At 41.2% G+C, this 144179-nt stretch overlaps 2 protein-coding genes across 3 annotated transcripts; both read left to right on the forward strand.

Moving 5' to 3' along the window:
• The first annotated feature begins 957 nt into the window (after window positions 1–957).
• Window positions 958–56320, forward strand: SMARCAL1 (SWI/SNF related, matrix associated, actin dependent regulator of chromatin, subfamily a like 1). 2 transcript variants are annotated; one of them, XM_063429241.1, is made up of 17 exons: window positions 958–1006; window positions 6453–7411; window positions 14291–14341; window positions 15686–15946; window positions 20526–20576; window positions 28273–28456; window positions 30923–31073; window positions 32644–32802; window positions 32955–33020; window positions 35068–35208; window positions 35286–35501; window positions 36936–37006; window positions 37893–37995; window positions 39574–39756; window positions 42502–42602; window positions 55200–55296; window positions 56005–56320. In XM_063429241.1, exons 2-17 carry the CDS (start codon window positions 6523–6525, stop codon window positions 56215–56217), a joined length of 2937 nt encoding a protein of 978 aa, XP_063285311.1. In that variant the 5' UTR covers window positions 958–1006; window positions 6453–6522; the 3' UTR covers window positions 56218–56320. The 2 variants fall into 2 exon arrangements, with proteins under 2 accessions (XP_063285311.1, XP_063285312.1); XM_063429242.1 differs by having other exon boundaries at window positions 992–1055.
• Window positions 56321–58437: 2117 nt separating this feature from the next.
• On the forward strand, window positions 58438–72683 carry LOC134570617 (uncharacterized). The gene is made up of 7 exons (XM_063428546.1): window positions 58438–58509; window positions 60456–60527; window positions 66868–66968; window positions 67282–67431; window positions 68452–68621; window positions 68994–69179; window positions 72496–72683. Exons 2-6 carry the CDS (start codon window positions 60456–60458, stop codon window positions 69122–69124), a joined length of 624 nt encoding a protein of 207 aa, XP_063284616.1. The 5' UTR covers window positions 58438–58509; the 3' UTR covers window positions 69125–69179; window positions 72496–72683.
• The last annotated feature ends 71496 nt before the right edge of the window (window positions 72684–144179 follow it).

Here is a 144179-nt window from a genome sequence, read left to right on the forward strand (position 1 = left end):
GGTGCTAGTAGGGAAGGAAAAATAATGTAAACATAATGAAAACTAAACATTTGTATTTCTGTGAGTTTTTAATGTTGGGGAGCTCTGTGATACTCTCATACTGCACATTACTGTGAGTTTTTAATGTTTGGGAGCTCTGTGATACTCTCATACTGCACATTACTGAGTTTCCATGCTGGGGAGCTCGGTGATACTCTCATACTTCACATTACTGTGAGTTTCCATTCTGTGGAGCTCTGTGATACTCTCATACTGCCCATTTCTGTGAGTTTCCATTCTGTGGAGCTCTGTGATACTCTCTTACTGCCCATTTCTGTGAGTTTCCATGCTGGGGAGCTCTGTGATACTCTCATACTGCACATTACTGTGAGTTTTTAATGTTTGGGAGCTCTGTGATACTCTCATACTGCACATTACTGAGAGTTTCCATGCTGGGGAGCTCTGTGATACTCTCATACTTCACATTACTGTGAGTTTCCATTCTGTGGAGCTCTGTGATACTCTCATACTGCACATTTTTGTGAGATTCCATTCTGTGGAGCTCTGTGATACTCTCATACTGCACATTACTGTGAGTTTCCATTCTGTGGAGCTCTGTGATACTCTCATACTGCACATTTCTGTGAGTTTCCATTCTGTGGAGCTCTGTGATACTCTCATACTGCACATTACTGTGAGTTTCCATTCTGTGGAGCTCTGTGATACTCTCATACTGCACATTACTGTGAGTTTCCATGCTGGGGAGCTCTGTGATAAATTTTTACACACTGCTTTGAATGTAATGTAGTTATGTTGGTCTGATATCTCCCCTGCCCACCATGACCCTACCCACAGTATCACAGCCCAGTATCAGACAGTGAGGGCCACACTGCCAGCACTAAAGATGGCCGCCGCGGTTTCCTGTGACGTCAGTGACGCGCCTTTCCATCTCCTGTCGCAGAAATATTGACGGAGGGTTGTCAAGAGCTGATGTTGGGCTGATTCTGGTCTTGGTGGCCGGTGGCGGGTAAATATAAAGCGGCAACTGGGGCTGGACACCGTCAGGACCTCGCAGGGTGATACATACCTGCACTTAGCGTGACTGACCGCACCCTCACTGTTATAATAATACCCCCCCCTCACTGTTATAATAATAATACCCCCCCCACTGTTATAATAATAATACCCCCCCCCACTGTTATAATAATACCCCCCTCACTGTTATAATAATACCCCCCCTCACTGTTATAATAATACCCCCCCTCACTGTTATAATAATACCCCCTCACTGTTATAATAATACCCCCCCTCACTGTTATAATAATACCCCCCCTCACTGTTATAATAACACCCCCTCACTGTTATAATAATACCCCCCCTCACTGTTATAATAATACCCCCCCTCACTGTTATAATAACACCCCCTCACTGTTATAATAACACACCCCCTCACTGTTATAATAACACCCCCCCTCACTGTTATAATAATACCCCCCCTCACTGTTATAATAATACCCCCCCTCACTGTTATAATAATACCCCCCTCACTGTTATAATAATACCCCCTCACTGTTATAATAATACCCCCCTCACTGTTATAATAATAACCCCCATGTTATAATAACACCCCCCTCACTGTTATAATAACACCCCCTCACATAGTAATAACCCCATGCTAAAATAACTATAATAATACCCCATGTTATAATAATACCCCCCTCCATGTTATAATCCCCCCATGTTATAATAATCCCCCCATGTTATAATAACTATATATCTAATAATCCCCCCCATGTCATAATAACTATATATCTAATAATCCCCCATGTCATAATAACTATATATCTAATAACCCCCATGTTATATTAACTATATATCTGATAATCCCCTCCCATGTTATAATAACTATATATCTAATAATCCCCTCCCATGTTATAATAACTATATATATATATATATATATATATATATATATATATATATATATATATATATCTATATCTAATAATCTCTCCATGTTATAATAAATATATATATATATATAATATATAATAATCTCTCCATGTTATAATAACTATATATATATCTAATAATCTCTCCATGTTATAATAACTATATATCTAATGATCCCTCCATTGTATAATAACTATATATCTAATAATCTCTCCATTGTATAATAACTATATATCTAATAATCCCTCCATTGTATAATAACTATATATCTAATAATCCCCCATGTTATAATAACTATATATCTAATAATCCCCCATGTTATAATAACTATATATCTAATAATCCCCATGTTATAATAACTATATATCTAATAATCCCTCCATGTTATAATAACTATATATCTAATAATCCCTCCATGTTATAATAACTATATATTTAATAATCCTTCCATGTTATAATAACTATATATCTAATAATTCCCTCTTTGTTATAATAACTATATATCTAATAATCCCCTCCATGTAATAACTATATATCTAATAATCCCCTCCATGTAATAACTATATATCTAATAATCCCTCCATGTTATAATAACTATATATCTAATAATCCCTCCATGTTATAATAACTATATATCTAATAATCCCCCATGTTATAATAACTATATATCTAATAATCCCTCCGTTATAATAATTATATATCTAATAATCCCCCCATGTTATAACTATATCTAATAATCCCCCCATGTTATAATAACTATATATCTAATAATACCCCTCCCATGTTATAATTACTATATATCTAATAATCCCCTCCATGTTATAACTATATATCTAATAATCCCCCATGTTATATTATTATATATCTAATAATCCCCCATGTTATAACAACTATATATCTAATAATCCCCTCTGTTACACTAAGTAACTATTACCCCCCTATCTTATAACTATATATTTAATAATCCCCTCCATGTTATATTATTATATATCTAATAATCCCCTCCATGTTATATGATTATATATCTAATAATCCTCTCCATGTTATATTATATAATTTATTACATATCTAATAATCCCCTCCATGTTATAATAACTATATATCTAATAATCCCCCTCATGTTATATTATATAATTTATTATATATCTAATAATCCCCTCCATGTTATATTATTATATATCTAATAATCCCCTCCATGTTATATTATATAACTTATTATATATCTAGTAATCCCCTCCATGTTATATTATTTAACTAATTATCCAGTGATCATCAGTCAGTGTGGTTTAATATAAGAACAGTGACTGAGTCACACCACACAAAAACAAAGGTTTTAGACTTTAGAAAAACAGACTTTTCTAAAATTAGAATATGTGTAAAGGAGTCATTATCAGACTGGAGCAATTTAAATGGAGTCCAAGAGAAATGGGATTATTTAAAAGTTGCACTACTGAAGGCAACAGAAAATTGCATTAGGCTTGTCAGTAAAAGCAAAAAATTCAAGAAACCACTGTGGTACTCCGCAGATGTGTCCAAAATAGTAAAAAACTAAAAGTTAGCATTTAGTAATTATAAAAAAACCAGAGTGAGGAAGACAGAATGATCTATAAGATTAGGCAGAAAGAGGCTAAGCAAGTTATAAGAGCTTCCAAATCACACACAGAAGAGAAAATATCACAGTCAGTAAAAAAGGGGGACAATACTTTTTTTTAGATACATAAATGAGAAAAGAAAAGTAAAACAAGGATTAGTTAGATTAAAAACAAAAGAAGGAAGGTATGTAGAAGAGGATATAAAAGTCTAGCTGACTGCCTCAATGAATATTTTTGTTCGGTATTTACAGATGAAAATGAAGGAAATGGACCTCAGTTAAGAAAAAGGATAAATGAGTAATTTATTACACGTGAGTTAACAGAGGAAGAGGTTCTATTTCAACTGTCAAAAGTAAAGACAAATAAGTCAATGGGACCTGATGGAATACACCCAAAGTTATTAAAAGAGCTTAGTGGTGTACTAGCAAAACCATTAACAGATTTATTTAACCAATCATTGATAACAGGAGTAGTCCCAGAAGATTGGAAGTTGGCGAATGTTGTGCCCATTCACAAGAAAGATAATAGGGAGGAGTCGGGCAACTATAGGCCTGTAAGCCTTACTTCAGTAGTGGGGAAAGTGATGGAAACCATGTTAAAGGATAGGATTGTTGAACATCTAAAAACACATGGATTTCAAGATCAGAGACAACATGGATTTACTTCAGGGAGATCATGCCAAACTAATCTTATTGCTTTTTTTGATTGGGTAACTAAAATTTATAGATCAGGGTGGTGCAGTAGACATTGCTTACCTAGATTTCAGTAAGGCTTTTGACACTGTTGCACATAGAAGGCTTATCAATAAACTGCAATATTTAAGTTTGGATTCCAATATTGTTGAATGGGTAAGGCAGTGGCTAAGTGACAGGCAACAGAGGGTTGTAGTCAATGGAGTATATTCAAAGCTTGGGCTTGTCACCAGTGGGGTACCTCAGGGATCTGTACTTGGACCCATTCTCTTTAATATTTTCAATAGTGATATTGCAAAAGGTCTTGATGGTAAGGTATGTCTTTTTGCTGATGATACAAAGATATGTAACAGGGTTGATGTTCCAGGAGGGATATGCCAAATGGCTAATGATTTAGGTAAACTAGAAAAATGGCAACTGACATTTAATGTGGATAAGTGCAAGATAATGCATCTTGAACGTAAAAAACCAAGGGCAGAGTACAGAATATTTGATAGAGTCCTAACCTCAACATCTGAGGAAAGGGATTTCAGGGTGATTATTTCTGATGACTTAAAGGTAGGCAGACAATGTAATAGAGCAGCAGGAAATGCTAGCAGAATGCTTGGTTGTATAGGGAGAGGTATTAGCAGTAGAAAGAGGGAAGTGCTCATGCCATTGTACAGAACACTGGTGAGACCTCACTTGGAGTATTGTACGCAGTACTGGAGACCGTATCTCCAGAAGGATATTGATACTTTAGAGAGAGTTCAGAGAAGGGCTACTAAACTGGTTCATGGATTGCAGGATAAAACTTACCAGGAAAGGTTAAAGGATCTCAACATGTATAGCTTGGAGGAAAGACGAGACAGGGGGGATATGATAGAAACATTTAAATACATTAAGGGAATCAACACAGTAAAGGAGGAGACTATATTTAAAAGAAGAAAAACTACCACAACAAGAGGACATAGTCTTAAATTAGAGGGACAAAGGTTTAAAAATAATATCAGGAAGTATTACTTTACTGAGAGGGTAGTGGATGTATGGAATAGCCTTCCAGCTGAAGTGGTAGAGGTTAACACAGTAAAGGAGTTTAACCCCTTAAGGACACATGACATGTGACATGCCATGATTCCCTTTTATTCCAGAAGTTTGGTCCTTAAGGGGTTAAGCATGCGTGGGATAGGCATAAGGCTATCCTAGCTATAAGATAAGGCCAAGGACTAATGAAAGTATTTCGAAAATTGGGAAGACTAGATGGGCTGAATGGTTCTTATCTGCCGTCACTTTCTATGTTTCTATATCTAATAATCCCCCCATGTTATACTAATTAACTATTACCCGATGTTATATTTATTATATAACTAATAATCCCCTCCATGTTATATTATTATATATCTAATAATCCCCCATGTTATACTTATTATATAACTAATTATATATCTATTAATCCCCCATGTTATACTTATTATATAACTAATGATATATCTAATAATGCCCCCCATCTTATAATAACTATATATGTAATACTCCCCTCCATGTCTCTCACTGACAGCCCCCTCACCCCCATGTTATATCTAACAATACACCCTCCATGTTATACTTGTTATTTACCCCCCTGCATGTTATACTTATTATATATCTAATACTCCCCTCCATGTGATATTATTATTATGTATATCTAATAATACCCCTCATCCCCTCATGTTATACTTATTATATATATATATATATATATATATAATATAAAAAAATTCTAAACACCAAAAAAAAAAAAATCCCACTAAACAAAAACACTTTGACTACCTACATGGGGTGAGTGCAAGGACACTCCTGGCACCATAACCATCTATCACTACTACAAATGTATCAGTCTTACATTTGGCAAACTGAGGCTATATATAGTAATTAAGAACATTTATAAATGTTCTTGCAATTGAGTGTAAAATCATTTTCGAGCAGAGCTTAATTAACTTATTGCAGAGTAATGGCTGTTTATACTGGTGTAATTCTATGTACAATGATAGTCTTTAAGAATCTTCGGCTATAATGGAAGCCCCCACATGTTTCTAATGCTGCTGATGTTTAGCATTTCTAATATACTGCAATATGGTCATTAGGGATCAGACTGTGATGCCCGCAAATAATGATATAGATTCTCAATGTATGCACATTCAGTATTTAGTTAACTCGTGTTATTTACCATTTTATATTAAACATGATCATTAATACATTTGGTTTTGATTGATTTCAGGAACTGATTGGAATTGGGGAGGTTTGAAAACTCATGGTTTTGGTGTCACGTCTAATCTGCTATTCTGGAAATGGCAGACAAATTGACTGAAGAACAGAAGAGGAAAATAGAGGAGAACAGGCTGAAAGCATTGGCTAGGAGAGCAGAGAGACTTGCAGCCCTGCAAAATAAAATCAAAGATGGTATAACGCAGCCCACAATCTCTGGCTTTTTTAACATTCGGACGACAGACACACAGCCATCAGGAATCGGTACCTATAAGCAGGAAAGTAGTACTCCACCAGCAAGGACAGTGTTTGAAAATAACAGCAATAAGTTGCATGTTTATCAAAAGGATAATGGTAGTGATGGAGGTCTGCCATCATTCGCTGCAAGCAAGCAACATGGAAGCAGTTCAGAGTTAAAGGGACAGACAGCCTCTGTTTTGTCTAAACAGACTTCTTATGTCATGGGAGACTCCAGCTTGTTAAGTTCATGTAAGACTACTGGAGAAGCTGGACCTTTAACGAGTGCTGGCACCAAGGTCACCGCAGTGGAAGTACCCAGACCTACTAATAATGTTTCAAAATCACCTAACCTACAGACTGGGATGGCTACGCCCGCCCCTGGCCCTACATCTACAAATGACTCTTTAAACAATTCTGCAGAAAGTTCGAAACCAGCAACACCATCCGGCAGCAAGACAGTTGGTGAAACAAGATCATTTAGGAATACAAATAATGTTAAACAGTTCTATTGCCCTTTAGTACCGCCAAACTCAACGGCACTTACTGGTAGCACGATAGTGCGTGAAATCCCCTGCTTTAAGCAAAATTCAAATACAGTATCAGTAACGAAGAAAGATGTAAAGTGTATTAAAGGGAGATGTGTTAAACATGATGAGAATCGTTTCCGTGTTGAAGTGGGGTACAATGCTGCTTTAATCTCCTTGTTTAAACTCATGCCAAGTAAAGTGTATGGTGAGTGCGACAGCTACTTTTTTGGTCTATTCTGTGTACTCGTAATTGTTATTATTAATATCTATAAAGTGCCAACAAGTTCTGCAGCACTGTAAAATGGGTGGACTAACATGAGTTAGACACACAAGAACAGAGGGATTGGGCGCCTGCTCAATGAGTTTACATGCTAGAGGGAGTGGGGTGTAGTGACACAAAATGTAAGGGTAGGGTAGAAAAGTACTTTGGTAGGATAGTATTCATTGAGGGCTTAGTGTTGTTTTGATGACCGTTGCAGGAGAGGATTCTGGATGCGGGGAGATAAAGCTGTTCAGAGTTTAATTGATATGCTTTCCTAAAGATGAAAGAGTAGATCTTTGCTTTGGCGTTTTCAAGAGGGGTGGGAAATCCCCACAACCCTAAATCTATTTTCTTTTTTCATTTATCTCTTGGTCAGTATAAAGTTTACTAAAATTCTGCATAAACTAAAGCAGAGATTAAAGGGACACACTATAGTCACCAAAACTGTTGCTTAATTAATTAGTTTTGGTGTATAGATGCCCCTGCAGCCTAACTGCTCAGTTCTCTCCCTTTTAGGTGTTAAATCACTTTGTTTATACAGCCCTAGTCACTCATCCCTGCATGTGACCTACACAGCTTTCCTAAACACTTCCTGTAAACAATTGTTTAATGTTAATACTTCCTTATTTGCAAATTCTGTTTAATTCAGAACTTCGTATCTCCATGAACCCTTCTGTGTGTGATTACAGTTCAGTTCACAGAGCATGAGATAGAAATGTTTAAAGTAAGTTCTAAATTGAAAGTGAAACCATTTTCATGCAGGCTGTGTCAGTCACTGCCACGGGAGGTGTGGCTAGAGCTGCATAAACAGAAACAAAACTGATTTAACTCCTAAATGGCAGAGAATTGATTTTCTATGTTTTTTTTTTTTTTGGTTTGTTCCTTCTGAATATCCTCGACTCTCTCAATTAGTCCACGTGCATGTGTGCCCTCTCCATTTTATCAGGGAGTAATTGGATGGGCAGACATACAAGTGAGAAGATCTCCCACATCTTTATCCATTTCACACCCACATCTGTATATCTCCCTCTCCATCCCACTCTCTGCATATGTCCATCTTTCTCCATTCCACCCCATTTGTAACCTTCTGTCTCCATGCCAGTCTCCATATTCTATTATTTGGAAGGGATATCCGGTGTAGCGCTCTAATAGTAGTGGATATATAGAAATAATGGAAAGAAATCCTAACTGTACCTTAATAGATCATATACACTTATGAGTAGTATCACTCTATTCAGGGTAACCTTAAACAAAAAACACAAATATACAGAACATAGTGTAACCTGTATACAGAGTGTAAATAAAAAAAAGAAGTGCGTAGATTACTAACTCACACTTTCAAGAGCTATCTCACTAGCTCAGGTATATGCGCCTTAGGGTCCGTAGAGGCGACCCTCACCCTCCTTTCAGTCCAAGTTTTCTCCAGGTGCAATGTCCTAGGTAATGGGTATAGGAGGCAACATATAGCGTAGTACAGTCTATGTATATAGGAGGTATAGTACGAGGTAATGTAGATATACTCACAAACCCGGAGCCAATATATCGGCTCGCTTCATAAGGTGTATGTGGTTAAGGACCACATTCCTTCTTTGTAAAAGCAGGTAGAAATAAAAGCCGTAAGTGTGAAAAATATATATATATAATTTATTATAAAAAAATATAGTATAACATGTAACTTTTAAAATAGTATGTAGATAAAATAACACTAGTGGCTATAGTCCAAAAAGCAATTCTGTCTGCTCACTGTTCATCCAGGACGCGTTTCACCAAATTGGCTTCCTCAGCTGGAAAAATGTTCAGAAGATATTGTGGACTCCTTCCTGCTTATATACCTTTGTTAATTGTGGGCTTCAGGCTTGTATTTCGCGGGCAATTTCCATGGGAACGGAGATGCCCTGCGTTTCAAGCCTCCTCTTCGTTTAGTTACTTCCGGGTATGATCACTTCCGGTTTCGGCTCCATTAGCATCATGCATTCCACGGTGCGTTCCACAGTGCGTTCCACCGTGCGTTCCACTTGTATGGCCGTGTTAAAACTGTCCTGTGCCATATTAGTGGATATAGTCCTCGGAAAATTTATAAAGTTGCATCAGAGAGAGTGGCAATTCATCTAATGACAATACATTAGCTAATATATCCCTAGTGAGCAATATGTATATGTATATATATTTATAACATGTATGGCTATTAACCAAGTTCGCCCCCAGTTATGCCAATTTATTTATGGCATTCTGGGAAGACCATTTTATTTATGGCCAGCATGACTGGGTGGAGAACTTGGTTACCTATGGCCGTTATATAGATGATATCTTTTTTATATGGGAGGGACCAGAGGAAGATCTATCTGCTTTTTTAAATATTTTAAATTCCAACACATGGGGGATCCAATTAACAAGTAACTGGAGCAAAAAATAAGTAATCTTTCTAGATTTACATATATATATAGAGAACAGTTCTATTAAAACTAAAAATCATTTCAAAACTGTTGAAGCCAATAGCTTTATAGGAAGAGACAGTTGCCACTTCCTACCATGGTTAGAAAATGCCCCCAAGGGGCAATTCCTTAGAATAAGAAGGAATTGCACAGATGTAGAAATGTTCGAAATTCAGTCCAATAAAATCAAATCAGATTTCATAGAAAAGGGATATGAAGAGACGAAATTAGAAATATCAAGACAGGAAATTAAAGAAATAGAGAGAACTAGCATCTTAAAATACAAAAAGAAAGAGGAACCTGTTAATAATGGAATTCCGTTTATATGCAGCTATAGCTCTAATAATTATAGAATAAGGAAGACTGTGTCAAAATACTGGCACATCCTCCTCCAAGATCCAGCTTTAAAGACCTTTCTCCCGGAGAAACCTCGCTTTATTCACAGAGGAGTCAATAATTTAAAGAAGTCCCTAACTTCCAGCTTTATTAAAGACAAACCCAATACTGGTATGACTTTCTTAAACACAGAAAAAAATTTTTTTGGTTGTGGGATGTGTTTAGCCTGCAAAAGAACGGAAAATAAAAAAAGGCACATAAAAAAATTCACATGTAACGAAGGGCTAGAATATCCGATTAAAGAATTTATAACATGCCATTCGAAAAACCTTATCTACCTCATGCAATGCCCATGTGGGCTAAAATATATAGGTAAGACCACAAGAGCTCTACACATAAGAATAGAAGAACACGGTCGAAATATAAGTAAAGGCTTTGAAAAACACAGCGTGTCATTACACTATAAAACTCATCATAATTGTGAGATAAAAGGTACAATTTTTTCTGGGAATTAATAAGATATCTAAAGATTGGAGAGGAGGTAATTTTAATTTAAAACTCAGCAAAATAGAAATGGAATGGATTTTTAAATTAAATAGCCTTATCCCGTACGGTCTTAATTCAGATTTTGAAATGTGCCATTTTTTAACTGATTGATTTTATCTACTCCTCTTAGTATTTCTCTTTCATTTAGTAAGTGCGTTGTGTATGGTATCTATTGGTTTTACTAAGCCACTTTTTGTGATTTTATAAGTTCTCTATATGTATATATATATATATATATATATATTCTGTTAAGCCTCCATTATATCTCCTCTTTTAGATTAAATTGTTCTGGGGTTCATCCATTGCCCTTGGAGTTTTTTCCATATAGGGTTGCTCCCACCCACTCTTCAAATTATTTTCTTGGTTTTACATATTCCCTGTATGTTTCTACCTAGTGTGGAAATCACTAGGGTTTTTAAATAGCTCAATTTATAGAATTTTTATATTCTTAGATTATTGCCTGTCTCTTTTACTCTGCCATATAGATAAATTAATAGCCATACATGTTATAAATATATATACATATACATATTGCTCACTAGGGATATATTAGCTAATGTATTGTCATTAGATGAATTGCCACTCTCTCTGATGCAACTTTATAAATTTTCCGAGGACTATATCCACTAATATGGCACAGGACAGTTTTAACACGGCCACACAAGTGGAACGCACGGTGGAACGCACTGTGGAACGCACCGTGGAACGCATGATGCTAATGGAGCCGAAACCGGAAGTGATCATACCCGGAAGTAACTAAACGAAGAGGAGGCTTGAAACTAGGGATCGACCGATTATCGGTTTTACCGATATTATCGGCCGATATTCTGTATTTTCGGCAATATCGGTATCGGCCAATATAGCTACCGATATTGCCGATAATACCTCCTAGGACCGCCGGGCTCATTATAAGCCTGGCGGTCCTGGGGGGTCCGGCAGCAAGCGCTGACTTACCTTGCCAGCAGCTCCATGTCTAAATCTCGCGAGACCCGCGGCCGCAGAGCGTTGCCACGGGTCACCATGGCAACGCTCCGCGCGGCACTAAGGGCCGCGAGATTTAGACATGGAGCTGCAGGAGCTGCTGGCAAGGTAAGTCAGCGCTTGCTACCGGACCCCCACAGTACTTAACAAACCACCGGACCACCAGGGAGTACTATATCCCCCCTCCCTGGTAAGAAGCAGGGAGGGGGGACTAAAAGAAACAAAAAAACACACCATTTAAATATTAAAATAAAATACAAATAATTAACATAAAAAAATCCCCCCCCCCATTTTACACAAATTAAATCACTACACAAACACACACACTGCATTACAAACATACACACTACACAAACATACACACTACACAAACTGCATTACATACATACACACTGCATTACATACACACACTACACAAACACACTGCATTACATACACACACTACACAAACACACTGCATTATATACACACACTACACAAACACACTGCATTATATACACACACTACACAAACACACTGCATTATATACACACACTACACAAACACACTGCATTATATACACACGCTACACAAACACACACTGCATTCACTATACACGCTACACAAACACACACTCTGCATTCACTATACACGCTACACAAACACACACTCTGCATTCACTATACACGCTACACAAACACACACTCTGCATTCACTATACACACTACACAAACACACACTCTGCATTCACTATACACACTACACAAACACACACTGCATCCACAACACACACAGCTCCCCTGTCTAAATACACTTCATCCACTACATGTGGCATGTTTATTTTGTGCATTTACCGTTAGAAATTGTTTAATTTTTCAAAATGGTAAATGTACAGAATATCGGCAAGTTATCGGCTATCGGCCTGAAAGTTCACAGATTATCGGTATCGGTATCGGCTCTAAAAAATCAATATCGGTCGATCCCTACTTGAAACGCAGGGCATCTCCGTTCCCATGGAAATTGCCCGCGAAATACAAGCCTGAAGCCCACAATTAACAAAGGTATATAAGCAGGAAGGAGTCCACAATATCTTCTGAACATTTTTCCAGCTGAGGAAGCCAATTTGGTGAAACGCGTCCTGGATGAACAGTGAGCAGACAGAATTGCTTTTTGGACTATAGCCACTAGTGTTATTTTATCTACATACTATTTTAAAAGTTACATGTTATACTATATTTTTTTATAATAAATTATATATATATTTTTTTCACACTTACGGCTTTTATTTCTACCTGCTTTTACAAAGAAGGAATGTGGTCCTTAACCACATACACCTTTTGAAGCGAGCCGATATATTGGCTCCGGGTTTGTGAGTATATCTACATTACCTCGTACTATACCTCCTATATACATAGACTGTACTACGCTATATGTTGCCTCCTATACCCATTACCTAGGACATTGCACCTGGAGAAAACTTGGACTGAAAGGAGGGTGAGGGTCGCCTCTACGGACCCTAAGGCGCATATACCTGAGCTAGTGAGATAGCTCTTGAAAGTGTGAGTTAGTAATCTACGCACTTCATTTTTTTATTTACACTCTGTATACAGGTTACACTATGTTCTGTATATTTGTGTTTTTTGTTTAAGGTTACCCTGAATAGAGTGATACTACTCATAAGTGTATATGATCTATTAAGGTACAGTTAGGATTTCTTTCCATTATTTCTATATATCCACTACTATTAGAGCGCTACACCGGATATCCCTTCCACTTCCACTATCTTTGATAGAAAGATAAACACGGTGGCATAGCAGCTCACAAAAATATATATCTTTGGAACTATCCAGATTACAAACCTATATACATAAGCGCTTGTACTTCCTATTCTATATATTCTATTATTTATTTTATTTTTTTTACCCACTATTTTGAAAATTATATAAATGCATAGAAAACAAAAAGTTAAAACAATATAAATTTAATGTAGATTATCATTTTGGTATTCTTAAAGGGACACTGTAGGCACCCAGACCACTTCAGCTAATTTAAGTGGTCTAGGTGCTGTGTCCCTTTTGCACCTAGTGCTGCAATGTAAAACATTGCATTTCCAGAGAAACTATGTTTACATTGCAGCACTAAGTCTGCCCTCAGTGGCTGTCTACCAGACAGCCAGTGGGCGTGCCTCTGGAATCCTAACAGACTTTTGGTCAGTTATATGATGTTGGACGTCCCCATGCTCTGCATGAGATCCTCCAGTGTCAGAATTTCCCTATAGGCAAAGCCTGACCCAGTGCCAAGGGACATTGGCGCTGGATTCAGGTAAGTGGCTGACGGGGTTTTAACCCCTTCAGTCCTGCGGGGGGGGGGGGGGGGGCACGAAGGAGGAGTGGACCTACAGTGCCAGGAAAACGGCTTTGTTTTGCTGGCACTATAGGATCCCTTAAATACAGCTAAAGTTTCACTCTTGGTAATACAAATGTATCTTAATTCACATCTATATAAACTGATCTTTACTTTTGTTAACCTGTTATTTATTTTTTTATAGATCCCGGAACAAAAATGTGGAACTTCGCTATGTCCGATTATGCCAGTCTTGGTAAGTATAGAGTGGAAACAAAATCATAAAGTGACATCCAAAGTTGTTGTCCTTAAATGAATACATGTTTACTGTATCTTTCCTCTGCCTTCAAGATGCAAAGGCTTTAAAGGAATCCTCCTCCAAGTCTCATATCCACTAAGGCCTGCTGAAGTGGTTATGGTGCCTTGGTCCGTGTGCCTAGCGCAGCCTGGGTAAAAATGTCAGAATGTACTAAAAAGGTTTGACTACTTACTGTGGGAGGATATTCACTACAGTAGGCGGTCATAAAATTTTCTTTAATCTTAATTTAAAAATCAGCGCAATCAAGGAAATTATTGTTAAGAACATGAATAAGTTTGACAGAAACAAAACCAAAAAAAAAAAAGGATTGTGCAACTTTGAAGCATATTTGATTTAGGTTATGATGTAAGGGTTCTCTGTGTTTCTTATAGCTGGAGGGATTTGCAAAAATTGCCAGTGCTGTATGCATGTTCCCTTCACTCAATTCCCTACACAATTGCAAAAACTGGAATGACGTGTATCTGCTATATAAGAAGTTGTTTAAAATTGTAATTTTCTTATATGTATGTATAAGACCATATATGTATATATGTATAAGACTACCCCAAATTTTTTTTTTTTTTTTTTTTTAGCCCAAAATTAAGAAATCCATATTTTAAACATCAAATAGAACAACTTTGATATTTTAGAGATGACTTCTGAGGAGACCAGCACCCTTCTGATTCTCATGCCTCCCCTGTGCTACGGTACTCTGTGAAGTTAATGGCTCTACAGTGCATGCTGGGAGACTACAGCTCCCAAAATACAGCAGGTGGTGTGAAGGCATGCTGGGACATCACCATAGTATTCCCTCTGCTCCCTGATCCCCATTTCCTCCCCCCATAAATATAAGTCTGAAAGCAAGACCTACCTGTGGTGGGGCAAACCTTAATATGGCGGTTCTTTTTTTGGTGTGGCAAGTGATGATGTCTGCTGCAGCTCCCACGAATAAAGGGACCTCTTTCTCCTTGCCACAGCATTCAGAAGTGTATCGGCGGGGGGAAGGCCTGGAATGTGCGTGGGCCATGACACACTGAAATATGGCAGGCGCCATCTTAACTTACATAAGTGTTTTTTGTAAGCCCTGCAGTGACATTCTGTGTATAAGATGACTCACAATGTTAGACTCAAAAAACATACTCTTATACATGGGAAAATACGGTATTTGTAGTAGGAGAATGCAGAATAGTCATTTAACATTCTGTTTTCGTAGGCAATGCATTCTACTCTGTTGATCTAACTGGTGCTGGTCTCCTCAGAATTTCCTCTATATTTACCAACTGTTCCACATTCTCTTTGCAGTGGGTGAAGTACAGCGTCTGCAATCCGTGACATTGAAACCTTTGGAAGGAATGGGAGATGTGGAGATACCTAAAGAATCTCTCAACTCAACGGCACATGCAGTCATTAATAAACTTTTAGCAATGTGCAATAATTGGCAAAGACCCAACGCCACCGTAAAAGGCAAATGTATGCTCATCTCCCGTTCGCGTTTTGAGGTGGATATCGGCTATCAATCAGAAATAATAGCATTATTTAAACAAATGGCAACACGGAACTATGGTAAGAGATGACATTTCTTTTGAATTTTTTACATTTTAAAAATTATTTTTTTTTTTTTAAAGGAATTATCCTTCAGTGATTTTAAGTGATTATGATGCGTGTCGCCATGAAATGGAGCATATTAAGAGTTTCACCCTCCTTTGCCGCCGGAGCTAGAATAAGAGTTCAGCTGACTTTCTCAGCCAATGAATTAGCAGCAGGTCTGATTCGGCTATTGCAGCTCTGCAGAAGCTGGATGTTGTTAACCCTGCTTCAGAGCAAACCCGGCACCTAGCAGAATCCAGGTAAAGGCAAACCGTTGCCGAATGGTTTGCCTGATTACTGGAGAACGACTGAAGGGCTCTCCTCGCATCATTAACCCAGAAGCCAGCTAGAACCGTTTTTTTGTAAAGACAAAAAGTAATTAGGCGCACATCCGGAACATGCATCTTGGAGGAATGGTGCTGCTGTATAGACCAAAATGTATACAGAATACAGATTAAAGGAGCACTATAGTGCCAGGAAAACAAACCCGTTTTCCTGGCACTATAGGGTTATTAGGTCCCCCCCCCTCCCTCGTGGCCGCCTCCCGCTGGGCTGAAGGGGTTAAAACCCCTTTATCCACTTGCCTTAATCCAGCGCCGGGCTACCTTGGTGCTGGTGATCTCTCCTCCCCCTGCCAATGTCAGTTTCCGAGTGGAGCCAAATGCGCAAGCGTGGCCAGAGCCGCGCGCACATTCAAACCGCCCATAAGAAAGCATTACTCAATGCTTTCCTATGGGGATCTGAACTCCGTGAGTTCAATGCGATTTTTCACACTGAGAATCGCTGAAGCGGCCTCTAGTGGCTATCAGGGACACAGCCGCTAGAGGCTAGATTAACCTTCCAATGTAAACCTAGGAGTTTCTCTGAAACTGATATGTTTTCAGCTGCAGGGTAAAAACTAGAGGGACCAGTCACCCAGACCACTTCATTGAGCTGAAGTGGTCTGGGTGCCTATAGTGGTCCTTTAAGGAACAGAGTACACTCCTAAAATAGATTTCCAAATTTTATCTCCGCAAATAAATATGAGGATTGAGTTCTACCATATGCCCTTATTGTGTTAAACCCACCACTACTTCACAGTAATCCCATTATCGTTGTTCCTTAATGTGTATTATGAAATCCTTTAATGTGACTGGACAGGAGGCATTAGTTGTGTTCTCCTAACAGCAACAAGTGAGACTACGGAGGAACCCTGCCCTGTACAGTGATGTCATATGGGATACAAAAAAAAATATTTAAGTTCTGCTCTGTGTATTTTAAGTACATAGATAAGGCCATTTAAAACCCTATTACTGCAGATTTCATTGGTGAACATTTTGTTCCCTCGAGCAGTCAGACCTGACGCTTTAGTCTTCTTGTTGTGATGTATGCCAGCCAGGAGTTAGACTGACTTACAGAACTGTGGGAATAGTGGTTGTGCCCATTAAAAATGCTTGTCAAGTCATAAGGAATAATATATGAGCAAGATGAGTCGCTTTCCTAAAGATTTCAATCTTTGCATAATTAGAGCAGAGTTGAGCGAGACTCAGACATGACCTGAAAATGAAAGGTCAAGAGATCTATAAAGCAGATCCATCAGCTGATACCTAGAGAGCCCTGCATATGTATAGCTAAGCATTATAGGAAATGTGTACCAGCATACAGTTAATATTCTTCCAAGTCACATTATTGTTTTGGATACAAGAAGGAAGGTGCTCGCTGTATACTTCGATAAACAGGCAGCAGACAATCTTAACAAGGATTCCCCAAAACCTTGTGAACAAATAAGAATAAAACCAGAAAAAAAATATAGATAGCCGCGCCTGAATAGATAACCATTCTGTAAAATCACATAAATGGTACATATATATATACCTGTTGATATATTGATATAATCCTCTGTTCGGATATACACAGTAATTGAGTATCTCAAAGAGAGATAATAAAATACCGGTAAAAGTGCAATATGTCAAATAACAGAAGAGTGAGATGTAATATTTTGCCAAAAGCATACTCACACTTTCTAGAGCTTCACAGAGCTCTGCTGTATTAAGCATTGACGGTACAATCCCCGTCTCAGGATATATTGTTAGCAGTAGTGGTGGCATATCTTTCAATACGTCACATATATAAAAAGACAAACAGGAGAATATCCAATGGTGCAGCCAGTATGATAAAGTATATACAAAAAACTGTCATAAAGGCACTTAAATGTTAATGGTGTCAAATGGAGTTTCGCTGCAAAACTCTAGTGGTGATCCCTCTCACCCACCACAACCATGCAAACAAAGAGAAATTTGAAAAAGCCAAAAAGTAATTAACCTTAAGAGTGGAGCGATAAGGTTATAGATTAGACACCTAGCGTAAATGAGGGTTGTCTGGTTTTATCATAAAATAACAATGATAATGTGGTTGTGGTCCAGTTGGTCTCAATGCATATATGAAAGAAAGCACAAAATAAATGCATAGTATAAATCTGTGTGGTTGACATATATCATGAGATTATTTTATGAACTGTCAACTCACATGTGGAAGAGCCTAGAATAGGACAGGCTTAAATCTCTTCCGCTTTATTGCCATCTGGTGGCACTTTCCCCTTTGGGTCACGATACTTTTCCTCAATATAAGGAAACAAAAGCAACATAGCAGAGGACAATATAGTATAATATGTATGGATATATAGTGAGTAATATGTAACTAAGTGATTGCTCACCTTATCCAGAGCCTAAGTACCTGGCTCTGGGTTGAATTGCGTAGGTGTCTGTATAGTGGACACCACCCTTCTTGGAGCAGTTCAAGAGGACCAGGAACGGACTTTAAAGTATAAATAATTTATTGATCCTTTTAAAACCAAGTAAAAACAACAAATATAAATTCCATTAAGCAAATGTAAGTGTCCAGCAGGATTCCTCTCTCCGAGACCTGTTTCACGCTTCTCGAGGACTTTCTCAATCGGTATGGTCTGCTCCGTCTAGTTTCCTGTTTTAAATGTGCCGGTAAAACAGGAAAGTAGACGTAGTAGACCATACTGATTGAGAAAGCCCTCGAGAAGCGTGAAACACGTCTCGGAGAGAGGAATCCTGCTGGACACTTTCATATGCTTTATTAAGATTTGTTGTTTTTAACTTAGTTTTAAAAGCATCAAATTCTTCATACCTTAAAGTCCGTTCCTGGTCCTCTTGAACTGCTCCAAGAAGAGTGGTGTCCTCTATACAGACACCTAAGATATTCAACCCAGAGCCAGGTTCTTAGGCTCTGGATAAGGTGAGCAGTCACTTGGTTCCATATTACTCACTATATATCCATACATACAAAACTATATTGTCCTCTGCTGTGTTGCTTTTGTTTCCTTATATTGAGGAAAAGTATTGTGACCCAAAGGGGAAAGTGCCACCAGACGGCACTAAAGTGGAAGAGATTTGAGCCTGTCCTATTCTAGGCTTATGTGAGTTGACACTTCATAAGATAATCTCACGACATATGTCAACCACACAGATTTATACTATACATTCCTTTTGTGCTTTCTTTCATATATGCATTGAGACCAACTGGAACACATTATCATTGTTATTTTATGATAAGACCAGACAACCCTCATTTAAGTCTAATCTAATCTATTGCTTTTTGGCTTTTTTTCCACTTTCTCTTTGTTAGTATGGTAAAGTGACTGTGCAAACAAAGTATAAATAACCTACTCATATGAGAGTACATAGACCTGCTCTGGTGTTGTAATGCCCTGGTGGTATGATCCCCACGTGGGACATATGTAGATAGGAAGCCAAGAAAAGATGTAGAGTATAATCCAAAATAAAACAAATAACACATAAGTGCTAGATCCACACTTTACGCATTTTACCTTGGGGTTTCATCACTTCTGATGAAACTCCAAGGTGAAACGTGTAAAGTGTGGATCTTGCACCTATGTGGTTTGTTTTATAGTATATACTTTTATTGATTTATTTGTTTGTAGTAAATTTAATCATTTTAAATCTAATTGTTTTGGATTATACTCAACATCTTTTATTGGCATCCTATCTACATATATCCCACGTTAGGATTATACCACCAAGGCATTACAACACCAGAGCAGGTCTTTGCTCTATCTCATGTGAGTAGGTTATTTATACTTTTTTTTTTTATTGCACAGTCACTTTACTATACTGACTGGTTTGTCTTTTTATATATGTGATGTATTGGAAAGATGTGCCACTACTTCTGCCGACAATATATCCTGAGACGGGGATTGTACCGTCAACGCTTAATACAGCAGAGCTCTGTGAAGCTCTAGAAAGTGTGAGTATGCTTTTGGCAAAATATTACATCTCACTCTCCTGTTATTTGACATATTGCACTATTATGTTTTTGTCTCTCTGTTTCTTTGAAATAATCAGTTACCGTGTATATCCGAACAGAGGATTCTATCAACATATGTACCTGTTATGTGATTTCACAGAAGGGTTATTATCTATTTAGGCGCGGCTATGTATATTTTTTCTGTTTTTATTCTTACATGTTGTTGTTTTTGTTCTTTTTCTTATACACTTTTTATTTATTTAAATTTGTTTTTATTTTTTAGATACGAACACTAGAAGATGGAGCTTTTTATTGCAAGACTACGAAAAACTGAGTAAGCTTTCTGCACATCTTTTAGTTCCGAGCTAAATTCCATGTAATAAATGTCATTTTTAAACGTTTGCAATTTAATGAATTCTTAAAAGCATCTTGCCGAATCTGATTTGTTTATGAGAAGCAGTAAAAATGCACCATTAGCATATCTTGTGTACACTTTATAATCCCCCCCCCCCCCCAAAATCAAGAATTAAGTATAAAAAATAAATTACTGTCTGTTTCTTCAATTAGCGATGCAACATCCCTAACATTTTACTCATCAGGATCAGGTCTGGATGTGTTGCGTTAACCCGCTGTGACAGTCTCCTGGTGATTTCCGTTCCCTCTAAGAGTTTTATAATAGCAGTGCTACAGTTAGTATATGCAGCAGAGTGTGATTGTTTATTTTTTAAGTTTATTGAATTTTCTTTACAAACGATCCAAATACATAGTTACATAGCAGAAAAGAAACTTGCGTCCATCAAGTTCAGCCTTCCTCACATATGTTTTTGCTGTTGATCCAAAAGAAGGCAAAAAAACCCAGTTAGAAGCACTTCGATTTTGCAACAAACTAGGAAACAAAATTCCCCCGTGACCGCAGAATGGCAGTCAGATTTATCCTTGGATCAAGCAGTTATTACCCTACATTGAAAATTTTTTTTGCAAGTATGCATCTAGTAGCTGTTTGAACATCTGTACAGATTCTAAAAAAAACACTTCTTCAGGCAGAGAATTCCACATCCTTATTGTTCTTACTGTAAAAACAACAACAACCTTTTCTTTGCCTTAGACAAAATCGTCTTTCTTCCTGTCTAAACGCATAACCTCGTGTCCTATATAAAGTATTGGCCCAGATTATATTTGTATAATGTTATCATATCCCCTCTCAGGCGACGTTTTTCTAAACTAAAGAGGTTTAAATGTAACTATTTGAACTATTCCAGGACAGTCCCTCATAGTAAGTACTTACAAAGAACCTTGCCCTCCAGTGGTTTTTAGCCATGCTTGTTTGCAGTTTGTTGTGACCTCCAGGTTGACAGCAGAGATATGAAAGAAAAACAAAATGCAATTTGTACACGTGTTATGCTTTACAAAGAATTATATATTTGCATAAACCTTATAATTTAAGGAAAATATATGTACATAATGATCACTTGTGTGGATACATATTGCTTTGAAAAATATGAGTGGAAAAAATTCCTTTATTAACCAGGAAGAGACTCCACCAATCAGGAGCCACTCATTCTTGTTTATGGGGTCTGACCTTGCCCCCCTGTCCAGCAGGGGTTTGTGGGATGAGTAGTTTGTACCCCAGCTGCAGTTCAACTCATCAATTAGGAATAATTTATAAACTTATAGCTGCCCTACCACCGCTGCTGTCTGTTTACACACAGTAACTTCACTGTTTAGTGAACTGGCCTGTCAGCAGAAATCAGTGTGATCTACAGCCTAACTCACTTTGGGGAGAACAGAGGGCACAGTGCAAAATGCTGTGTCTTATCCAAACTGACAACATTTCTATCAGCTCCGAACAAAGAATTCCGGTTGTCTGACAGGCCTGTGCTATTTTTTACAGTTTGCTCAGAGTTGAGCATTGGTGCACATTATGTTTGCAATCATGCCACATTGTAATGGTGCTTAGACTGAACCTCTTCAAATCTTCTATAATGTGTAAATTCTGATTTTAAAATATTTTGACAAATTCCCTGAGTCAGAAAGCCACGTAAAACAAAAATTATGTTGGGATCAACTAGGCTTTTTTTCTTTCTTCATGATCCAGTCAGCGGTATAAACCAACCTTCAGATTGTCTGTACGCCTCCCTCCTAAATAGTTACAGGCTGTGATTGGATACCTCGCCTGCTGTTCGAAAAAAAGTATTTGTAGTTTATTCACTAAATACCTCATTTCTTTTGAATTGGTTAACACATAGCCGAGCTGGAGAATGTTTACTCCTCTGCAATTTTTATCTAAATGTTGATTTTCAGAGCTCCGTGAATGAAACATCTTGAGTTAGAAATTTCATAATAGGATTCAATGGTAATCTGAAACAGATACATGTTAACCTCTGGGCAAGTGAACACAATTTGCCTAATTTGCCATTTACAAAAAAAAAAACCCGCCCACACCTTTAATTTATAAAGTGATTGCTATATGCCAGTGATGGCTAACCTTGACACCATAAGTTTTTTTCTGGACTACATTTCCCAGGCTAGTTGAGAATCATGGGAAATGTAGTCCAGAAACAATTTATGGTGTCAAGGTTAGCCATCACTGCTATATGCACATCCCAAAGTAATCATTCTAGTCTTAGCTTGTCTGTTTGTCTGCCCCTTAACGTTAGTAGTTTATTTATAAATTCGGTATATCTAAGGCAACATGTTTCAATTAACTGAAAATTCTATACAACAGTATGTGCTAATTGCAGTTAGGGAACTAGAACGCCCTGATAATCAGACAGTCCTTTTGTTTTTATATGCTTGCTGAGCTTTATGGGGTTTCTAGTCCTTCTGAAGCGGGCTACCCCAGATCGGATCCTGCGCTGGCCTACTTATTCCCGTCTCCTAGAAGAAGCTTGATATGGGCATGTTCACTCGTTCCTTTTGCTGTTATTAACAGACAATTTTACTCCAGAAAATAACTATTTTTCATTTGCTTGCAACCAGCATTTATGCGTGAAATTCCTGGCGTTCTTTATCCGTAAAAGTGCTGAAAACACAGAATTACATATAAACTGAGACCTTGCTTTTTTTTTCTTTTTCTTTTTCTTTTTTCCCCCCTGTTTTTGACTGTTGGAGATTCATACATATTTACTTTGCTAAATGAAGCTCATAAAAAGTAGGTTTATCTTTGAAATGATTTGATTTTCCTAATAATTATGTATGAAGCATTAACACTTCTATCCACCCCCTTCTTCCTGCTACCTCTGATGCTCTGTCCGTGTTCCAAAATATAAAAAAGGTTATTTCAGGAGACAAAACCTGACTGTGATTCATGCTGGTGCGTCCGTCTCCTTAATCTTTTATTTCCAAGTTATAAAGAAAATCCCACAGTAATAAGCAGGGAAATTGCTGCAATTATTTCATCTCATAATTTAGCCTGAACTGTATTCATGTGAAAGACATAAAGAGCTGCTCTTTGTTATTTATTATTTTTTAAATCTGATTTAAAGCTGACCCTAGCTGGTTATCTCACTAAGCAGTTCTGGACCATGATCACATTTTCCTATGCGTATTGTCTCCTTTTATATTGTATTGTTAACTCTGTTAACTCTGCTGTTTATTAAACGAGGCGTTGTGCATAATGAAAAAACAAATTGCAATTTTTAGGCCAACATACCTGATCTTAGAAAACTCTTACTATTGAGATATTTTTCCAATTCTTCTTCTTTTTTTTTGTTTTTAAATATAACATTTTTCACAATGCCAGTGAACACTTGAAGAACTACAACTCAGTTTAGGATTATGGTGTAGAGTCTTCGTTGCTGTCCCCAAAAGCTGTGTCAAACTGTTTCAATCTAGCGCTCAGCCCCGTCCACTCTGCTGCCGGGTTTGCGCCAGTGAGATGATATGACAAAGAGATAATATCCAATCAAGGAGCACAACCAATAATATGATAAAAAATATTATTATTAGATAGGTACAAAAAAGATAAATATCTCACAATGCATATCAGAGCAGATCAAAGCATGACTCTCATACTGATAATAAACAGAAAATTATCAGAAGTTCTATGATAACATCCAAGCAGGTTATATAGTTAACAAATACTTAAATATCAATGTAATCACTAATTAATAGAGATATCAAATCTTAACAACCCATCACAAAAAAAATATTATATAGAAAAACAAATTCGTACCAGGAATTGTGAGAAGAGGGAAGAAAAATCAATCAGCAAGCCTCCAACGTTTCGGCAAGGGAGTCTGTTGTAAAAGAGTGAGACTCACCCTTGTATACCCAAATAATAAGAGCCATATGAAACACCTGATTTTGATGGGTGGCCACCCATATTGATTGGGATCCTCCCAACCATAATCACTTGATTATGGCTGCCAAAGAAAACATAAACCAATCAGAAAAACACACATGCAAAAGAAACAGAATATATCAATGAAAATAAATCTATCTGCAAGGGAAATTAAACATAACATGATCTGTATAAGAGGTAATGACTCATAAAGAAAATAAATAAAGCAAATAATAATAATCACAGTGTCTGACCAATCAGAGGTATATTAAAACTCCCAATATTCCCAGAAGCATGCTGAGACATCCACAGTTGTACTTGGATTATTAAATCTGATCCATATTTAGAATCCCGGTAACGGCATACACCCACCTATTCCGATCATTCAAACAGCTCGCTAAAGGTGAAATGATGAGGTATGGAACGCACCATGTGTTCCAATACATGGAATTAGAGTAATGGCGCGATATGTGTAGTGCCCATGCGCGAGACGTCGCTTGGAACGCATCATGGGTTCCAACAATACACTAGCCCATAAGAAAAACAATGAGGCGTATACCCTACCGGTCGGAGGCTATAATAGCATAGACAAAGAAAATAAATTAAATCTGAGGTGGCAAAACATCTTCAAATGGCAGAAGAAAAAATATATAATGGAAGCACAAAAGGGAGAGCAACATAAATGTAGTTATTAAAAATAACTATATGAAATAAGCCCATGTATAAGGGAAATCTAGTCACTATTTATAAGAACATCATTATTATATTGAAGAACAAAAGATTCCCCTTAGAGACCATCTATAATGTATTGGCCAGAACAGCTATAATGTATATAGACAATCATCATACAAAAACCATACAAAAACTGTCTCCAAAGATAAATAATGGCACAAATATCATATACCGGTATATATATAACATCCACAGAGCACACAAAAAAAATCAAAAAGGCTCATCAAGTACACAATGTCCTGGGAATATTCAAAGTCTCCATAGTTGATATGCCAAAATTATGCATTACCATTTCCATCTGACAAGTATGGTTCAGTCCGGAGTAAAGATTTGTCCAACTTCCAATGTAGTTAAATGCTGGACGGGAAGGATCCCGTAATCAATGGGTCACCCAATTGAAAACACATAAGAAAAAAACTAAAAAATAGAGATAAAAGAAAGCTAAAATCATATAATATACAACAAATCCACAATCCACACACTGAGGCAAGAAACAGCAAAATAAGTGTAGAACAAGAATCAAGAGAGTATAATACATTCCATAAAACAGATCATATGGTCAAATCGATTGAATTTACCTGAAAGGATTGAAATCACAATCCTCATTCAACCCGTGAGGAAATAATGTGCCCAAACGATAAATCCATCGAAGTTCCGCCCGTTTGAGTGAGTCTGTAAGGGATCAGCCAGATTAAGATTTCTTTATTCGTTGTATGGCCTGAAATCTAGGTTGAGCCACAGAATGGCCTGAATCAAGGAAATGTTTAGCCACGGGAATATGCCGTTTATTCACGCGAATGGTACTTTTGTGTTCCCCAATACGTATTGTTAGTCCTAAGTTTGTCCTACATTTGTCCATAAGGACTCTCATTAAAGAGGTCACGAATCGATGGATCACTTTGTAGAATGTGCCAATTCTTGTGGATGATATGTTTAACTACTCCAGATTTATTTGAATATGTAGTAATGCACGGAATGCGGTTAGAAGTCTTTTTCTTATTCTTACCCTGTGTCTTTAATAGCGAGGTCCTCTAAGCCTTTAGCTTTATCAAATGCTTCCTGTAACAAAGTATCACTGTAGCCACGGGAACGAAAATCTTGTATCATCTTATGTGCTTGGGTATCAAAATTCACCTCTTGTGACACAATTCGTTCAACATGCAATAATTGACTGAAGGGAAGACTCCGAATCATATTGACAGGATGAAGACGATGCCTGTAAGAATGCAACCTTGTCAGTTGGCTTACGGAATAAATCAAAACACAATCCAGCCTTAGTTTTACTCACCAAAACATCCAGGAAATGTATCCTGCTGATGTCATATTTCAGGGTGAATTTGATAGTAGGCACATATCGATCCAAGTCTGCTCTGAATTGTTAAAGGTTAACCTCTGAACCGTTCCAAAGGAAGAACACGTCGTCGATGTAACAAAGCCAAATAACAAACTTGAACAAAGGATGTGAATTAACGAAATCTTCTTCAAATTTAGCCATATATAAGTTGGCATACGAGGGAGCCATATTGGCCCCCATCGCCGTACCCTGTATCTGTAAGAAGAAATCATCATCGAAAGTAAAATAATTACATGACAAGTTCAAGCAGTGATAGGATTCCATCAAACCCTGGTCTAGTTTAAGTTTATCCAAAGATTGTGCAGCTGCCTCCATACCACCACTGTGTACGATCTCATTTGTACCACCAAAACCTGAAGAAAAGCATCAACATATTGTGCTAATGGTTGTAACAACGAGCCACATCCCGACACGATCGGCCTGCCGGGAGGTTCCAAAAGATCCTTGTGGATCTTAGGAAGCAGATAAAGAAAAACAAGCTAATAAAGCATGTACCTCTGCCTGCGAATAAACCTTGACACCTGCCCTCCTCTCACACATAGAACTAATCTAATCCAAACACCTAAAGGAATAATCAAAGATAGTTCTAATTAGTAGTAGGTAGGAACACTCAATCAAATATATATATATAGAAAATAACGACACAAATTATTTTAAGCCTTGGTGCTCACTTAAATAAGGTCTAAGGTCCTATTCCTGGTGATATAGAGATAATGATATAGAAATCACATGACAAGCCCAGACTATTTCTCATCAACAAATCCTGCTCTCTCATTCGTAGGCCTGTACGTTTTTAATTTAACTCCATCAAATCGTATTTTGGTCATGTCCTAGATCACTTGATATAATCGAATTTTGGGCATCAGTCTTACTCATGAGATTATGTACGTGAACATATTCGTTAGGAAATCATTGTGCGTTTATAATTTGATTCCTTGAAGACGCTTTGCTAATGTGTTTTAAGGTTAATTTAAATGAGTTGATTAGCTCAGCCCCTAAAACTTTAATCAACCTATTTAAATTAAATTAATTCATTATTCAAATAATTGTTGCAGCCTCAATACTAATGCAAGAAAGTTTCCTAAAAATGGCAAACCAGTAATAATGGCCTGGAAAGGTGTTTATTAATGTTTCTTATTCTCTTTTAATTAAAGTAACTTTTTTAACGTTGCTTCATTTGGCTCATGTTATTCAATGTGATACTCTGTACTTTGTACCAGAACTTGCATTTATAAAATATAAGAAACCATTCACGATTACTTGCTTTGCTCTGCAGAGCCAGTGAATGAAGACAAAGGAGACAAATATTTTGTGCTGTCTGTTTTTATTTTCAATTAGATTTTTTGCAAATATAATTTAAAGCATCTATAATTGCTGCTTATTTTTAAATGTACTCCTGCCCAAATTTTTTCTAAAACTATGAAAATCGACCTCTACATTTGAATTGTCTGTTCTTTAGTTGGGGCTGTAAAATGTCCGATAGGGTTAATATACCTCTAGGTGTATCCTGATTGTCACAGGTGCACCCATGGAACCACCTAGCCCATTATCCTTCCAAGGTCTATGGACTTGGCATTGTGTAACTTACTGTAAAGTGCATTGAGGTCAATATGCTGTCTAATCACAGGTTTTTTGATATTTATTGTCTTTCTTCTTCCTTAGTGGAAGCTGCGCATGAGATCCAGCAGGTTGAGATTGAGCCGTTACCGAGATGTGTAGTTCAAGCATTTGGACCCCAGTTTGAGAAAACCTCCTTAAATCATGTGGAGTCACCGGAGGCTGACCTCTCCAAGGTGGATTCTACTCTTGTGAACAACCTGATGCCCTTTCAGAGAGAAGGGGTGAAGTGAGTGCCAATCCATTTAAATCCTATATAGGTTCAGAAGATAATGCTATATGTGAGGGCACATTAGGACAGATATGTTGGCAGTGAATGTCTGATAATACTAATTGATTCTTATTCTGTTCCATGCAGACTCTCCTAGTAACATACTCAGACTCTGTCTCTAGGTGTCTGAGTATTCCTTCTCTTTGTGCTGCTGATCTGTCTCGTCATTATGTTATTGAGCTGTAGCATATACAATCACTGCTTCATTAAACATCTACTGGATAATGTTTCTTTTATCATGCTTTGTTCAGCAATGCTCCGACGAGCAAGAGATCACAGTTGGAGACAGGCTAAATCTGAATCCACCATTGTTTGTTATGAATGAATGATTGTGATGAGAATAAGACAACAAGCTATCACTAGAATAGAGCGTCAGGATGAAATACCGGTCATGAAAAAGTGTCTTAAAAAAAAAAAAAAATAGTTTTCCTCTACTTATGCTAACTGATGTTATTTGAGAACGACATTTAAACTTGGTCTTTCTTGATTTACGCATGGGGCACAGTGAGCCACAGACTATATCACCGTAGAATAAAAAATGGGGCAGACGCATGTTTAAATAAACAAAAACCAAGGATTGAGCACAGGTATAAGGTCCAGGGCACAGTTATTTGGACCAATATAAAGGAGTACAGTACAGGGGATGTAGGTTGGCAAACTGTTCAGCCTGACTGCCTTCCCTGCTTATCTCTGGCTGACACTGTTATCATTTAGAACTCTGACCTACAGATACTGCTACTATCAATAGATTCTGTCATGTAGAATGTATTCTTTATATTTAGGAATGCTGAGCTGTTACATCCATCTCTCATTATCTGTGTACTATGAATTTTTTGTTACCATTTCTTCGTGTTTAGTGCTAGGCTTCTGTTAGGTTTAAGGTTATATTAGTGTTTGGAATTCTATAGAATTGTGTATGCTTATTGCCATCATTGTGTGTTCTACCTTCCCAGGGGTCTTGTAAAATTCTATTGGTTAATAACTATAGTGCCAACATATTCAGTAGAGCAGTATAATGCATTATTAGCTACAGTAATGGCATTAGTTCATGATTTCATTTATTTCAGGGTGTCAGGGCAACCTCTCTATTTGAGTTTATGAATTAAAAGCCCAATTGTAATCAATTAAACACTGAACAAGTGAAATCTAAAACATCCCTGCTATGACTGTAGCTGTACCCAAATAATTTTTTCCCTTCATTTAAAATATTTTTCAATTCACTATGATTTGGCATTTATTGACTAAATCTCTATTGCTTATTTTGTTGGCCAGATTAATTTATTATGACTTCGGCCTTAATTTAATAAGCTTTTTCCATATTGTTCGGTTCTGTTACGGTGACTTCTGTAGATAAAACCATTTGGAATTTTATTTTTTAACAGCAGTGAATCATTTGGAAAGAGTGTTAAATAGAAGCCTTAATGGTTTGATTTGTTAATGCTATCATTTTTAAACCATAGAGTGTACAATTGTAACCAAAATTATTCAAACCCCATTGAAAATCAGGTTTATTTTGCAATGAGATTTGTTCATGGCAGACTGCTGAAAGTGTGTAAATTCTGACAATAAACCATAATTTCAATGGAGGTTTCATCATTTTTATTACAACTGTAGATAGTTTGCCTATAACTTGATATTTCAATTACCCGTGTCCATGCAATGATGCAATTCATATAATTTTAGGTTAGGGTTAGGTGATATCTCTATTGCAAACTGTGGAGGCAACAAAATCCTCTGCTAAGTTTTTGTTTTTATCCACCTATTTTCTATCGTCATTTTGTAATTTAAATGTTGACTCACCAAGACTTATTGCTTTTGCTTACTCATTTACTTATTACTTGTTTTGTTTGATAAATGTCCAGATTGCAGGTCCATTAGTTCTGTTAAAGTTAAGAAACTCTGTAAAGTATCCTAGTTCATTGTTCGTGCCTCCATACCCTGTCCCTGATGGCTGTATGCTCTGCACGCAGTTAGAGCTAAATGGGACGTTTCCCCAAGAAGTTTGCAGTTCATTTAGTACCTCTTGATGTTTTTCGAGATGGTTGGTGGGACAGCAGTGCGTTTCTTGGCGTTAGTAGTTTATTTATGTATTTTTACATCTTCGTGTCAGGGTAGCATATTCTTCTATTTCTCTCCCTGTTTCTGAATGATTTGGCAGCATTTAATGAACTGTATGCCTTCCTATGAGTCCAGAACAGACTTGGAAGCCATTGGGACAAATGAGCTGGAAGAATGTAAGCAAGTAACGAAGCACAAAACAGACCATATTTTGCAAGGGATTCTATTTTTGTTATTTTCTTTTTTTTAAGTGAACGTTTAGATTTATAATCCAAACACAGTGTAAGACTCAATGTGTATATTATAAAGTGATTTTATTCCTTCGCTCTCCGTTAAAGCTCCTGCATTTTTGGGGATCTCTTTCAGTTTTGCAATCTCCCGTGAAGGACGCTTGCTCCTTGCTGATGACATGGGATTGGGGAAGACCATACAGGCCATCTGTATCGCGGCATATTATCGGAGTGACTGGCCCCTACTGGTTGTGGCCCCATCTTCAGTCAGATACACTTGGGCCGAGGTAGATACCCATTTACTTGTTGTTTTCTTTAATAATAAATCTCCATTTACCTCCTGTGTTTCTCCTTTAATATGATACTAATGGATTCTGTGTACAGTTGAGGTCTTATTTCAGTGAGCAGGATCAGACCACATATTTATTTATATTTAGGGGACATTCCCATTAGTTTTACAAATCTACCTCTGGAGTAACTGGTAGTGTGTTTATTAATGCGGCTGTGATGGGGGTGATCTCTGGGTGCTGGTCAGAACCCTGTTTCTAAAACGATGTGACATGAAAGAGGGAGGATGCTGGGACACTGTAGGCAGTATAACCGTTGCAGCAAGCTGTAGTGATTATGGTATTTGTAGCGCTCCTTTAAATAAGTTAGTAAATCAAACATTCCAGTGCTGAGAGCCCATGGGCACTGTTACCCTATACGCTGTCAAACCATTTCGGAGCAGTTTTACAAAATCTGAGTTCTTTCCTGCATCCATAGGCCACCCTCTGTGCAGGCTCATTAATAATATGGAAATTTCACTTCTCCATTATCAAATGCAAATATGCCTGAACTTGAATTAAAGAACCACTTCACACACACACAAAGCACATTAGCTTGCCAAGTGAATTATGCAAAAGGGAGTATCCCATCTTAAAGTGAAAAATCATGTCCCTGCAGTCTTACTGCTCAATTCTGTTATTTAGGAGTTACATCGCTTTTGTTTCTGTTTGTGTAAAAGGAGCCTCCAGCAAGATCTAGCAAGCAATTAACAGAGCAGGCGATAAAATATTCTAAATTAAACAGAATTTGCAATAAAGGAAGTGTAAACATTAGATGACTCTTTACAGGAAGTGTTTAGGAAGGCTGTGCAAATCACATGCAGGGAGGTGTGACTAGGGTTGAATAGACATAGTGATTTAACTCCTAAATGGCAGAGAATTGAGCAGTGAGACTGCAGGGACATTATCTTTGCACCAAAACTGCTTCATTAAGCTAAAGTTGTTTTGGTGACTACAGTGTCCTTTTTAAGTGCACTTTATAAAATTGCCTATTTGTATGTGAAAATGGCACTTCAATAACTAAATTAAAAAACACCTTTTCAGATCGTTGATCAAATAGCGGGGGGAGTATCCCTTCTCTAGCCACTTGTCCTCCCTGGCTGCTTTGTCTGCGGCTTCTGCATCTTCTCTGATATCAAGGATTTTTACCCGGCCACACATATGGTCACAACTCACAAACCAGAGGCTTCTCAAAGTAAACATTAGTCTGTGCAGGTGAAAAAGGGCGAGTATCAAAGGCTGCAGGCATAAGATCTGCAGTTTTTTGCAAACTGGAGGCATATCTTTTAAACAGGGATTTTTTTTTTTTTTTTTAAATGTAAAGTGTTTCTTTACCTCTTCTCTTGTCATATGTGTAACTTTCTTCCTTTGATGGTCGACTGACTAAAACATGATCACCTGCTTTGCTTATAACATAATTTCTTGGGACAGTATTTTACAGCAGAGTCTTGGAGAAGGGGAAAAAAAATCCTTTTCAGCAATTATCCAAAAATTCACTAATTTTCTTCCTCTCTCCTGGTTCTATTTTTAGGCTTTTCATAGGTGGCTACCGTCTGTTAGTCCAGACTCAATCAGTGTCATAGTAACCAGTCAGGACAGCAATATCAACAGTTTGATCCACATAGTTAGCTTTGATCTCCTCGGAAAGGTGGACAAGCAAGTCACAGCTAACTGCAAGATCATCATTATTGTAAGTAATACAGAGATATTTAAGATTTGCAGGATATAAACAGCAACATTCATCTTTTTGTTGATTTCATCTACTAAATATATATATTATTTTGTTGATGTATTTTAATTAAAATATTAAGTGACATTTGTTACCTGTTCTGCCCACATAAGGATGAATCCCATTTTTTGAAGAACGTGAAGACTGCCCGCTGTAAAGCTGCCATGCCGCTGCTTAAGGTACTGTTATACTGAGGACGATCCAACCGTCACCTCCCACTCTCCAATCCTTTTGTCTACGGCATCGAGGAATAAGGCGATATCCAGATTAAACAAAAAACAATGTTTTGTCTGGATGTATGTTCTAAATTCCAACAACAATTACATACAAAGTGTAAGACACACACACCCCACCACCCCATGCACATTACATCCTCCCCACCCCATGCACATTACATCAGAGGGTGATATACAAAGTGTAACACACACCACCACCACCACCACCACCCCATGCACATTACATCACATGGTGATATACAAAGTGTAACATCCCCCCCCCACCCCATGCACATTACATCACATGGTGATATACAAAGTGTAACATCCCCCCCCCCCCCCCCCCCCACCCCATGCACATTACATCACATGGTGATATACAAACATAGAAACATAGAATGTGACGGCAGATAAGAACCATTCGGCCCATCTAGTCTGCCCAGTTTTCTAAATACTTTCATTAGTCCCTGGCCTTATCTTATAGTTAGGATAGCCTTATGCCTATCCCACGCATGCTTAAACTCCTTTACTGTGTTAACCTCTACCACTTCAGCTGGAAGGCTATTCCATGCATCCACTACCCTCTCAGTAAAGTAATACTTCCTGATATTATTTTTAAACCTTTGTCCCTCTAATTTAAGACTATGTCCTCTTGTTGTGGTAGTTTTTCTTCTTTTAAATATAGTCTCCTCCTTTACTGTGTTGATTCCCTTTATGTATTTAAATGTTTCTATCATATCCCCCCTGTCTCGTCTTTCCTCCAAGCTATACATGTTAAGATCCTTTAACCTTTCCTGGTAAGTTTTATCCTGCAATCCATGAACCAGTTTAGTAGCCCTTCTTTGAACTCTCTCTAAGGTATCAATATCCTTCTGAAGATAGGGTCTCCAGTACTGTGTACAGTACTCCAAGTGAGGTCTCACCAGTGTTCTGTACAATGGCATGAGCACTTCCCTCTTTCTACTGCTAATACCTCTCCCTATACAACCAAGCATTCTGCTAGCATTTCCTGCTGCTCTATTACATTGTCTGCCTACCTTTAAGTCATCAGAAATAATCACCCCTAAATCCCTTTCCTCAGATGTTGAGGTTAGGACTCTATCAAATATTTTGTACTCTACCCTTGGGTTTTTACGTCCAAGATGCATTATCTTGCACTTATCCACATTAAATGTCAGTTGCCACAACTCTGACCATTTTTCTAGTTTACCTAAATCATTTTCCATTTGGCTTATCCCTCCTGGAACATCAACCCTGTTACATATCTTAGTATCATCCGCAAAAAGACACACCTTACCATCAAGACCTTCTGCAATATCACTAATAAAAATATTAAAGAGAATGGGTCCAAGTACAGATCCCTGAGGTACCCCACTGGTGACAAGCCCAAGCTTCGAATATACTCCATTGACTACAACCCTCTGTTGCCTGTCACTCAGCCACTGCCTTACCCATTCAACAATATTCGAATCCAAACTCAAAGATTGTAGTTTATTGATAAGCCTTCTATGTGCAACAGTGTCAAAAGCCTTACTGAAATCTAGGTAAGCAATGTCTACTGCACCACCCTGATCTATAAATTTTAGTTACCCAATCAAAAAAAGCAATAAGATTAGTTTGGCATGATCTCCCTGAAGTAAATCCATGTTGTCTCAGATCTTGAAATCCATGTGTTTTTAGATGTTCAACAATCCTATATAGTGCTATAGAAAGGGTAGTAGATACCAGGAATAGCCTTCCAGTGGGAGCAGTGAATGTTACCACAATATAGGAATTAAAGCATAATTATCATGTGTATACGCCTATGCTGATGAAAAAATTAAGCATAATAATGCTTACATTTCATAAAGTGCAGAAAAGATGGATCTATTGTTTTTCTGCTGTTACAATCTAGACTTTGGGGAGCATTACTATTATGCCTTATTAATGTGGAACAATTTTAAATGTACTTCAGCACCCATTATTAGCTGTAATGTGAAGGGGATTACTGGTTCCTTTGTTTGATTCACAGAGTGTTAAGCGAGTGATCTTATTGTCTGGCACGCCAGCCATGTCCAGACCTTCTGAGCTCTATAGCCAGATTGCAGCTGTAAGACCAACCTTCTTCCCTCGATTTCATGACTTTGGAGTCCGCTACTGTGATGCCAAGCAGGTGAGCTGTGTTCTAAAACGGTTTTGAAACTCCTTGTTACCTGTCGGAACAGTGCCCAAATTGTTTGTCTTTCACAGACGCCTTGGGGTTGGGATTACTCTGGTTCTTCTAATCTGAATGAGCTGAAACTACTTCTGGAAGAGTCTATAATGATCCGAAGGCTGAAATCTGAAGTCCTGTCCCAGTTGCCTTCTAAACAGCGCAAAATGGTTGTGATCGCCCCTGGCGTTAGCAACAAAATGAAGAAAGTTCTTAAAGAAGCAGCCAACGATACTGAAAGAAAATTAAAGGCCGTGAGTGTTGCTAATATTCTGAATTTATACTAATTGCAGCTGTTTGGTATTGTAAGTTTAATTCACATCTATCCTCTGCAAACAATCCCATAACTTGTCAAATCTTAAGCATTGGATTGGAGCATTGCGGAGGCCTCCATGACATTGTGAGAGGCTCTGTCCTTAAGTTGGCAGCACCAGCACCCACGCTCAGAACTTCAAACAGACTAACTGTAACTCACTTTGTTCAGATCTGTGTTTTGCAAACTTCCTGATAGTGAGGGATTAAATTGGTGGACGCTATAGCTAATATAAGGACATGGGTACTATAGCATCGGGAATTTGTTCCTAACGCTACAGTGTTCCTTTAAAGAGAAACTGTCAGCAAATGTACAACTTTCGCTCTGACCCTCTCAGCCTATTAGTGGTACACAGTGCGTAGTGTTCCAAGCTTGGATTCATGCAGATGGGGCAGAGCCGAAAGGCGACTGACCAAAGACTTTGTGGTTAAACCTTTCACCATTAAATCATTAGTAAACTGAAGGTAAACTGGAACCATAACAACATCATTCTAGCTAGTTGTTATGGTGCTCAGTGTTTTCTTTGTAAAGCATAAAAAACGCTTCTAGAACCCAAAACATTTTTTTTTTAATAACATGCTAGTTTTATCTTAATGCAGAATGTTTATTTTTATTTATTTTTTATACTTTACTGTTTTACAGCACTTTTTGCTCAGTAGAACAAGCATACCAAAAATTGCTCTTAAGGCGTCACTTGAAAAGCTGCATTAAGGAAATGCAGAGATACAGATCAGTGCTTCGGGCAGACCATAAAAAGCTATTCTGATTTTTAAATTGAATCACAAGTGTACATTTTTGAAAGAGAAATAATTATTTTTCTCTTAGTATCGAAGAGAATCAACTCCTTCTAAACCAGACGAGTGTAAAATGAAATGCTATATTTTTCAGAATGATTAGCAAAGATTACATTTCAAGTTTTTATTTCCAGAGAGGAATAATAATCTTGTTAATTAAAAATAAAAGCAGAGTTTGCAGAGACTTTAGGCAGACATCCATTGCCAGTAATGACTGTTCTCACAAATCACAATCTACATGTGATGTCAGTCTGTGCAGTGCGTCACTATACAAGGAAATCACAATCTGTCCCATGAAATGACATGATCGTTTAAATGGGAAACTGTTTCTATGTCATATGTTTGTTATATTTCTCATTAATCACCAAACTCGTGTAAAGACGTAGCCAAATCGTAAAACTCAGACTAAAATAGCCAAGCTCTGACTATAAGTTAATTGATCCAGCTCTTTTTGGCTACATTTTGCGATGCAGTTTTCAGTTCTCTGGAACTTGCTGTTTAGTGAATAAAGTGTGTAATAAGTCTTACCTGAATCTTTTCTTACCATGGTGACGACCCATTCTATGTCACCTCTATTACAGAAAGTTCGGGTACACGAAGCGCTTTTCCAGTTTTACATTCAGACCGCACAGGCCAAGCTGTCCTCTGTCATGTGAGTGAATAATCAAAGGGATTTACAGTGGGGGATGTCCTGGTAGCCCTCAATTGATGTAAATGAGTTACTTAAAGGGGCTCTCCAAGCACCAAATGTACAAGAATTGACCTGTTCGATATAGACTTGTTAAAGGGTAAATGTGCTATTTAGGTTTGACATCATTTTTTTTTTCTCTCTCCATGATTGCATATTCCCTAGGGGTTGAGGTATTTATTAATTTAAACACTGATGATGAATTACAAGTCACATTAAATATATATATATTTATATATATTAGGGCTAGGCCGATAATCTGTTTGGCTGATATCAGTATCTGCCACTATTTACACCGATATTGCCAATAATGTGAGAGGCTGCACAGGCCCAGGACACCCTGGGCTGGCACGTCCTGAAGGTGGAGAGGATCACTAAGGGACAGGGAAGGGAGAGGAGCACTAAATATTCTTGAAAACAAAATAATCCGACTGGCATGTATATTTTGTACATTTACCACCCGATAAAAAAAAAAAAAAAAAGATTTGCTCAAAAAAAATATATTGAATAAACATGCTCAGTAAACACTAGATTTATGTAGAAAATGTTTCTTTTTTCAAAACGGTAAATGTACGTATCGTTAAGTAATCGGCTATCAGCCTTAAAGTTCAGAATATCGGTATCTGCTCTAAAAAAAAAGCAATATCGGTCGATCCCTAATATATATCCCAAAAGTGTAGTTTGGTACAAACTAAGTCTGCTGTACAGCAATGATTCTTTCTCAAGCATGTCCAAGAGCATTCATCACCTCTGTTAAGGAAAAGAAATGAAAGTGTAAATGGCTGCACAACTTGAACTTGATGCTCAGATATTCCTAATTTCTTCCAATGATTTCACTTTGTTCTATCAGAGAGTACATCATTGATTTGCTGGAGAGTGGGCGGCAGAAGTTCCTTGTGTTTGGCCATCACAAGCTGACCTTGGATGGAATCTCTGAAGAGCTGACTAATCGGGTAAAGGCTTCTGCTTGGCACTGTAAATTATAATTTTTGTTATTTCTCAATTTTGTTTCTAATTGTAATTCTTTTGGCCAATCCTTGTTTTAAAGGGGCATTCTAAGCACCATACCAACCAAAGCTCATTGTAGTATATATTGTGCGAAGGCCAGGGTGGGATAGGTACCAGTGGAGCTCCTGTTTTATGTCAAACCACTCAAAAGAAGGTTTTGATATAAATTGAGGGTACGGTGCCTGTGGATACTTTGTATTGTTAGCCAGCGTGTACTATGTTTGGTATGTAGTGCGACAGATGTTTAAATTGCACCCACTGTATAATATATAGATTGAGAATGTGAGTGCAATGATAGATACAATTGGTAAACTTTTCTTTAGAAAGAGAGGATAAATTCTTTTAAGCCTCTTATGCTATATCATACAAATCACACATGTTACAGACCGTAACAGCTTAGGTGTTCTGATTGGTTTTAATATATCTATATGTTTACAGCAAAACTTCTTCATTGATAACACTGAGATTTTATATGTGGGGCTCAGGAGACATCATCATAAACTGGGAGATCCTGGTTAGGTTTATAAAGAATTCCGATTTTGCATTCTATTCTCCTAGAGAGCAGAACTAAAATGGCAGCAGTGTAGCTCTCACTAATCTCAGGCAAACAGACATGTATGTCCCAATTCTTCTCGGTAACAGAGACCCCTGTGGTGCAGTGTGGCAAACCTTGCATTATTCCCTGTTTATTATAATGGATAGTTTCACGGATTACATCGCAATTCTAACTAAAAAAGGATCTGTCTGCTGAAATAAAGGACCAGCAAAGTATGTCCCTGTAATCGAACACTTCTCCCTAGTGTTTATATTTTTATTACCTGCAAATCTTTGACAAAACTGGGAATATTGAAACTGGGTTGCCAGGCTACTGGGACGCCTTACAGTTTAGCCTTAAATTGGGGGTAGCACAGGGGGTTTCTCGTCCTGCTATTACACAAAACAGTACATCATGAAGTCCTACATTTTCTTTAATAGGTAAAACAAATTGCATTGAATCACCGTGCACTCAGTAGATTTGTTAAAATCATCAAATGTCACATTTCAGTTTAGGGCATTTTTTTAGTTTTTTTTTTTTTTTTTTGAATCTTGCATCAAAAAATGTTTTGTTGTAATTTGATCTTTTAAATGAAGTCTTGCTATTCACATTAATTGTTGTCACAAATGCCATCTGACAATGGACAGAGAAGATTTTTATGCAGTTTGTATTTCCCTACTTTTACAGTAATTACTTACAATGCTGCAATGCATTTTCGATTAATTTATTTGCTGCAAGTGGCTTTTGCAATCTATTTGTTTATTGAATTTAGTGTGACCTAATTTGCAAACATAACCAACCACAATATCCCAGAAAACTGCAGCTTTTACCGTGTTAACATGATGATACCAGTCTCAGGAAATGGACTTATGTGAACTTTGTTACTTTATATTGCTTGGATGAGATTTAACTTATTAAATGGTGCAACCAGGGCACTGACTATGCCTCTTTTAGTATTAACCTAAGTTGTCACTGTTTTTCCCTCCAGAAAGTGGATTACATCCGTATTGACGGCACTACCTCGTCATTAGACCGCCAGATATTATGCAAGAAATTCCAGTTCTCGGAGGACACGTGTGTTGCTGTCTTGTCTTTAAGAGCTGCCAACATGGGACTGACACTTTCTAGTGCTGATTTGGTTGTATTTGCTGAGCTGTTCTGGAATCCTGGAGTAAGGCTCTGTCCTGCTTTAATCCTACCAAAGATTTAAAGATGTGTATTAAATTCCATTTTAATATCTCCTTCCAACTCACATACACATGTTATTTAAACATGTGAATTAGATATAACCTAGGTAATTTTAGGTTAAATGTAGAATCCATTGTACACACACTCAGATTGAACAGAGCTTGCCCTAGATTGAGCCTGGACTACTTGCTGCATGTTGTGTGAAGGATACATTGCATAGATACGCCCACTTTATAATCATTATCTGAAGAAATGATATACAATGAACACAAGGTACTTACTAACTGCAGTTTGGACCAGTGACACAAATCTGGGATTGTCTTGAATATTATAGAAATAAAAGGATATCGAGCTTTGTGAAATGTGGGATCAGTCATGTTAGTTATATACAGTAACTTCTGCAATGGGAAGTAAAAAGAATGCATATGTTTAAAGAGAAAATATGATTTTATTTTTTTCTCACCCCAATAAGTGCTGTTTACTGGGATTAGGTGTACAGAGGCAAGTATTAAACAAACAAGCCTTCACTGCACTACGAGGTGTAAATGTCATCAGTTACCCAAAATACTTTGCATATGCTTTGACTCCAGAGGATCATGGAACATTTTAGAATTTGCATTGAAAGCCAGGCAGTGCCAGTATAGCCTTTAATTTCATGAAAATTACGATGGGTGTGGGGGAGGGGGGGAATCACAATTGATAGCTCTAGGTTACCCTTAGAATGTGCCTGTCCCAAAATTGCAGTTCTGTGATACTTAGAACCTAACAGTGCTGCTCTTTAACTCATGCTCTTATACTAATCTCTAAGAGTTATAAAGCAGATAGCTGACTGCAGTGGGCTGGGATGCAGTGAATATAAATTATTTATACGTACTGTGCTTCACTAGCTTTGTGGAATAAGAGATCTGGGGCAGTATAGCTCAGCAGAATCTGGGCTGTCTCCAAGGCCAGCAACATCAGGCTATTGATAAACTGCAAACAAGCAATAGTAAGTTCTTATAATGGGTAACTCTTTAAACCCTTGAATTAAGACTTCAAATTTAATGTGTGTTCACACACATCATGGTAACAAGCATACAAAACAACCCAAATCTTAAACTAAACCAGATGTGTATATGCAGTAACTCGGATTCCAAAGGCAGTCAACATGGTTTGTAGCTCTACCAAACCAAAAGATAAGAGCATAGATCTAAAATCCCCATAGGATCCAGTTTCTGGTAGGAGATGTGCACTTTAACGGAACACTCCTGACCCTTAAATCACTTCAGCTTACTTCCTGATACTCATACAGACCAGGGAGGTTTTCTTCCCCTCTGTGAAGCTAACCGAAGTGCCGCCACGCAGGGCAGAGCACACTGCTTCCCCCCTTTTAAATTAACTTTACTACAGCGCATTGAAAAGCTGATTGTGTGCGCGGAGGCTGCTCAGTGAGAAACTCTGATTGGTGTATTCCCCTGCACACACTGAAAGAGAGGACGTCTCGCAAGCTGGTTTATCATGTAGCCCCAAAGTAAACATGCAGAAAACAATACAGGCATGCTTTCTTTGGGGTATATTTACTAAATTATTCAAACAAAAAAGGTTTGTTTTTTTTGTTTGCTTGTTTTAAACTGTTTTAAAGTTATTCCTTACAATTTAAAAACCTCTTTCCTTTTTGCTCCGTATTTAGTACTTTGCAGCAAAATGGCCCAAGTTTTATGTCTATAAATCGCCTCTCCGTATTCAATAGTTGTTTGCTTCACAATTTTGGAAGTCAGATTTGCTCAAATAGACTAATTATCTGTTTCACAACACTTGAATGTCCAGGAATTCTGTTAAGGGATTATGGTTTTACAGAACACTGCATGTTCTGATCTGATTGTCCAATCAGGTGCCTTGTTTGGATCTGACCGGAACAGATTAAGGCAAAGTGAAGTGCACAAGTAGCGCCCCCTCTGTACTTATTGAAACTCTTGAATGTAGAAATCGAAAGGAGGGCGAGGACAAGCAATTAATTTCTTCCTCTGTTCGCTGACCTTTCACAGAACATAGTGTTTATCTATGAGTAATTGTAAGAACTATCATCAAACCTTTCCTACTGCTTGTTTAACACAGCAATTCAGGACATTTTCTAAATATACTACAGGTCATTTAAGGGATGTCTTTGTGTATAACTGAACACTTACACGGTTACTCTCTGACCTGACAATGGAAGGAAAGTGAATTAAAGGTGAGATTCACAGTTGAGGGTTTACTCCAAATGCCATGACAAGCTACAGTTGCTGCAGAATACAAGCTTTCTTGCCTGTGAACTACACATGCATATCTGGACATTTTCCAACAGATATTGTACAAGTTTCTTATTGCGTGAATGTCAGTCATGCTTCTGTCAGTACGGTTGCATTGTGCTCTATTGCGCATTTGTGATAATCGCTCACGTGCCATGCAATACATGGGGTACTTCTCATTCTGCTATGAGACTAGGTGAGCATGTTGCTTTCTCTGGCAACTGCTATTCTCTAAGATAAAGAATACGATAAAACAAACTCTTTTCAAGATATATTAATTGACAGAATGGATTTTAATATTGTAGGAAGGTAATTAAATGTAATTGCTGGTGCCTTAATGCATGTCCTGCTTTCTGCTCGCAGGAATATGAAATGGAAGATAAAATGGTTAAAGATTCAGAGTCCGTATGCATTTGTTATATTATTGTTACACGCTAATATTTGTATTTGTTCTGTTCTAGGTTCTGATCCAAGCAGAAGATCGGGCTCATAGAATCGGACAGACAAGTTCAGTGAACGTTCACTATCTTGTTGCGAAAGGCACAGCTGACGACTATTTATGGTAGGCAGCTGACTGTGGGGATGATGAGACTGTTAGTGTAGCTCGTGGATCACTAGTGTTGTGCACAGGACATTTTTACAATGGGCCATTTCATAGATCTGGATTTGTTGAGATATAATCTGGAAGTGCTCTCAATAGTGCTCTTTTCCATGGTACAATAAAGTTGTTAAATTATGCTGCTCTCAGCATGTAGACTGTAACCGGAATCATTTTGTATATGATTTAATACGTCACTTTTTCTCTGCTTCCCCTTTCCCTCATAAAAGTGATAATCTCCCCAGATTATTACCTGAGCCTTTACCTACTTAACACCAATACGTGCACTGCTCACTTTTGACTTTGTGTATTTTAGAAGCAATCTGATGATGATTAGCTCTGCCATGTCCCATTGAGGTCAGACCATCCGAAGTTTAAAATTAAAGGGATACTTTTAGCACCAAAACAACTTCAGCTTAATAAAAACAGAGAACGTTACCTGCGCTCTGGCCTAAATCCCCATGTGCATTTAGACAAAATGGAGGCTCTTTAGTTTTATTACAATGGCCATTTGAATATATAAGTTCACCTGCCACGTCAAGGAAAGCCTCAATAGGTGAGTCCTACTCTAGCCATTAGATATGCTGATATCAGCCAAGAATCTCCAGTGAGGCAGAAAGGGGTGTTTTATAAACCATTACATACTTATTAACCCTGAATAGGGCTATAACACATACGTAATAAGTATGTAGGGGTTTATAAAACACCCCTTTCTGTCTCATTAGAGATGTTTAAACTTTGTCTGATACCAGCAAGGTTTATTGTATGTGTAGAAGCCCTATAAAGGGTTAAATGTGAAAGGGTTTGATACCGGAGAAACTGACGGAAGCGAAGCACAGAGAGATGGACACAGGTTTCTTCAGGAAGGAAGAGATTCTTTATTGGATCACCGATCGGGACTCAGAGGGACTAGCGTCACCAAAATACCACAAGTTCTGAGCCCCGGACAATAGTGCAGGCTCCTTATATAGGCACATAACTCCTCCCATATTAAGCTCCACCCGCACATTCTCTTGACCAATCAATACAAATAAGAATTAACTTCCTGCTTGACCGCATGGCTTGTCCAGCACAATGGAGGAGGGGGAATACTACATCCTGTATTCTTGCACATGCTCCGTACACTACTGATCGTATCTTGCCTCGTGCAACCAACTGATCGATACGTCAGCATATGCACGTACACATGCCACGTGGTAATCTCGGCCTACTAAATTTATTTTTACCGAGATTCCACCACATTCCCCCCTTTGATGCCTCTTGATATTTCACAATTACTTGAGGCATCACTTAACCTTAGTTTGCATACACCGCAAGTTACCTTGAACCAGACCAGACTTATCTTATGATGTGAATCTTCAACACTCATCTTCCTGCATTGGTTCTCCCTGATCTAGAGCCTTATATTTATAAATTGCCATTATCTGTGCAGCAGCCTTCCTCTCTGCTATATTTTCTATCAGGCTTTGCACAGACCTAACTACTAAGGGTATAAGACACGGCAGGAGTAGACACAACATTAAAATCAGTAGGACTCCACCTACCACTGCCTTAAGCCCTCCAAACCACTCATACCAGCTACCAAACCAACTACTTGGATTATACCCTTTCCATACCTGAGTAGGCACATGCGCTAGTTTAACCATATGGCTAGTAAGCTCAGCTATTGCTTGCCCTTCGTCATCTATTTGAAGACAGCAATTGCTCAGGTTAAACTTCCCACATACACCTCCCTCTACTGCCAAAAGGTAATCCAAGGCTAATCTATTTTGGTAGACTGCTGTCCTCATCCTGGTATTATGCTTCGCTAGAAGATTGAGCGCTTGTGATGTCTCGTTAGTAATAATCTCAACCACCGCCTGTAATCTTATAATACGGTTGAGCATATAAATAGGGGTTCTATAACCAAAGGTACCATCTTATGCCCACGTGGCTGGCCCATAATAATCTATGATACGCTGGGGAGGCCATTCATCATCTTCCCAGGCGCCTATCTCTATGGGTCCCCTTTTCTTCCTATGATTCACATCATACACTTTAACACCTAAAGTCTCACCTGTTTCAATCGGTAACAAGAAGAAGGATGGTTTGAGCATACCCAACACACATGCCCCTTCCCAGTCCTGCGGCAACTCCGAATAGGCTTTCTTACCACAGATCCAGTACAAATTTGCTGGGGCTCTCCAGGTAGATGTGATGGATAAATCAAACCACACATCCTTTAAATTAGCGTATCTAGCAAACGGGTTAGATGGTTCTGAGACATTTGAAGCCGACCACCAAGTTGTATTCTTTGTATCATCATCATAAGCTTTTTGCCCTAGACAAGTTAATTCTCCTACAGAAGTATTATACATTATTCCTTTCCTTGCTATGCAAACATAACCTATGATGGAGGTCTTTAATCTCCACTCAGATTTACCTCTAACACTCATATGATAGTCGGCTTGTGTAGATATTAATTGGTCAACTGCCTCAGAACCGGACATTACCTCCTTTGCTTCCCAAGGCCATTGGTCTCCCATGTTAGTACCTCCACACACATAGCAGTTGGTAACATTAAGACTACCGGCAATACTTTCAGCTAAGTCAATGAACAGGTTTTTAGCATTATGGGGGATCTTATTATCTATACTCATCTCTTCATAAAAGGAATGGTATACTTGATGAGTTTGGGAGGATACCGTATCAGTCTCTATCCCTATAAACAATACTGTCCCAGGATCTAAACCCGTCCCGTATATTTGAAACCCAAATAAATTGCCATACTTGTCTAAGAACTTATCGGGGTTATTTATAAGTATATGGATGGGATTGCATTCCATAGACTTACAATATGGGCTGGTAGGCAACTTAGTCACTATCATGTCTTTGTCTACTGTCTGTCCCCAAGTCGCCCACCCCACACAAGACCAATATGGGCAAAAGTTATAGTCTTTATTTGGGCATCTAGGACTCACATATTTATTTTTACTACTGGGACAAATATATTTATCATTAGACCCATACGTCCTCTCCCATCTAAGATCCCCACATACATTCCACGGCTTCTTACCACTTGATATCGCTTTACACGCATCAAATAGCAGAACACCCGAAGAATGTACGGATTCTAATACTGTCTTATTAATTAGGGTCCCCTGAGGATCTCCATTCCTGAGAGTCAACCAAATTGTACGGGGTTGATACTCTGGACTGAAGCACTTAGGTTCTCCTACTCCTAAGTGGCACACACTATAGTCTATATTTAGGTATCTACATCTCGATACATCTCCTTTACACTCGTATTGTGAATGCCAAATTAGGGTTTGGGAAATATGGTTACCTGTTCTTGTAGTCTTAATGCATACCTCACAGCTAGGAGTGTCGGTACCTCTACCTTCCTGAATATAAAAATACACATAAATAAACACTATCATCAACACATCTTTCGCCGTCATCCTCAGTCTTCGTCCGTGCGAAGGCACCTCAGCTTCCAGGATGTAAGGGCTGCAGGGAATGGAGTTCTGCTCGTCTTCACAGGAGTCCCTTCGAGACTTTCCCTGGCTTATAAACTATACGTCGGTGGGCGGACAGGCTTTATTATGGCCTTCTCACTCACGCACCAAATCCCAAAAATAATAAAATTTGTAATCCACAATAATTCCTCGTTACTCCGACTGAGTCGTGCGTTTTAACCGGATCTTGCAGGGATTCTCTGGATCTGCTGTAACTTGCCAAGAATCGACTGCTGCTGGTTTAACCCTGGAGTGATGTATCCACGGAGTCACTTCGGCTACTTTTATTGCTGTAGGGGTAGACAAAAGAACAACATAAGGACCTCTCCACTTGGGCCCTAACGGTACATTATTCCACTCTTTAATCCACACTTGATCTCCTGGATGATAACTATGAACTGGGGGATAAATATTCACAGGTAATCTATCTTGTACCCATTTCTGTACCTCCTCCATAGTCTTACCCAACTCTACAACCTGCTGCCGGGTAATTCCTTCTCCCAACTGACTCAAGTCCCCCCTTAAGTTACCGAGTACGGGAGGTGGTCGCCCATACATGATTTCAAAAGGAGAGGCCCATCCTTCTGGTAGGGGTACTGCGGATTCGCAATAAAGCTATGGGTAAGAGAACGTTCCACTTAAGTTGGGTTTCCTGACACATTTTAGCCAACTGATTCTTAATAGTTCTATTCATTCTCTCTACCTTACCAGAACTCTGGGGTCTATATGCTGTATGAAGCCTCCACTTTATACCGAGCATATGAGTCAGTTGTTGTAGGCACTGATGAACAAAAGCTGGACCATTGTCCGATCCTATAGAACAGGGTAGTCCATATCGGGGTATTATTTCTCGTAGCAGGAATCTCACAACTTCTCCTGCTTTCTCTGTACGAGTAGGACATGCTTCTACCCAGCCTGAATAGGTGCACACAATTACCAGCAGGTAACGATGTCCACCTGATTTAGGCATCACTGTAAAGTCAATTTGTAAATCGGACATGGGGAGTCCCCCCATAAACTGGACTCCTGGTGGCTTTACTGGTCCTTGTCTTGCATTATTTTTAGCACACGTTACACATCTTCGTACAATGGCCTGAGTCAAGTTGGACAATCTTGGTATGTAGAAATGTTTTCTGAGAGATTCTTCTGTGCTGTCTCTCCCAGAATGTGTCCCGTTGTGATAATTTTGGACAATTTCTACCGCTAGTGATGCTGGTATGACTATTCTTCCATCTTCTAGCTGATACCACTTGTTCTCCAAATACTTTCCTGGTTCAGTCTTTAACCACTCCTCTTCTTGAGCTGTATAAACTGGAGTCCATTGGGACAGTGGAGTTGGTATAAGAGCAGCTATATGCCCCACATATTCCTGTCTTCCTGATTCAGCAGCACGCTTAGCTGCACTATCTGCCATCCGATTTCCCTTGGTTACATCACCATCTCCTCTCAGATGCGCTCGACAATGTATGATACCGACTTCTTTCGGCTCCCACACTGCTTCCAATAGTTGTAGGATTTCAGCTGCGTACTTGATTCCTTTGCCTTCTGAATTCAGTAGTCCTCTTTCTTTATACAAAGCTCCGTGGGCATGAGTGGTTAAAAACGCATATTTGGAGTCCGTGTAGATGTTCACTCTTAAACCTTCAGCCAATTGTAACGCTCGTGTCAGTGCTATCAATTCTGCCTTTTGTGCTGATGTTCCTTTCGCCAGTGGCCGAGCTTCTATCACCTTGTCTATTGTTGTCACTGCATATCCTGCATAGCGGATCCCTTCTTTCACATAACTACTGCCGTCGGTATAATATTGAACATCGGGGTTCTGGATGGGAAAATCACGAAGATCTGGTCTACTTGAGAATACTTCATCCATTACTTCCAAACAATCATGTTGACTTTCAGTAGGTTGTGGCAAAAGGGTAGCTGGATTTAAGGTGTTTACAGTCTCTAAATGCACTCTTGGGTTTTCACACAACATTGCTTGATACTTGGTCATACGGCTGTTACTAAACCAATGATTTCCTTTGTAATCCAACAACGTCTGTACTGCATGTGGGACTCGTACATAAAGTTCTTGACCCAGAGTGAGTTTATCGGCTTCAGCTACTAGCAGGGCGGCTGCAGCTACGGCTCTTAGACAAGGTGGAAGTCCGCTGGCCACTGCATCCAATTGCTTAGACATGTAGGCAACAGGTCTTTGCCATGATCCCAAGTACTGTGTCAATACTCCCACAGCCATTCTTCTTTGCTCATGTACATACAGGTAGAATGGTCGTGTGTGATCAGGTAGACCTAATGCCGGGGCACTCATCAAAGCCTTCTTCACATCTTCAAATGCCGTTTGCTGTTCTTGGGTCCATAAGAAGGGGTCGTGCTCTGTACCTTTGATAGCTGCGTACAGAGGTTTTGCCAGTATCGCGTAGCTGGGAATCCATATCCTACAGAAGCCTGCTGCCCCCAAGAATTCTCGCACTTGTCTTCTATTCTTGGGTATCGGTATTTGGCACACAGCTTCTTTTCTCTCTGGCCCCATAATTCTTTGACCTTCAGAGATATGGAATCCCAGATATTTGACAGTTGGCAAACACAACTGAGCCTTCTTTCTAGACACCTTGTATCCTGCCTTCCAGAGAATGTGTAGTAGATCGTGCGTTGCTTGCTGACAGATTTCTTTTGTAACTGCTGCTATCAACAAGTCATCTACATACTGTAACAATACACACTCTCCTGGGATGGACTCGAAATCCAGTAGATCTTGACTTAGAGCTGAACCAAATAGGGTAGGTGAATTTTTAAACCCTTGGGGCAGTCTTGTCCAGGTCATTTGGCGTTTTGAGCCCGTTACAGCGTTCTCCCATTGGAAAGCGAAAATACATTGACTTTCTGCGGCAATTCGGAGGCAAAAGAAGGCATCTTTGAGGTCTAAGACTGTAAAGTAAGTAGCCCCGCCCGGAATTAAAGCAAGCAGGTTATATGGATTGGGTACAACTGGATGTATACTAACAACCGCATCATTGATTGCTCTCAAGTCCTGCACAGGTCGATACTCATCTGTACCAGGCTTTTGAACAGGCAGCAATGGGGTGTTCCAGGGGGAAGTACAGAATTTTAGGATACCATACCGTATGAACTTATCCAGATAAGATTGGATGTTCTTCTTAGCCTTCTGCGGGATGTGATATTGTCTTAGGCTCACTGGGTAAACCCCAAGTTTTAGTTCAATTTTAATAGGTGGAATATTGCGGGCCAGTCCTGGTGGGTTGTTCTCTGCCCAAACTCCTGGTATGTTGAATAATGACTCATCACTCCTAGGGTTTTGGCTAGTCAACGCTGTATAAAGTCGCCACTCTTCTTCCTTTGGTACGGATAATGTCATAATACCTGAAGGTCCATTAAACTTTAAGGATGTTGTTCCATTTGGTAGGAACGTAATCTGCGCTTGTAATTTTGATAGCATATCACGTCCCAGCAATTGGACTGGACATTCAGGCATATAAAGGAATTGATGTTTTACTACGTGGCCTCCCAATGTACAGAGTCGACTTTTAAGAACCGGTTTTTCAGCACTTCTTCCAGTTGCTCCTATTACAGTAATAGTCCTTCCAGATGGAGGAGCAACTAGATTAGTCACCACTGAATGTTCAGCACCAGTGTCGATCATGAACGCACTCCTTTTTCCCCCTATTGATACATCGACCATAGGCTCCGCTCGACCAAGGGGGATGGAGCCCGGTCGGTATCAATAGTCCTCCATGACCGTGTCAGCCAATCCTACAAAGTCCCTGCCTTCTCTATCGCGGGACCTTTGCGCTGCTGGGAAATACCTATCTTCCCTAACACTTCCTCTGTTCCCATTGCTCCCTCTATTACCATTACTCCCTCCGGGGCCTCCTCTACCTCTCGCTCTGCCTCTAAAGTTTCCATAACCTGTCCTAGGTCTGTCTCTCTCACACTGTTCTCTTCGAGGACACTCATTTCTCCAATGCCCTTCTTCCCTACAGTATGCGCACTGATTTCTACTTAGAGGTTCCTCATTCCACTTACTATCGCCTCTATCTGGGCCCCGTCTATCTACGCCTGCGATCGCTACCGCTAGCATATCTGCCTTTCTACGCATCTTGCGCTCTTCCTCTTTCTTCCTCTTTCTTACTTTCTGTTTCCCTATTCATATATACCTTATTCGCTACCTCCATTAGTTGGGTGATGGACATACCTGCAAACCCTTCTAACTTCTGTAGCTTGCGCTTAATATCTCCGTAAGCTTGGCTGACAAAGGCGGAGTTCACCATTCGGGAATTATCTGCGTCTTCCGGATTAAAGGGGGTATACAAGCGGTATGCCTCCAATAATCGGTCATAAAAGACACTGGGCGCTTCATCACTTTTCTGAATCACCTCAACTGTCTTCGACATATTAATGGCTTTCTTTCCTCCGGCTTTCATGCCAGCAATTATAGCGTCTCTATAGGCTCTGAGTTGAACCATATCAGCACCATTTACATTCCAATCGGGATCGGTGTTGGGATAATGTGTTGCGGCCCATGCTGATGGATTGGCTTGGTTTAAAGTACGGGCTTTATCCTCTAGTGCTTTAATGGCCGCTTGATTAATTCTTGTCCTTTCCTCATTGTTGAATAAAGTCATTAATAACTGCTGGCAATCAGCCCATGTCGGGTTATGTGTCTGTACTATTGAGGTGAACAGATCAGTCATAGCTTGTGGTTTCTCAGTATACGAGGAATTGTGGGTCTTCCAATTTAAGAGATCGGTTGTCGTGAACGGGACATATACAAAGACTGGGTCAGCATGTGCCATTTGGCCTGCGGCATCGATATAGGCTGACCCAGGATTCAGACGAAGAGGCATCTGATAGTGTTTTAATTGTTGGGTACCGGTCAGTTGTCGGGTTTGTATGGGGCTACGTGGAGGGGCGTCAGTCATAGGTTCCAGTCGGGGAGAAATAGGGTATGGGGATGTGGGAGCTTGGTTTTGGGAAAAGGTTGTAAATAAAACACTTCGAGTCGAGCTAGAAGAAGCTTGACCGGAAGTCTGAAGTGGCGCCAAATCAGGATATTCGGATCTAATGGGGGTTGGCTCTGATTCCGGAAGGGGAGATTTAGTACGAGAGGGGGTGGATTCTGTACTGGAGGAGGAAGCGGAAGTGGATGAGGGTAATGAGGGAAGGGTTGCAGGACTTCCTGCATTTGCGTCACTTCCTCTTAACGGAAAGTAAGGGGGCGGCAAAGGGATCTCGGACTCAGGGGGCGTGTCCAAAATGGGCCTAACACCAGTCCTAGTGGACAAACAAGTCCTAGCTACCATGAGGCGACATTGCTCCTCGTGGCATGTCTGAAGCCATTTTGGCGAGTCATTTACGGCCTGTCTCCAACAATCAATATAAGGAAACTGGCCGTAAAGTTCAGGCCTACCCGATACAGCCACGTGTAAGCGCTGTACCAGAGTTGGATCCAAACTGCCACGTGGCGGCCATGCCGCAACCAAAGTAGGCCACTCCCTAGTACACAAAGTGACCAAACGTACAGGAGACATTTTAACCCCAAAATCACAAGTTTTGAATCCCTTTTTAAAATTCTTCACCATACAACCTAAGGGATCCGGAATCGTTGACTGCGACGCGCCCATACTTATCAATGGAACGTCGTTGACAACGAATACTATGCACGCGTACTATTCAACAGTCACACCCGTTTCCTCTGGCAACAGCACCACGTGGTACGGTTACCAAGTGAAACGTATACAATAACACAATAAAACACTCAGGGAATTCCCGTACACACACAGCTGTTACACCAGTCACTAGATAATCAATATTATGCCCTTTGGCGAAACTATACAGTCACCCACGCTATAATTCTCTATATACGAATTACCCGTCTATAACACACCCCAGTAACATCGTCTTTTACAAATAGCGGTTACAGTACGGTTAGCATAGGTCAAAGCTCAAGTTAAGGTCACAATACAATTATTAGTGGTTATGGTGTTAAACATGCAATGGACGACAATGATTAGTACTTATATACAGTGTCAGTAAATATACAGGGTTATGGTACCGTGCACTATAATACAGCAACACACTATTAACACTCTCGCTAGACGGCTGAGCTCGCGCTATCTAACAAGATATACACTTTACTAAACAATCTTTATCACATTTACAATTCCCAACTAAACTATTGGCCAGTACCTTGAATGGACTACCTAAAAACAATCTACATACGTTTTGGTTAGCCACACTGCCCAAGCACCACATATAGCGAGCTAGAGGACCGAATTTACACAGACGCCTCTTAGTCGATTACTATCAAAAATCTAGTGGGTTCCAAATTTACACGCCTTCCCACTTAGCCAAGATAGGTTGAGAGCTAGCGAACCGAATTTACACAGACGCCGCTTAGTCTCCCGGTCCCTCCGACCTAGCGAACAAAATATACACCCTAGAACGCTAGTCTAGACAAGACACCGGTGTCCGGCTAGGGCTATTTACACCAGAGCCCCGCCTGACTAACAAAATCAAACGGTCTGACTAAAGAGCGTTCGATCGAGCGGTGCGCCTTCGCTCCTTCCCTCCGACAGAGGGGGCAGATTCCATACACAAATAACCCCTTATGGGCCTACCGCACAATCGGTATACCCCTAGTGGGTCTGCCGTCTAAAACAGCAGTTGTCTTACCTCCTCGTTCCTGAACCTGAGTTCACACTCATCGACGGGGATACCCCAGCACTTCTCACGTAGAGGCCGATGATCTCCTGGACAACAGACCAGTGGCGCCGAGACGAAGGGAGGTCCACGCAGAAGTTCAGGGGTGCAGCCGTAGAGAACGTGGGCAAAGATAGACCGTCTCACGCCTCTGCCTCTCAGCTACCGTTGAACGATGAGCTTCCCGGCCAATGCACCAAATGATACCGGAGAAACTGACGGAAGCGAAGCACAGAGAGATGGACACAGGTTTCTTCAGGAAGGAAGAGATTCTTTATTGGATCACCGATCGGGACTCAGAGGGACTAGCGTCACCAAAATACCACAAGTTCTGAGCCCCGGACAATAGTGCAGGCTCCTTATATAGGCACATAACTCCTCCCATATTAAGCTCCACCCGCACATTCCCAATCAATACAAATAAGAATTAACTTCCTGCTTGACCGCATGGCTTGTCCAGCACAATGGAGGACGGGGAATACTACATCCTGTATTCTTGCACATGCTCCGTACACTACTGATCGTATCTTGCCTCGTGCAACCAACTGATCGATACGTCAGCATATGCACGTACACATGCCACGTGGTAATCTCGGCCTACTAAATTTATTTTTACCGAGATTCCACCACAGGTTTATAAAACACCCCTTCATGTCTCATTAGAGATGTTTATACTTTGTCTGATACCAGCAAAGTTTATTGTATGTGTAGAAGCCCTATAAAGGGTTAAATGTAAAAGTGTTTATAAAATACCCCTTCCGGTCTCACTGGAGATTCTTGGCTGATATCAGCATATCTAATGGTTAGCGTAGGAACTCACCTTTTGAGGCTTGCCTTGATGTGGCAGGTGAGCTTACATATTCAAATGGACATTGGAATAAAACTAAAGAGCCTCCATTTTGTTTAAATGCACATGGGGATTTAGGCCAGAGCGCAGGTAACGTTCTCTTTGTTTTTACAATGTATTTTGAGCTGTTGGATACTAAGCTACTGCTGCTGTATTCAGCTTAATAAAGCAGTTTGGGTGTATAGATCATGCCCCTGCAGTCTCACTGCTCAGTTCTCATTTAGGAGTTAAATCATTTTTTGTTTCTGTTTATGCAGCCCTAGCCACAACTTCCCTGGCAGTGACTGACACAACCTCTGGAAAACACGCTTTAATTTTCAATCAGATCTTACAGTATAATGTGTTTACTTTAGAGGTTTGTATCTACTGCTCTGTAAATTGAACTTTAATCACACACGGGAGCTCCTGTAGGCTGCAGCAGGCTTTAACAGAGCAGTAGATAAGACCTTCTAAATGAAACAGAATGTGCAATAAGGGAAGTTTATGTCTTCATAGGAAGTGTGAGGAGACATGGTAGGTCACATCCAGAGGAAGTGTGGCTAGACTGCATAAACAAAGTGAATTAACTCCTAAATGGTAGAAAGTTGAGCTGTTGGACTGCAGGGGCATGATCTATACATCAATACCACTCCATTAAGCTGAAGTTGTGTTTGTGCTTACAGTGCCCCTTTAAGTCTCCAAATATCTGTAGGGTTTATTGTAAAGATATATGGTTGTCTTTTGAGAGTTACAGGGCTCCGTTTCTGGAGAGCTACTGGGTTCAGTATCCAGTGTATATTGACACAAAGTAGTTGCATATTTTGCAAAGACCCCCCATAAAGTGACATCTCTTGTTTGGGACAAGTAGCCATGGTGTGCAGTCGAAGGTAAGTTCACTTATCTAATGCTGTCCCTCGTGACCCCTGCCAACTTCTTCTTGTACATGCTCTTCGGCTCCTGGTGCTTTATTTGCGCATGCATGAGAGTATAACATTAACGTTTCTGGAGGGTCCTGCAGGACTGAGAGATCCTCTATAGATGACATTTTGCAATGAGCGAGACTATAAATAAATCCCACATACATCACGTCTGTTTACTGCTAGGATTGGACAAAGGTTTCAGCGGAGCTCAGCCTTTTGCCAACCTAAGATTTACCTACTTTATCTCATGGTATGTTTGGTTTCAACAAAATTCCAAGACAGCAGAATGTGTATTTAAGAAAGATTTAATCTGAAATACTTAGAGGTGACAGAGCTTTAACATAATAAATGCGTTACCAACGTCATATTGATGGTACGTCTGACTCTGCGAGGGATAAAACTATATAAGTATGTGGGATAATGCATGCCAGTGAAGATGTTATTAGTGATACAGATGTCTTTGACATGAAACACAAATTTGAATTTGAGTGCTTCAATATTTAGTGCATTGTTGTCTAGTAAGAAAGATGTATTGATTCCTTGTGCTTATGTTTGACTAGTAAAGTCTGTGTCTGTGTGTTTGTGTCATATTATTTTTCAGGCCAATAATTCAGAGAAAGATTGATGTTCTCGGACAGGCTGGGTTGTCTGAGTCTGGTTTTTCTGAGAACACAGAATCTACAGATTTTTTGAAAAAGGTAAGTCAAATACCAAACACTTAGTTGCCTGCTCAGCCATTTGCTAAGCAAAAATGAATATTATACAGTTAACAATTATAAATATGGTATATCAGGGAGCACTGCTTATGTAACCAAAGACACTGAAGGTAAAAATAGGAATTTCTTATATATTCATATTGCATAATAATAATGTAAACATTTTACCTCACAATGTAGTCACCAAAACAACTTTAGCTCAATAAAACCCCTGCAGTCTCACTGCTCAAGTTGGTCATTTAGGAGTTAAATCAATTTGTTTTATACAGCCCGATTTACACCTCCCAGGTGACTTGCACAGCCTTCCTAAACACTTCCTGTAAAGAGTCATCTAATGTGTATACTTCCTTTATTGTAAATTCTGATTGATTTAGAATTTCGTATCTCCTGCTCTGTTAATAACTTGCTAGACCCAGCGTAATTAAAAGTTCAATTTACAGAGCAGAAAATGATAATTCTGAGTAAGTTACCATCTAAATGAAAATGAAACTTTTATTTTCATGCAGGCTGTGTCAGTCACAGCCAGGGTAGATGTGGCAAAAGTGATTTAACTCCTAAATGGCAGCTAATTGAGCAGTGAGACTGCAGAGGCATGATCTACACACGCAAACTGCTTCTTTAAGATAGACACTATAATGTCCCTTTAAATAATAAAAAAAATGACTGCTTTCCTTCATTGATTTCTTGTAGGATCCGAAACAGATGATTCTTGATGATCTATTCATGGTGTCTAACATGGAGGACAGAGATATTGATAATGTAGATAATGTAGATGAAGCTTTATTTCTAAAGGCCTGTGAGGAAGTGGAACAAGATACTCTGCTGGACTACAGCTCAGAGGAATACGTGGAAAGCCCCTCCAAAAAAAGGAGAACCGAAGATCCATTTAAATCATGGCGTTAAAAGGAAGATAGGTTTTATTTGTACAGTGTTTGTAAGATTTTTATTTTTAAATTTTAAGTATATTTTGTATCGTTTATATCATATTAAAGTTCGAATAGTTCTTCATGTGAGTGTGTAATGTGTGGTAAACTCCAGCAATACGTGTGGTGTGTTCACCTAAAGTCACCTTTGTGCTGAAAATGAGAAACCATCTCTACAAGGTAAAGAACGGAGTCACAATGGTTGGTGGTGTGAGTTATAAAGACAGTTGAATTCTATCAGGCTGGGTGTGGATGTGTACATTCATTTTTCAGGGATGCCCACACTAATCTTCACTGCCAACAATATGGTAGTATTTGCAGTGTAATTAAACCCCACTTACCCTAACACAAATATCGTGCTGTAATAGTGGACTGTCATTCCCTTACTGTACAGGAGCCAGAATGGATTGACTGGTACAGGGCTCCTGAACTGCTGCAAGGAGGGAGGTGAGAATTGGGAGAAATAGAGGCACGTATTTAGGGCATATGTGCAGTGAAATTATATTCTGTCCCTCCTCCCCCCAATTCAGCCTTTTTATCATTTCTTCCAGCTCTTTCTATAATATCCGTGCTATATGTTTTCTGTTATTCTTTCTATCTCTATCCTCTATCCTCATCTTTATCCTGACTATTTCACTTACATTATCACACCCATATATCAATGTCTTTAATAGCTTCAGCTTATTCTACTTTAGAGAACAAGAGAATTCCTTCACCAAGTCCCTCATGCATTTACTTTACTGTCAGTTCTGTTCCTTACTTTGCACAAACCCTGTTATACCCTTCTTTCCTCTCCCGCCAGCCAGCCATCTGCCTTCTCTACCTAATTGCATACACTAATTATTTTACTCCCACATTAGATTGTTTTCTGCCAATATTGTTGCAAACATACTATTACAATAAAATCCCATTTAGGGCTCTAAAGGCTGTTTCAGTGGTTTACCCATATGGTGATCTGTGATATACTACATTCAATTTTAATGTACATCTCCTTAAAGAAACAGAGTATTGGTACAGTGAATATTTTTTCACATACACGCAGTGTTTTTAAATTATTAGGTGTTTTACTTGTCTTTTGCCCCACACCCCCCCCCCCCCCCTATATGCACTCTATTTGCTAGGGCGCCGCGTGGAGGAAGTGCTGTGCTGGTACACTATATGGAGAAACTGAAGGGGGGATTTGGGAAGTGGGGGGGTTCGGTTTAAGTGGCTGCTGTAGTGTGATTAATATCACTGTCACCTCAGTCTCTTCTGCCATGACATAAATGATTGGTGTAGATACATCACTTTGTATCTGTACTGTTATGGGCATCAGGTATCAGTATAAAAGCTGTGTATGGCTGGGCTGCATGATGGGAGTTGGAGTAGCTGTGTATGGCTAGGCTGCATGATGGGAGTTGGAGTAGCTGTGTATGGCTGGGCTGCATGATGGGAGTTGTAGTAGCTGTGTAAGGCTGGGCTGCATGATGGGAGTTGTAGTAGCTGTGTATGGCTGGGCTGCATGATGGGAGTTGTAGTAGCTGTGTATGGCTGGGCTGCATGATGGGAGTTGTAGTAGCTGTGTATGGCTGGGCTGCATGATGGGAGTTGTAGTAGCTGTGTATGGCTGGGCTGCATGATGGGAGTTGTAGTAGCTGTGTATGGCTGGGCTGCATGATGGGAGTTGTAGTAGCTATGTATGGCAGGGCTGCATGATGGGAGTTGTAGTAGCTATGTATGGCAGGGCTGCATGATGGGAGTTGTAGTAGCTGTGTATGGCAGGGCTGCATGATGGGAGTTGTAGTAGCTGTGTATGGCTGGGTTGCATGATGGGAGTTGTAGTAGCTGTGTATGGCAGGGCTGCATGATGGGAGTTGTGGTAGCTGTGTATGGCTGGGTTGCATGATGGGAGTTGTAGTAGCTGTGTATGGCAGGGCTGCATGATGGGAGTTGTGGTAGCTGTGTATGGCTGGGTTGCATGATGGGAGTTGTAGTAGCTGTGTATGGCTGGGCTGCATGATGGGAGTTGTAGTAGCTGTGTATGGCTGGGTTGCATGATGGGAGTTGTAGTAGCTGTGTATGGCTGGGCTGGTGGTGTATCTCGGTTTCTATGGTAACCCTGGGTCCTCCAAGGCTGCCGCCTGCTCTATGGTCTGTTGGAAGCAATAATTTTCGGTGCCGCTCTATCTTCGCACTCTATAGTCCCGGAAGTGACGTTTACGTTTAGTTTAACTCGGAGCGCGCGAGCAGCTGGTTTTAATACCGAGTGAGTGACAGACAGACCGTATCCAAGGTAACGGGGGGTGTACATATATACACTGACCATATTGGGGGGGGGGGTGTACATATATACACTGACCATGGGGGGGTGTACATATATACACTGACCATATGGGGGGGGGGTGTACATATATACACTGACCATGGGGGGGTGTACATATATACACTGCTCATGGGGGGGGTGTACATATATACTCTGACCATATGGGGGGGGGGGTGTACATATATACACTGACCATGGGGGGGTGTACATATATACACTGACCATATGGGGGGGGGTGTACATATATACACTGCTCATGGGGGGGGTGTACATATATACTCTGACCATATGGGGGGGGGGTGTACATATATACACTGACCATATGGGGGGGGGTGTACATATATACACTGACCATATGGGGGGGTGTACATATATACACTGACCATATGGGGGGGTGTACATATATACACTGACCATATGGGGGGGTGTACATATATACACTGACCATGGGGGGGTGTACATATATACACTGACCATATGGGGGGGGGGTGTACATATATACACTGCTCATGGGGGGGGTGTACATATATACTCTGACCATATGGGGGGGGTGTACATATATACACTGACCATGGGGGGGTGTACATATATACACTGACCATGGGGGGGTGTACATATATACACTGACCATATGGGGGGGGGTGTACATATATACACTGCTCATGGGGGGGGTGTACATATATACTCTGACCATATGGGGGGGTGTACATATATACACTGACCATATGGGGGGGGGGGGTGTACATATATACACTGACCATATGGGGGGGTGTGTACATATATACACTGCTCATGGGGGGGTGTACATATATACACTGCTCATGGGGGGGGTGTACATATATACTCTGACCATATGGGGGGGGGGTGTACATATATACTCTGACCATATGGGGGGGTGTACATATATACACTGACCATGGGGGGGTGTACATATATACACTGACCATGGGGGGGTGTACATATATACACTGACCATGGGGGGGGTGTACATATATACACTGACCATGGGGGGGTGTACATATATACACTGACCATGGGGGGGAGGGGTGTACATATATACACTGACCATGGGGGTGTGTACATATATCCACTGACCATGGGGGGGTGTACATATATACACTGCTCATGGGGGGGGGGTGTACATATATACACTGACCATATTGGGATATTGGGGGGGTGTACATATATACACTGACCATATGGGGGGGTGTACATATATACACTGACCGTGGGGGGGGGGTGTACATATATACACTGACCGTGGGGGGGGGGTGTACATATATACACTGACCGTGGGGGGGGGGTGTACGTATATACACTGACCGTGGGGGGGGGGGTGTACGTATATACACTGACCGTGGGGGGGGGGGGTGTACGTATATACACTGACCGTGGGGGGGGTGTACGTATATACACTGACCGTGGGGGGGGGGGGGTGTACGTATATACACTGACCGTGGGGGGTGTACATATATACACTGACCGTGGGGGGTGTACATATATTCACTGACCGTGGGGGGGGTGTACATATATACACTGACCGTGGGGGGGGGTGTACATATATACACTGACCGTGGGGGGGGGTCAGACATCGTGACCTGCATGGGGTTGTTCAGACATATGGTGATCAGTCTGGGGTGGGGAGTCAGACATATTGCGACCTGCATGGGGTTGGTCAGACATATGGTGACCAGCCTGGGGTGGGGGGTGGGGGGGGTCAGACATGGTGAACAGCCCGAGGTTGTTTCACGTTGACTAGCACGTGGAGGGGTCAGATGTACAATACTTTGTGTGAGGGGGGCAGACATATATTGATCGGCTGGGAGGGGGGGGTCAGACGTACAGTGAATTGCCCGGGGTGGGTCAGACGTACAATGACCGTCCAATGTCAGATAACCATGTGCTTTACATTGTAGATGGAGGCCCTGGAGCAGTTTCTGTCAGAAGATGAAGAAAGCCAGTTCTCCTTCACTACTGCTGAACTGGAGGTTAGCTTATGTGAATATTGATCTTTGTTTACTTTCAAATGTACATAAAGTGCATATTTGGATCATGAGTGGTAGTGCAGCAATTTGGTTTTACTTTTCTTAAACGAACGTTAAAATTTAATTTTCCATCATTTTACAATTTGAAAAGAACATTGGTTATTCCTCTTCTTAAAAAACAAACTAAAAAAAAGTAAGCTCCATTCTACAGAATAGGTCTGGCTGAACACTATGTGAAGGATAGAGTGCAAGCTATCTGCAAGTGATAGTTATTCATTTTCCCTCTCCTAATGCAGGTTGGTTCATAGTTCTGATCATTCATTGCTGTCAGTGGCTGAGCTATGTGTATACATTTGATAAGGAAATATTTTTCTGGATTGAGGGGGCGTGACTAAAGAGGCCGGCTTACTGCTAAACATGTATTTTATATGAAGATTTGAGCATGCAAACAATGCAGCAAATTAATTAATTAAAACCAAATTAAATGTATTAAAGTGGGGTTTAATGAGTCATGTTTTTAATGGTTTACCAACATATAAGGGCACTGGTATATTGTTGGCAATGTAGGCATAGCGTATTCACTATAAATTGATTTTATTAAAGACACGGAGGCTCATATTATGCATAACTCTTTCTTTATTTCCTCAGCAGCAAAGATAGAGGAATATAAATATTGTCAAAATGAAAGAAAAAACTGAACAGGCATAACAGTCAGCCAATCACATAACAGAGGAAGTAGCTATATAAGTCCTGTGTCTCCCACAATCCCCCTCTTTCTTTGCTGCTTCCTCAGACAGCTAAGTATCCATGTTTAGCTCTCTTACTTGTTGCACTTTGATTGTGGTATTTCTTGTTATTATTGCCATTTACTGATTTTACTTTGGTGTTGTGTTTATTGATGCATCCCTTGTTTAAATGTATATGCATCGTTTTTATTTGTTGTGCTCTTAGTGTGCCTTGGGGATCCCTGGGGGTTTTCCCCCTTTACCGGGAGATTTTTTCTCTCCCTGCCTTTCCCTTGCTCCCTCGCGGGTGCAAACAGTGATTTTTGCCGCGGCCGGTCCTTGCTTCACGACCGCGGCTACGTGCACTTCCCTGCCCGCCCACGGTCTTACCGCGCGGGCAGAGTGCACGCGCCCCTTCCCCCGACGGGTGCACGGCCGCCAGCACTTCCCTCGCGTGCGGCGGCCATTTTGGACGGACCTCCATGCGGTCTGCCTCCTAGTTGCCGTGCAGTCGGTCGCCTCGATCCCTCCCGGGCACACTAACGGTCTGACTATTTCTTATTGCTTTTTCTCTGTGGGTTACTCAACCCTTTTAGTTCTCTCCTGCCCCATTTCGTTAGTCTAAAGTTTGCTCTTACAAACTATAGCCAGCATGCAGGATAGGGATGATGGGCCTGCAGATCCCTCAGGGGACTTTACCATGGAGACTACTGAGAGTGCTATGGCCTCTCAGGAATTTCAAGCATTGCTTGAAGCCACTATGGCTTCCTCCCTGCAGAAGGCTATTGCCTCGGCCATGGGGGCTGTCTCCTCCTCATTTACCCACTCCCTGCACTCTATGGTTGTACCTGCAGTAACCACCCCAACTTCCCAGGGTGGGGGGTCCCCTTCCCCTGCCCAGACAGTGCCTGGGGCACGTAAGGCTAAGGCCAAATCCAAAAATGTCGGCTCCCACTCCTCGATGCAGGTGCTACCTGCCATGAATGACACGCTGGAAGCGGTCACTGATAGCGCGCACCCCACGCGCAAAAGAGCCCCTGGCCGGGCTAAAAAGGCTAGACTATGGAAAAGGGCCAGAGCCCTAGATGATGGGTCGGATACCGACCGGAGTGTGGAGGATGAGTCCGACCATATGGGATATGACTCCTTTGACGAAGGTGAATCTGGCGAGGATTTGCCCCTTACGGGCGTGACCCCCTCGGGCTCCTCTGCCAAGGCCAGTGGCCACTTATTAGACGCCTCTGGGGATACCAAGGCGATTCTTGACCCGCAGGGTAACCCCCTGTTCGACCCTGACGACTTGCGGCACCCCAGGTCCGCTGAGTGGGTTCCCCCAGACCATATTGCCCAATACGTGGCTAAGCGTATTCGCACCCCGCTCTCTAAAGAAGGCCGCAATAAACTGCGCGCCGAATGCCCGAGGCCTTCCCTCCCCGGCGCCGCCGGCAAAACCCCGGATATTGACCCCCAAATTGCCCAATTCCTCAATAAGTCGGGCTGGAAGCCCAAGAAGGGCCTTGACCACTCCCTGAAAGGGTGCCAGGACAAGATCCTGGATACTCTGGGGCCCCTATCGAAGTTATACGAGCTTCTCGAAGCTGCCAAATCTGGAGACTCAGTTTTGGATATGGATGTGGCCATCGGGTGGGTCCAGCGAGCTATATGCCTGCTGGGCAATGCTAATACGGCTATGTCCTCTGAGAGGCGTAAGGCGATCCTCCTAAAGATCGACCCTAAGCTGGCCGCTATGACGGTGACAGAACCTGACCCGACTGAGGAGGGCTTGCTGTTCGGCTCCTCCTTTGTCAAAGACATGGGCTCCTATGTGAAGACCTTTACCGCAATTGATAAGGCGCAAGCGAACATGAAACGCATGTTCGCGCCCAAGGTTTTTGGAGGGGCCGGGCGTAGCAGGAACCGTCCGCCTGGCCGCGGTTACAGAGGCTCGTTCCGAGCACCCAGAGGTTCCTTTTTTCCATCACGAGGCTTCCAAGACCCGAGAGCACCCACCTTCTTCCCAGCCAGAGGCAGAGCTTGGGGCTCCAGATACCCCCGCAGTGGCGCTCCTAACAGACGTCCTTACGGTGAGTACCCCTTCTTCCCCTCCCGCTCAGGTAGCGGGGAGGTTGGCCTTGTTTTATCACAGGTGGGTGGCACTGACCTCAGATGCTTGGGTACTACAGTGTGTAAGGGGATATCGCCTAGAGTTTGTTTCTATGCCTGTCCAGTTTTATCCCCCCAGAGAACTGTCTCTTCCACCAGATCAGGACGAGATGATTTCCGCGGAAGTCGTGGAAATGTTGTCCAAGGGCGCAATAGAGGAACTGCCGTTCGCCGCACGAGGCTTTACGAGCAACTTGTTCCTTGTACCAAAGAAAGGAGGCGGAGTTCGCCCCGTGATAAATCTTCGCCCTCTCAATGCTTTCCTACGTTACCAACATTTCCAGATGGAGGGCATACACTGCTTCAGAGACCTTCTACGCCAAGCGGACTGGCTGGCCAAACTGGACCTGAAGGATGCTTACTTCACGGTTCCCATTGCCGCAGACTGCAGGGACTACCTGCATTTCACTTGGCATGGCCGACGATGGCGCTTCACCTGCCTGCCTTTCGGTCTCTCTTCGGCTCCTTGGTGCTTCACCAAGCTCCTGAAGCCGGTGGTGGCATTCCTCCGAACCCGAGGGGTCCGCCTCATTATTTACCTGGACGACATTCTGCTCCTATCCCAGTCGAGGGCGGACCTCCTACTACACTTGGACTGGACGACCGACCTTTTACAAGGTCTGGGATTTCTGATCAATTGGGACAAATCGGTCCTGACCCCCGCCCAGTCGATAGAATTCCTGGGCTTCAAAGTGGATTCCGTCCAACAGTTTTTGTTTCTACCGGATTCCAAGATGAAAGCCATTCGGAAGGAAATCCGGAGGGCTCTTCGTGTCTCAGACTTGTCAGTAAGACAATTGGCGAGAATTATTGGCCTCCTCGCAGCCTCTATCCAGGCGATCTTCCCGGGCCCACTACATTACAGAGCCCTTCAACGGCTCAAAGGGTCGCACCTTCGACTGGGCCACTCCTACGAATCTCGGATACGCTTGGACGCGGAGTCCAGAGACGAGTTAGAATGGTGGTTGGCACACATGGAGGCATGGAACGGGAGAGCCATTTTCGGCTCCGTCCCAGACGTAGTGATAGAGTCCGATGCCAGCTTGCACGGCTGGGGTGCTCGTTGTGGAGACGTTTCCACAGGAGGCAGATGGTCCGACATGGAGAAGTCGTTGCACATCAACTGCTTGGAACTTCTGGCGGGGGCATTCGCGATCCGCAGCCTTACCCCAGGGCGGGCGAATTGCTGCGTTCTGCTCAAGATGGACAACGTGTCGGCGGTCCGTTACATAAATCACCTGGGCGGCACGAAGTCCAAAATGTTGGCGATTCTAGCGAAGGATTTCTGGCAGTTCTGCCTCTACAACAACGTCTCGGTCTGGACAATTCCGGGTCTGGACAATTCGGGAGCGGATTGGAATTCCAGACACTTACGAGACTCTGGCGATTGGCATTTGCACGCCTCGGTGTTCCAGGGCCTGGACATGTTATGGGGAAAGTTCCAGATGGATCTGTTCGCATCACGGCTGAACACTCAGCTGCCGAGGTTCTACAGTTGGAGGCCGGACCCGGCAGCGGTGGCGACGGATGCCTTCCTCCAAGACTGGCCGCAGGGTCACCTGTACGCTTTTCCCCCGTTCAACATGATCGCACGCACGATCTCGAAACTGGTTCGCCACGACTGTTGTGTGGCGTTGGTCACCCCTCTCTGGATATCTCGACCATGGTTCCCTCGCTTGATGGAGTTGTCAATAGATTTTCCCCGGTTGATACCAGTCTTCCAGGACCTCCTTCTGGATCCGGATGGGAACTCGCATGACCTGGTGATTCAACACCCGTTGCCCCTGATAGCATGGTTCCTTTCAGGGGACCTTGGGTTGTCTCAGACGTTCCGCAAACAACTCTCCTGCTCCTCGATAACGCCTGGGCCCCAGGCACACGAACGGCTTATCGAGCTTCATGGAGATCGTGGTCTGGTTGGTGCATGGAACGGGCAGTGGATCCCGTATCTGCCCCTCTACATCTGATCCTGGAGTTCCTCACGTTCCTGTTTGACTCGGGCAAGGCGTACCGCACGATCAACCTATCCCGCTCGGCTATTTCGGCCGGACACAGGGGTTTGGATGGTTCCCCTGTCGGCAGACATCCTTTCGTATGTCGCCTTCTCAAGGGTATTCGCCTTGCACGTCCTCCTCGGCCTCGTTTCTCTGCCTTTTGGGATGTCAACGTGATGTTGCAGTTCCTCTCATCGTGGTACCCTAACCATGAATTGACTTTGAAACGGTTGTCATCCAAGCTGGTGATGTTACTCTGTTTGATCTCTTGCAAGAGGGTCTCTGACGTCAGGGCCCTGGATTGGGACGCCGTTGCATTCACCCCAGAAGGTGTTACTTTTGACATATCCAGGAGGACGAAGTCTGCATCCAAGTCGTTTACTTACCCGAGGTTTTCTGGTTGTCCGGCACTCTGCCCAGTGGATTGCGTCAAAGTTTATCTGGATGCTACACATTCCCTTCGCTCCGCTGATCTACATGATTTGTTCTTATCTTTTAAGTCACCTCACCGGCCAGTTTCGACACCTACTCTGGCACGTTGGGTGCGTTGGCTACTATCTTCTGCAGGTATAGACACCTCTGTTTTTACGCCTCATTCTGTGCGGGGCGCGATGGCTTCGAAAGCATCCTCAGTCGGATGTCGTCTAGAAGACATTATGCGAGCGGCGGACTGGTCCAGGGAATCGACCTTTCGAGATTTCTATTTCAGACCAATTGAACACATCGCATCTCGAGTAGTGGCACAGCTTTGAACTTGCATAATATGAGCCTCCGTGTCTTTAATAAAATTCCCAGATTTTACTAGTAACATGACGTAAAGTCATGATTTTATTAAAGACACGGAGGCGAGTATTATTCCCGCCCACCCTCCCGGTGTGGATTCTGGGAAATGAGATGCTTCGGTGCTATTCAGGTATGCTTTTCAATTAGGTCTGTATTTATATCATGTATTTATATCATGTATTTGCATCATGTTTTGGATGATCTTGACCATTTTATGCTGGATCCTAATTTTATATATTTTCTATTTCAGAATACAGTTTTTTGTATGGCTCCTCACGGTTATGTTTGGTAAGTCTACAGTTTTGAGTTTGGAAATTACCATATTTTTCTATCTTTTTTAGCTTGAAGTTTTCGAATTGTTTCCCGTTTCCTGTTTGGATCAAGTGGGACATCGTTATCTTACCTGGTCTTCGGTTTTCGCAAGAAAGAGGGGGATTGTGGGAGACACAGGACTTATATAGCTACTTCCTCTGTTATGTGATTGGCTGACTGTTATGCCTGTTCAGTTTTTTCTTTCATTTTGACAATATTTATATTCCTCTATCTTTGCTGCTGAGGAAATAAAGAAAGAGTTATGCATAATACTCGCCTCCGTGTCTTTAATAAAATCATGACTTTACGTCATGTTACTAGTAAAATCTGGGAATTTATTATTTCTTAATATTTTCTTTTTTTCAGACTCTCGTGCAGTTGTTGTGTGATGAAGTGGAGTCAGAAAGGGTTCTGCTAAGAAGAAACCAGGCAGAGTTAACAGAGTTGGAGGCAGATACTCTAAAAAGGTTTATCTATAAATAGAACAATACATTCTCTATATTCTTTTCACGTTAATATTATTCTTTGTTATAAAGGACACATTACTTCTCAGTTTGTAGCATAATCCACCCAGCTGACTATTACTGAGGTGTATTCCTGGATGAATCCAAATTGACACCTGTTAATAGATGTACTTCCCAGATGGTGTGGAGGATCATTTCCTGTGAATAGAGAGATGTTTTCTATCTCTATACCCATGTATGATATTAACCATTTATAACGGTATTTGGTATCTGCTTAGAATCTCCCAATTCCTAAACAGTCCGTTGTTTTATTTAGGAGTTCAGAAAGGGAGTCCTTCGTCTTTCGGATGGCTCAGACCATTAACCTGCGTGAGTGGCTTGAGAAAGAAGCAGAGACTAAAAGACAACTTGATAGAATCTTACAGGAGTTGGAAATATTACATAAAGGTTCAGACACAGGATCCAGGTATTGTAAAATATGGAGTCAACACTTCAGCCTCACCTCTGATTTTATAAATAGTGTTTTGTAGAGTGGAAGAATGAATCAATAAGTCTAAATATATATATATATATATATATATATATATATATATATATATATATATATATATATGTGTGTGTGTGTAGAAGAGCATGATATTGTGACTTGTCATGAAAGGAACAGAGGGGTGAGAGAAATTAAAAATGTAAAGGGACATTCCAGAACCAAAATAAAAATCACTATTTGATTGCTATATTTACAGCGAAAACATGCATTTATTTAATTATACCTGTGTTTTCATTGGCTGTATATCTAAAACCGCTTGCAGAAGCTGTAGATCTCTTGTCTGCAGCCTTTAGAAGCTCTCTTCTTCTTGCCCAGAGTTTCGGTGGCTGTCCAATCACAGACCTCCCAATGCAGCTCAATGAGAAGTCTTTGTAAGGCAGGTGCTCTGAAAAATTGTCTGCCTCTTGAGTTTAGATTCACTGAGCTAACCAAACCAGGAAGTAACGTGACCAGTTGTCTGATTGGCAGCCCAGGCGGGTGTAACAAGGTTAATTTGTCAAAGTGACAATTTCTAATAAAATCTGCATTTTTTGTAAAATGGGGGAAAAAAAGAGGACACACTCTTCCCAAATTAAGCGCTTCCGGTAGCTGAAGTGCTTTAGTTGTTTGGAACGTTCCTCTAAACAAAAGGTTTTTGTACTGTGGATTTCTGCTGAATAAAACAGTAGTAAAGAAACAGGAATATTTGACCCAAATAATTCTATTTGCAATGTTCATTCTTAAACTGATTTAGTGAATGATTATGGTGAATACTCCCAACAAGTAAAAAACAAAAAAATACTAAATACAAAATAAATTGTCCTGAATGAAAGAGATTGAGTGGGAAAACTTCAGTGTGACAGAAAGGTGATTACAATCTCAAACTAACCTGCAGTAAGTGATGTATGGATTTATAATGTGCTGGACCCGTTACTGGAACTAACATGTCGCTCTCTGCAGTGAAGCAGCAGCTGATGATATATTGGAGAAACTTGAAGTGAATACAGATAATGCTATCGCTTCGTTGGCTCAGAAGGAAACGCACCTCTTACAGCAAAAAGAACAACTGTTAAAATTAATGGAGACTGCGCAGAAAGCGCTAGCCGAGTGCAAGCTGAAGGAGCAGAAAGGTGAGCGGCAATTAGCATCTTGCTCTAGTGGGAGGTTGGTTGAACTTAGTACTGAATGTAGAGCTGTAGAGAGGAGTGAGTCGATCTAGAATAAAGGTGACTAACACAGGATTATTCAGTAAAGTGAAAATTCATGGTAGCTGAAACTAAAGCATAACTGATTTACAGAATAATTTCCACTTCAGCTATTTTGACCTTAAATTTGAAATTCGCTTTGAATTCTAACTTTGAATAACCGTGTGTGTGTGTTTTGTAATCAGTGTCATTTACCACCGAGCTATGGTCTCTAGTGATCAGGTGAATGACAGCGATTGCTTTTTTTACATAATATTAATACAGTTTGAAATTAACTCATGCTTCCTCTTTATGCAGCACAGGAAAAGCTGTGTGAAGCTGTCCAGGGGTCATCTAAATGCTCACAGCAGAGGGAAGCTGACCGTCTGTTAGACACATGCATTAAGGAAATGGGTTTACTGCACATTTTGTCAAACAAGAAGAAATAACAGATTTACTCTGCAGCATCGCCTTCTAATATATGCAGTTCTGATAAATTATAAAGTAAGTTATGTTTTCAATTTAGTGTGTGTTACCTGCTTCAGAGATTTTCCTTTCTCTCCTCCTATTCTGACACTGTGACAATAGACCTACTGTTGAAGATCAGTGAGTGGTGATTAACAAATCTTTCTAGAGGTAAAGGGACACTCCGGGCATCAATACAACTAACCTTGTTATCATGCTGTATTTTTTGCATAAGGTTGGGGGCGGAGCCGGGCCACTGACTGAGCAGGACGCAGGTTGAGGGAGCTCCTCAGCTTAAATCATTTTCAAAACAAAGAAAAGGACAATCTACCCCCTAATTCCTCCTGACACGGGCATGCATCGACAGGGGGGTGTATGGGCAACCTATGGGGGTGAAACCTCGAAGGCAGAGCGCACTCTTGAAGATGAGGGCTCCCTGCGGCCTGCAACTTCCTACAGGGCGGGGGAATGTGCTCGGTCCCCTGTCCATCATCCACCCCGCGGACAGCTTGGGTCCCGCTTTCTCCCCCTCTGGGCCGGTAGGGGTTATCCCGGCCCCCGCTGGGCTACACGCTGAGGCCCCCGGACATGGTGGGAGATGCCGCAACGACAAATTGAGAGTCGAGCGGCGGCACACAAAATGGCGGATGCACCTGCGCCTGTGATACGGTACCCAGTGCCGCTTCAAGCCGACCTCATGGACCCCTTTAGCCACATTGAAGAGCGTCTGGAAGCAGCCTTCAACCGCTTTTGGGCAATCTTAATGGACAGGATGAAGCAGGCACCCCCTGCAAAACTACCACGGGTAAGAGTGCAGACACGCGGCGGAATAAGGCCCAAGAGACCTCCCAAAGCCAAACATCACACCCTGCGCCTCCCTGGGTCTGGGGCCACCCGGAGATTACCCCCAGAGCACCGAACACACAAGCAGAGAGGACTGACACTCAGACACCTGCCCTAAAATGGCAAAGGCACCTAAAAACCCCTGGATGGTTGGAACTGGACTCAGGGAACCTCCAAGCTCACAGCAACACGGCGCAGGCCCTGGAACTAGCCTGGGGTATGGAGAATGCCTCTACCCTGAAACGCAGCATGGCTCACGCCTCTGGACAGTGCACATGTGGAAGCTGGATGCCCAGCCAAGGTATCGGCTGACTCTCCAACTATAGAAGCTGGCTGTTAATTAAGCTAAGTCTGACAGGGACTCTAACCCAGGCTGTAACAGACCCAGCAGCACACAAGCGACTATCACCTTATTATGTGGTTTAATATTGTTATTTTATTACTATGTTTTTATTAGTCTGTCTTACTCATTTTGGTCACTCATCCCTATCAATCTGCCTAAGATTTGTATAGCCTAGTATCACTCGCTAGTCTCTCCTACCACTACTCCACTTTGTGGCATTAATACCACTATTGTCAACTTAGTAATACTCGTGGTCGCAGCGCCCTTACTCAGCATTACAATAAGCTCCCAGTGCATCTGAGCCTCCTGTTATGATGAATAGGCAGTAATACTCAACCTGCTCTACCATACCAGCGTTACTTGTCGGCAGCTCCTACTGTTTTACCTAGTTCACACCGAAGGCCCATTTTAAGTGCAGTCTAACTAATGAGCCTGTATTACTCTTGTTTTAACACTTTCTACTCAAATTTAAAATTGTGCATGTATGCTGGACTACCCCATGTTATGTGTTATGTGTTACAAAATTGCTTGAGGATTGCCCTCGGGGTACCTCACGCATGTATGTTATTCTCGATATGCACTAAAAAAAAAAAAAAAAAAAAAAAAAGGTTTTGCAGTATACTTGCATAATCCTGCCTCTTTAGCCACACCCCCTCACTCCAGAAAAAAAGACTTCCTTATGAAATGTATGTACACTGCTCAGCCTCTGACAATACTGAATGATCTGAACTACAAAACAACCTGCGTTAGAAGTAGAGGACATATACAGTAAGGATATCACAACCTGTTTGCTGCTTCTCTGACTGCAGCCAGGTTGTTAATTAAAAAGCTGTTCACTCAGTGCTGTTGGGGCTAAGACTGTGTACATACATTTGATAAGGAAGTCTTTCTGGCATGAGGGGTGAGGCTAAGGAGGCAGGCTTATGGTGCAGCATTCTCCAACACAATATTTTGTGCAGAAATGATAAGTATTTGAGTATGCAAAAGAATTCAGCATATGTCTAGTCACTACTTTCAGGGGTGCACATTCACTTCTCATAAATTTTTTGATCCCAACAGCTTGGGCAATATACAGGCAATACCCTTAATCCTCAGCACATGGCATCTCTTACCTGTATTCTTACTGCACACTCTTATCATGCTGGTACTGTACCCCCCAGGCTTCTCCGAAGGATGGATCCATCTCCGGACTGGCTCTGCTAGCGCTGTGACCTGGCAACAGACACATTTAATACAGATTTGGTGGGAATGCCCCCGGAGGGCAGCCCTTCTGGCAGAATGTTTATAATATGCTTAAATTATCCTTAGATGGTTTTCTCCCTTTTAAGCCTGCTTCTATGCTACTACATCACACCACTGTATTTGTGTTTGTCGCTATAAGAAGTCTATTACTATTCGGATATTCAACATTGCCAACATGAAGAATCCCACGGTTCTGGAAACAGTCTGTTAGCCCACCACTGCGGGTGTGATTTACTCAGATGAGGGAGCTCCATGTGCTTGAGTTGCACTATGGGGCTGAAGTCGATCCATCACTTTACACGTCACTTTGGACGCACTGGCTACTGACCACTAGCACTGAAGGCTTTCTAAGGTTATTTTAGTCTCTCCTTATAATTAGCCAATGCGGAGTGCCCTGCAGTGCATTTTTTCTGTTTTATCCTGACATTTACAGATCTGTGCTGAATGTTTGCTATCTTTAGTTTTAGTGAGTAACTCGGGCAGCTGCTCACTGTACTGGATATTGCGAATGAGGGACTGGCACATTCTCAACCTCCAGTGTTTTTCCAAATCCAGCTATTTATATCAATACTTTCATTTTAATCCTCTAATTTTACACAATTCCCTATTTAGTTAGTACACGCTAATGATTCAGTGTGTTTTTTTCCATGTGTGATTTGCAACTGTATTTAACTATTACTTGCTGCAATCACTAGGTGGCAGTGTGAGGCTCCACATGTAGCAGAGAACCCACCAACAATCTTAGATTTTTAGAGACAAGTTAAAAAAAAATATCTGGATTATTTATGAAGTGCCAACAAATTCTGTAGCGCTGAACGGTAGCAGTAAGTGAGCATCGGGACAATGATACAGATGCAAAGTAACTGATTTGTTGCAACACTTTTTTTTTCTTTTTTACAACTAACAGCAATTTGATTTATTTAATAGAGATGAACATTCTTCCTTCAATCAAATCAAAGCACTTAAGAGCCTTCCAGGAATCAGAATCCAAGCCAGGATTTCTCCCAAAGCAATGGATATGCATTCCTATTAATGCAGCTGGAATATCGGTAGTTATTCAATAAATGGCGCACGGCGAGGAGCTATTTACTGACACTTCATCACTCCTCAAAAGAACCTCCATTTTTTGTTCTTATTGTGTGGACTATTATATAAACTGACACAGAATGACCTAAAAAATGACTTAACCTTGAGTCTGCTCAAATCATGTCACATTTTATGCAAATTTTAGATTTTAATTTCTTTTTTAACAACCTGGAAGCTGTCTAGGACGCCAGACCATTGACTGACGTAAATAAAATGTAACTATGCTCTGTAACATAACATTGAAAACAATTCAAAGTATTGCAAAAACTAGATAAAGCCTGTTTAGTACGCACTGTGCTCTTAATAGCTAATAAAACAAATGGTGATGTATTTATATATTCACATAACTTTCATTATTTAAAAGGTTTTTTTTTTTCTTCATATTAAAATGTTTTAAAGCTCCAGCAGAGGGCGCAAAGAAACTGTAAAAATGAAAATAAAAAACTGAAAATAAATGAATAAATAAAATAAATAAAACTGAAAATAAATGTAATAAATTAGCCATGCTGTATACCGAATAGAGAATGGGCAGAGGACAGCATTCAAATACCCCCAGTCTGTGTGTGTTTTTATGCTAAATAGCTTTGTTTAAGCACCAAACACAATTAGAAAGCTGTATAGGTTACAATATAAAGTAAGTAAGGCATGGAACAAAAACACACATACAGTTTGTATATATATATATATATATATATTTACATGAAGCCACCCAGAGTGCAACATCCACAACTTATTAGAATTCTCAGCAACTCCTCACTATTGTGATGAAGGCAACATCATCACACACCCTTGACAGTAAAATAAGGCCAGGGGTAGTGTTTATCATGCATTACTTAATCCTAGCAAGTGAAGGGTTAAAGGGATTCTACAGTGCCAGAAAAACAAAGCTGTTAAAACCCTTCAGTCACTTACCTGAATCCAGCGCTGCCGACGCTCCACCAATGAGCTGGAGTGGTCTGGGTGACTATAGTGTCTCTTTATTAGCTAGCAGGGGATTTATCATACCTATCCCCTTCCTAGCCAGTATGATCCTTCTAAAGGTCATCACTGGCAGGGCCGGACTGGGGCCAAAATTCGGCCCGGGAATTTTTTAATCACAGCAGCCCACTGAGAAGGGGACGGGGCAGATAGGGTGTGTTTTGTCATTACAAATGACAAGCACGCACCCTGTCAAACTAAGCATGTTTGTTCAATGCTTTGCCAGGGCAGACCATGTGCAGAACTCTGCTAAAGAGCTCTTGCATGAGAAAAGGGCCTGTATTTGTTCTGCACAGCGCAAGCAAGTTTAATAACATGCTTACGCTGTGTTTGCTTGCAACTTGTCTGGTGTCTCCATAAATGGGATACCAGGAGACAAAAGGGCCAGGAAAGAGTATTGTGCATGTGTTTGGAGCTTGCTTGTGGGATTGCATGTGTGTACAGTGAGCTGATTGTGGTGTGGTATTATGTAAATAGGTCGGTATCAGTCGTGATGTAATGTATGTGTGGCTGGTTGCTGTATAGTGTGTGTGTATAGTGTGTTTAAGGGATGTAGCTAATGTGTGCATACGGGCTGTCGTATATGTGTGTGTATAGGTGATGTAGGGGTTGTCAAGAGTGTGTGTTTAGGGAATGTAGTATGTGTTTGCCTACAAGGAATCTAGTGAGTGCATAGGGGATCCAGAGTGTGCATGGCAGAAATGTAGTGTGTGTGTGTAGGGGATCTAGCGTGTGTTTGAAGGACCCAAAGTGTGTATAGGAGATCTAGTGAATGTGTAATAGAGGATTGTATATAGGGATCTAATGTGTGTAGGTGATCCAGAGTTGAGTAAAGGATCTAGTGTGTTTGGAATGCAGTGTGCTTATGGGTGCAGTGTGTGTGTGTGGGGTGCTGTAGTGTGTGTATATAATATATATATATAATATGTGTGTTGGGGGTGCTGTGTTTTTGTGTGCATGTGCGCACTGTGTGTTGGGGGGGGCATTCGCCCGGGGTGCCCGATGGCCAGTCCGGGCCTGATCACTGGCTAGGTCTTTTTAAAGTTACATATATGACACAGTCTGCATTTAACAATTGACCTTAAAAAACATCTATTTAAAATATTTTAATGAGCCTTTAAAATTGAATATAAATTATAAATAACTGAAATGCTCCATTCCTTTTAATAATTTTGTAGCCCGCCTCTGCACATTTTCTAGTGCCTTAACATCCTTCTTTAGAACAGGTGCCCAAAATTGCACAGCATATTCAATATGTGGTCTTACCAGTGATTTATAAAGAGGCAAAATTATATTTCCATCCAGAGCATTAATGCCCTTATTTATACATGACAAAACCTTACTGGCCTTAGCCACTGTTTATTGACATTGCATATTGTTGCATAGTTTATCTCTATAACAATTCCCAAATTCCTCTTGTGTTGTTATCCCTAATTCACTACAGTTTAGTAAAAGTCCATTGTATTATGCAGGTGATAGAGAACTATCCAAGGGCAGGTTTAACAATCTCTTACTGCCCTCTGATTCCCCTTTTTGGATATGTTGTTGTAATGAGTGGGAGCTGGGTAGGTATCACTCCTCCTGTGCTAGATTACCCACTGTGTATTAGATGCACGATGGCATCCATTTAGTGCCACTTGCAATATTCGAGGTGCAGGGCACATACAGCTGTATTTGAGTATTGTCCTGTATGTTCACAGTTGAGTCTGAACAAAGGCAGGGTGAGCAGGTAGTGAGGTAAAGGTACATAATACATTATCTGCCGGTAGTTACAACAAACAAAAAATATTAGAATTCTGTAGTGCACGGATGAGTTTGCTAATTCTGAGCAGGGAGTAATCAGCTGTTCACCCCCATACAGCTAGGTGGGGATCAGCAGAGCTAGGAATTACAGCTGCTGCCATTTTATGTAGTTTGTTCCCAAGCCGAATCGATGGGGTGGCTAAAATAGCTCACTCCGACTATTGCTCAGTAACCATCTCTGCCCTATTATCATTGGTATTTATATAGTGCCAGTTTATTCCGCAGCGCTTAACAATAAAAGAGGAAGTTACCAAACGAGATAATAACATGTCTCCAACGAACTTAGAGTCTATAGAGTATACCATTACCTAGCTGTTTATATCGCTTACAGAGAGACCCCTGTGTCTGTCCATATATCCAGCTGTCTATTATAATTCCTGGTATTTAGCGCTTTACAATATTACAAAAGGGAGAAATTTAACAATAAAAGAGACAGTTACAAAATTTTACAGGAACAATAGATGGTTGAGGACCCTGCTCAGATGAGCTTACAATCCAGATACCCTAACACCAACACTACACAAAAATCAAACGTATTCCTGCTTTAACACATGCTAACAGACGCAAACATTTGGAAATGTCTAAATATGAATGTCCCTCAAACTTAAACAAGGTTATTTATTCACTGCGTGAAAATGTCAGAGATTTACAGTTTCATTAGGCAAACTAAAAGCTTAAATAACTCACAACAAGTAAATGTGATTACGTGCTTTAATGAAACACAGTGGAAAACAACAGCAGCTCTGATTTAAGGGTGAAGGAATAGCATCTGTCCCTCACCCTTATTTGCACAAAAATAAACAATTTACAAGTGATTGACTTATTAATTCAAAAAGTGGGGCGCTGGAAAAGGGCCTGCAATGAATTTCTTACCCCTAATATAAAATGTTATGAATCTTGGTACGGTGTAACATGAGAAATAAATAAAAATAAAACGGTTATAGTGCAGATGGTTCTAAAAAGGTGAATATTATATTTGTTTTTGTTTTTAATAGATTTTTCATGTTTTTAAGCTTATTGAATTTCGATGGAATAAATATTTAACTCTAGCACTACTAGTAGTCTGTCGGGCTCTAGGTTCCAATCACAGTTTGGGGAGTGTCACCCCATAATCTTAGTGTTCCCACCTTAGAGCCAAGGTATCACAGGATGAGAGTCCCTTATATTAATATAAAGGGACACTGTAGTCACCCAGACCACTTAAGCTCATTGAAGTGGTCTGGGTGCAATGTCCCATGTGCCTTAACCATGAGCAGGTAATTGTTGCAGGTTCTGAGAAACTGCAATAATTACTTGCTAGGGTTAACGCCTCCTCTAGTGGCTGTCTAGCAGACCGCCACTAGAGGGACTACCAGGTGCTTTCACGACTTTTGGTTGTCTAAATGACGCTGGACGTCCTCACGCTATGTATGAGGACCTAGAATGTCACCGGAATCCCCATAGGAAAGCATCGAGTAATGCTTTCCCATGGGGAAATCCTGATGTGAGCGTGGTCAATGCCATACATGCACATTAGGCCTCCCCCACCGGCTGACGGCAGGAGAGGAGCGTGGGTGGAGCCTGACCCAGCGCCGAGGGACATCGGCACTAAATTCAGGTAAGTGACTGAAGGGGAGGGGGGAGCACTGTAGGAACCTATAGTGCCAGGAAAACGACTTTCATGCTTTATGTGGATATGCTACACCTTAATTCCCTATATCTGTTTCTACTTATCTTGAGATTGAAGAAGGAGGGGTCCTGCCTTAAAAATAAAAGCACATCTGCGTTATCATTGAGCCTTAACACTAACGCTCTGAATATAGTGTCAGTGTAATCACGTGTTTTTTATGCACATTGCATTTTTTTAGTACCATCTGCACTATGTGCTAACCGTTCATCTTCCTGATTTCAGCCAAAAGTCAAATCCCCTGAGACAGAACGGGTATATTTAGAAACCCCTGTGTACTAACTAGTCCTTATTAGTGCTCGTATGTAATGAGTACAGAGATGGACTGTAACAAGGCTATGTAATACAAAAAGCAAGAGTTCGTCTTACTGTTTGTTTGCATATTTTGTGTACATTTTATTAGTCCTGACCTTTTGATTATAGATATTAAATGTTCCACGATTGTTTTGTGAATATTGGCACCTTTTACCTACAGGAGTTCCTGTAAATGAAAAGTGAATTTATTGGTAAAATATATATTGATGTTAGATTTTTACTGTGTCTTGCACAGAGGGATCTTTTTGCAATATTGGGAATTCCAACACACAGTAAACACGCCCACACGCTCATTGTTTACCATAAAACTTTCATTTAAAATGTGATTTAAATTGATGAATTGGCGGAGGTAGTCATTGCATCAGTCATCATAATGGAGAAATGTTCTGATTTCCCAACCAAGCTGTTGTAATCATGTACAGACAAGTCATATTTGTAATGAAACTTATGCCAAATTTTGTCCAGTAGTGAGTAAACTTTTCTGTTCCTAAATTAACTGCATGGGTGCTAGGTAGTTCTGCAATGGTTATTAGATTATTTCTGGGATTTTCCACTTCGAATTTAACTTTGTAACCAAGTAAATGTTCCAGCATGATGTTACTGCAGACGTTCTACTGCACCTACTGTCGCTTCAAACTACTGTTATGGCACCAATGGATAAGAATGCATGTAGACAATGCCACCATAGTGCCTTGTCTGTAGTGTCGTTTTTCAAACACGAAGGAGCCATAAGAAGTCTCCAAGTCCAACTGGTGTTGGATATGCAATCAGTTACAGAATGGGATCAACATGTAGAAAGGAATTTGTCAACCAGGTATAAGCAGATATTATTTTCCATTTGCCGAAGACGACTTATACAACTTTAGATACTGGATGCTACTTTTTGGCTCAAGGACCGTGGTCTTCACTCCTACTGTGTTTGCTCTTTGAGCCTCCACGAGAACCCCCAGTTCCTCACTGCTTGTCATCTCTGGGCTCTTTTTGTACATGGCACCGTAGCCCCTGAGAGATATCTAGTAAACAGGTAACAATTACTCAATAAAATCACCTTCTGTTTCAGTGGTTTAAACACTCTGAAAATCCAGAACATGCTCAATGTCTTCGTCCTACTTGTATAGATTGTACGAAGCAGAATGTAACCACCAACCTATGTGTGTTCTTTATATTTTATATCTTAATTCTGGATTTTTACAGGTATATCCTGTTTTTTACACGCTCTGTCAGCCCCTAAATAGATTAAGTAGAAGTTTAATCATGAATTGTCCTGTTTTTCTGCAAACGAAGAGTCAGCTTTCCTTACAGGTACTCCCTCCTGCTCCACGTGATCTGGACCTCTACCTGGCCAAACTCTAATATGAGGCAGTGACTCGACCATTGTGGGATTGTTTGGGTACTACCCGTTATAATCCTGCCTTAAAAATCCTCTGAAAATTGCTCTCTAAAAAGGCAACTATCACCTCAAAACTGTTTTTTTAATTTAATAAGACTTTTATCAACTACTGAAGGAAAATAGATTTTTTATTTAATTGAAGTTTGTGTAAAAAAATGAGAAACACATATCTCTACCTTTAGTATATGTCAGGATCCTTCAGCCATATACATACACCTTGGGTCAGACAGTGTTTGAAAACCATAGAGTTATTCTCTAAGGTCTTTACTCTCTGCACAGACACAGGGAAGACCATAGAGACTAACTGTCGGTTTTCAATCATTGTCCGCCCCAAGGTTCATGTATATGGCTGCAGGATCCTGTCATACACTAAAGGTAGGGGTGAATTTTTCACATTTTTTTTATACTTCATTAAAAAAAAAATATTTCCTTTCCAAACTTTGATGAAAGTATTATCATGATGAACTTTATATTTGAGGTGACTCTTGTCCTATAATTGCTGTATTATCCTAATTATGAGATGTCACAGTATCATTATACTATCGCCCTCTTGGTCTTGTGAGTGCCGATAATTTGGACGGAATGGCCTGAGTTTGATTATCGCCCTGTTAATATTTCACGTTGCATAAAGAAATTACCAAGTGGTTACCATTCTAAACAGTCTCCTCAAACTTTGGCCTGGTTTTGCCTCTTTTATTTTTGTAAACACAAGCATTATTCATTCAATACAGTTTCATTAAAAGTGATTTTGTTTTTTCGAGCTACCGGTATGTATTCTCATTGCTTACAGATAAATGACTTTAGTCAGTTAAGGGAACCGCGTTCCTGAAGCCATTAATGTGAGGCTATTTAGCCGCAGGTCTCTACACTTGGTGGAGGGGCAGGTGAATATTAGAATTTTCCTTTCTTTCTTTCATTTTTATTTCAGTCAACAGCTTCTTCATCTACCACTCCTGTCTACCAAGTAAGGCAAAAGATTATGTGTAAATACACACGCAAGAACAAGCCAAAATCCATACATTTTAATTTGAAATAAAGCAAGATATTCACTAATCTGTGATTTGTTTGGGGCAATTCAAAGTAAATCCAGGATGACCAAAAAACCTTACGGAACCTTTTCAAATCTGTTACTGTGGTCAAAATTTCAAATTCACTTTAAATTCACATAGAATTGCTGACAATTCAAGCTTTAGTGATTGCCCTAAATGTGTTTCTGTAGACTGTATTTATTATTGGCAGGCTGGGAGATATGGGTGTTGTCTTTCAAATCCAAATAAACATTTGTGGTCGAGAACCGAACATTGATGCCAGAAAACATTGCCCAGATTTTGTCCCACGAGCCTGCCACGGTCATTGCATCTTATAGTAAACAAAATGTCAGGAATTTAAGGTGAAATGTCAAGATATCAATTTGAGGAATTTAGAGGAAATTAGCAATCAGTCTGTTTGCTTATAGATCTTTCTGTCTATCTGTCCCTCCATTTGTTCATCCATCTAGCTATCAAACCCTGCTATCTTTACATTTCCATCTTATAATATTTTAAAATGGGGTTTACTGCTGCAATGGAAAATAAAACAAAACTTATATTTTTACATATGTGTCTTCTAACTGCCCTTCGTTTATGTAAAATAAAGTTACTTTGTTACACCTGAATGGGCATTGGCCAGTATCCCATGAGACCCCCAAAATGATTAAAGTCTAATTGCCGCAGTTTTAGGAGATCACGCTGAAAGATATTTGTACACATGTACCCACGGACGCTGCCATGTTTGTAGTTAGCCTTTCTACACCAGTGCTAAGGGGGGCATATTTACTCTCTAAATGCTTGTTCAACCCATTACGTTCCCGAGTATTGTGGATGCATTCCTCGGCAGCTGGGCAGGACTCTGTACAAAGATACGACCTAAACTTTACAAAGTATTGTACAGTGCTACGGAATCTGATGACGCTATATACATAATATAATAATAATAATAATAAAGTATCATCACATATAGTTTATGGCTGTTGTTAAGGTAGAACTCCCATTACATTCAGCCGGCCAAGGAATTTCTCTTTTAATAACAAGAAGCGTTGGCGGTCTCTTCCACTGGCATGTGGTTAATGCTTTGTTTGTGACACATGTTTTGATGTATGAGGCACAGGTGAAAGGTCATCTTATGAAATCGCCAGGGGTGCAACAAGGCAAAGTGTGCACGAAGGTCCATGCAAATCAGCTTGCATGTTAAACTTGGAGACATTCCTGGATGGAGATAAACACAGCCAGCTTGATGCAGCTCACGCTGGATCATCGGGTGTAGAAACCGTGGCGTGTTAAATGTACGGAAACAGTGATTTAAAGGCTGGGGACCATAATGAGGATTTGGGGCCCCGCAACCGATATAAGCTGCTTTCCATAATAAACGGTTTGTCTGGCGCTCCCCACAGTACATGCTTTATTCCTGGGTCTCAATTATTAAATGACTACATTCCCTTGTATCTCTCTTATTATGTTGTGGCATTACATTGTGTCGGAGAGTAGTAAGTCATTCATCAGAAACATGTAAAGAAAGTGTATTAATAATAATCGATATATATTTATATTAACTTGTTTTCTTCTGTACCACGGCTTATTCACTAAACAGAGAAATGGGGGTGATTTGAAAACCAACGTGCAAAATGTAGGATGAAATTACGAAATAAACCCTCATGTTTTTCTCCCAATTATTCTTTTTTGTTCTAAATTTTCAGCAGTTCTCAAGTCATTACTAAACTCTGTTCAGTGAATAAGCCCCCGTCTTTATTCCTGTGTAAATCATTATGCACGTAACTTCTGAAATTCTTGTATTAAAATCTCTGCACAAAAGCCAAACTTTACGGTAAAGCAACACTCTAGGGCCAGGAACACAAACGTGTATTCCTGACCCTTTAGCGATAAAAAAAACATGTTAGGTCCCTGGCTCCCACATACCCCCCTTAAATAACCATGAAACTTACCTTAATTTCAGCTCCACCTCCACTCGGCCTACTGGGCTGAGATCGTCAGAATTAATGATCTCAATCTAATGCTTTCCTCAGAGGTGGAGCGTCAGGGAGATAAACGCTGTGCTGGCTAATCAGCATCCAATCATAGAGATGCATTGAATCAATGCATCTCTATAAGGAATGTTCAATGTCTATGTGACAAAAACTATGTATTTTATTCACCCAGTTACTTTCCCTGCATTCAGTAGATGGATCTACTGAAAACCGACCACCCCCCTGACTCATTAACTTCAAATAAACCCCAAAGTTAAGTGCTCTCTCTGTGTGGCCGCCATTCGTATAACCGAACGACACGTGCTGGAGAAAACGGCAGCCATCTTGTCGCATGAAAGCAGGCAGTGGGACTTGGTTGTTGAGTGTCTGGAACTATAAGTCGGCCACTCGACCTTGCACACACCGGCAAATTCACACAAATGCCTGCTTCGTCCCACGACTAGCCAGGAGAGGATCGCTACCTATGAGCCAGGGGAACCGTTGGTCTGTTTGTTTGTATGTTACCGACCGCTACCTCTATTTCTCTGTAACTAATTTGGGCAGACGCCACATCTGCGGTCGGTCAAAACTTTACCCCGGATGGTGATTCGGCTGTGTTCGTGGGATCTGAGCGCTTTTTGGACAACTTGGGCGCTAAAACCCAGCCTATATAGGATACAATATATGTGGGGACTCCTCTATGTATTAGGTGTATTTTTTTAATATTTTATGTGTTATGATTTGTACTTCTAGTGCCTGGGAGATAATTAGTTTAAGCAAAGTACACTAAATTATCTCCCAGACACAGAGACTCCAGGGCATGTTGCTTGAGACCCCCTACTGGGGGTCTGTGTATAAAAGTGGGCCATCTGGCCATAATAAAACGTTCCTGTTGTACCCTTCATCAAGTCTCGAATGACGAATCGCTTGGATTTCGGGAATGTACGAATCAGCATACTATGCAAACGGGTTATAATCACTAAGTCCATAGCATATCGGGAGTGTGTGAACGAACGTACTTCACAAAGTACCTGAGGTTCGTTAAAGTCTCCATGCAGAGTGTGGAGACGCTGAACGTCAGAGCTGCACAACATAGGAAGCACCTCTAGTGGCCTTCTGAGTGACTACCTCTGGAGGTGTCCCTAAACAGTAATGTAAACAGAGAAAAGGCAGTGTTTACATTAAGATCCCTGCAGGAACCAACTATACTTACCAGAGGAACTACAATAAGCTGTATCCTATACATTAAGCTGTATGCTATACAATAAGCTGTATCCTATACATTAAGCTGTATGCTACACATTAAGCTGTATGCTATACATTAAGCTGTATGCTGTACAATAAGCTGTATGCTATACAATAAGCTGTATGGTATACATTAAGCTGTATGCTGTACAATAAGCTGTATGCTATACAATAAGCTATATACTGTACAATAAGCTGTATGCTATACAATGAGCTTTATACTATACAATAAGTTGTATCCTATACATTAAGCTTTATACTATACAATAAGCTATATACTATACAAAAAGCTGTATGCTATACAATAAGCTTTATACTATACAATAAGCTGTATCCTATACATTAAGCTGTATACTTTACAATAAGCTATATACTATACAGTAAGCTGTATGCTATACAATAAGCTTTATACTATACAATAAGCTGTACCCTATACATTAAGCTGTATGCTATACATTAGGCTGTATACTATACAATAAGCTGTATGCTATGCAATAAGCTATATACTATACAATAAGCTGTATGCTATACAATAAGCTTTATACTAAACAATAAGCTGTACCCTATACATTAAGCTGTATGCTATACATTAGGCTGTATACTATACAATAAGCTATATACTATACAATAAGCTGTATCCTATGCAATAAGCTATATACTATAAAATAAGCTGTATTCTATACATTAAGCTGTATACTATACAATAAGCTGTACCCTATACATTAAGCTGTATACTATACAATAAGCTGTATCATATGCAATAAGCTATATACTATACAATAAGCTGTATGCTATACAATAACCTTTATATACTATAAAATAAGCTGTATGCTATTCAATAAGCTTTATACTATACAATAAGCTGTACCCTATACATTAAGCTGTATGCTATACAATAAGCTATATACTATACAATAAGCTGCATCCTATACAATAAGCTGTATGCTAAATAATAAGCTGTATGCTATACAATAAGCTATATACAATACAATAAGATGTACACTATACATTAAGCTGTATGCTATACAATAAGCTGTATGCTAAACAATAAGTTGTATGCTATACAATAAGCTATATACTATACAATAAGCTGTATCCTATACAATAAGCTGTATGCTATACAATAAGCTGTATCATATACATTAAGCTGCATCCTTTACAATAAGCTGTATGATATACAATAAGCTATATACAATACAATAAGCTGTACCCTATACATTAAGCTGTATGCTATACAATAAGCTGTATGCTATACATTAAGCTGTATCCTATACAATAAGCTGTATGCTAAACAATAAGCTGTATGCTATACAATAAGCTGTATGCTATACATTAAGCTGCGTCCTATACAATAAGCTTTATACTATACAATAAACTGTATCCTATACAATAAGCTGCATCCTATACATAAAGCTGTATGCTATACAATATGCTGTAGTTGTTCTGTTGACTATAGTGTCCCTTTAAAGTATTCTAGCTCTGATTACTCATTGCTTGCAATGGATAATAAGCAATGTTTGAGATGCACAACCAATTTAGAGGAATTAAAGTGATACAGATCTCCACAGCAATAATACTCCCAGTAATGTGTCTGAGTGTATAACAGAGCTCCACAGCAATAATACTCCCAGTAATGTGTCTCTGAGTGTATAACAGAGCCCCACAGCAATAATACTCCCAGTAATGTGTCTGAGTGTATAACAGAGCTCCACAGTAATAACACTCCCAGTAATGTGTCTGAGTGTATAACAGAGCTCCACAGCAATAACACTCCCAGTAATGTGTCTGAGTGTATCACAGAGCTCCACAGCAATAATACTCCCAGTAATGTGTCTGAGTGTATCACAGAGCTCCACAGCAATAATACTCCCAGTAATGTCTCTGAATGTATAACAGAGCTCCACAGCAATAATACTCCCAGTAATGTGTCTCTGAGTGTATAACAGAGCTCCACAGCAATAATACTCCCAGTAATGTGTCTCTGAGTGTATAACAGAGCTCCACAGCAATAATACTCCCATTAATGTGTCTGAGTGTATAACAGAGCTCCACAGCAATAATACTCCCAGTAATGTGTCTGAGTGTAAAACAGAGCCCCACAGCAATAATATTCCCAGTAATGTGTCTGAGTGTATAACAGAGCTCCACAGCAATAATACTCCCAGTAATGTGTCTGAGTGTATAACAGAGCTCCTCAGCAATAATACTCCCAGTAATGTGACTGAGTGTATAACAGATCTCCACAGTAATTTGTCTGAGTGTAAAACAGAGCTCCACAGCAATAATACTCCCAGTAATGTGTCTGAGTGTATAACAGAGCTCCTCAGCAATAATACTCCCAGTAATGTGACTGAGTGTATAACAGATCTCCACAGTAATAATACTCCCAGTAATGTGTCTGAGTGTATAACAGAGCTCCTCAGCAATAATACTCCCAGTAATGTGACTGAGTGTATAACAGATCTCCACAGTAATAATACTCCCAGTAATGTGTCTCTGAGTGTATAACAGAGCTCCCAGTAATACTACTCCCAGTAGTGTCTTTAAAATACAATAAATGTGTTTAGAAATCAGTCTGTGTAAATAAGATACATTGTTCTTATTCTGAAATACATTTTAGTTCTATAAATTGTTATACGTAAGTCACCTAAACTTCCTCAGAACTGCCCCGCCCCTGACCACACCCCACTCACATATCCCTAAAATTGAAGTGTCCCTGTTTGTGAAATGTTGGGAGATGTGCATCAATGTGCTAGGCTTCTTTTTTGATGACTGGAAAAAAAGCCAAACTAACTAAATATTAAAATACTATCACTCTACAATGTTGTTTTCAACAAAGGTGCAGAATTTAACGATCCTGATTAAAAAGAGGTCCTGTTCACATGTCGCCCCCTTGTGACTGTAATGGAAATCTCTACCTTCGCATATTAGACTGTTCAGTACTAGAAATTCATTTTGTTTTTTTGTTTAATATGTTACATTTTACTGGAGTTCAACGTCCTTGGAAGTAATCAAAATGTTGACGAATCCACTGTGTCTCCCATAATCCCTCTGTGAAATATTACATGTACAAAAGGCCGGAGGTCAACCAATCTCATAGGGAATGCCTTGGTTTGCAACCAGGTCAATTATTGACGAAGTTATCGTAAGAGGCAAGTTAGACATAAGTAATCCAAACAACGGCCTCACTGAAATACAAATGGTCAAAACAGTGGCAGTAGATAACAGATCACGGGTTATTCACTAACAGTTTGTTGCGGGGAACATGAAGTCCCTTTCAGACCTTATCAGCATGAGAAGTCTGTACTTTCACCTATAAAATGCAGCCATTTACTGATATATATGGGATCCATGACAAATATGTAAAGCTGTTTTAATGCATCTCACTGCTTACTAATGCTCTGTGGAAGCAGCCATGTTATGTCCTCTTTGTTTGGACGCACCGCATACCAGAAGATCATGCAGGTAACTGAGCGCTAGTGCTTTCCACACCTACACATCGTACATGGTGTTTGGTCGGTTAAGTGCTTCTGACCAAAGAGGGTTTAAAGGGTTACCTCAAGCACCATGGCCGCTTCATTGATTTGTGCCTGGAGTCCGTGTCCGTAGTCCATTTTGCTTTGGAATTCTTTTTTTGTAAATCTGTTTATTGATATAATTGTTTGCATAGTCAACAAAGGCTGAATAGTAAGACTTGCAGGTCTAATCATGCTTAATGTACACAAATAACATAGGCGTGAGAACAAAATCAGCGTCCTGAGAAAAACATAAATCTTGCAAGCGTGTTTGACTGCTCGTTTACAAAATAAGTGAACACGTAGGTCCACTTCAACATTCGTGGGAGTAGGTCCAATTAACCACGTCCCACCTCAGGGGATATGTGAGCTTAATTCCGTTACAGCCTTGAAATTGACAGTAACAGTGCACTATTGTAGGGAAACTCCATATACCGATCCCTAGTGGGAACTTGGCAGAACATGTAACTGAAATGTAGTGCCCGGAGTCTAGAGTGTCCCCATAACGGTTACCTATGGCAGAGTTCGTGCGGTGTTCAGGTATCCCTCACCCATCCGTGGTGTCTGAATCCACATCTACAGTCATTGTGTGAGGAGTGTCGAGAATCCCCATAGTATGGGTATTACTCTCGTACGCAGATGAAAGAAGTTATGTTTCTCTCTAATTGTCAAGCATTCGTCAAGCTCGGTATATCCCGTCAAAGCGTCGGGTATCCAGGACACAGTATGTCTCGAAGTTCCGTGCTTTTGATTAGGCGTCAGTGCATTTTGTCAGTTTCCATCTGCAGGTATCCGTTTTGTTCATTCCTGTTACTCTTCTGGTGTATCGTGTTATCTATCTCACAGTCAACTCATCCGGCCTCGATCCCGACCCCCCGTGGCCCTGGTGTGCAGGTAGAAGGGGTAAGGAGAAGGGTGGAAGCAGGGGATAAGGGTAGTTAAGCTACATGGGGTAGAACCCCTCCAACTGGGTCCGTGCCAGCCTGCGCTCCCGCCGCAGGTCCCGGTGCAACTCCACCTCTACGGTAACGGGAAATATATAAGAACCATGGCATCCACATTTCTGCGTGCCTGGTTCCCCGTCCCGTCAAAGTAGCATGTGCTTCTTCTGCTCCCTGGATCTCTTCCACCCTACGGATCCACTCTGCCTTGGTAGGAACTACACTCTGTTTCCAGTGGGTTGGAATGTTGGCCTTTGCGGCATTAAGCAAGTGTCGTAATATCGATTTCTTATATGACGATATGGATTGTGTCGAGACATGTAACAATGCTAATTCTGCATTCCACTCCGGTAAGTCTCTCAAGATAAGTACAACTGCGTCCCTAATAATTTCCCAGTATGGGGCAATAGCTCTGCACTCCCACCAGATATGTAGCACTGTGCCGCGCGTTTCCTGGCACCTCCAACACACCGGAGGGATTGAAGGGAATATACGGTGTAGTAAAGCTGGCATTCTATACCATAGAGAGAGCAGCTTATAATTCATTTCCTGGTAGTAAGAACTCATAGAGCTCTTACGCTGCCAAAATGTATCCCATTGCTGGGTTGTGAGTGATTTTCCGAGCTGCTCTTCCCATTGCCTTTTGAACGTCGCAGCTGCAGATGTGCCTCCGATTAGTAGATGTTGATATAGTGCCAAGAGTGCGTGTTCTATCGTGGCACCTCGGTCGCAGAGGCTTCAAACCACGTAAGGTCCCTATGCAGTCGATTTTTGTGAGGTATTGATTCATAGAAGTGTTTCAGTTGTAGATATCTAAATTGGAGGAGAGGGGTCTGTGGCCCGTCACCCAACAGCGATGGAAGGTCCCGCACGCTCCCGCCCATGAGGACTTTATGTATGGGTATGTATGTACCAGTACCCTGGATGGGTAATGCTCAGGCAGGGAGTCCCCCCCAAGGCTGCATTATACGTGATCGGCATCATTGGGCTGAGCACGGGGGATACGTGGTCTTGCAGTCTCATCGTTTTCTAACCATGTAGGGTCTGTAGGATCAATCCTTCATCAGCAAGATGAGTCGGTAATCGTCCAGGGCTTCTCCAGATCTTCGCCTCCATCGTTGGTCCGAGGAGACCCCTGTCTAGCTTCACCCATTGTTTAGTTGTCTGGGCTAAATGCCAGTCCAGTATATGTTGCATGATCGCGGCCTGATGATATTTCTTAAAATCTGGCAACGCTAGTCCTCCACAAATTCTAGATCGGCAGATGATGTCATGCCGGATCCTAGATCATCCTCCTCGCCAGACAAAGTTAATCACCGCTGTTTTTAGAGTGGAAAAGAAAGCAGACGGCAGTGCGAGAGGTATAGTCTGCATGAGATATAGGATCCTCGGGAGAATATTAATTTTAACCACTGCAATTCGTCCGTGCCATGTTACATGTGGGTAGGACCATCTGGACAGGTCTGCGAGTACATTCTTCAGTAAGGGTGTGAAATTACGTTGATACACATCTCCCGGGGCCACGGTCACCCAGACACCCAGATATTTCATCTTATTGCGACACCAGTGGAACGCGAACTCCGATTTGCTTTGGAATTCTGTACATCAAGAGATTAACCTGTTGTAACTCTGTCTACTAGCCCCACCATAGGGGACCCTAATAAATACTGGAGATCTATATATTCAATATCTTCTATAGATACATTTAGACCTCCGTAACAGCATGTAAAGAATGTATCAAGGTGAGATAGAGTACACAGCTCTATATCTAAGGATTATTCAAGATTACAGAAATAAAATGTAGACGTGAATCTTCAACAAAGCTCTTTTTTTTTTTTACCAAGGAATCAATCTATCTTGTTCCTCTTCTCCTAAAATTCTCATCACTTACATGTATATTTTCTCTACCCGTGGTACAGCATTATATTAAGATGATTCTTTATAAATTATAAAAATACATTTATCTAAGGAATATTTTTTAAATGACTACGTGACATCAGGCAAGTCTGGGACAGCAGCAGGGGCAAAGAGGGGTGTAGCCCCCAGACACGGAACACGCATACCAAGTCTCGTCAAGGAAGGTAACTAAGGGTAATATTTGGGCTTGATGAGGGGCTGTTGCTATGCGTGATACTGCGTGCATGATGATTAGAAATCAAGGAGAATCACCGCCTTTCATGGCCGCAGGACAGCACAGAAGAAGAAACACCTGCGTTTCAGGAGAAAATTAAATTAACTTAAATGTCGGTTCTATTAAACTCTTGCTGCAAGCATTCAGCCTTGTCACCTAATTTTAAATGAGATTCTCGCAGCTCGAGAGGAAGAAGGTGAGCTGTAAAGCGGACATTTTCCTCGCACAGCTTTTGCTATCATTAAATCTACTTAGCAGGACTGCGCTTAGCCTGTCTTTATTTTAATATCCAGCATACAATCTGATAGGGTCACTCATTAACTTAAGAAATCAAAGTGGATTTAAGTCCTGTCAGCAATTTATTGCTTGTCATTTTTTTTAAGTTTATTACATTTAATGAAAATTGATATTTATATTAAATGGTACATATTGAGTTTTTTGGGGCAGGTTTTGAGAAAATGTTACTTTTTTTTCTGTCTGAGCGGCCATGTTGGGTCATATTGTGCTGTTATCTAACCATCTGCCGCTAAACCCAACTGACTGCGCTGTGATTGCTCTGTGTGAACCTGCAGCAGGAGGAAACAAGCTGAGCAGTAATTGGTCACATAACAGCAGAGACGACTGACCCAATATGGCTGCTCTGCCAAATGTTAAAAAAAAGATATTTCCTCAAAAACACAAAACAACAACATATACACCATTAAAATGGAAAATTTACTCATACTTACCGTAATTTTCTTTTCCTGGCTATTATTCATGGCAGCATATACACATGGGTTAGCTCCTCCCCTTACAGCCGATAGGACAGGAAAACCACCAAGGTTTTAAAAGGAGGCTCCATCCCTAAGGTCCTCAGTCAGTTTACAAGCTCTACAGTACATAAATAGAGACATTAATGGGTGGGAAGTATATGCTGCCATGAATAATAGCCAGGAAAAGAAAATTACGGTAAGTATGAGTAAATTTTCCATTTTCCAGGCTAATCATGGCAGCATATACACATGGGGAATACCCACGCTTACAAAGGGAGGGACAGAATAGCCAATCAAATAATCAGAATAATTCAACATAGATAGAAGAATTAACTGAGTTAAGTACTTGAGTACCAAATTGTGCATCACAGACTGTTTTAACGAACAGTATGAAATGCCAGACAAACGTGTCTAAAGAGGTTCAAATGCTAGCTAACAAAAAGTGTCAGCGGAAACCATTACCATGGCAACCCATGATGCTGCAACAGCATGAGAGGAGAGTGCCCTGATACCCTCCAGCACAGGTAGAGAACGGACGTGACGTCCAAATTGTGCCTCACGAATTACTTCAATGTCCAATATGTAATGCAGGACAAACTATTTCAAAGAGGTCCAAATGCCAACTTTACAAAGTTTCAGCAGAGACCATTGCCATGGAAGCCCACGAGATGCTGTAACAGTACTAGTGGAGAATGCCCCAAATCCTTTGGTACCCGTAGAGAATGGCATTGAAAGGCTCTCACTTTAGGCAGGATCTCTGGTGCTACCAGCAAGACAACCATATCCTGTCGAAATTCAGTGAATGGGGGTACACAGGGTCAAGCCTGGAGTTCACCCATTTTCCTTGCTGGGGTACTAGCCACGAGCACTTTCTGTGCTACCACCATGAAAGCACCTTCTAGAGGTTTGAATAATGGTTCAGTCAGGGCCCATGAGAGCAGTGGTACGTCACACATTGGCTTCACCACACTCCGTGGAGGCATGATTTCATTCAATGCCTATATGAAGCAAAGTGCAGCTAAGTGCACACATTCACCTTGCTGAGGTACAAGTCACCAGCAACAGCAACGTCTGGGCTAAAATCATGGAAGCTCCTGCTAGAAGTTCAGTCAGAGTCTGTGAGACCAGTGGTACGTCACATATTGGTTTCAACACCCTCAGCGGAGGCTTTAGTTCAATTGTTGCTTATATGAAGCAAAGCACAAGGGATATCAACGCTCAATCGGTACCCTTCAGTACAGGTAGAGAATGACCTAGATAAGCATTCACCATAGGCAGGATCTTCAGATGCCAAATGCAAGATGACCATATCTGTTGAAAAGTAGTGAAAGGGGGTTCACAGGATCAAGCCTGGAGTTCACCCATTTTCCTTGCTGGGGTACCAGCCACCAGCACTTTCTGTGCTACCACCATGGAAGCTCATTCTAGAGGTTCGAATAATGGTTCAGTCAGGGCCCGTGAGACCAGTGGTACGTCACTGGAGGTTCTCCGGTCTGACTATGACTATGAGGAGCTGAGATCCTTGGAACTTCCATCCTAAGGTACCAATATCTTGCAGCCCTCATTCACCTTTTCAATGGAATTATCCAAAGTTTCCCCAAACAGCACCACCCCTTCAAATAGAATGGTGTAGAGGGCAGACTTGGAGGATGAGTCATCATCCCAGAAATAGAACCATAATGCTTTCCTAGCTGCTATAGACAAAGCCATTTGATCCAGAGAATATCCTAGTTACATCTAGGGAAGTTTCTGTGAATAAGTCAGTTGTAACCTGAAGACTTCAGACTGCCTCTTCAATCTTGGCTTTTAATATCTCTCTCCATAGTAGCCTTGAGATCTTAAATCACATATTTCATGTTTGTAGAAACAGCAGCGGAAGTCACAGCTGGCTGGCCTCCTGCAATGGTAGGCGTAAAATAGGATAGGTCTGCGTCCACCTATGATCCATAAGTGTGCAACTTAGGTGGTGTAGTTCTGGGGTTGGAAATAACTTCCTCCACAGGGTAAAGCCTGGCCTCTTTTCTTACCCCTAAGGCCTCTGGAACTTACTTTGTAAGCCCTGCCTGCATGTCATGTGGCTGCACAGTGATAGGTCATGCTGAAGCGACAACCTTCTGGAGGAAGTCAGTGCATAACCGATTCCTTCCACTGTTTTCACCTCATAACCAGATTGAAGAATCAGACACCTGATAAATAATAATAACTAAATATTACCTGTGGTAAGTATTAATAAAAAATGTGCACTGTTAAATTCTATAAGAAAACCAGCGAAACAGCTTTAAAACAGGCTGAAGACAGCACTTATCCATGTCTGGAGACACTGCAAATACTTACCAAATAAGTGTGGTAGGTTTACTGTACTTTTCCCTTTATTTTAGGCACTTTCTGGCAATTGCCCTTATCCAAGATGGCTGCCACAACTTGTATTCCCACAATGCAAGTCATCTGTATTAGGCCCAATAAGGCACAAACTGCACACATGTGGGCCTATTCCGAGTGTGTTTGCTGTTTAGAGACCAGGGAGAGGACTCTGTCTGAAGCCTACATGGCCCCTAAACACCCAGGGTACCGGGAATAAATCACTGGGACCGAGGGGAAGCAAAATAGATAACAAAAGTGCCTGCAAGGGAGTTGAAAAGGCAACCACGTGCAAAAAGTCAAAGTTTAAAGGCACCACAGTCTAAAGGCCTCAAGATATAAAAGGTAACACAGTTTTCAAAATGTATCACAGTTTTAAATATTTCAGTCTTCAAATGCACTGCAGTTTTCCAAATGTACTGCAGTTTCAATACATGCAAAAGTATTAAATGCAAATTTAAATGAAACAGTTTTAAATGCCACACAGCTTAAATGCAACACAGCTTAACCCCTTAAGGACATATGACATGTGAGACATGTCATGATTCCCTTTTATTCCAGAAGTTTGGTCCTTAAGGGGTTAAATGCTTCCTAGCAAAAGCACAACCGCATAATGTACCACAATCTTAAAAATAAGGTACAGCAGTATAATGCACTAGTTTAAAGATATCAAAGCTTAAATGCATCACAGCATAAAAGCACAACTGCATAATGTACTACAGTAAAACAGGCAAATAAAGTAATAAAGATAAAAAACATACATGTCCGTAAGTTAAGGGAGCAAATTGCTCACGTCCTAAGGGCTGTAGGACAGGAAAAAGACTGAGGACCTTAGGGATGGAGCCTCCTTTTAAAACCTTGGTGGTTTTCCTGTCCTATCGGCTGTAAGGGGAGGAGCTAACCCATGTGTATATGCTGCCATGATTAGCCTGGAAATATATATATATATATATATATATATATATATATATATATATATATATATCATTAAGTTTCAATGAATGTAACAAAACGTTTTAAATAACGACAAAGGAAAATTTGATGACAGTTGTTATCTATATTTTAATTTCGATACTCTGACCTTAAATTTGAAATTCATTTGGAAATGATCTTGAATTCTCAATTAGTGAATAACCCTGCAAATGTAATAATTAGTAATACTTGCTGCAACTTTAAATTGGAGCACAATAAAAAGGAATTAGCGTTAGCAGCTTATTTCATTAGCGTGTGCAGGCAAAGAACGGTTTTCTTTTTTTGTAAACCAGTATCCCGTTTTATTGTGAGTGTTTATATCTGTGTGTGTGGGTTTATCTGTGTATTTGTTTATGTGTGCATGTGTATGTATGTGTCTGTTTGTTTTTGTGTGTACCTGTGTGTGTGTCTGTGTGTGCTTGTGTATGTGTGTGTGCCTGTCTGTGTCTGTGTGTGCTTGTGTATGTGTGTGTGTGCCTGTGTGTGTGCCTGTCTGTGTCTGTGTGTGCCTGTGTGTTGTCTATGTGTGCTTGTGTATGTGTGTGTGTGTGTTCCTGTCTGTGTCTGTGTGTGCCCGTGTATGTGTGCGTGTGCCTGTTTGTGTGTCTATGTGTACTTGTGTATGTGTGTGTGTGCCAGTGCGTCTATGTGTGCTTGTGTATGTGAGTGTGTGCCTGTCTGTGTCTGTGTGTGCCTATCTGTGAATATGTGTGTTTGCGCATTAATGAGTGATGGGAATTACAGTCCACAGCATCTACAGTGTCGATATTAGGTAGAGGACTGTTGAGATAAGCATTTATGCTAATATCCCTCTTTGTTTTAAGGGTATGGGGCTAAAGTATGGGGGGCCCACTGTACCCCGAGCTGTGCAAAGCTAGCCATTATGAAAGGTCCAGTAAATAGGATGTTGTATAATGAATACTCCTTTGTCACAGTGTTGCTATAAGGACCCTAAACATTGCTTTACAATTCCAATCTAAGGTCACTGAGTGGGGCTCACAGCCCTTAGATACTTAACAACCATTTCTGTACGAATCCCTGATAAACCTATCCTGGCCGCAAAGGTGACAGATTATCCCTTGAAGATAAGACACGACTGTCCTTAAGGTGGGGTTCACAGGTGAAGTAATGGACTCCTGGGATTATGGATCCCCAAGTGGACTCAAGGCCCCCACCTGAATAACAGACAAAGGCAGGTTATCACATTGATTGTGTTCTGAAATGTACATGATATGATCTTGCTTGAATCACAAATCACATCGATGTTGTTCTGGTGATATAAAAAAGAATGCAGCCTCATTATACTGCCATATGTGATAGCACTTGTCGTTGTAGCGTGCAGTGCTACAGTGTATCCCATGCTGTAATTCTGCTTTTTTTAACCCCTTAAGGACCAAACTTTTGGAATAAAAGGTAATCATGACATGTCCCACATGTCATGTGTCCTTAAGGGGTTAAACTAAGAAATATAGCTGTGCCCCCATTAATCCAATGGCTGCAACATATATAACAACACAATGTATATAAATGGTTCACTGAATTCTAAGCCAAAATGTAGTCAAATTACGAGTTAACCGAACTGCACAATGTCAAAAATGTTTGCTGGAGGATGGGTCCTTAGCACCAAAGAAAGACGTGATTCATGTGGAAAAAAATGATTAATGGCTAGAGGATACATGTGAGATTAAGTGAGAATTGAACAACAAAAGGAAAACCAGGAGGGGCACTAAAAAAAAATCTCTATTTATATATTTTATATTTAATTAACATATAAATAGAGATTATTTTTAATGCTCCTTGTTTTTCACTTTACTTTGTCACTTGATCTGTGAATCAAATAGCAGGTAAATGCTCCCACCACCTACTACCTTACAAAATATATACATAATATTATATGACCTATATATTTTGCAGTACACTGATTGGCCAATTCTTGCACCCTTTTGATTTGTTCCCTGAAAAGACATCTGGCCAAAATGCGACTGTGACTGTCCTGCACATTTTTCTGTCTTTGGAAAATATTATTTGACAGAACCACAATTTCTCACTGTGGAAAACTCTTAAATCCACCATTTTTCAGCCAATGCTCTAAATGCATATATCACATCATGTTGTGTATCACATTTAACCCAGGGTTTAACCTGCTCCTTGATGCGAAGATACCAGTAGGAACCAGAATTCTCCCACCCTCCGTCTACGATAGGTCAGTAGAGGATCACACCTTAATGCACTCAGTGCCGCACTGAGCTAATGTAAGGTGATGTTTTTATGACCTATCCGTAGCATACTTTCGACTTTTATTTGTAAATAAATACAAAGTCAGGATGTTATTTGTTACAAATGTCCGGGTAAATCCTTTGCCTGTGTGTTCATGCGTGGTACATGTAGGTAATCATTAAACAGCAGTTAGTGGAGTTTTATGTCAGCAAACAGGTATGTGTTTACAAATGAGCTGCAATCAGACCGTTCCGTAGGAGTGATGCTTTAACCCACCTTTGGCTAACGTGTTGAGTAAGGAACTCATTAATAAGTACAACAACGTGTGTAGCTCGTGTCGTAACTCTCCTATTGCAGAGTCTCATAACTGCACGCGTGATAGCGAGGACAATGATCTCTAGGTAACATGGAGGCCCACTGAACTAATCATGCTGGCATAATAATAATGTCTAGATAGGAGAATCTCCTGCATGTTGTCTGAGATGTACTACTACGTTTGGGACAGGAACAAAGCCCACATTCCAGATATAAGCTGACAATAAGTTTTAGATATATGGATGTTGTTGACACATTTCCCGGGATGTTGACCAAGTCAACATGATTTGTCTTTGTGGCAAATTGGACAATGTTAGCGATAGTTCATTGTGAGACAGAGAATAAAAATATAATTAAAGATGCGTATTCTTGGGTCTTAGTTTTTTGGTAGGTTAGACATAAAGTATAATTAGTAATAGCTTAATACCAGTGAGTATATTGCCATATTGGACTCTGGCTGAACATGGGAAAAATCCCTGGCTCAGAAGGCACAGTCGCTTTGAAATTAATGTAAATTTAACTCAAGTTAACTAATCACTGCTTTGAAGAACTTGTTAAATAGGGATATACCACGTCATTTCAAGTCCTCTGTTAGTGTCCTTCAACTCAGCAGGCCAGAAACCGGCAAGATATTTATAGAGCCTGCTTTATTTTATGTTTTAGCAGTTGAAAGACCCCCAACCAGGGGTCCCTTACTTGCCCAAACTTGTACATGGTGACTTTTAAATGAATATCCAAAGGAGATCCAATATCCTGGCCATTTCTTGCTGCAGAGCAATGCAGCACGATTTTCCTAAAACTTGGTTTCCTGCAGACGGATGGAATGCGTCAGGCAAAGAAAGATAGAAGTCTCCTCGCCACAGCAGGATTTCATTTAAAAGGAATTATCCGTGCAGTATATTCTATATGTCTCACACACTGTTTCATGTCAGGCAGGAGACTGAGAGGGGGACAAATTGCTGAAGGCAGCAGCAGCCGGATGACTCACCAAACTTTAATTGTCTTCTTCTTAATAACCTTTTAATTTAACCGATTCATTCCTTGGCACAGCCACACACACTGTCTGGATCAGCAACGAGTATTTAGAGTTTTATATCTGCTGAGTAGTAAAATATCGCCACATTGTTATCGTTCATTAAAATGTATTTCAACACAATCCTTTATTTTGTGATTTTACTGTGTCGGTTTAAAATAAATAAATAAATAATATATTTAGATCAGAGTAGAAGGTAAATACTTTCTGTTTCTTATTTGATTAATAATGCAAAAAAACTAATTATTTTTATTCGAAAAACTAAATGATCATCACTTTTTTTTAAATATATTAGGCCATTTTTAACTTGCAAATAAATAGTTTGTCACACATGACACCACCTTTTTTGACTTACACAAAGATCATTTTCAGTAGGTTTGGATCGGTAGGCAGAGAGCAGCCTGATATTAGGGTGTGCCAGGGTGCACCAAGTACACCCTTTGCCCACACCAATACATTTTACTTTACTGATTTGCCAGAATTAGAGGAGGAAAAAATGCAGCCCAAAAATCAAGGATTTATTGTGCAAATATTGCAGATTGTTTACAAAAAGCAAAAGTTAAAGGGACGCTACAGTCACCAGAGCCATTACAGCTTAATGTAGTCATTCTGGTGTCTATAGCCTGTCTCTGTAGGCTTTTTAATGTAATCACTGCCTTTTCATGGCACACATGCAGAACTAGAAACTACAGGGCCCCGGTGCAAAAATTGCCCTGCCCCCCCTTTCATTTGTATAATGTAACACATACAGATACACACATGCTAATACACGGCCACACATAATGACACACATTCAGATACACAGAATGACACTTCTACAGATACAAACACTGACACACATACAGATACATACACAGACACACATGCTAATACACGGCCACACATAATGACACACATTCAGATACACAGAATGACACTTCTACAGATACAAACACTGACACACATACAGATACACAGACACACATGCGGATACACAGACAAACATACAGGCAGATACACATATAGAGACATGCAGATGCACATAAACAGTATGACACTTCTACAGATACAAACACTGACACACATACAGATACACAGACACACATACAGATACACATATAGACACATGCAGATACACATAAACAGAATGACACGCATACAGATACAAACAATGAAACACATACAGATACATAGGGGCACACACTGACACACATGCAGACACAGATACACATACAGACACATAGTTACATAGTTACATAGTTGAAAAGAGACTTGCGTCCATCAAGTTCAGCCTTCCTCACATATGTTTTTGCTGTTGATAAAAGAAGGCAAAAAACCTAGTCTGAAGCGCTTCCAATGTTGCAACAAGGTAGTAATAAATTCCTTCTTGACCCCAAAATAGCAGTCAGATGTCTCCTTGGATCAAGCAGCTATTACCCCACTAATTAGAAATTATATCCCTGTATGTTATGTTTTTGCAAGTATTTATTTATCCAATTGCAGTTTAAACATCTGTATGGACTCTGATAAAAACCACCTCTTCAGGCAGAGAATTCCATATCCTTATTGCTCTTACAGTAAAAAAAACCTTTGCCTTAGATGAAATCTCCTTTCTTCCAGCCTAAATGTGTGACCTCGTGTCCTATGTATAGCCCTGTTTATGAATAGATTTCCAGATAATGGTTTGTACAGGCCCCGAATATATTTGTATAATGTTATCATATCCCCTCTCAGACGCCGTTTTTCCAAACTAAAGAGACTTACATTTTTTAACCTTTCTTCGTAACTAAAATTCTCCATTCCTTTTATCAATTTTGTAGCTCGTCTCTGCACTTTTTCTAGTGCCATGATATATTTCTTTAGAACAGGTGCCCAAAATTGCACAGCATATTCAAGGTGTGGTCTTACCAGCGATTTATAAAGAGGCAAAATTATATTTTCAACCCGAGAATTTATGCCCCTATTTATACATGACAAAACCTTTCTGGCCTTAGCAACTGCAGATTGACATTGCATATAGTCAGGATTGCATCAATTTTGTGTATAAATTGCGTGCCATTTCCCTTGTTTTCAATGGGTGAGGTGGATGGCTTGTGAGTCCTTGGGGCTGCGGCATTGTTAACCTATGCCCGCCCGGTGGTATACTGAGCCCCGTGGCCAGGATGAGTGCTGCGTACTGCCCCTGGGCACTGAGGGTCACAGGGTAAGGGCTTTCGCCGGAGGGTTTCCCCTTTGTACCTTGGTTGTATGGCGTACTGCTTGTGCATTTTGACCCCAAAGTGCATAACTTTGCATTTCTCTACATTAAATTTCATCTGTCATTTGAGTGCCCAGTCCCCCAATCCATCCAAATCCCTCTGCAGCAAAGCAATATCCTGCTCACATTTTATCACTTTACAAAGTTTTGTGTCATCTGCAAACACTGAAACATGGCTTTCAATGCCTATTTCAAGATCATTTATAAATATGTTAAATAGAAGCGGTCCCAAAACAGAACCCTGAGAGACACCACTTACCACTTTTGTCCAGCCTGAAAATTTACTATTAATGACAACTCGTTGTACTCTATCCTTAAGCCAATGTTCTACCCAAGAACAAGAATATTCATAGACCAATTTCTTTTAGTTTGAAGACTAACCTATTGTGAGGAATCGTATCAAATGCCTTGGCAAAATCCAATTACATCACATCCTCTGCAACACCCTGATCTATACTTCTACTTACTTCTTTATAGAATGCAATTAGGTTAGTTTACACATATGCAGACAAACAGATACACATACAGACATACAGAACAAACAGACACACATGCGGATACACAGGCACACAGAGACATAAATGCAGATACACAGACACACTTAATGACAAACCTTCAGATACACAGAATAACACGCAAACAGATATAAACTGTAACATAGGGGCACACACTGACACACATGCAAACAGATACACATACAGACAAACAGATATCCATACATACAAACAGATACACATACAGACCCACATGCAGACAGATACACATACAGACCCACATGCAGACAGATACACATACAGACACATATGCAGACACACACAGATACAGACATTCACACACATACACACACATTCTCACACACACACACACACACACATTCTCACTAACACAGACCTTCTCACACACACACACACACCCCTTTAATGCAGCCCCGGTGGTTGTTCCGCGTGGCCAGGGCTGCACCACAATCTTGGCGGGCACCGCGGTTGCAGGGGGCAGCCGGACCCCCTGAAGTTACGGGCCCAGCTGCGACCCCTGCGACCACGGTAGTTCCGCCACTGCACACGTGTCATAAGTTACTGACCCCTTCACTAAACTCCGAAATCCGAAATCCTAGCAACATTGCTTTTTTGTTGCAGTGAACAAAATGTACACAACTTTGCTGCAACATTTATGGACGAATACCTCCTGTAACGGACGTCCCGTACTCCGACCAAGTACCTCCTTAAAGGTTTACTCTAAGAATCATAAACAATTCAGCCTGGTTCCATGGTAAGGGCCAAATGATAATGGTAACCGTAATGGTAACTGGGCCAAACCATTTAGCAACAGTTTGCCCTCTTACCTGGGTCCCTGCCTGATTCCAAGTCTCTTTCTCCCTCTGGTGATGTGCTTCTCGCTTCTGCAGAGCAACAGAGGCCAAAAGCTGATTCAGTCAGCACCCATTTACTGAGAATGTCGACCACCCATGAATGGTGCAATGTGCATGAAAGGTTGCATTCGCCAACTTGAAACTCTGGTTCGGTGCTGGCTAATGACACCCCAATGAAGCTGCTGGAGGTGGAGTAACACCTCTGGCAGCAAGAGTTAAACTCTGTATGTGGAGAGGCTCATAGCGAAACACTGCACATACTGACTCCAGGCACCATGACCACTGCAAATCCATGAAGTGATAATGGTGCTTGAATTAACCAATTAAAGCGAAAAAGTTAGTGGCTTGAAAACATAAGTCCTAGATACTACGTAAACCGCTCTAACCTGCACGTAAAGACGGCATCAGTCCTGCGCTGTCTTAAAAATGTACTGAAGATGCAACGAATGCCCTTTCTGCTATAAAATCTAAATCTGGCTGAATTAATCCTGCAGCTGTGCTAACATCATTAAAAAGAAAACAAAACATTTTAAAAAGAGCATTATAATCAGATTTATTGTCTTTGTGATGTATATACTATTTTTGGATACACGATTATGTTAATAACTGTCCTATCATTGCTTCCCCTTCTAGCTAAATGTATAATTTGCTGCTATCAAACCTTTCTCAGTATATCTTTATCTCGAGTTATTTGACTGTGGTCTAGAAAAACAGCGGGCCGTTATATCACACTAATTAGAAGAGAGTGCCTTATTGCATGATGTCGAGGTGTGAGCGCTGGAGCCATAGACTGAGCAGAGTCAGTAATAACACCAGTCGGCGGTTAATTGGTTTGTGAGTTTGAGGCAGAGACTTCGCTCTTAAACAAATAAAATTGGTCTCTAAAGGCAAGGATTCCAGACCAATAAACTTTGAAAAGAAACAAACATGGCAGTTATATTCGCTGTATCACCGGACTAGCTGACGGTCACGTACGTTTAACCATTTAATTGACTGGAAGGTATTTACAGACAAAACCCGAGGTGCTCAACTCAAGTGTAATATCTAAAACAGTCCTGGACCTTAAAGAGGAATAAAAAAAGTAAAATTGTGATACGATTTAATAAATGTAACTTTGTAGCATTCTAATAACCCTTCCGTATAAGAAGATATTGCAGCTTTTATTAATCATGTAGTCTTTCAAAAAGTGAACTGCTCGTTTTTCTCCCTTTAGATATCCCACCTCTGTCTATCTCCCTGTAGTTTATTGAAACACACAATCCTCCAGCCCAACCTCCCCCTCCCCCACCCCCAATATCTTTTACACTAAAGGGATATGGACGTTACAATGTAACTGCTGTCTGTAGAATACTCAGGAAACACAGCGGCTCACACTGGAGGGGGGCAATTAACCATAACCCCAATATCTTTTACACTAAAGCAGGGGTTATCAACCTTGTCCTCAAGGACCCCCTACCAGTCCAGGGTTTAGGGATTACCTGGGTGTGTCTAAGGTGTTTACAAAAAAAAAAAAAAACACCTTAGAGTCTAAGGTGTTTCCCCCCCCCCCCCCCTTTTTCTAAACACCTTAGACATACCCAGGTAATCCCCAAATCCTGGACTGGAAGGGGGTCCTTAGGACTGGGTTGAGAACCCCTGCACTAAAGGGATACGGACATTACAATGTAACTGCTGTCTGTAGAATACTCAGGGAACACAGCAGCTCACACTGGAGGGAGCAATTAACCAAAACCTCAATATCTTTTACAGTAAAGGGATACGGACATCACAATGTAACTGCTGTCTGTAGAATACTCACAGTAGCTCACACTAGAGGGGGCTGTGACGAAAGCAACTTCATCACTGGTTGTTGGAGGAGCCTGTTTGCCAGCCTCCTGCCCTGTGACTATGGCCCTGTGGTGAACTTTGGGCTAAAAACATGATTCCCTGCTATGGTGCAGTATATGGGGCTTGTCGAATGGATTAGGCTTATGGTTTTCATTTACCGAAAAAACTTACAAACAGCCTGACCACCCACAAGTGGAGTGTGCAGCCTATTAACCTCCCAGAAGCTGTGGTTAACCGCAGCTTAATTGACGAACAGCTGGGTGGTCGTCGTTCGTATGCACGAACACGTGGCAGCGGCCATCTTAAACTGTCAAACGGCCAGCGGTGTTTTGTTGTCAAGCGCATGGAACTGTTTTCGGACACTCACCTGCACGAATACTGCTGGGACTTCCAGACTTCCAGCAATTCGTTTCTTTTTCATACGAACGCAGCGGCGTTCGGTACATTGAAGCACACTAACAAGAGACACTGGAGAATCATAGACACGAACAGTCCTCTCGTTATTTTAATGTGTTTCCCTACCCCTGAAATAGACCAGCCGACCCAGGTGAACTTATGGAACTATTCTGGGTAGTAGCCTCGTGGACGGCCGGGCAGAAATGTGACCTCCAGCTAACTTTTGACCTCCTAAACCGATCTCGGTGATTTTTAAGTATGTTGTTCCTCCAGATCGGGGCTATCAGGAAATGCAGGTCTTATGGGGTTCTATTATGTTTTTGGGGTGTTTTCAAAAATGTATAAAATCTTGTATTTTTCGTTTGGAGATAATTTTTTGATGTAATTAACTCAATTATCTCCTAACCAGAGGGGAGGGATTGTGTACACTGTATAGGAGATAGAATCAATTTTTTTTCCTGCAATTGGGATAAAATCTATTCTTCTCCTGCTATTAGGATAGAATCTATTCTTCTCCTGCTATTAGGATAGAATCTGCGCTTCTCCTACTGTTGGTATAGAATCTGCACTTCTCCTACTGTTGGTATAGAATCTGCGCTTCTCCTACTATTAGGATAGAATCTGTTCTTCTTGTGTCCTGTGCCCCACAAGGTCCACCTGGGCCTGCTGTTGGGATACAATCTATTCTTCACCTGCTGTTGGGATAGAGTCTGAGCTTCTCCTGCTGTTGGTATAGAATCTGAGCTTCTCCTGCTGTTGGGATAGATTCTGAGCTTCTCCTGCTGTTGGTATATAATCTGTTCTTCACCTGCTGTTGGGATATAATTGAGCTTCTCCTGCTGTTGGGATAGAATCTGAGCTTCTCCTGCTGTTGTGATAGAATCTGTTCTTCACCTGCTGTTGGGATAGAATCTGAGCTTCTCCTGGTGTTGGGATAGAATATGAGCTTCTCCTACTGTTGGGATAGAATCCGAGCTTCTCCTTGTGTTGGGATATAATATGAGCTTCTCCTGGTGTTGGGATAGAATATGAGCTTCTCCTGGTGTTGGGATATAATATGAGCTTCTCCTGCTGTTGGGATAGAATCTGAGCTTCTCCTGGTGTTGGGATAGAACCCGCGCGTCTCCTGCTGTTGTGATAGAATCTGAGCTCCTCCTGCTGTTGGCATAGAATCTGAGCTTCTCCTACTATTGGGATAGAATCTGTTCTTCTCCGGCTGTTGGGATAAAATCTATTCTTCACCTGCTGTTGGGATAGAGTCTGAGCTTCTCCTGCTGTTGGGATAGAGTCTGAGCTTCACCTGCTGTTGGGATAGTCTGAGCTTCTCCTGCTGTTGGTATAGAATCTGAGCTTCTCCTGCTGTTGGGATAGATTCTGAGCTTCTCCTGCTGTTGGTATATAATCTGTTCTTCACCTGCTGTTGGGATATAATTTGAGCTTCTCCTGCTGTTGGGATAGAATCTGAGCTTCTCCTGCTGTTGTGATAGAATCTGTTCTTCACCTGCTGTTGGGATAGAATCTGAGCTTCTCCTGGTGTTGGGATAGAACATGAGCTTCTCCTACTGTTGGGATAGAATCCGAGCTTCTCCTTGTGTTGGGATATAATATGAGCTTCTCCTGGTGTTGGGATAGAATATGAGCTTCTCCTGGTCTTGGGATATAATATGAGCTTCTCCTGCTGTTCGGATAGAATCTGAGCTTCTCCTGCTGTTGGGATAGAATCTGAGCTTCTCCTGCTGTTGGGATAGAATCTGTTCTTCACCTGCTGTTGGGATAGAGTCTGAGCTTCTCCTGCTGTTGGTATAGAATCTGAGCTTCTCCTGCTGTTGGGATAGATTCTGAGCTTCTCCTGCTGTTGGGATAGAATCTGAGCTTCGCCTGCTGTTGTGATAGAATCTGTTCTTCACCTGCTGTTGGGATAGAATCTGAGCTTCTCCTGGTGTTGGGATAGAACATGAGCTTCTCCTACTGTTGGGATAGAATCCGAGCTTCTCCTGGTGTTGGGATATAATATGAGCTTATCCTGGTGTTGGGATAGAATATGAGCTTCTCCTGGTCTTGGGATATAATATGAGCTTCTCCTGCTGTTCGGATAGAATCTGAGCTTCTCCTGCTGTTGGGATAGAATCTGAGCTTCTCCTGCTGTTGGGATAGAATCTGTTCTTCACCTGCTGTTGGGATAGAATCTGAGCTTCTCCTGGTGTTGGGATAGAATATGAGCTTCTCCTACTGTTGGGATAGAATCCGAGCTTCTCCTTATGTTGGGATATAATATGAGCTTCTCCTGGTGTTGGGATAGAATATGAGCTTCTCCTGGTGTTGGGATATAATATGAGCTTCTCCTGCTGTTGGGATAGAATATGAGCTTCTCCTGGTGTTGGGATAGAATATGAGCTTCTCCTGGTGTTGGGATATAATATGAGCTTCTCCTGCTGTTGGGATAGAATCTGAGCTTCTCCTGGTGTTGGGATATAATATGAGCTTCTCCTGGTGTTGGGATATAATATGAGCTTCTCCTGGTGTTGAGATAGAATCTGAGCTTCTCCTGGTGTTGGGATATAATATGAGCTTCTCCTGGTGTTGGGATATAATATGAGCTTCTCCTGCTGTTGGGATAGAATATGAGCTTCTCCTGGTGTTGGGATAGAACCTGAGCGTCTCCTGCTGTTGTGATAGAATCTGAGCTCCTCCTGCTGTTGGCATAGAATCTGAGCTTCTCCTGGTGTTGGGATAGAATCTGAGCTTCTCCTTACATAAGATTAATAACCTTTTTTATTTCTCACCATGGTGTACGTGGTGTAAGGAGACTAAAGATGAATAGGAAAGGCATTTTCACGTTAGTTTGAGTTTTAACACTAACAAAGATAAAATATGAGAAATACTATTTAAGATAAGAACTCACGATATTAAGGAATTAGAATAAGAAATATTTTATAGGTTTAAGGAAAATGCTTACACAAGAAGTTAGACGATTAATAATAACCGATAAGTGTTTTTTTTCCTCAGCTGTGTGTGTGAGGAGAACAATGATAAATAGGATAGTTACATTCTGTCAGGATAAACGAATGCCCAACACGCAGAACTTACGGTAAGTAAAAAATAAAGAAAACCCTAAGACGTATTAACTAAAAGTCACAGGAAAGTAGAATAAACACTGCTTAACATAGTACTCATGATATATAAAATTATGAATGACTTAGCACTAGTAACACTTTATGGATTCAATAGAATTGCTAATATATGGAGTCAGAGAGCAAATAATAATACGACAGATTTTTTTCTTTCTTTTTTCCCCAGAAATTTAAATAGGGGCTAATTTAGAAGGGTAAACATTCCCCGTCGGCTCTTTTTCCTCCCCCTGCAACAAACATAGGGGGCTTGTGTAGAGATTCGGTACACACAGTAGATTGCAAAATGACTCTTTTTAGAGCCTTTAGTGAGGAGGAGAGGATGTTGTGGATATTTTTTTATATTGTGGTAGGTTTCTTTTCATGTTTAGAGTCCTGTCTGCGAGAGTCTCCCGGTCTGCCCAGTTTTTTAGAGGAAGAGTAGTATTCAATAATGGTAAGATTGATTACTAGTCATATTCAAGGGTTAAATATCCCCCAAAAGAGATGAACATTTCAGGATTATTTAAAAAAAGAACATATCCAAGTGGTGTTTTCTCAAGAGACCCATTGGTGCCAGAAAGATGAAAATAGATGGCATAGTAAAGACTTCCCAATTAAAATTTGTGCCTCTAGAAGAAGTGGCAAAAAACGTGGAGTTGCATTTTTTTTTTTCTACAAAGGATTTAAAAGTTGATATTAAATACAAAGATCAAGACCCAGAATCAAGGTTTATTATTACAGTTTGTACGATAAACGATGAAATATACACGTTAGTAAACGTATACCATCCTAATAAAAATCCAATGAGTCTCCTGAGACAGAGACTAAATAGAGTTGAAAAGGTGGCAATGGGTTTAAAGATTATGGCAGGAGATTTTAACTCTCTACATGATACCTTATTAGATCGATTTTCAGATAATACAATCTATACAGATAAAGGCACACAAAGAAACACCAAAATATTTAATAAGTTAATGAAAAAAGAAAATGTATACAATGTATGGAGAGTTAATAATCCCCTAATAAAAGAATACATGTTTTACTCATGGCCACGTGATTCATACTCAAGATTAGATTTTGGGGGGAGGGGGGGAAACAAACTTACTGGAAAGCACCCATAAAATAGAAATAAAACCTATACCATTCTCAGATCATAATTGTGTAATAATGGAATTACAAAGCAATAAAAATCGACTGCATCACAAAACAACATGGAGATTGGATAAGATTCTATTGCATCATAAAGAATATAAAGAATATTTAGAAAATAAAAATGGACAAGTAGAAGATGATATAGTATGGTGTTCTTATAAAGCAGTCATTAGAGGCCATTGCATTAAACAAAAAAAAACTAAGAGATAAAAGAATGAGAGCTAGCCTAGCAGAATTACACATTGAATTATATAATAGAAATAGAGAAAATTCACGGAACGATCCTACATTTCTGGTGGGAATGTCCACGCATCACGCCATTTTGGGACAAGGTCAAACGACAAACGGAGGAAATACTGGGGTCGGACAGCAGGTTCGATAGAGAGGCAGCTCTCCTACACTCTACAACAGACACCATCGGGGTGTATAAAAGATCTATACTCCGACACCTGTTGAACGCCGCCAAGGCTCTGATCACACTGCACTGGAAGCAAGATGTAACCCCAACGATTGGTTATGGATGGAACGGGTGGAGGAGATATACAGGGCGGAATCGATCCACGCTTCATTGATAGGTATGGAGGAGAAGCATGTTGAGAGGTGGCGGCCGTGGCAGCCGCCTAGGGCGCACCTTAGCAGGGGGCGCCGGATCCCTGTGTCCGGAGTCCCCGCTGCGGCTCCTCATGCTGCGCCGCCTGAGCACTTTAGCAAGCCCCAGGTGGCGCAGCACTTCCCTTCAGTCCGCCGGCGGCCGGGTACAGGAAACAGAAGTTCCTGTCCCGCGTTCCGAGCCGCCCGGCCACGCTACATAGGCAGATAGGAGGGTAAGGACTATTTGGGGGGGGGGGGGGTAAGGACCAGGGAGGGAGGGGGGGTAAGGACCATGAAGGGAGGGGGGGTAAGGACCATGAAGGGAGGGGGGGTAAGAACCATGAAGGGAGGGGGGTAAGGACCATGAAGGGAGGAGGGGTAAGAACCATGAGGGGAGGGGGGTAAGGACTATTAGTGGAGAGGGGAGGGGGATAAGGACCATGAGGGGAGGGGGGGTAAGGACCACTAGGGGAGAGGGGAGGGAGGGAGTAAGGACCACTAGTGGAGGGGGGGGGAGTAAGGACCCCTAGGGGAGGGGAGGGGGGAGTAAGGACCACTAAGGGGTTTGGGAGAGGGAGGACCACTAAGGGGGTGAAGGACCACCAAAAGGGGGTAAGGAGGGAGGACCACTAAAGAGAGGGGAGGAGGGTAAGGACAGGGCCGGTGCAAGGATTTTTGGCTACACAGGCGAAGATGAATTTTGCCGCCCCCCCCCCCCTCCCCACACGAATAAGATGTATCTTTAGTGGTGTCTCATATCCAGCCTTTTGAAATCCCCATGTAGTGTATTGTACCCCCCTTTAGTGTGTCTTACACCCCCTTGTATGTCTCTTACAACCCCCATGTGTATCTCCTTTCCCCCCAGCCCCTTTGTGTGTCTTTCTTTCCCACAGCCCTTTTCTGTGGGTCTCTCCCCTCAGCCTGTTTTTTGTGTGTCCCTCTTCCCCTCAGGCTCCTTTGTGTAACTTTTCCCTCCCAAGCCATATAGACATAGATATATAGCTACACACACATACAGGCACATAGTCACAGAAATATGCAGGCACACAATCAAACAAACACAGCCATACAGGCACAGTCATACAATCAACACATACAGGTACACAGACATACAGTCATACAGACACACACACGGAGACATGCAGACACTGGCATATAGATAAATAAAGACACAGTTATACAAACACAGACATACAGAGACATGAAGATGTTGGCATACAGAGACATACAGAACAAGGCATACAGGCATGCAGAGACATACTTACACAGGCATGCAGGGACATATATACACAGACAGTCACACAAAGATATACAGAACAAGGCATACAGAGACATATGGATACGGTCATACAGAGACATACAGACACAGGCATACAGTGACATTCAGAAACACACGGAAACAGTCATATAGAGACATACAGACACAGACAGACATAGTCATACAGAGACATGCAGACATGTATACAGAGCAGGGGCAGATCCAGAACCTAATCTTGGGTGGGGGGGGGGGGAGGGGGGTGATAGTGAGTTTTAGTGGGGTAATAGGGGCTCTAATTAAGGAGTTAAGGGCTGTAGTAGGGGGACAGGAGCTATAGTTGAGAGTTAGGGGCTGTAATTGGGGGCTTAGGAAATGTAGTGGGGAATTGGGGCTGTAGTAGGGGGTTAGGGACTGAAGTAGGTTGATGGCTGCAAGTGGGAACATGGGCTGTAGTGTGGGGGATATGGGCAGCAATTGGGGGAGAGGGGCTGTAGTGGGGGTAAGGACTGTAGTAAGGGAATAGGGGCTGTACTGGAGTTATGGGGTAAAAGGGAGTGGAAGGGATGTGAAGTAAGGGAGTTAGAGGCTGTAGAAGGGCGTATAGGGGCTGTGGTGGGAGCAAAGGGGCAATGTGGTTGGAAACGGGCAGTATGGTGGGAAACAGGGGCAGTAGAGGGGGACACAGGGGCAGTATGGTGTGGGCACAGGCTGTAACGAGGGACACTGAGGCAATAAAGTGGTGTCACAGGGACAGTATGGTAGGGGGTAAATGGGAAGTAGAGGGGGGGACAGGGGCTGTTGAGGCGGGTAGAGGAAGTAGAGGGGGGAGACGGGCAGTAGAGGCGTGTGAAAGGGGGGCAGAGGCAGGGGGCAGGGGCTGTAGAGGGAAATAGAGGAGGCACAGGGGATAAAGAGGGGGGCACAAAAGCAATAGGGGGGCATGGGCAGTATAGTGGGGACAGGGGCTGTAGAGGGGGGCATGGGCTGTATAGGTGGCGCATGGGCAGTATGGTGGGGCAGAGGCTTTAGAGGGAAAGAGGGGCTGTAGACAGGGCAGGGGCTGTAGAGGGAAATAGAGGAGCTGTAGAGGGGCAGTATGGTGGGGCAGGGGGAGTATGGTGGGGCAGGGGGGAGTATGGTGGGGCAGGGGGGAGTATGGTGGGGGCAGGGGGAGTATGGTGGGGGCAGAGGGAGTATGGTGGGAGCAGGGGGAGTATGGTGGGGGCAGGGGGAGTATGGTGGGGGCAGGGGTAGTATGGTGGGGGCAGGGGTAGTATGGTGGGGGCAGGGGTAGTATGGTGGGGGCAGGGATAGTATGGTGGGAGCAGGAATAGTATGGTGGGAGCAGGGATAGTATGGTGGGGGCAGGGATAGTATGGTGGGGGCAGGGATAATATGGTGGGGGCAGGGATAGTGTGGTGGGGGCAGGGATAGTATAGTGGGGGCAGGGGGAGTATAGTGGGGGCAGGGGGAGTATAGTGGGGGCAGGGGGAGTATAGTGGGGGCAGGGGGTGTATGGTGGGGGCAGGGGGTATATGGTGGGGGCAGGGATAGTATGGTGGGGGCAGGGATAGTATGGTGGGGGTAGGGGCCGTATAGTGGGGGCAGGGGCCGTATAGTGGGGGCAGGGGGTGTATGGTGGGGGCAGAGGGTGTATGGTGGGGGCAGGGGGAGTATGGTGGGGGCAGGTGGAGTATGGTGGGGGCAGGGATAGTATGGTGGGGGCAGGGGCCGTATAGTGGGGGCAGGGGGTGTATAGTGGGGGCAGGGGGAGTATAGTGGGGGCAGGGGGAGTATATTGGGGGCAGGGGGAGTATAGTGGTGGCAGGGATAGTATGGTGGGGCAGGTGGAATATAGGGGGGGCAGGGGCCGTATAGTGGGGGCAGGGGGAGTATAGTGGGGGCAGGGGGAGTATGGTGGGGGCAGGGGGTGTATAGTGGGGGCAGGGGGTGTATAGTGGGGGCAGGGATAGTATGGTGGGGGCAGGGATAGTATGGTGGGGGCAGGGATAGTATGGTGGGGGCAGGGGGAGTATAGTTGGGGCAGGGGGTGTATGGTGGGGGCAGGGGGAGTATAGTGGGGGCAGGGATAGTATGGTGGGGGCAGGGATAGTATGGTGGGGGCAGGGGGAGTATGGTGGGGGCAGGGGGAGTAGAAAGGGGCTGAAAAAAAAAACGTTTTGATTTTAAAAAAAAAATGCTACAAGTTCTTCCCCCACCCCCTCCCACTCCCACTCCCACTCCCAGAGACTTACCTTGGGCCAGGAGGGAGAACCTTACCCCTGGTGGTCGGCTGGGAGGGCTGCACTGGAGGCTGGAGCTGCAGTCAGGACCGCTGGGGAGTCTGGAAGCAGTAGAAGTCCCGCCCCCTTCTGACATCATCAGAGGAGGACGGCTGACTTCACTGCCAGGCTCCTGCTGTGTGCTGGCTGCAGGGAGAGAGGTGAGTTTACAAATCCGAGTCTCCAGCCAGAGGCAGGGGATTCGGATTTTTGCGCCCCCCCTCCTCTGGCGCCCTAAGGCGGCCGCCTGTGCCGCCTTATGGACGCGCCGGCCCTGGGTAAGGACCACTAAGGGGGGGGGAGAGGGTAATGACCACTGGGGGGGGGGAGATTACCACTAAGGGGTTTGGGAGGGGGAGGACCACTAAGGGGGAGAGGGGGGAGTGAGAAGACCACCAAGGGGGACTGCAGAGGGACAGGGGGCCAAGGGAGAGCACTAAGGGACAGAAGGGGAGAACACGGAGGGACAGGAGGGAAGGGGAAATCAATAACTGACTGGAGGGGAGAGCACTATGATTTTTTTTTTTAAATAAAGAGCTGCTCCCCTCTCAGTCCCTATCCTACCCCACAAACCCTCTCTTTCACACTACACACATACATAATGCATCCCCCCCCCACACACACAGAAACATACAATGCATTCCAACTCACACACAGACACACCCGAAACACACAATGCAACCCTTACGTTCACACAAACACTCATTCTCTTACACACAGAAACAAAATGCATCTCTTACACAATCAATGCACCCCTTACAGACACACACTGCATTCAATTACATACACAGAAAAACACCTTGCACCCCTTACACACACACACACACACACAGAAACATACAATGCATTCCTTACACGCAAACACATCCCTTACACAAATTGGTATCCCTATACACTACATTCCATAAGAACACAGACACATTGCATCCAGTCTACAAGAACACATAAAACATCCCCTACACACATACACTCCACTTGTAGGAGCCATGTAGGTATTTATGGGTGGGCATTGTAGGTATACTCACGGTCAAGCCCTGGGGTCCCAGACCTTGAGCTGTGTAATGGGCCCTGTTTGTTAATTGTTGTCTCCAGAGAGCCTCTTCTACAACAGACCTGTGGAGCCAGACTGAGCCCATCATCAGCCTGTTGTCCTAATCTGGTGGTAAGTAGGCAATCCAATATATTATTAGTGGCACTAATCTCTAATTTACCTCACATTAAATGGATACTATAGTCACCAGAAGCACTACAGCATAATGTAGTGGTTCTGGTGTCTATAGCCTGTGCCTGTAGGCTTTTTAATGTAAACAGTCTTTTCAGATAAAAGACACTTTGTGAAGACTGACGTTGGCCCATATGGCAGAGCATATGGGCGGGGCATTGTGATGTCACATGGTGGGCAGGACATATGGGAGGGGTGCGGCCCTGGGCTTACGTGGTGGGGCGGGGTGTGGGGGACGGGCGGGGGCGTGGCCCATGAGGGGTGCCCCTCTACACCCCCCCCACATACACCTGCGCCCCAGGGCGAGTGACGCCTCACTACACGGAACACCTCGGATCCGAATCTACCACGGGAACGACGAGGGTGCTCCTCGAGATCCCCCCCCCTTTTTTTTTCTCTCTTCCCTCTCTCTTCCCCATCTCCTTCTGTTTTTGTGTTCTCCTTTCTACACCACTTGCTCTCTTTCCCTGATCCCACGCAAGAGTCTGACCTCATTGCCCGTGCACACTAGTCTCAACAACAGTCAAACAGGAGGGTATGGCAGGCTTGGGCCTCAGGTGCTATACGGATACTCTACTAATTCGTTAATGCCCACTACTATATACTAAACCAACAGATTTTATCGCCCACACGACAAAACAGGACCCGCACGAGGCAATGAGACCCAATGGAAACCCACTATTTATCAGTAATATATGGGACGACGAGTCCTCTCTACGACTTAAACCTTCAGGTTAGCTATACCACAGACGTTATAATGGCCCCCATCCGCCTAGAAGATACTCCTATGATATATGCAACCATTATGATGACAGGCGAATCTTGACCATGTACTACACAGTCACTACCTGGCTCACACAGAGATGACACACTCACCCCTTAATATACGACCATAAGATGCAGATGTTTGCATATTTACTACATGTAACATAAAGAAGTTAATGATACTGCTACTGTACTACCTTCTAATTGTTAATATTGTTTAGGTTTTCATTTCTTTATAATCATATGGCTGCTCCCGATGTTGCGAGACCTGCGTGTCTCCCATTTTATTATCCTATCGCACTGTTATACATTTTCAGTGACACAAATAAAAGCCGTTTGAAATAGAGAAAATTATATTAACCTTTCTAGAGACAACCAGATAAAAATAATGAAAATTAAAGAAGAGATTCAAGATAAAACATTTGAAAGGATTAAAAAAAATATGATAAAAACAAAAATGAAATATTATCATAAATACAATAGGGCGCATAAGATACTACCAAATATGCTTAAGAAAAAAAATTCCAACAATTGCGTCGAAAAAAATTATCTTAAATGATAAGATATGTTTAGCACCAGAAGAAATTGGGAATCCTTTAACAACTTTTATGCTAAATGATATAACTTACCAGACCCTCTATCAAAGGATAAGATAAATGAATATATTAAAGAGGCTAACCTTCCAAAATTATCAAGTGCACAATTATCAAGTGAACATCTAAATTAAATATATTATATTAAATAGAGAAATATCTGAAGAAGAGACTATCAAAGCTATTGATAACTTGGAAAATATAAGACACCAGGACCAGACAGCTGTGGTAAAAAATTCTATAGAGAGATGAAAAACTTAATTGTAGATCGTTTGAAAGATTCCTTTAATAATGCAGTCTCTAAGGGAACATCTTTGTTTCAGATTCAAATAGAAAATGTTGGAATCGTGGAGATGCAATTGGAAGTTACATCCATATGTGGTGGGCATGTAATAAGGTTTTAGTAATATGGCAATGGACTCAAAATATTATATTCAGATTAAGTGAGCTTAAATTTCCCAAAAACCCTCGTAACAATGTTATTACAATTACATTGGCCAAAAATGAAACAAATAGATCAATTCTTGATAACCCACTGTTTGATTGCTACTAAAAAAATATTAGCAAAAAATTGGATAGGAGACAATGATTTTACTATCTCTCAATTAAGTACTCAAATATTATTTCAGTTAAAAATGGAAAATGAGTTTTATCAAATGTATAGAGGAAATCTCCTGATTTATGGGAGAAATGGGATATAATGTTGAGTACGATAATTATAGATGGCAAGCTGGACAGGTGAATTCTGTCGATGTCTCCTATTTATTATTATTATTATTATTATTATTATTGCCATTTATATAGCGCCAACAGATTCCGTAGCGCTTTACAATATTTTGAGAGGGGGGGGATGTAACAATAAATAAGACAATTACAAGAAAACTTACAGGAATAATAGGTTGAAGAGGACCCTGCTCAAATGAGCTTACAGTCTATAGGAGGTGGGGTATTAGAAACATTAGGATAGGAAATATCAAGTAGGAGTGAAGCAGAGCTGGAGGAGAGAGCAAAGCACTATCCCATAGGGACAGGTATGTAAGGGAGAGATAGATTTCCTCCCTCTTATGATTTGATTGGGGTAGGGACTCTCGCTGGCTGGGTAGGGTAAAGGCCAACTGTAGCAATAGGCAGCGTACGCCATTGGTATGTTTGTAGGATGAAAGTTGTTAATACAATAACTTATTATGTTATTTTAATATGTAATTGTATAGTAATGTCTAATTTTTTGTTGTTTGTTGAAAATACAAAAAAGAAAAAAAAAAGAATCTGAGCTCCTCCTGCTTTGGGGATAGAATCTGAGGTTCTCTGGCTGTTGGGATAGAATTTGAGGTTCTCCTGCTATTGGTATAGAAACTGAGCTTCTTCTGCTGTTGGGATAGAATCTGTTCTTCTCCTGCTATTGGGATAGAATCTGTTCTTATCCTGCTAATGGGATTGAATCTGTTCTTATCCTGCTATTGGGATTGAATCTGAGCTCCTCCTGCTTTTGGGATAGAATCTGAGCTTCTCCTACTGTTTGGATAAAATGCTGTGCTTTACCTTGCTTTTGGATAGAATATCACATTTCCCTTATTACTGTTATAGAATGCTGGGCTTCTTCTGCTGTTGGCATAGAATGCTGAGCTTTACCTTCCCGATGAGCTAAGCTTTGTCTGCTGAGAATCCAAGAGTTGTAATTCAGGGCGGCCTATCCCTTTTTTCAGGATAACATGTGTAGTAAAATCCCTGTAGAACCACTAACTTTTTTTCACTTATTCTTCGTATAGTATTCATCCAAAATACAATGGCCTTCATATTACCACATTTGCCATAGTATCACTTTGTTCCCAAATATGTCATATCGACACATATATGTTGTCCCATATGTTCTAACCTCATCTCCATGCGTATTTTTTAATATTATACTTTATCTATAAAGCGCCAACACATTCCGCAGCACGGTACATGGGTTCTATTTACAAATAAAAAGACAAAGGTACAAAATATTTGAGACAAAGCAAAATTTGCCAGACAGATCCAGGTGTAAATTAGAATTCAGATAGATAGGAGGGGTGAGCAGCAGGAGGTGGGAATAGGGCCTTTATTGGGTAAGTGGAATGCGTTAGTTACTATGTTGATTGGTCGGCTGCTCTGAAGAAGAATCCCTTTAGATAGAGCTCAAAGGAAGGCATACTAGGGGAATGTCTAACAGCGTGGGGAAGTGCATTTCAGACGGTTGGTGCAGCACGAGAGAAGCTCTGAGGTCTAGCGTGGGATGAGGTGATAAGAAAAGCTGCAAGGAGAAGCAGGTCATTGTTACACTTTACAGACCAGGCTGGAGGATATTTGTTGATTAGTGAAGACAGTCGGGGGGAGCGCATCAGTAAGGTTTTGTAGGTCGGGGAAAATTTTGAATATAATTCTGTTGTGAATGAGAAGCCAATGAAGAGATCACAGAGTGGTGCAGCAGTTATGGAACGATGGGTAACGTGGTATAACCTGGCAGTGGCATTTAAGATGGAGTAAAGAACGGAAAGGCAGGAGAGAAGAAGGCCCGTTAGTAGGTAATTGTTGCAGTTGTCAAGACAAGAGATTGGATGAGCTGCTTAGTGCTCAGAACTGGATGGATATTGGAAATATTGCGGCAAGATGATGAAGGAGAGTGGATGTGGGGGATTAAGGAATAAACCAGATAAACATGTATTGTCCCATATGTCGTCTCATGCTGTAATATTGCTCACATTGCTGCCACCCTGCCTTGATGGACAGATCAACATACACAAACTCAGACGTTAATCCGTCCGAATCTCACACTCTTTCTCTGTTCTCTCTCTCGCACCCCCCATCTCCTAGACGTTTGCCCACAAATCACCCTGAATGAGGAGAAGTTAGCTCTCTGTATACTCAGTGCTGTGCTGGACATTCCTGCTTCCACAAGCATTGCACCAATTAGAATAATCAGCTTTATCACAGAGTCTTTGTATTTTAGTCAGACATACGCTCCCGGTGTTGGTGTGAACAGCCAAGCACTGCGCTAAGGTCATTACTTGCAAATCACACATATACAATTTTGGGATACAAAGAGACAAAATTGTACATTTTAGGATGCTTTCTATTAAATCAATCTGTGTTAATAAGATACATAGATCTTATCCTAAATCACATTTTAGTTGTATAAATTGTTATTAGTAAGTCCCCCAAAATTTCTAACAACAGCTCCACCCTCTGGCCACACCCCAGTCTCTCCCCTAAAATTAAATGTCCTGCTTTGTCCATCTGAAATGTTGAGAAAAATCTAGATATGTCGACAGATTGCATTAAAAAAAGGGTTAATCAGACGCAGAATAAAATGCAGAAGACACCAAAACTGATAATGAGGTTTATGAAATAAACACAAAATTGCAGTGATTTTACAACTGAATTGTAAAAAGTCAGTAGAAAGGGGTTATTTGGATAAATTGTCCAACTCAACTATTGTCAGACCTAAATATTGCAATTTGATTTTCAATTCCTACAATTTACTGTGTAGTTCTTAAATGACACAATGATGTGGATCAACATGGATACATTCAAACAATGAAAAATACATCGGCATAGTAAAAAGAACTTTGGAAAGCTAACCACAAACATAACTAAAAATGAACGTGGGCAACACAAAAGGAAATGCCTTAAAATATAATATATGTATATATAAATATATAATTTTTTAACAATTTATAATATAAATAATTAAAAACACAATCAGAAAAACAATCTTGCACAATCAAAACAAAACTCACTCTGGCCTCTGGGGCCCAAAACAACCTCTTATGCAATACGCCAAATGTACATCGAGCTACTTTAATTAACTGGAATTTTTGTTTTGTGCCCTGCATGGGGTGATTTGATCGGCTATAGATCTTTGTGGCTACAGAAAAACAAAGACATGTTTTTAACTTGAGTATTCCTGTAGCCAGTGCAGACACATGACATTCCAGGAAACATCATGTGTAACACTGCTTTAAGGACACATGACGTTCCGGTACAACATGTTCTAAAAACGGTGCCACATGAGTCTGCCCCCTACAATCATCAAATCAAGAATCCAAGCAGATTGCCCTGCATTTTCACTCATGTGATTGCTCTAAGAGTAAAAACACGTGCTAGGATGCAGTCAGATTATGCTGTGTTTTTAAGTTTGTGTTTTGAGTAGTTATCGTAGATCAAAGATGGTCACAATGAGGCGTGGACGGTTGCTCACATTGATGGAAACAGGAAGAGTGTTGTAAATTCTTTGTGGTCTTTTCACTTGTATTATATTTTTAGGAGACCTAGAGGTGACCTGTAGTAGAATTAATTACTATCATGTTTACTATTGATCAGTTGCAGATTCCTTAAACCATCTCCTGGATTCCACAACAAGCAAATGTTAAAGTCACACAGGTGACACTGAAAAAGGCTAAACTCTGATGAACGTACCTGTGTTAAAGGAGGTCTATAGCGTTAGAAATGCAAACATGTATTTGTAATGCTACCGTGATCTTCAATGGTTTAGATTATTGGGCTACCCCAGTTTGACTAAAGACAATTTTTTTTCTACCCATTGAGCCAGTTCTGTGCATATGGACGCTCCCCCTCCGTGGTTAAAATCATGGATTGGCTGAGATCAATCTTGATACTCTTAGTCAAACAAATGTTTTTCCACGGGGAAGCACTGGCCGCGTTCCACCAGTAAGCATCTTATCATAAGAGATGCATAGAGCCAATGCATCTCAATTGGGATGGTTCAGCATCTCGACGCTCTGCAAGAGCAAGAAACGTTGGACAATCTTTGCAAGACCGAACCCAAACTGACACGACAGGTGGCCTTCTGGATTTCATGGCTTGGGGAGAAAGTTATTAGTATCAATCAACCAATTAACTAAAGTATGTCTTTGAGGAACAAATGTGCATATTTACATATATTTACATGATTAACCCTTTCACATGTTGAATGTGGAATAAAAAAAAAAAATATTCTGGCACAATAAGTGTATTAAACACAATTAACAGTGTTTGATTTTGAAAATGTCTGTCTCTCGTTATTGTAAAGATTCTGAAATGCGTACAGGATTAGGGTTGTGACTGTCTCCAGAACCCCACAATGGAATTTTTTTTTCCCGTAATACAAATTTTACCACAATGTATGCTGTATATTACATGATAGGTTTATAGTTAGTGTTGGGGCTGGTTACAGGATTTGGGTTATAGTTGGGATTAGTGTTCAGTTCAGCTCCGTAATATACATGTACAGGTCTGAGATTAGCAGCTGCGCCATTAATTCAGTTCTGTAGAGAGGTCATTTAGGGGATCTTTGAATATTTTGCAAAGACTCTCCGTAGTGACATCACCACTTGGTATGCAGTGTCCCATGAGTGCAACAGAGGTAAATTATATTGATCTGAAGCTGTCTCCTCTGGGCACCGCCATCTTTGTGTTTCAGAACCTGGTGCCAGGAGCCCATGTGAGTCTGTAGTCTCACATATACACGAGAGTACAACACTGCTGCCTATGGGTGATCCCTGAGACTGCAGAATCTGCAAAAATCAAGTCTCGCGAGTCGCGATGAGTTGGAGAATCCAGAATTTCCATAGCCGATACTAGCAACGGCTGTGGTAATCTGACAGAACATGATGGCAGAAGTTCCACCATTTGTCAAGTTTTATCAACTAGAGGCTTTACTCTAAGACATGATATTTTATCTGGCTGAGCGGCCATGTTGGGTCAGATTCTACCGTTATCTGACCAACTGCTGCTCAACCTAACTTGCCGGCCGCTGCAGGTTAACACAGAGCAATGACATCAACAGCAAGTTAGGTTGAGCAGTTGGTCAAAAAATTTTCTCAAAAAATGAATATACACTAATTTAAAAACATATAAGTTTGCATTAAATGCAATAAACATGCAATAAAAAGTATAAAAACAAGAACCGAGTAGCCTACTTTATCTTATGATATCTTTTTAACTGGGTGGTAATTTCAATGAAACACCAACATAGTGAGGTGAAATGGTCATTTATAATTGTTTGATGACCGGGTTGCTTTAGCACACGTTAACCTTGGACATTGGTATGATGTGGCCCTCCTTTGTGGTTAATGGACCCCTAGAGTGACGGGCACACTGTGCGTTACAGGGAGTAATTCATAGATGATTTCAATCACAGTCCAGTCTGGGGTTTGAAAAACGTGACTTGCCTGTTGAAAACATGTTTAGAAATCGTACTATTATATTATCACAAACTGAATGTTATTAAACGTTCCTCATGGACTTTGTCATTAGGGGCTGGAGATGATGCCAGCAGAGGGGGTGAAACGCGGTGCGGTTCTGCTTTGAGTCCATGCTGCTCTCCCTGCGGGAGCTCTGTGAGATTTGGTTGGAAGCTCTCGAGACTCGCAGAGTAGACTGGGCTGAAGGAGCAGCACAGAACTGTATGGGGGAAAAGGGTCCAAAGCTTCTGTCCACATCCTCTGCCGGGTGTTACCATGGCAACGCTCTAATACTATGAGTCCGGATTTCACGAGAGTCATTACAACAGGTCTACGCATATACACTGCATCCCCTGCGCACACGCATCTCCTGTAAACCCTGTATCCTCTGAACATGCACTGCATCCCTGCAAACACACACACTGCATCCCCAGCACACACACTGCATTTCCTGCAAATACATACACTGCATCCCCTGCACACACGCTGCATCTCCTGCAAACACATACACTGCATCCCCTGCACACACCCTGCATCCACTGCACACACTGCATCCCCTGCACACACTGCATCTCCTGCACACACGCTGCATCCCCTGCACACACGCTGCATCCCCTGCACACACTGCATCTCCTGCACACACGCTGCATCCCCTGCACACACGCTGCATCCCCTGCACACACTGCATACCCTGCACACACACTAGATCTCCTGCACACACGCTGCATCCCCTGCACACACTGCATCTCCTGCACACACGCTGCATCCCCTGCACACACTGCATCCCCTGCACACACTGCGTCTCCTGCACACACGCTGCATCCCCTGCACACACGCTGCATCCCCTGCACACACTGCATCCCCTGCACACACGCTGTATCCCCTGCACACACGCTGCATCCCCTGCACACACTGCATCCCCTGCACACATACTGCATCTCCTGCACACACGCTGCATCCCCTGCACACACTGCATCTCCTGCACACACGCTGCATCCCCTGCACACACTGCATCCCCTGCACACACTGCATCTCCTGCACACACGCTGCATCCCCTGCACACACACTGCATCTCCTACAAACCCTGTATCCTCTGAACACACACTGCATCTCTGAAAACACACACACACTGCATCCCCTGCAAACACATACACTCCATCCCCTGCACACACATACACTTCATCCCCTGCACACACTGCATCCCCTGTACACACACTGAATCCCCTGCACACACACTGCATCCCCTATACACACACTGCATCTCCTGCAAACACATACACTCCATCCCCTGCATACACACTGCATCCCCTGCACACACACTGCATCCCCTGCACACACATACACTGCATCTCCTGCACATACACTGCATCCCCTGCACACACACTGCATCCCCTGCACATAAATACACTGCATCCCCTGCACATACACTCCATCCCCTGCACACACACCGGATCGCCTGGACACACATACACTGCATCCCCTGCACACACACACACTGCATCCCCTGCACACACACTGCATCCCCTGCACACACATACACTGCATCCCCTGCCCACACATTGCATCCCCTGCACACACACTGCATCCCCTGCACACACATACACTGCATCCCCTGCACATATACTCCATCCCCTGCACACACTCTGCATCCCCTGCACACACATACACTGCATCCCCTGCACATACACTCCATCCCCTGCATACACACTGCATCCCCTGCACATACACTCCATCCCCTGCACACACACTGCATCCCCTGCACACATACACTGCATCCCCTGCCAACACACTGCAGGGGATGCAGTGTATGTACGTTTATTTGGGGGGTACATCATGAAAAAGGAACTGAAAATTTGAGGTTAAATATCCGAGCAGGAAAAGAGAATTGCTAGGTTAAAGAATGTTTCCAATTTAACAATTTATACCATAAAGTGTGCAATTCCTGGTTTAGTGAATTAACCCCTTTGAATGCCATGACCCTGCCCCCACGTACTGTTTTGCTCATAACTCTGGTGGTCAAAGGGTTAAATAGATCCCCAAGTAAAAAAAAAAAAGAAAATAATAAAAAATCTGGATTTTACTAAGTACATTTCCAGTCCGTCTGTGTCGCCAAAACATCTGCAGATTTTATGATCCCTTCTGCCTCTTGCACTTCCCCACACATTGTAGCTCTTAGGCACCTTCCAAGCCCCAGCCTCACATTACAAGTTTAGTGTAGACAAAGGGGAGATTTAGGAAGTGGCAAGCTTAGAGCCCATAGTACATTCCAGCTCTCACAACTGCAGAGGCCCAGGCGAAATCTCTAATACTCCACATAAACCTCTTTGTTGTGAATGCAGCTTATTCCTAACCTGTTCGCTGCTGGTGCATCCCGATGTGTACGGGCTGCTAAATGGGGTGTTGGGAGAGATAAATGGAGTGTTGCAGAGTTCTCATCGTTTTACCTTTTAACACTCTATGGCTGCAAGGAAAGGCCTTAACCCCACAGCTGTCAAAGTTCAAAGTCTAGATTGAGTGCGATGTTAAGGCTTCTGGCCCAAAATATGACATTTTCTCGTATAATTTAGACCGCTTTGATTAAATAGCTAATAAGGGCTTAAAGAAAGTTAAAAAGTAAATTGGAGAACCACGCTTAAAGCTATAACCAAGATTTTATTTAAATTTACTCTAGTGGACGTTTTATGTCAACATGTAGGACTGTAAGCTCTTCTGCCCAGCGGTCTCCATCCACTTTCAATAAGTGTCTAGGCTTGTAACAGTAACGCATGTATTAATCATGCTTCTGTCCCTTGTACAGCGCTGTGGAACATGTTGATGCCACAGACATACATTATATTTATCAGTTATCGAACAGGTTTATAGCAGAGTGCTGCCATTAGCCTTGTGCATTGTTGTATTTTCTTATCACCAACAATTAAATCAATTCTGCTTGACTGATGGTCCATACTACCAATCAGAACGCAGCTTTGATAAACCATTTTTTTCTAAAATAAAGATCTAACCGGCAAGTCCCATAACCTATACATAAACTATACATAAAATAATAACTCTTTGTTTGTAATTAGAGTCACTCTTAAGGGATCATTCTTGGTAAAAACACTTTGCTTATATTGTAGCCCATGGAACAGCGCAGCTAAGTGGAATGGGCCTTGACATGGCTAGGAGACTGGCATAGGAGGTGTTGATGTGGGGGATTGGCTATAGAAAGTGGGGGTGCGGTTCTGGATTATGGAAGTACATATAGCGGCCATTTTAGATCAGGGGCCATCTCCCGCCCTTTAAGTGGGTACTAGATCCTGTTTGGTCCCGGCGGCGGGGGATGGATAAACAAGTTGGGGTATAGGTCGTTTGTCAAGATGTAACATAGTTTAGTTTTAAGAACGGTTAAGTTTGGTTAGATTTTGGTTGGTTCGAGCTCGTCGGTAGCTCCGAACCTGGTGTGTGTAGGGTGTATCTTGGTATACCCCTACATGATGGAACATGGTAAATCATGCCCTCGGTGGCAATGGTTTAAGTGGTTAGATGTTATTTATGTTAATATATGTTAATATTGTTTGTGTATGGGGGTCATTGTCAGTGTCGAATTGTTGTACCAGGTTATTATTATTATTTTATTATTTATATATCCCCAGCAAATTCCGTAGTGCTGTACAATGCTATGTATGGTAATTACTGACAATCAACGGATAATAAATCAATCAATTAATAACCGGAGTAGATGGCCAGATTCCATCATTCTGTACGGCTGAAGATCATTTTACTAATCTCACTACTATGCTCACTCTTTACTGTTCACCTTATTAATCATACTGTCTGTGTCCACATGTCTCTTTGTTACATTGAAAGGACTGTCCAGGCAGCTGTAATGTATAAATACAGCTAACAGAGCATCACTCTTAGCTACACTACTGTCAGAACCATGAAATAAGAAATAACTCTACTTGTGCCGGTTGGTAGACCCTGTCTATTTACTTCTATTAGGGCTACTCCAAGCACCATAACCACTACAGCCCCCTGGTAGGAGTACCCTGGCCCTGTTTCTTGGAAATGGGGCCAGGGCCAGACTGGGAACTAAAAGCAGCCCGGGAAAATGTTTCATATCAGCCCAATAATGCGTCGCGCCAGCATAGTGTGCAGAGATAGAGGGTGAAAAGATAAACTCAAATTGAAAACTATTACCCCAACGAAAGAAAGCACTCATAGGGCTTCAAAATAAACAGAGCGGCTTTATTTTAAGCAGACGTGCATTTGCAGATAATCAATGTTTCAGTCTAACTACCTTGACATATTAAGGGAAGTTTGGTAATGGGACTGAAATGGTGAATGTATGCAGTTACGCAGCTGTAAACAATCACGTTATCTAGTCCTATGAGTGCGCTCTTCACTTTGAATATGTTATTGTGCTGGAGTGTGCACCTTCCAATACGTGCTCATTACATATATGTTATATATTGATGTCCTTTCTGTGTGTATTATACTTATATAAATGTATATTAAAATATGTCTAAATATTAATGTAAAATAATGTGAAGGAAAGAAACCTAATATCCTTCTGAGACCCAGCCCATTAACGTGTGTTCTCTGTACTGCACATTTCGTTCACATGCACCTCCTTTTATTCCTTTGAGTTACTCTATTAATCCCTGCTATATTGTAAAGAGGACATCCTGGTGCATGTATGGCCATAACATAGATTCTCTCATAGAAAGCAATGTGAGAGCCTGTTAGAGGAGGTGGGACATCGTACGGTTTGTGCTCACCATAGAGATCACTGTAGTTTTAAAATTTGATTTTCAAAAGTTAGGCTAAAACAGGCAAGATATTTGTCTGTAAGATTTGGGGTTTCAATAAACTAGTATTTGATGTTTTTTGAATAATCCCCAGAAGTCTATTTGCAAATGCAGGGAGCACGGATTACTATCTGTCCCTTTGACTTATCTTGAAAACGAGACAGTGATGCTCACTCTGTTTCTTATTAAAGAGCTAAAAGGAATATTGACGGTTTATTCACTAAACCTGGGATTTTATTGAGATGTCCGCCAAATTACAAAATATACATTAAAATAAAATGGATGGGGAGGGGCGTGGCCTACAGAGATACAGAGCAGACGTCTAACTGCTGGGCTCCGCAAAGACCCTGCAAACAAAGTGATTTGAGCCGCAATTAATAAGTCTTTAGTAGCCAGAAACACCGACCCCCACAAGGAGACACCATTGGGCGACAACAATATCACCCAGATGTCCCACGACTGCCAGACATACGGCTATCTTTTGGGAGGCCAGTGCTGCAGCAACAGCCAAAGATGGTACCTGAGGCCCATAGTGAGCACGAGGTTTCGGATGACTCGCAGGAGGAAGGGGAATCCCCCCGGTCCAGAGGTGATGACCGCTCAACGGAATCAGATAAGGACACAGCGCCATCGACAAAGGGACATATTAGAAGGCTCCTCATAGGCCTGCGGAAGGTCTGGAAAGAAGACCTCCAAGTTGTCCAAAATGAAGTTGGAGTGGTACACCAAAAGGCCAGAGGGCTTGAAATGAGAGAAACCTCCAGAGACAAACAACTGCAAATTAATAGCAGTCAAATTGAAAACCACAATTGAAATGCGCCATAGGCGCAGAAATTTACGCCTCAGAGGAATTCCGGAGTCAGTTGTAAGCGGTGAGCTCCTACAGTATACACAAAATCTTATAACCTCGAGGTTACTAAGGGATCCGATACCCCACAAATCATGACAGCATTCCGAGTCTGCAAATCGTCCGCAGCACCAAGCAGGTCACCCAGGGACACCATCGCTGTAACGCAAGACATTGCGGTACGATCCACAATTATGAATTGCTGCAGGGCTCAAGGGACATTCCTGTTCCTTAATTTATGCAGACCTACCATTTGCCGTCCTGACAGAAAAGCAAAAATTGGCACCAATAGCCAGAAGACTACGGGACTACTCCCAGAGATACTGCTGGGGAATGGTGGGATCACTGCTGGTGGATAAGGAAGGGCAGAGTCTATCGCTGACATCGTCAGTAGATGCAGAGACATTTCTGAAGACCCTGGGTCTGTCAGCCCGAACCCCGGAGGATGTCCCGAACACATCACAGAACATAGGGGGACATAAGGAGCACAGAAAACAGAAGCCTTAGAAAATACCAGGGAGCGCTGCCAAAGGGTGACAATCCCTGATCAAGGTTCCATACCGCTATCCCCACACCCTACAAGCGTTCTCCCTGACGCTACTCTTGGGAAGCCAAGAACAGCCTTTGCTAATAGACAGTTAATTGATGTTGTGCTATGTGTTATTTAGACAGACGCCCATGTCTGATGTCACCATGCTCATGTATACTAAAAATGTTACAATATAAAATATAAATAAAAAAAAAACAGATGGAATTTTTTTTTTTTTATATTCTAACTTTCTAACTGACTCTTTATGGAAACTTTCAATCCACATATTAATTCCTTACATTTCACTTTATTTAAAGGAGAGGTACATGTGTATTAGTGTTAGTGTGGCCATTTTTTTTTTAATTGCAACATTTCTAATACAAATAAAACCCCCACAAGCATTTCTTACCAGAATAAAATATCATAAACTACACTTAACGAACAGTTCACCCCTGAATCAGTGACAAACAGACTGCAGATTGAATAGAGGCTCTGTGAAATGCTCAGTGACTTTTTGTTTGTTTTCAGGCTACAAATAGTGAACTCCGAGTGTTAACCTTGGCTGTGCATTGAGCGTGTGACAGATTCCGGCAGCACCGTGTTAATGTTATGGAGCAATAAGCTGACCACAACTTGACCCCCTCAGTAGGTTATGGATTTCTGGTTATACAATGTAATTTTTCCGGTGGTACATTGTGTGCAGCTCACGACTGGAGGCCCAGAGGAAGGGGCAAAACACCTAGCAGAGATGAAGCTTGGATTCCACCTGAAAATACTACTTGACTCGACTCAAAGGGTCTTCTAGCTGCTTCCCAAAACAATACGCTCCATGCCCTTAGCGAAGCAAAACAGCCATTAATCTTGTTTTATTACCACTTTTCATGTTACCTCCTTACTTAAAGGTCTCCAAATAACATCTCTTGTGGGGCTCCAGGGTTCAAACCTTGTACAGGAAACAAAAGAGGCTAAGCAGGAAAAGCAACATCTGGATTCAAGCCCACGTCCCATATTCACACTGACAAATACCAGGTGACTTTGATCCAGTACATAATCATCTTTTGACCGATTTGTGCTGTAGGCTTCTTCCCAAAAAGCAGGATTAGTGATAACACATTTCCCCGAAGCGGGATTTACCGTAGCACCCTCCTTCCTTTGTGTAACAAGAACAAGAAGAAAGCAAAAATCCTTTTTTTGTATTAACCTACCTTGAGGATAGAATACAATGTGTCATTTTCCAAGACCTTTTGACAATAAAAGACAGGCCCTTCTGGTTCCTTCCTCTCTATCTTTACAAGTGTAAATACAGTAGCATTCCAGGTAAATCCGCAGGGAAATCATCGAATGTCATGACAGCGTGTAAAAAAAGAGATGGACCAAAACTCTAGGGCAATTGGGTTTATAATGGAAGAATGTTACTGATAATTTTCACGCTATACAGGTACTCAAGGGGATCAAAACGTGGGAATAATACTTTAGTTCCAACTTAAATATCAAGATGAATAAACTGGGGAGATTTCATAATAATTAGTACGTGATGCGAAATTTCAGCATACCCTCCGGTATTTTACGAATATTTATCACCGTTTTAGGTAAAATTGGTTATAACCTCTCTTCATGAATGTATGTATAACATCGTTAGAATGCATTTTAAAGGAAAACTACCCCCCCCCCCGCCTCCCAAAATATAGAATAATCTTGTTTTCAAGTCTGCAGCTGCTGCCCCTGCCCCTGAGCTGCCTGTTTACAGCTGACATCTTTAGAAGTGGTGGTCTGAGCCAAATCTCAATGCTTCCCCATAGGAATTGCTGAAACTGTCAAGGAGGCAGACCAATGGCAGAGCCAGCACAAGTCAAACACAGCCCTGGCCAACCAGCATCTCCTCATAGAGATACATTGAATCAATGCATCTCTATGTGGAAGTTGAGTGTCTCCATGCAGAGGGTGGAGACACTGGATGGCAGTATTGCACACTGTGCAGCACTGCCCCAGGAAGCACCTCTAGTGGCCATTTACTAGGCTGTAATATAAACACTGTATTTTCTCTAAAAAGACAGTGTTTACAGCAAAAAGCCTGAAGGGAATGATTATATTTACCAGAACAAATTCAATAAGCTGTAGTTGTTTTCTTGACTCTAGTATCCCTTTAAGTTCTTGGTCATCCAACGGTTCCATGATATTGGGAGTGTCAAAACCTGTAGTTGAAGTTACAGTTAGCTTGTTCCAATATTGACAATAATGTATGCTTTATCTTACTTCCTTTTCCAACATCGATTCTATCTCTCATTTTGTTGCATGCAATGTTATGAACACATTGACAATTAGAGAAGAGCAGGGTTGACCATTCCGTGTTACTAGCTGCCTTTCCAAATTATTATTGTGCTAATCTTAACTCGCATTAAACATTCACATCTTAACTTGTAAAAGATTATGGGAGCAGGATGGAAGGAAAGGTGAAGTCATTCTTCAAACTTTGTCCAATATCCACACTCCAACAGAAGAAAGATCAACCACAATGACTTCCCAGCGCATGGACTGGAGTTTGGCTCATGGTCATGATCATTAATGGAATCAATACATGTACACTCTCAGATTTAAATGGAAATCTCATAGGGATCATCCCTTCTCTGAAATCTACAACACAGAATAAAACAGGATTACCTCCTATAACAAACGTTTTTGATAGGATGCTCCCTTTCTTTTAATGGAACACTCTGGGAACCAACATAACTTAAGAGCATTTGATAGGGTTTTGCCTTATATTTATGCATTATATTTCTTACTCTTCAATTCTCTATAGTTTTGCTTAAAAAGAGAACCAATGTTTTGCTGCTTTCTGCAGTGTGATGCCACGTCAAAAGCCAGTGTCAAAAGTGATGCAAGGTGATCCTTCACTAGCTGAAGTGTGGCCCTGTGTCGATTCACTGTCAATATTGATGCAAAGTGACTTTCCTCAGACAAAATGTGACACTGCTCGCCAATTCAACTTCCACTGAGACACGGACCTCTGTGTCCATGCTCAATCTGTAGCCAAACATTATGTACATCATCATTCTGGCATCACAGCTCAGTGACTTTTTGGTGTCGCCCTGATGATGTCAGATGCTAGGGCTATACATTCTCAGTTTAAAAAGAAGCCTCTATCCTGTCATGGTCTCTAGTATCCTGAGGCTAAGGGGGGCTGAGTTAGGCAGCAGAAAGTTGCAAAATGTTTTTAACTTTTTTTAGCAAAACTACTGAGATTTGAATGGCAATGAATGGAATGTGGATATATATGAGGCTATAACTTATCAAATGCACTTGTGTTGGTGCCTGGATTGTGACTGTAGTGTTCTTTTAAATGTATATTGAAGATTTATCAATAATCATCGTAATCCAGTTTAGTCCTGGCACAGCCAAGGCACACATTGTGTTGGACAAGGAAAACCAGAAACAATGTTTCAGTGTCTCCATGTCTACATACTGTGTTTACTCCTGGCCATAGATTATTCCAGCTCCTTCACTATATCTAATTCACACGTCAGTCTGTGTGCAGTATGCCAGGAGGGAAAGCGGAGAGAAAAGAACAGAGCGTAGAGCGTATAACAATGACTGACAGGAAGCCAAGATGGAGTTCCAGGATTGAGCTAAACAGTGGCGTGAATTTCAACATCGACATAATATTGAAATCCTGGGAGGGGGCAGCTCCCCTATAAAGAGAAATTAAAGTGGTGAGAGTAAAATAGGAGACTGCCAGACATAGTTTGGATTGTTAGAATTAGAGACAAAAGAAGAAGGCAATGATGGTAAATGGAGAGAATGAGTGTCATAAGGAAAAGGAGAACAAAACCATCAATAATTGTGAAATTTAGGAGAATTTAGATAAAGAAAGTAAGTAAAGAAGATTATAGCTAACAGTTTATGTCATCCAAGAAATAAAAATACAAAGACAAATGAATCTGAATCTTAAAGAGTGTCCTAGTGTAATGAGCTGTGTCTAGACCATGCTTCCAACTATGGACATGGTGTCCCTGGTCTAGACCATGCTTCCAACTATGGACATTGTGTCCCTGGTCTAGACCATGCTTCCTACTATAGACATTGTGTCCCTGGTCTAGACCATGCTTCCAACAATGGACATGATGTCCCTGGTCTAGACCATGCTTCCAACTATGGACATGGTGTCCCTGGTCTAGACCATGCTTCCTACTATGGACATTGTGTCCCTGGTCTAGACCATGCTTCCAACTATGGACACGGTGTCCCTGGTCTAGACCATGCTTCCAACTATGGACATAGTGTCCCTGGTCTAGACCATGCTTCCAACTATGGACATGGTGTCCCTGGTCTAGACCATGCTTCCAACTATGGACATTGTGTCTGATCCTCCCAACGACCTGTAGTTACAGCCACTAGTTTTTGTAAAGTTATATCTAATGTTGTGTAAAGAAATTCTATGACCAAGGAAAAAGGACAATGAAGGCAATGGAGAACGTAGAGTCAGTTATGGACCAACACTCTAAAGATGTGTTTGGGGGAGAGGATTGAAGGGCGCAAACTCAATGAATGGGATAGGGGACCAAAATGGGACTGTTTAGGGGGCAGACATAAACCTAAAGGAGTACACAGCGGGAACAGAGAGCATGAAGTCAATAATATAACAGATCACTAAAAGTTGGAAGACATAAACCTAAAGGGTTCACAGTAGTAACAGAGAATGCTGCATTATTCCCCTACTCTGCTATATTCAGATTTTAAAGCTTTTCAACTCACTGTTTAGTAAATTAATCTCCTCAGTATCTACTAGAGCTATGAGAAGCTTGATGGTATAGTAAAAATGCCTGAAAATATTAATAATATTCTGCAGCTTTTTCAGTTCTCACAGTTGGGCCTGGTCGTTATGTGATGATGGACTGCGCCATATTGGGCAATGGGCACCATTTACGTAAGCAAAATGTACTACCATCCAGCCTTCTTAATACTAACACAGAATAATATTTTTTACATTAATGGTAAAATAAAAATCCCACATACATCCCGATACAAATATTTGACATACACTGGTTATCCAACACATACCAGTGCAAGTTTATTCAAGTTACATTCAGTAAGGATTTTATTAAATTCTCCCTTTTTTTTTATATGTGATTCAGCTAATTTTGCCATAAATAGCTCCTGTCTCCGTTCTGAAACACAGTTCTGCCATCGCTATCTTTGTGGCAGTTCTGGATGCAATAAATTTGCCCAAGGCATGCACGTCTACCGGAAACACTAGCTGGGCTCGGAAAGCACATTTTAACTGTACTCCTGGGTAATAACCTGGTCCTGATATGAGTCTCAAACTCTGAATCGAAAAAAAAAAAAGTTTTTTTTAAAACTGAAAGCACAGTTTTAAAAAGTAAAATCCCCGGGGCTCTTGACAACTTGTCATTTTACTTGTCTGGAGCTTTTAACAAGGTTCTCGGAGCATACCACAGCTTCCTCAATCTGCACTGGGATTAATTATTGTTGCAGTCGCAAATAGGGGCGCACAAATAACTTGGCATTTCAATAAACTCTTTCAATGACTCAGCCCTTTGGCACCCAGAAGTTTGAAATGCTGTTGCCCACTCATCTGGCATTCCTATAATATATATATATGCACATAGACGGTTATTTAATAATGTAGGAATTTTAGACATCTGACATTGGAATTGAAAATTTTAGGAAAAATTATCCAAATATGTAGAAATTACATTTTAATTTGACGAATGGAAAATTCACAAAGTTCCCCAGCTAGACTATTTTAGTCTAAAATGTGCAAATTCTTTGTCAGTTCTCAAAGACTCCCCGTTTAGTGCACAACTCCAAGGGACGCATAATGTAAAGTGTATAAAGTGTTCTAGTGACACATTTTTCAAAGATTGCAGGGGAAGGCTCAGCTAATTCTATCACTGATTAAAACCACCTGCAAGCACCACACAGTAAAACGAGCAGAGGAACAGAGCACTTGTTTTTGGACTTTTTGGCTCTGAATATACAGGTCAGGAAACCAATGGCAGAAGGTTGGTAAATGGAGATCGTATAGACTTGGGTTAAAGGGTCTGGCATTCAACTTGAAACATAATGCTAACTCCTTGTGAGTTTGGGCAAGTCATCTCCTTCCCTTCGTACTTAAAAAAAGCTTTCGATAGTTCCTACGACTATAAGATGTAAACATTCACTGACTGCCGTAGACATTGGGTGTAACACTAGCTGTAGACATACCAAGAAATTCTCATTAATGTCACACTTTCACAGACAAAAAAAGTAGAGTTATTTTCAGAAAAGAAAATAAACGAAGGGAAGGGGAACAAAGTTTGCTTTCGCCCTTTTGTAAAATTGGTAAATTGGAATGTTTTTAAGCCAGATCCATTGGCACGTGCTTGAATGTGTGTTTAAAGGCACACTCTATGCACCATAACAAATCAGGCTTAATGTTCAGGTAAAACTATGTCTTTCTCAGAAAACTGTGAACGTGGCTGAGAATAAAATTGATAGTAGCTGTAGTATGGCGGTTATCAGGTTATTCTGCATCTGCTGTCATTTATACGATCAGTGAATTAACTGCCATGTCCTAAAAACTCATTAAGGACATGAGTTTATAGGATAAGACCAAACCTAGAATGTGGGATTCCTGATTGGTGGAGACACTTCTCAGTCTTGGAGGCGATTAAAGTATTAAAATATGGCTGTCACTTCCAAGTTCTTTTTTAGAAGGTGGTCAGTGGTTGGCTTGAGACTTTGTAGCTAGCAATCAGACTCATGTCAAATTTATATATTTACCACCCTATGACAAGTGGATTGGGTTTTCTCAAGTTTCATCATGTATATTGCACTGCTGGATGAATGTTGGATTGGCGTAGATGCTCCCACATCATTTATATCTCATTCCCCCCAGCCTTGGAGACTCTTCTAGAGTCTTCAAGTACTTAAGGATATCTGTGATAAAAAAACAAGCTGGAAAACTATTCTCCATACGTCCTGAAACTAGATAATTGACATCCTTTCTGACCACCACCCTTAGAAGAAAGGTTTAACTAGTAACCCCTTGCTTCCACGGAAGAGAACCTAAGTTATCCCCAAAGAATGTTTTAATTCACATATCTCCTCCACTGTAGGTGCCATGGTTTACTTGTCTATAACATGGAAGGGGATTTAAATAATGCAAACCTTTGCAAGTTAGTGTACATCAAAGATGGGAAATAATGGAAGATCTCCCACCTACCATAACCATTATGAATACATTGGAATGCAATGCAATTGTCGTCCATTGTCAGAATTCATGGGTGATTTTCTGTAGAGCTTTATGTTTATCTTATGTCTATCTTGATAAAATATTGGTTTACCCAATTTTCCCAGCAATCACCTGCATGTAAGACAAGTCCTGGAGAAGATAACCAGATTACCTATTTAATGAAATGCTTCTTAAATAAAGCATTGTCAGAGAAGCCGATGTGCACTTGTCTTCTGCCCATTAAAATACTAATTCTTCAAAATAAAGGTGCCCACCTTGCAAGAATTAAAAATAGATATAATCAGATCGACACAGGCGGCTACTCGGTGCGTAATTTAAATCTTTAACTTTAAAAGCAATATGGGTGGGTGGAATAGCTTGGCCAATTACCCCGACAGCCATCCAGCCAAAAAATAAATAAATAAAAAGTGACAGTTCTGCCTCAGTACTGGCTGTGCATTATGGGAACTGTAGTCCATGGACATTTGCAGTAACAATGTTAGCTTTCACTGTTGCAGATGTTTTTTGTTATTGCACACGGACGACAGAATGATAGACATACAGACAGACGCACGGCCTTACTCCAAAGAATCACTTACTAAGTGTACATTTAGGTCTAATTTTAGCCGATGCTGGAGTATTTCAAACAGGTGGGGCTCGGTTTGCTATGACTGACCATAGCCCCTTCTCACCTGACCCAGCACATTTCCATCAATGAGTCCTGCCAGAAACACAAGCTTTAAAGGAATCATTTTCCACTAGTTCTATAAGTGAAAGATTGGGGAGTTTGCAGCTCTCAGACTCCCAGACGGAAGCAGCCAAGGAATGTTTATATTAGGTGCTTGGCTTCATTCCTCGCCCAAGCTATGAACACCTGCCCTGAATCCGTCTCACTCTGAAAGCAGGATTGAGCAACTAGAGGCAATACAGCTGTTATTGATTCATAACACCCATCAACCTCAGCCAACAGATACCACAGCCGGGTGCGCCGCGTTATAATGAAAGAGTATGATGGGACGCAACAAGGTTTATTTAACTTTAAGGTACAGACAAATAAAGCACATCATTTAGGCCAACGTAGCCTGAGCTGCGAACAACAGATGATTCGGAGAAATCAGCTATTTACAAATTTCTATTGCAAATATTACAGAAGTAAATGCCATATCGGGAAAAAATCTCAAGCTCTGCTTTTTTTTTTTAGATGTTTTTGCTCAGCATTTTCCTCAAATCCCAATTTACTGAAAACTTTAGAAATGTTAAAGTATTGTACACAAGTTTTAAAAGTATTCAAGACTCTGCCTCCTGTAAGTCATCGTTTGTAATTACATAATTGAGTCGATCAGCGCGGTTATTTTGGGAAAATCTGCAATCGCAGGTGGTATTTCAATCTCAGCATTAAAAATGTTAATATTAAGAGAGAAATAACACATCCATTTGGAGATTTCCTGGAAACAATAAAATGCTGCTAAAATCCGACCAGGGACTTTTAATGCGCTCAAGCCTGGGACCCCCCCCCTTTTTAGCAACGCACTTGGGGACTATAGATTTGTATAAACTAGCCTGATACACAATTTATGTTAAAAAACCCATATAATGCGTCAAGTGTCAAGATTTACTAAAGCATGTTTATTCAAATATTTGATTTCCACAGTTACCAAACTACAAGTCCCATGAACGTTTTTGCCTGCCACTTGCTGTGTTTTGCGGCTTGCAGAATGATAAAATAGAAAGTACTAGGGTTGCCACCTAGCCGTAATTTTACCGGCACTGACGGTATTTGAGGCTGTCTGCAAGTACTGACTTCCCATAAGGATGCAGAGGCCATGGCCACAGGGCGACACACAGGAGAGGGGCATCACTGCTGGAACCCTGTATCGTTGGTGGTACAGCAGGAATGTTCAGGCAAAAAGGAGAATAGCCTTTTGACCTTCTCACCTGGCACCCACGTGGCAGGTCCTCCCTCCCCCAGCCAATGGAACTACAGGAGAGAGTGCGGAAATTACACAAGCGCCATAAAGCCACACAACCTCATGTACCACCAGCTGCCTGTAGCTTCTGCGTCAAGTGTCAAGATTTACAAAGATTGGATGGATGAATGTGAATAGTTTGGTGTGTGTGATTGGATGGATGAATGTGAATAGTTTGGTGTGTGAGATTGGATGGATGAATGTGAGTAGTTTGGTGTGTGTGATTGGATGGATGAATGTGAGTAGTTTGGTGTATGAGATTGGATGGATGAATGTGGATAGTTTGTTGTGTGAGATTGGATGGATGAATGTGAATAGTTTGGTGTGTGTGATTGGATGGATGCATGTGAATAGTTTGGTGTGTGTGAGTGGATGAATGTGAGTAGTTTGGTGTGTGAGATTGGATGGATGAATGTGGATAGTTTGTTGTGTGAGATTGGATGGATGAATGTGAATAGTTTGGTGTGTGTGATTGGATGGATGAATGTGAATAGTTTGGTGTGTGAGATTGGATGGATGAATGTGAGTAGTTTGGTGTGTGTGATTGGATGGATGAATGTGAGTAGTTTGGTGTATGAGATTGGATGGATGAATGTGGATAGTTTGTTGTGTGAGATTGGATGGATGAATGTGAATAGTTTGGTGTGTGTGATTGGATGGATGAATGTGAATAGTTTGGTGTGTGTGAGTGGATGAATGTGAGTAGTTTGGTGTGTGAGATTGGATGGATGAATGTGGATAGTTTGTTGTGTGAGATTGGATGGATGAATGTGAATAGTTTGGTGTGTGAGATTGGATGGATGAATGTGAATAGTTTGGTGTGTGTGATTGGATGGATGAATGTGAATAGTTTGGTGTGTGTGATTGGATGGATGAATGTGAGTAGTTTGGTGTGTGTGATTGGATGGATGAATTTGAATAGTTTGGTGTGTGTGATTGGATGGATGAATGTGAATAGTTTGGTGTGTGTGATTGGATGGATGAATGTGAATAGTTTGGTGTGTGTGATTGGATGGATGAATGTGAATAGTTTGGTGTGTGTGATTGGATGGATGAATGTGAGTAGTTTGGTGTGTGTGATTGGATGAATGTGAGTAGTTTGGTGTGTGAGATTGGATGAATGAATGTGAATAGTTTGGTGTGTGTGATTGGCTGGATGAATGTGAATAGTTTGGTGCGTGTGATTGGATGGATGAATGTGAATAGTTTGGTGCGTGTGATTGGATGGATGAATGTGAGTAGTTTGGTGTGTGTGATTGGATAGATGAATGTGAATAGTGTGGTGTGTGTGATTGGATGGATGAATGTGAGTAGTTTGGTGTGTGAGATTGGATGGATGAATGTGAATAGTTTGGTGTGTGAGATTGGATGGATGAATGTGAGTAGTTTGGTGTGTGAGATTGGATGGATGAATGTGAGTAGTTTGGTGTGTGTGATTGGATGGATGAATATGAGTAGTTTGGTGTGTGTGATTGGATGGATGAATGTGAGTAGTTTGGTGTGTGTGATTGGATGGATGAATGTGAGTAGTTTGGTGTGTGTGATTGGATGGATGAATGTGAGTAGTTTGGTGTGTGAGATTGGATGGATGAATGTGGATAGTTTGTTGTGTGAGATTGGATGGATGAATGTGAATAGTTTGGTGTGTGAGATTGGATGGATGAATGTGAATAGTTTGGTGTGTGTGATTGGATGGATGAATGTGAATAGTTTGGTGTGTGTGAGTGGATGGATGTGAGTAGTTTGGTGTGTGTGATTGGATGGATGAATTTGAATAGTTTGGTGTGTGTGATTGGATGGATGAATGTGAATAGTTTGGTGTGTGTGATTGGATGGATGAATGTGAATAGTTTGGTGTGTGTGATTGGATGGATGAATGTGAATAGTTTGGTGTGTGTGATTGGATGGATGAATGTGAGTAGTTTGGTGTGTGTGATTGGATGAATGTGAGTAGTTTGGTGTGTGAGATTGGATGAATGAATGTGAATAGTTTGGTGTGTGTGATTGGCTGGATGAATGTGAATAGTTTGGTGTGTGTGATTGGATGGATGAATGTGAATAGTTTGGTGCGTGTGATTGGATGGATGAATGTGAGTAGTTTGGTGTGTGTGATTGGATGGATGAATGTGAATAGTGTGGTGTGTGTGATTGGATGGATGAATGTGAGTAGTTTGGTGTGTGAGATTGGATGGATGAATGTGAATAGTTTGGTGTGTGAGATTGGATGGATGAATGTGAGTAGTTTGGTGTGTGAGATTGGATGGATGAATGTGAGTAGTTTGGTGTGTGTGATTGGATGGATGAATATGAGTAGTTTGGTGTGTGTGATTGGATGGATGAATGTGAGTAGTTTGGTGTGTGTGATTGGATGGATGAATGTGAATAGTTTGGTGTGTGTGATTGGATGGATGAATGTGAATAGTTTGGTGTGTGTGATTGGATGGATGAATGTGAATAGTTTGGTGTGTGTGATTGGATGGATGAATGTGAGTAGTTTTGTGTGTGTGATTGGATGAATGTGAGTAGTTTGGTGTGTGAGATTGGATGAATGAATGTGAATAGTTTGGTGTGTGTGATTGGCTGGATGAATGTGAATAGTTTGGTGTGTGTGATTGGATGGATGAATGTGAATAGTTTGGTGCGTGTGATTGGATGGATGAATGTGAGTAGTTTGGTGTGTGTGATTGGATGGATGAATGTGAATAGTGTGGTGTGTGTGATTGGATGGATGAATGTGAGTAGTTTGGTGTGTGAGATTGGATGGATGAATGTGAATAGTTTGGTGTGTGAGATTGGATGGATGAATGTGAGTAGTTTGGTGTGTGAGATTGGATGGATGAATGTGAGTAGTTTGGTGTGTGTGATTGGATGGATGAATATGAGTAGTTTGGTGTGTGTGATTGGATGGATGAATGTGAGTAGTTTGGTGTGTGTGATTGGATGGATGAATGTGAGTAGTTTGGTGTGTGTGATTGGATGGATGAATGTGAGTAGTTTGGTGTGTGAGATTGGATGGATGAATGTGAATAGTTTGGTGTGTGTGATTGGATGAATGAATGTGAATAGTTTGGTGTGTGTGATTGGATGGATGAATGTGAATAGTTTGGTGTGTGTGATTGGATGAATGAATGTGAATAGTTTGGTGTGTGTGATTGGATGGATGAATGTGAATAGTTTGGTGTGTGTGATTGGATGGATGAATGTGAATAGTTTGGTGTGTGTGATTCGATGGATGAATGTGAGTAGTTTGGTGTGTGTGATTGGATGAATGTGAGTAGTTTGGTGTGTGTGATTGGATGGATGAATGTGAATAGTGTGGTGCGTGTGATTGGATAGATGAATGTGAGTAGTTTGGTGTGTGTGATTGGATGGATGAATGTGAATAGTGTGGTGTGTGTGATTGGATGGATGAATGTGAGTAGTTTGGTGTGTGAGATTGGATGGATGAATGTGAGTAGTTTGGTGTGTGTGATTGGATGGATGAATGTGAGTAGTTTGGTGTGTGTGATTGGATGGATGAATGTGAATAGTTTGGTGTGTGTGATTGGATGGATGAATGTGAGTAGTTTGGTGTGTGAGATTGGATGGATGAATGTGAGTAGTTTGGTGTGTGTGATTGGATGGATGAATGTGAGTAGTTTGGTGTGTGAGATTGGATGGATGAATGTGGATAGTTTGTTGTGTGAGATTGGATGGATGAATGTGAATAGTTTGGTGTGTGAGATTGGATGGATGAATATGAATAGTTTGGTGTGTGTGATTGGATGGATGAATGTGAATAGTTTGGTGTGTGTGAGTGGATGTGAGTAGTTTGGTGTGTGTGATTGGATGGATGAATTTGAATAGTTTGGTGTGTGTGATTGGATGGATGAATGTGAGTAGTTTGGTGTGTGTAATTTGATGGATGAATGTGAGTAGTTTGGTGTGTGTGATTGGATGAATGAATGTGAATAGTTTGGTGTGTGTGATTGGATGGATGAATGTGAATAGTTTGGTGTGTGTGATTGGATGAATGAATGTGAATAGTTTGGTGTGTGAGATTGGATGGATGAATGTGAGTAGTTTGGTGTGTGTGATTGGATGGATGAATGTGAATAGTTTGGTGTGTGTGATTGGATGGATGAATGTGAGTAGTTTGGTGTGTGTGATTGGATGGATGAATGTGAGTAGTTTGGTGTGTGTGATTGGATGGATGAATGTGAGTAGTTTGGTGTGTGTGATTGGATGGATGAATGTGAGTAGTTTGGTGTGTGATTGGATGAATGAATGTGAATAGTTTGGTGTGTGTGATTGGATGGATGAATGTGAATAGTTTGGTGTGTGTGATTGGATGAATGAATGTGAATAGTTTGGTGTGTGAGATTGGATGGATGAATGTGAGTAGTTTGGTGTGTGTGATTGGATGGATGAATGTGAGTAGTTTGGTGTGTGAGATTGGATGCATGAATGTGAGTAGTTTGGTGTGTGTGATTGGATGGATGAATGTGAGTAGTTTGGTGTGTGTGATTGGATGGATGAATTTGAATAGTTTGGTGTGTGTGATTGGATGGATGAATGTGAATAGTGTGGTGTGTGTGATTGGATGAATGAATGTGAGTAGTTTGGTGTGTGAGATTGGATGGATGAATGTGAGTAGTTTGGTGTGTGAGATTGGATGGATGAATGTGAGTAGTTTGGTGTGTGTGATTGGATGGATGAATATGAGTAGTTTGGTGTGTGTGATTGGATGGATGAATGTGAGTAGTTTGGTGTGTGTGATTGGATGGATGAATGTGAGTAGTTTGGTGTGTGTGATTGGATGGATGAATGTGAGTAGTTTGGTGTGTGAGATTGGATGGATGAATGTGGATAGTTTGTTGTGTGAGATTGGATGGATGAATGTGAATAGTTTGGTGTGTGAGATTGGATGGATGAATGTGAATAGTTTGGTGTGTGTGATTGGATGGATGAATGTGAATAGTTTGGTGTGTGTGAGTGGATGGATGTGAGTAGTTTGGTGTGTGTGATTGGATGGATGAATTTGAATAGTTTGGTGTGTGTGATTGGATGGATGAATGTGAATAGTTTGGTGTGTGTGATTGGATGGATGAATGTGAATAGTTTGGTGTGTGTGATTGGATGGATGAATGTGAATAGTTTGGTGTGTGTGATTGGATGGATGAATGTGAGTAGTTTGGTGTGTGTGATTGGATGAATGTGAGTAGTTTGGTGTGTGAGATTGGATGAATGAATGTGAATAGTTTGGTGTGTGTGATTGGCTGGATGAATGTGAATAGTTTGGTGTGTGTGATTGGATGGATGAATGTGAATAGTTTGGTGCGTGTGATTGGATGGATGAATGTGAGTAGTTTGGTGTGTGTGATTGGATGGATGAATGTGAATAGTGTGGTGTGTGTGATTGGATGGATGAATGTGAGTAGTTTGGTGTGTGAGATTGGATGGATGAATGTGAATAGTTTGGTGTGTGAGATTGGATGGATGAATGTGAGTAGTTTGGTGTGTGAGATTGGATGGATGAATGTGAGTAGTTTGGTGTGTGTGATTGGATGGATGAATATGAGTAGTTTGGTGTGTGTGATTGGATGGATGAATGTGAGTAGTTTGGTGTGTGTGATTGGATGGATGAATGTGAATAGTTTGGTGTGTGTGATTGGATGGATGAATGTGAATAGTTTGGTGTGTGTGATTGGATGGATGAATGTGAATAGTTTGGTGTGTGTGATTGGATGGATGAATGTGAGTAGTTTGGTGTGTGTGATTGGATGAATGTGAGTAGTTTGGTGTGTGAGATTGGATGAATGAATGTGAATAGTTTGGTGTGTGTGATTGGCTGGATGAATGTGAATAGTTTGGTGTGTGTGATTGGATGGATGAATGTGAATAGTTTGGTGCGTGTGATTGGATGGATGAATGTGAGTAGTTTGGTGTGTGTGATTGGATGGATGAATGTGAATAGTGTGGTGTGTGTGATTGGATGGATGAATGTGAGTAGTTTGGTGTGTGAGATTGGATGGATGAATGTGAATAGTTTGGTGTGTGAGATTGGATGGATGAATGTGAGTAGTTTGGTGTGTGAGATTGGATGGATGAATGTGAGTAGTTTGGTGTGTGTGATTGGATGGATGAATATGAGTAGTTTGGTGTGTGTGATTGGATGGATGAATGTGAGTAGTTTGGTGTGTGTGATTGGATGGATGAATGTGAGTAGTTTGGTGTGTGTGATTGGATGGATGAATGTGAGTAGTTTGGTGTGTGAGATTGGATGGATGAATGTGAATAGTTTGGTGTGTGTGATTGGATGAATGAATGTGAATAGTTTGGTGTGTGTGATTGGATGGATGAATGTGAATAGTTTGGTGTGTGTGATTGGATGAATGAATGTGAATAGTTTGGTGTGTGTGATTGGATGGATGAATGTGAATAGTTTGGTGTGTGTGATTGGATGGATGAATGTGAATAGTTTGGTGTGTGTGATTCGATGGATGAATGTGAGTAGTTTGGTGTGTGTGATTGGATGAATGTGAGTAGTTTGGTGTGTGTGATTGGATGGATGAATGTGAATAGTGTGGTGCGTGTGATTGGATAGATGAATGTGAGTAGTTTGGTGTGTGTGATTGGATGGATGAATGTGAATAGTGTGGTGTGTGTGATTGGATGGATGAATGTGAGTAGTTTGGTGTGTGAGATTGGATGGATGAATGTGAGTAGTTTGGTGTGTGTGATTGGATGGATGAATGTGAGTAGTTTGGTGTGTGTGATTGGATGGATGAATGTGAATAGTTTGGTGTGTGTGATTGGATGGATGAATGTGAGTAGTTTGGTGTGTGAGATTGGATGGATGAATGTGAGTAGTTTGGTGTGTGTGATTGGATGGATGAATGTGAGTAGTTTGGTGTGTGAGATTGGATGGATGAATGTGGATAGTTTGTTGTGTGAGATTGGATGGATGAATGTGAATAGTTTGGTGTGTGAGATTGGATGGATGAATATGAATAGTTTGGTGTGTGTGATTGGATGGATGAATGTGAATAGTTTGGTGTGTGTGAGTGGATGTGAGTAGTTTGGTGTGTGTGATTGGATGGATGAATTTGAATAGTTTGGTGTGTGTGATTGGATGGATGAATGTGAGTAGTTTGGTGTGTGTAATTTGATGGATGAATGTGAGTAGTTTGGTGTGTGTGATTGGATGAATGAATGTGAATAGTTTGGTGTGTGTGATTGGATGGATGAATGTGAATAGTTTGGTGTGTGTGATTGGATGAATGAATGTGAATAGTTTGGTGTGTGAGATTGGATGGATGAATGTGAGTAGTTTGGTGTGTGTGATTGGATGGATGAATGTGAATAGTTTGGTGTGTGTGATTGGATGGATGAATGTGAGTAGTTTGGTGTGTGTGATTGGATGGATGAATGTGAGTAGTTTGGTGTGTGTGATTGGATGGATGAATGTGAGTAGTTTGGTGTGTGTGATTGGATGGATGAATGTGAGTAGTTTGGTGTGTGATTGGATGAATGAATGTGAATAGTTTGGTGTGTGTGATTGGATGGATGAATGTGAATAGTTTGGTGTGTGTGATTGGATGAATGAATGTGAATAGTTTGGTGTGTGAGATTGGATGGATGAATGTGAGTAGTTTGGTGTGTGTGATTGGATGGATGAATGTGAGTAGTTTGGTGTGTGAGATTGGATGCATGAATGTGAGTAGTTTGGTGTGTGTGATTGGATGGATGAATGTGAGTAGTTTGGTGTGTGTGATTGGATGGATGAATTTGAATAGTTTGGTGTGTGTGATTGGATGGATGAATGTGAATAGTGTGGTGTGTGTGATTGGATGAATGAATGTGAGTAGTTTGGTGTGTGTGATTGGATGGATGAATGTGAATAGTTTGGTGTGTGTGATTGGATGGATGAATGTGAGTAGTTTGGTGTGTGTGATTGGATGGCTGAATGTGAGTAGTTTGGTGTGTGATTGGATGGATGAATGTGAATAGTTTGGTGTGTGAGATTGGATGGATGAATGTGAGTAGTTTGGTGTGTGTGATTGGATGGATGAATGTGAGTAGTTTGGTGTGTGAGATTGGATGCATGAATGTGAGTAGTTTGGTGTGTGTGATTGGATGGATGAATGTGAGTAGTTTGGTGTGTGATTGGATGAATGAATGTGAATAGTTTGGTGTGTGTGATTGGATGGATGAATGTGAATAGTTTGGTGTGTGTGATTGGATGAATGAATGTGAATAGTTTGGTGTGTGAGATTGGATGGATGAATGTGAGTAGTTTGGTGTGTGTGTGATTGGATGGATGAATGTGAGTAGTTTGGTGTGTGTGATTGGATGAATGAATGTGAATAGTTTGGTGTGTGTGATTGGATGGATGAATGTGATTAGTGTGGTGTGTGTGATTGGATGAATGAATGTGAGTAGTTTGGTGTGTGTGATTGGATGGATGAATGTGAATAGTTTGGTGTGTGTGATTGGATGGATGAATGTGAGTAGTTTGGTGTGTGTGATTGGATGGCTGAATGTGA

Source organism: Pelobates fuscus, chromosome 8 (genome assembly GCF_036172605.1).
Source record: "Pelobates fuscus isolate aPelFus1 chromosome 8, aPelFus1.pri, whole genome shotgun sequence".
NCBI classification, from domain to species: Eukaryota; Metazoa; Chordata; class Amphibia; order Anura; family Pelobatidae; genus Pelobates; species Pelobates fuscus.

Coding starts and splice junctions, on each gene's coding strand:
- LOC134570617 (XM_063428546.1), top strand. CDS start 60,456: ATGGAGGCCCTGGAGCAGTTTCTGTCAGAAGATGAAGAAAGCCAGTTC. Junction 60,528..66,867: donor TCACTACTGCTGAACTGGAG/GTTAGCTTATGT, acceptor TCTTTTTTTCAG/ACTCTCGTGCAGTTGTTGTG. Junction 68,622..68,993: donor CAAGCTGAAGGAGCAGAAAG/GTGAGCGGCAAT, acceptor CTCTTTATGCAG/CACAGGAAAAGCTGTGTGAA.
- SMARCAL1 (XM_063429241.1), top strand. CDS start 6,523: ATGGCAGACAAATTGACTGAAGAACAGAAGAGGAAAATAGAGGAGAAC. Junction 7,412..14,290: donor CATGCCAAGTAAAGTGTATG/GTGAGTGCGACA, acceptor ATTTTTTTATAG/ATCCCGGAACAAAAATGTGG. Junction 37,007..37,892: donor GCCAAGCTGTCCTCTGTCAT/GTGAGTGAATAA, acceptor TTGTTCTATCAG/AGAGTACATCATTGATTTGC.